The 120,157-nt window shown below is 41.5% G+C and overlaps 3 long non-coding RNA genes across 3 annotated transcripts; 2 read left to right on the top strand and 1 right to left on the bottom strand.

Annotated features, from left to right (window-relative positions):
* The first annotated feature begins 5,723 nt into the window (after positions 1–5,723).
* Positions 5,724–8,681, top strand: LOC113999996. The gene is made up of 3 exons (XR_005563383.1): positions 5,724–5,755; positions 7,958–8,015; positions 8,597–8,681. It is a non-coding gene; the product is annotated as an uncharacterized LOC113999996 (long non-coding RNA).
* A 9,142-nt stretch (positions 8,682–17,823) lies between these two features.
* On the top strand, positions 17,824–28,526 carry LOC120323168. Its single transcript, XR_005563382.1, has 3 exons — positions 17,824–18,715; positions 26,829–27,057; positions 28,446–28,526. It is a non-coding gene; the product is annotated as an uncharacterized LOC120323168 (long non-coding RNA).
* On the bottom strand, positions 24,668–112,842 carry LOC114000002. The gene is made up of 8 exons (XR_005563381.1): positions 112,772–112,842; positions 70,775–70,896; positions 61,207–61,267; positions 56,862–56,967; positions 49,431–49,545; positions 48,467–48,542; positions 26,853–26,995; positions 24,668–24,937 (listed from the first exon to the last, which is right to left on the bottom strand). It is a non-coding gene; the product is annotated as an uncharacterized LOC114000002 (long non-coding RNA).
* Positions 112,843–120,157: the final 7,315 nt, after the last annotated feature.

Here is a 120,157-nt window from a genome sequence, read left to right as displayed (position 1 = left end):
GTCGTCCTCTTTTTATTTTGCCTTTTTTTTTTTTTTTCGGTTTTTGTTTCAGGTCATGCAGTTTTGCCAGTGATTTTTTTCTTCCCCTCGTGCAATTTCCTTGAAGAATTGTAGGAAAATATAATTAATTCTAAAACCTACATGGATAATGCTGAAAATGTCAGTTACATCAGAGCCCAAGGGTGAGTGGGCTTTGTGAGCTGGGGATGAGGAGTTCCTTTAGTTTTAGGGGTTTGAAATTTGGTGCTCCTCTCCATCATACCTGGGCTCCCCCAGTCTAAAAAAATTTGCTTAACTATTTGCATTTCATTAAACATGTCAGCAATTTCATAGATCTCATTAGTGCTGCCAAATACTACTTTATTATAAATATTGGTGATCATCTACAGCTTTGTCAAGGACTGGTTTTGTCACTCTCTGACCTGAAATGAAAGAAATATTGAAAAGAACATAAAAAAATCTGTTGCTTCAGACTTGGTTATCATGAAAAGCTCCAGAACATTTGTAACTACCATGACATTGCTCCAGAACTCTGAGTACATGAGCAGTAAATAATCAAAGGTGTATTAAAACCCATTCTATTAAGGTTGTGCAATAGTGTAAAAGAAGCAAATATCTCCCAGTGGCATTAACGAGAACAGGACTGGGAATTATTAACCACAGGGATAAGAGGATCCTGGTTTGTTTAAATATAACCAATGTGAGATGGGAAGTGTGAGGTGGTAGTGGGAGATGGATATGAAGTTAAAGTGCCTTGTACTCAGAATCAATTTGAATTCACTCCAGACTTTGCATAACCTTCTCCTCAGTGCTATACAAATGCCTTGATAGACTCATTAAAATCTGCAAAATGGGAAGGAAAATCATAAGATCAGAGACTCATGAAAGAGTGGAAATAAAAATCTATAAGTGAAGTGTGAAGCTGGAGTGGATCAGTGAGAATTTTAAGTTCCAATTTCTTTCACTTCATGGCTTTATCACACACTAACTGTTCCTGCACCACTTTTATGTAGCGGAACACACACATTACAACTTATTTGTTCAGATTTCTTTTTTGTGAGGTTGTCTCTTTGCAATTCTACTCGTGTAGCTCATGGTGAACACCTCCATGATGTTTTCAGTAGAAGAGAAGAGCAAACATTAGTGAAAATGTGAGAAATAATGATCCTTGTGTGCTCCTTTTGTTACCTCGGAGGCCAAAAGAGCAGAGATTCTGATTAGGAGGAATAGTTTACAAGCTGAATAACCATCTCCTACTTGTAGAAATAAATTTAAAATGCAATTTATCTCATCGGGGCATGTGCATAAATTTGGTTTAGAGAACAATCTTCTGCCTTGCTGCTAAGCACCATATGAAGGGGGTATTTCTACTCCCTGTTCCTGTCAGCCTCCAAATGGACAGTACAACTGGCAGCATTTTATTTAGTCACACAACCAAACCCAAATTAGCATCTCATATCTGTTCCTCTGAGCTTTAAACTTGGTTCATGTCCTTGACACGAGACTTTTATTCTGATGAAAGATTTTGGTTGAAACTCCCATTTACACGCCGAATTGATGGAGAAAAATTGAGATTTTCTTTATCACGATTGTAGAGTATGAAACAAACTGCTTCAGGGTATGATCCCCTCCAGTTTCAGTTGTTGCATTGTTTAGGCTGGGGCTGGCTGACAGATCCTTCATTTCTCTTGGGCAGACTGATGCAGCAATGGGCATATCTGAGCCATTGGGCTGCTGCTGCTTTGTCAGCCTTGACCTCCTGCTGCATCAACTCATTGCAAACCTGACACTCTTCATTTCTCAGCCCTGGATTTGGTTCTGACCTCTCTGAGCCAAGATTAGGCACTTTCACTGTTTGTGAGAGTTCTATGGGCAGGTACCAAACGATATCAGAGCGTGTTTTCTTTCTCACACTGGATCCCTTTTCACCAATTTGTGTCCTACATCAGAAACACAGATCTCGTCATTCACACCTCACAACAAAATTTAATTGCTATCCATCTTAACTCTGATTTATTTTGTAGACTTTTCTGGCTTAATACCAGCCTTTACACAACAGAACCAGCCTACCCTTGAAACCTGGCTCACTGAGGAACAGTGAGTTCTTGGTACTTGGGGATTAGAAGTTGCCTGTGATGGACATACTGGTGTTTTTTTCTAAAACTTGGCTTTGATCAACTGCATATTTAAGCATCATTTTTAAAAAGGATTGCAGTTGTTGGAGCTGAAATCTGAAGAATCAGCCTGGCAATTTTTCAGTTAATATAAGTAAGTACTTCTATGAGTCCTGGGAGTTCATTCCATGTTCCCTTTAAATTGGATAAAACCAATGGCTCTCCAAGCCACCTGGAGAGGCAACCAGCGTGGTCTCAGCAGCTTCTTCTCACCAGGAAGGTGGCATCCCTTCTTCACTGCAATTTCTTGCAAACTTTGCATGTTCAAATCTGGACCTCATCTTTCCTCCTAATGGGAATTAATAGCACTGAGAAATTCTCCCAGCAGTCTCTTTGGAAGAATTATGGTGTGACCCACTAAAAGCTGCCTCTCCATTTTTCTTGCAGGTAGGAACCCACAGGGAAAAACAAAACAAAACAAAAACAAACAACAAAACAAACATTATTGCAGGAACAAACCAATAAACCCAATCCCCAATGACTCTGCTCACAGGCAGGGACAGGGAATCCCAGACTGGCTCATTTTCCAAACCTATTGCGACTCACAAACCTTAAAAAATATCTCTGCCTGAAAGAAGGTCTCAGATTGTGCAGACTCAAAGCATTTGGGGATCAGCTGCTGAGGGAACGTGAAAACAAAGGTGCTGATTGCAAGGAGTGGGAGAAAGGAGGTGTTTCTCATCCCATCAGGGGGATTTATCCGTGCTGATGGCTCAGCTCCTGGATGAAGAGGAGCTCTGGGAGCAGAGGCAGGTCTGTGGCACCCTCTGCTCCTCACTGAACCCACAGCAGCTGCTCAGCTGCCAGATGCTCTGGTTTGGATGGGTAAATCACAGCTGCACCCCTGAAAATGCAGCACTTCACGCTCCAATCTGTGCTGTTCAATCCTCATGTCTTATTTTCACTTTTTACAGATCAGTTTTCTTTTCAGTTCTTTATAATTTTTTTTAAGTTGGTTCTTTCTTCTTCCTTTTTTTTTTTCCTGTGTTTGTAGAGATCTCTGTGAGCCATCAGAGTCTGTGTGTTTATTCAAGTAGAGCTCAATAAATAGTTGAAGTAATGCAGTTTTTAACTGAATAACACTCCCATTGAAGTCAATGAGATTTTAATATGTTTAAATACCACAGAATGTAGCCCTAAATTCAATTAAGTTAAGAATTGCAAGAAACTTAAATCAGCCATGTAGGAGGTCTTGGAGGGTTGGTTTTCTCCCCCCTACCCAGGATAAGAGTTATGTTTCACATGATGATAGAAATCCAAAATGAAAATAAGGGTCACCTCCTTTAATTTGGGCTGTTGTTCCACAGATTATTTACTTTGTGGTACCTCATCTCTTAGTGGAGGCTGATCTGACAAAATGTAATGAGACATAATGATTAATTATCTTCACTACTATAAGTTACAATAAAGCAATCTGCCTTTGATGAAACCTTTGAATTTTAAAAATTCTTTTAACAGCACTCTTGGACTGCATGCACAGTCTTGCAAATTCCCAGACATCTGGAAGCAAATGCACAAAATGAGCTACAATAATTCCATGAATGTAGGGATTTCAGTAGCATTGCACAATATCCAAGTTACAGGTTTTGAATTTGATAGGACGAGGGAGAATGATTTTAAACTGAGAGAGGGCAGGATAGATGTGATGTCAGGAAGAAATTCTTCCCTGTGAGGGTGGGGAGGCCCTGGCACAGGATTCCAGAGAAGCTGTGGCTGCCCCATCCCTGGAAGTGTCCAAGGCCAGGTTGGACGGGGCTTGGAGCAACCTGGGCTGGTGGAAGGTGTCCCTGCCCATGGCTGGGGGTGGAATTAGATGATCTTTAAGGTCCCTTCCAACCCAAACCATCCTGTGATTCTTGAGTAGCAGTGACTGGTAGTATTTGCTCCAGAGTCTGTGGGGAAAAAGCAAAGCTACAGAATCATAAAATTTTGCTGGAATCTGTGTAATTAACTCCCAGAATGGAGCCAGGGACTGGAGCTTGGCAGCGAGTTGAGCAATGAACTGCAGGAAGGAGTTGCTGTGTGTTACTTCAGGGCAGACTTTTGTAATTGTAATTCTTATTTACAAAGAGAGTTATCATGTTTTTGTCTGACTGTGCTATTGCTGTTCTCAGGGATTAAGAGATACCAAAACCCACCAACATTTTGATGTCTTGTTCAGATAAAGAAGAAAGAACATCTGTCCTTGGCAAATCACAAATAATAGAGGAAGGTTGGTGAGGTGATCAGGAGAGATTTGAGGGAGAAGCAGGAAGCAACTGGCAGTTCACAAGAGCCCAAAATCAGACTGAGTGTCACGTGGCACAAGGGCTGGGCACGTCCACGTGAGTTTCTCATGACTCTGAACTTGCTGTGATGATAAAGTGTTGATCTTGATCATATCTGAGCTATCTACATCATCTCCTTCCCTGAGTGCTGAGCTCTCTGAACAAATCCTGCAGCCAAGGGACAGAAAAAGGATGTTTTCAAACTCGTTTTGGGAAGGATCCTTCTCACCCAGCACTGCAAACTGTGGACAAGGTCACACTCACCAACTTTTTTGTCTTCAGAATAACCTGGACTTCATCCCACTGCTGGAGGAGGAGGAAGCTGTGAGTATCCAATTAGTTTGCATGGAGTGGGAAGTGACAACAATAATTCCCCTCAAGAGCACTTCACATCTGTTTTTTTTCTAGCTCCAAGATACGTAAAATATTAATTTTTATTGCCATTTTACTCCATGTAAGACACAGACGAGGTTATACAACATTCTACTTATTTCTCACACCACAGCAACAATAATTTACATTGAGAGCTGTAAATTATGAGACCATTGGCAATAACAGGGAGTAAATGCTTCCTAAAATGCTTTAATAGGAGAGCTGGTTCCTATATGTGTGTTCCTTGTAACTCAGTTCAGTCTAAACTGGTAGTTAATTGGGTTGTCATATTTACAGGATGAGTATTCAAACATGTCTAAACTTCACAAACCCTTCTGTAACGAGAGAAAGACAATGTTAGAGCCAAATCAACCCCAAACTTTTAAGCCTGTCTGCACAGTAAGCTCAATAAGCACTTTTGCAGATCTGCCTGAAGCCTGTGCCATTGCAATGCCATTGTTCTCTTTGTCAGCGTGCAGGCAAGTCCTAGGACTGGTGGAAAACCCAAAAATATGAAGTTTGTTTAATAAAACCTCTTAAAATGGGTGACATGAAACTGAATTATTTCAACTGGAATATATACACTGGGGAAAAGTGAGATCTTGAATATTCACATTACAGCTCATTGAAAAGGCAATGGGCTATGCAACAAGATTGACAACAAAGGGAAAAATGATGAGGAAAATTGCCTTACTTATCTGCTAGAGTGCTCTTGACTGCCAACTGTAATTTTATGGTTCATTATATAAAAAAATACCATTAATGTTAGTACTTGTGTATCATAATCACGAGAAGAAGGGAAAAAGTTCATTGAAATGTGCTCCATTTTTAATCAAGACACTATAATTGTGTGTTTTTCAGGCATCATCAATTTCCATCAATTTTACTGCTGCAAAAATAATGTGCTGCTCCAGTTCTTCCACAGGTCAATGCCTGCGTGAGGTACATTGACTGCAGGATGCAAACTGTAAATAAACAGTGGCATAATTTATCTTCTCTGATATTACTTGATTCATCCCGAGCTTTAAGTTGATAAGGGGAGAAAATGGGCCGGCTGGGTTTGAATTGTGTGGTGCATCACATAACTTAGAAATGGCAGGAACTTTTGTTATATAAATGTTGTTATATAAAATGTCAGGCAACAGCCAATATTAGCAGTGCAGAGCCAGTATCACACAGCAAATGTGTCTGTCAGCTTATCTGTGTGCTTTCAGGAGCTGGGAAAATCACAGAGCAGATAAAATTGTCTGAAACAATGGCAGGGGCTGCACTGAGACATGTCACAAGCCTGGTGGATTGGCCACCTCAAGGTAACTCTATGAGCACCAGAGAATCTGAGGAGAAAGGGGGACAAAGGTGTTGGCAATTCAGGTGCTCCAGTGTCTTTTGTTGAAAATGGGGCACAAGGAATTTTAGTGGCACGTTTGGGTGCTCAGCAAGTTTTGTGCAGAACGAGTTTTCTGAGTTAATGTTGGTGTTATTCCAGTGGGATGTTGGGCAAGTTCACAGCAGAGCTCAGTCCTGGTGCAACCCTGGAGAACAGCAGAGTCCCTTTCCCAAGGGCTTCCTTCTTGACAAAAGAGAGATGATTCCCAGATGATGTATTCCTACTTAAGGGATGCTCAGATTTTATTCCACAAATCCATGGTTGAGACTGACCTTGAGGAAGAGCTTCTCCTTTCTCCTGGGAATGTGCTCTGGGTTTTGAAGCCTGGGTAAGTCAAAGTTTGTTTACAAAATTTAAGTTTAAAACAAGTTACAGCTGTCCAGCAAATTACAAAAAGTTCATTCTGGATATGTTATCAATGTTTCTAAAGGCTGTCTTTCATCTACTGGTGGAGAATATTAGTAAAAAAATGATGTGTTTTATGGGCAAACCCTTAGGTAGCTGATCCTTAATCCCTCTGAGCACATTCCCTTCTTGCAGAACTGCTCATAGAATCTTGGAATCCTAGAATGGTTTGGGTTGGAAGACAACTTAAATGCCATCTAGTTCCAGCCCCACAGCAGGGCCACCTTTCACTAGACCAGGACCAGAACTACTCCCAGTATTTGTTTTGCGCTCACCCTTGTAAGCTCAGCCTAAATTCCTTGGAGGACAATCTGCATGAAGATGCTCCAAAATGAGGGCAGATTTGTTCCACCACATGAGAGCAGCACTGACACACATCACAGCCAGGAATAAATAATATTTCCTCTCCACTCTCCCTCTTTTGAAAGCTCTCTCTCCTTAAATAAAGGAAAAAAGGCTCGGTACACTGGAAAGGGCTTCTGCTGAGTAGCTCATGTGAGGGCAAACAGCTCATAAAACTGGCATTACTTGGATGATATATTCATGTAGTATTTCATCTGTACTAGTGTAATACAGGATCAGATTTGTGTAGCTTTAATTATATATTACTTGATAAAATAAGTTCAGCTGCCAGAAGCCCACTGCAGTGTCTCAGGCACGCAAAGTTTGGTTGGGAGGGAAGGAAAAGAGCAGTTTATTTTATTCCTGAAGAGCATATTCTTCACCAAGGGGAAGTGAAGGATGGTGAGACTGAAGCTGAGAGGCTTTCCTGAGGCTGACAAGCCCTCCAGGAATCCCATCACTTCCAGGACTCTGGGAACAAAGTGCAGCACTTGCTGCCAACTGAACCTCTCCCACAGCTCAGCAGAGGGCCTGAAATCACTGCAATAATACCCACATTTATGCCTGTTTTCAAATTAATGTCACTGCACACCTCACACCTTTGAGGTGGCATCCTCCTGCAGAGGATGCTGAGTGCTGGAGGAGCCTCTCCCTCCTCCTGTCCCCAGCAGAAGGGAATGTCTGGGATAACACACTGCAAATGTGCCTGTAAAAACATGGCATTATTCATAGTGTATGATTAGTCTTGCACGCTTTCCTTGTTATAAATATGTAACACATGCTCCAGTGCAGAATGTGATAATGTATTCCAACATGATCTTTATTGCTGATATTTAAAAACCTGTTCCTGAATATGCACAGTTTAAATTTCACATGAATGTACATCTACCATTTTTCCTGCTTTAAAGCAGAAAGTCTCTCAGGCAAAATGTAGGGTTTATGTCAATCCATTTTTACCCCTTTCCTCAGCTCATTTGTCTACAGTTAAATATTTTCTTCATCTTCCACAGGAAAGTATGAATTATTCCAAAGCACAGAGTGCTGCAGTGTGTGTGTCTGTGTTTGTTGGTAAGTCAAAATACAAACACTGGGAGAAGAAATTCTCATTTGTTTTCCATTCCGGTTTTTAAGTGATATGTTAGGAAGCAATCATAATAAAGAGGAGCTGGGGAAGCTGAAGAAATTATTTCTCAGTGAGACAGCAGCCTGCTGTTATCTCTAATCTAAGAGGCACTGGATAGAGGTCATCTTCTGATCAATGAAGTGAATTTCATTTTATGATGCTGAAAACAGACAGGGAATGGTACAGTCAAGTGCCTTCCAAAAGAAAACAGAAGCAGTCAGAGAGGGAGGAGAGAACCATAACAAAAATAAGCAGATTTATTGCTCTATAGAGCCTGTTTTACGAGGGCCCTGGAGTGCAGGAAGAGGAGGTTGCCCTCCTTTAGCCCCCTGGATATGCAGAGAGTTGCCAAAATTTAAAATGCCTTTACTTGCCCAGGACAGTTTTCTGCATGAATGGGGTTAATATGGTGTGGTTCTACATTCACAGATTATCTCTCATAAATGAAAAGCAATTTAGTTTCCAAGCTGTAATGTGATGGGACTTTCAGGAATCATGGAGTGCTGACAGCTTTTCTGTTCCACAGCTCCAGGAACTTCAACACAGCTTCTCCCCTGTGCCTGGCTCTGAGGGACTGGCTCTCTGGTTGCCCATATTTTGCTTTTCAAGAGGAATTTGGCTTGATCAGGTCTCACAGCGCTGTCTGAGATGATTTTGGATCACTAAATAATATGGATTGCAAGGTCAGATCAAAATCTTTGCTACTGAAGTTTAATAGTTAGTTTGGAATATTAAGCATGGAGATGTCATGGTAATTGAGCAAATATTGGATGTTTTATGTAGCCTGTGCCACAGGAAAGCCTGAAAACGGTGTCTGCTGCTCCATCTAATAACTGGGGAAAAGGAGGGAACATTCATCATGTTTTGGGGAGTTTGGTTACAAATGGTTCTTCAGCAAGAAGTTAAAAGTATTGAATTTCTCAATAAGCACAATTGTCTATGTGAAATGATCCATCATGTAGAAAGCTGGGTAATTTTCCTGAGAGGAAGCAAGATAACCAATGTTGATAAGAGCAAGTAGATGAGAAAGTGGAAAAGATTGTTTATATATAGAAAGGGATAAGGAGGTTTGAGAAATGGAGCAGGAAATAGGGAACTGAGCAGCTGTCACAGTGCATGGGGAAACCATCCGTTCCTGAATGTCTCACTCGATACTTGTGTCTGATCTATCGATCAGAAAAGAAAGTTGGACTGGAAATATTCCTTGGTGAAGGTTTAAGAGGAAGAGTAGATAGGCACCTGTGTCCTGGGGATGGAAAGGTGTCACTCAGGCAGGGATGACGATGAGCAAATGGTTACAAACATCCATAAAGCAGTGAGAGAATAAAACTCCAAGAATAGAGAGCTAAAATGGCAGAACAACAGTGTGCAAAGGAGCTCAGAATTCTGACTGATCTGCTCCTCATACACCTGTTGGAGGGTGTTTACAGGCCTCACCCAAATATAAGGATGCTACAGAGACATATTTGAAAAGACACTGTTTGCCCCAAGTAGCAGAGCTTCTGTAGCATCAGAACAGAGAACAGAGCTTATTTATTTCCCCAAACCTTGCAAACTATCTTCAAAATCAATGGAAAGGTAATGAGAGCCCTTGCTGTCAGCATGGATTAATCTGGAATTCCCTGGCATCTTCAGATCCCTGTGCATCAAAACCTAAGTTTATATCAGAACTTTGAACAGTGACTCAAAGTATTCAGGAGTTCAGAAAACGACAAGAGAGAACAAACTAAAATGCCTCCAATTTCTCTGGTTTGCCAACTTCAAAACCTCTGATTGTGCTGGGAGTCTTTGATCTCAGTATTACTTTTTTATTGCCTTTGAAGTCAAAAGCAAAGGGTGATTGCAGTGGGATCCACAGGTGCCAAGTGTTAATTCCCTGTAGCCACGTTTAAGGTACATCATATTAGCTATTGACCACTAGACACTAAAGAATGTAGCCATATGTAGAGAGCATTTTCTTATTAAAGAAGGTTTCACACATCAGTAGTGTTGGTTCAGATTGATTTTTCCCAACAAAGAGGTCACCACAGACCACTGATGCTCAGAACCTCAGGAAGGTGTTTTCTTGTATATCACAAATTTTTGATAATCAGCTGTTACAGATGAGCAGGAGTTAAAATTATATCAAAAGTTATACACTCAACAGCAGCATATATTATTTTTGGAGCTGATGAGTGAGCCCTCCAAAGGGGGAGGTTGGTGAGGGGCTCAGAATTTCTGCCTGCTCCTGAGACAGCAGCTGAACGCTGTAAATTGGTCCCAGTGTCTGCCCTCCTACGGCACAGCTGGGAAAGAAAAATGGAAAGGGCTGCATTTATATGGCTTGTAAAATATTCATTTATGTGCTGCGCTCGAGGAGAATCGATCTCTGGAGAGCAGGAGGTTCCTTCATCTCAGTCAAATTAGATTAGAGGTAAGAGCTGAGTGGGATGAAATGTCCCGGGGATGGGGACAGGGTGAATCAGCCCTGGCACCGCTGGCTCTGAGCAGGGCAGGGGGTCACTGGGACAACGGGGTTCAGACAGGAGCTTGTCCCTCAGCAAAGGTGTCTGGGTTTGGGTTCCACTCAGTGGCAAATTGTTGAAATGTTTTTGCAGATTTGGTTTGCAGTGACTCGTTTCATCTGCCAAAATAAGGCAAGGTTAAATAAGGTCAGCACTGAGGGAGGCAATGGTTTATTCCTTTCATGCACAGGCACATGTTGGGATTGTTGGGATGTCCTGTGCACAGTCTGGAACTGATTCTTGTGGGTCCCTTCCAACTCAGGATGTTTTCTGGTTCTGTTGTGCTCAGTGTTTGCTGAAGGAGGTTGTAGCAATGGGCACAGTAGGTTTTGTGCTCTGTTCCTTCACAGTTACCTGCTGCTCCCAGACACTGCAGCACTCCAGAGTTTTGTGAGGGGTGTATGTGGCTGAACAGACTTTGTTATTACAGCCTCTTGTTCAGTAGTTTCCTCACCAAATGAGGGAATTTCAATCCATTGGATTTCTCTAATGCTGTCAGACCCCCAGCCAGGGCTGTGCAGAGAACGTGAGATGTGATGTGGGCAGGCACAGCTTGGTTTGCCAGAGCCTGGAGTGACCAGTCACACCAATCCAGTGGGTTTTTTTCCTAGTTAAAACGCTCTTTGGATATTTTAAGTGAGACATTCTATTGTGAGTGGTGTTCTTTCAGTCTTTTTCTGATGTTAAGGAATCCTGACGAGTTTCTAACAACACACTTTTACATAGTTAAACTGAGAAATATCTTCTGTAATGTTTTCAGCTGCTTCTGACAATAATGTCTTTACCTTGGGAGCAAAGTATTCATGATGATGTCAATAAAGGCAGCAGTTTTGACAGCAGTTTTATATATCAGCACAGATCTGGAGTGCTGACTATTACCTGCATTATCAATTGGCGAACACTTTCCACGAGAAAGATGTCTCTTTAGAAAGCTGTTCCTTTTATGAGTGTCATCAACTCCTGTCAGCTTGACACGGCTGGCTTTGACTGGGTTTGAAGTTTTTGTTGTTGTTTAAATTTGTGATAACATAAGTGAGCGTTTTGTGAGCGATGGATGTTGAGGAATGTGTGATGTTCACGTACAAACGGCTCCCTTCGACTGGGTTTGTGTGAACGCTGAGATCTGGGGAGGAAAAGACTTAAGGAATAGAGTGATTTGCCAAGCTTTTGGTAGTAAAACAGCCCAGGAGTAGTTCATGCAGAGGCAGTGACTTACTGCAGCTCTAAATATCCCAGCCTTTGAAAGCCCTGGGGTTTAAAGCTTTGTGCAGAGTCTCTGTTGGATTTGGGAGAACCCAAGGGCAGAGAGGGCAGACAGCACACAATATTATCCCAATAAGAAACGTTTTATTTGTGATCAGTAATATTTATTTGTCCATGTTAAGAAAAAGACCCCTTTTATACTTCCAGCAGCACAGATCAGTATGGTTTCATCCTTCATAATTTCTGATTAAGCTTCTTGATGGATGCAGAAAGAGCACAGGTTTGCTGACATATTTCAACTTTTTCACTGTTTGTTGATGAAGGGAACATCAACACAGGAAAAAGCAACATAACACATGTCACAGCTCACCACAGGCTGGTGGTCAAGGGCCACACTCCTGAAGAGCAAGGAAGCGTCAGGTGACACTCAGTCCTTCCAAAATTATCACTGCCATCTTGCTAGGGGCTGATTCCATCAGAGAGTCAGAGAATGGGTTGGGTTGGAAGGGATCTTAAAGTTCATCTCGTTCCACCCCCTGCCCATCTTCCACTGTCCCAGGTTGCTCCAAGCCCCGTCCAACCTGGCCTTGGACACTTCCAGGGATGGGGCAGCCACAGCTTCTCTGGGCAACCTGTGCCAGGGCCTCCCCACCCTCCCAGGGAAGATTTTCCTTCTAATATCTTGTACATTGTACCAGCACAGCAAAGTGGGACATGGATGGAGAGCAGAGAGCAGCTCCTTTCATTAGGGGAGGCCTCTTTCTGAATATTTACATCTGAGCTATAAATCACCCCTACCACACCACTCAGTGTAATAGATCCCTGTAATTAAATGAGAGCTTTATTGAATAAATTACCACAGTGTTAATTATATGTGTAATACTCTTGCCATATCTCCAGCAATTCCTTTGACTTTATTGCAGATAAAACAATGACCTTGTCTGTTTTCACAGTGCTTGATAATTTAAGAAGATTGAAGAAATGTTAATTGTGAGTTGTCCAAGAAGCCTTCAGAAAGGCTTTAATACCTCTAATAGCATTAACTCAATATTGAGACAATATTATTCCTAATACTTTCTGTGTACTCACAGTGCCAGTCCTTTGGAACTCACCTGTGTGAGCCACTGACCTTGAGATGTGCAACAGACACTGGGAACACACTGGGAAAATGTTGGTTTAGTCTATAATATCCCCAAATTGATTCTTCCCGATGGAGTGGGGAGTCAGAACTCATCTGCATCCAATCAGCAAGGATCTTTATGCAAATTAATACAGAATTAGAATAGCAGAGCACAACTTGATGACATTGGCCTTATTTTTTGTGTATTAGTCAATACTTGCTAAGTTTACAATTTTCCCTTTCCTTTGGCTTGTTTATTTATAATTAAGTTATTTATGCATACAAGTACAAACTCACCCATTGGGCACTTCAATTAAATCCCAGTGAAGCTTTATTTTTATTTACTGCTTTCTCCAATAAATGCACATCTTTCAAATCTCTGCAGAGCTGAATCGATTCCTGGAGTATCATCTCCCAGTTTATTGAGCACAAATGGTGACTGATTGTCCCTTGACACCTCAGGAAAACCTTAAACATACAAAAAACTGTTTTGAACAGGCTACAACTTTATTAAGCTACCACCACATCTGGGAAATTATTTGAGATGGTTGGGAATTTCTTGATAATTTTTTTTCCCCCACTGGAAAAAAATGCTGATTTGCCCAAATCCAAGCTGTTTGCTAAGCAGAATTTGATTCAACATATCCAATTAAGAAGAAAAAGAAGCCAGTGCAATAGCAGGTTGACACTGTTAACTGAAGATTGTGCTTTTTCTTGTGATGGCAATTTTTCAAAATTTTAATGAACTTCCACTTGAAAAAAAGAGTTGAAACCAATTAATTTGACTGACCTGACAAAAAAAAGAGGGAGAGTGTTGGTGGGTGGAAATGTGAGATCACAGATTTACACCCTGTCTCGTTCATAACTTCTCTGCAAACTGTTGAAAACCTAGGGAGGGAAATGCAGCTCAATCCACACTCAGTGGGGAACTTCCCTGCTGCTGCACTGCCGAAACCCAAACTCCTGCTCAGAGAAAACTTGGGAAACTGAGGGGAAAAGCAGCATCTCAATGGAAAAGGCATTAACAGCCTGGTTTTTGTCTTCTTGATGTCCTCTGCTTTCCTGAGAGCAGCTGGTTTCCATCATCCCCTGCCAGAGAGTTGAGCTCGGGGTTCTGCTCATGTCTCAGCTCTTCCTTAGCACATTCCAGCCCATCCCTGGTCCTGCCAAGCTTTGCTGGGATCTTTCTGAGCGTCTCCTTTTGGCCTCTGTTCTACTGAACATCATATTTTTGTGTTATTGATCCGTTTTTAATCATGACTTTCTTTGAATTTTGCACAATTGCAATATCAGGATCCTGTCAAGTGAGTTTGGAAATGCAGTCTGGTGCAGAGAAAAAGCTTCAGTTTGAGTAAAGTTTGAAACTATCTTCCATTAAAAGCATTTTAAAAAATTAATTTGCCCCTGTGCTCAGTAGGGCACAGGAAGGACAGCAAGGTTTGAAAAGCCCCAGCAAATAACCTCTTCAGCAAAAGAAAAATAACTTAATAGCAGCTTTCTGTGGCAACTCACAGTATTTCTCTGTTCAATGGAGCGTGAAAATACACGTGTTTTGGATGAATATAGAAATGAAGAAATAATTTATCAAGCCAACATATAGGTGTTTCTTCAGGAATTTCTATTGCTTTGCCAACACTATTCTTCTTTGACACAGTTTTCCTGATCTGTTGTCTGATGGATGGATCTGAGGCGGGAGAGGGAACATTTTCCTTCACTTTATGATAAAGAAAGGGGAAGAAAGAAAAACTAAGCAATAAGATGCCAACATGTGTTTCATCCGCTTCAGTTCTGCCCCAGAGAACTGGGTTTAGCAGAACAGGTTCCCTTTTGCAGAACTTATTGCCTTACCTTCTCTGCCTCTTTTCACAAGTTTTCCTATTTTTTTTCCTTAGTTTCTTTTTTTTTTTTTTTGCTTTTTATTTTACCATTCATGAGAGACTAAAGCACCTGCTGTCTAAGGTTATACAGAAATCAAAGCCAGCAAGTGTCCAAGGCCAGGCTGGACAGGGCTTGGATCAACCTGGGCTGGTGGAAGGTGTCCCTGCCCATGGCAGGGGGTGGAATGAGATGATTTGGTACATGTACCAGCTGTGACAGAATTATTGTGACATCCATGTCACCATCTCATTGTGATGGTGCCTTTATATTTCTCAGTAAAGACACAATGTTAACTATGGACTGAGGAATCTGAACTACTGTTTTTTCCCCACTTATTTTTTTCCCACTTATTTTACAGCTATGCTCCACAGCAAAATGCTCCATGACTTTTGTGACTCTAATTATTATACAGTCTGTATTATTAACACAGGGATTGCATTTAGGTGAGACTGGGTTGTAGGAAATTGGATAGAAAGAGACTTCCAGTTTAGGGAAAAGATACAATTATTCATTTTTCTTCAGCAAAAACTAAGATCATAGATCATAAGATCATAAGATTATAGATCCTTAAAATTTTGACTAGGAGCCAAAGGCTGAAGCTGTCTTTCAGAGAAAAATAAAATGCAGTGTCTGACGGGAATTATTTTCCTTTGAACTCTATGGTCAGCCAATATCCTTGACCCGACAGATGGAAAGGTCATGGTTAAAATACAAAGCAGCTACTCTTTTAAAAAGCAAATACAAAAGACATTCAGCTCAGCAAAATATTGTTTCTAAGCTTTGTACACTGACAAGAAATCCAAGAGTTTCCTGTAACCTCTTTGTCGTTGATAATGTAAACATCTTTCTCCCGATGCAAATAGCGGGGGTATTTTTAGCACTGATCAGATGACTCGGTATTTCTGAGGCTTTACGTATTTTTTTTGTAAATCCATTTTCTAAAAAAGAAAAGACACCGTCAGCAGGCTTCTGGAATGCTCTGGGTCACGTTGGGCATCACGTCATCCTGGCTTTTTGGAGCGGGATGTGCCATCGCTTTCCGGGATGTGCAGTTGCTGCCGCAGCCCCTGGAGCCCTCCCTGGTGGGATTGTCACCTCAGTATCCTCTGGACAGCCCACTGGAAAAGCCTGGAAGCCACCCAGACAGCTGTTTAGTTGGAGGTGATGGGGTAGGTGTGTAGCTCCTTCATCTCATTCCAAAATCCAGCCAGGAAGCCTCGGGCCGAGCACGTGCCTGGCACACTGATCCAGTGCCACGTGTGGTGAGAGCTTCCTGCAAAGAACATTCCACAGGTTTCTGGAGCAGGTCTTGCAGCACAGAAACAGACCTTGATATGAGGCAACGAAGAAATGTTTTACTGAATGCGACAGGAGAGTGTTGTGGCACCTTTGATAGCCCTGAGTGCTTCCTTTAGGGAAGAAATCCTTCCCTGTGAGGGTGGGGAGGCCCTGGCACAGGTTGCCCAGAGAAGCTGTGGCTGCCCCATCCCTGGAAGTGTCCAAGGCCAGGTTGGAGCAACCTGGGTTAGTGGAAGGTGTCCCTGCCCATGGCAGAGGGTGTGACTGGATGGTCTTTGAGGTCCTTTCCAACCCAAGCCCTTCAGTCACTCTGTGCCGTGCTGGAATTTCTGGCCACTGCCTGCGATGTCAGGGAATCAGCTGAAGGGGGAGCGAGGAGTGAACGGACAAATTCACACACCCGAATTTACACACTCCTGTGATCTCTGCCCACTCCTATTCCAGAGCAGATCATCGGGATTGCAAGATCATTCCTGCCACGAGGGTCACTGTGACCTTGGAACCCGAGGAACATCAGGAACATGTGCCAGAAGCTGCTGATTGGAGCTCCCACTCCCGAGGATAAAGGGAAAGGATGCTTCAAATTTGTGCTTTGCGAGTACCTGGAAAGATGATTAGTTGGTTTGGCCTCTCACTTGTGCTGGGCATGACCCTCCCAGGAATTCTGGTGTGTAATGGAAGCACAACAGAGTGAAGGGGAATATCCCACCTTGGCAGGTCGGTGAGTACAGAACATCTGCTTTGCAATTGAGACTCTAATCTTCAGAGTTTTTAATTCAATTAGTGCACTTAACCAGTCTACTTTGAGGGGAACATTGATCAGTTCTCTATCCCCAATATTATTCTTATTTCTCAGAAACTCTCTAATAGATAAGGCAGTGCCTTTATCTAAATGCAGGGCTTTATTTATTTGACCCTCTTTCCCCAATTAGTTAAGTTTGTATAAAGGTACCAACTGGAGACATAATGGAATAACAGGAGTGTTTTTCCTTGATTGAGTATCTACTTGTACATTTCCCAAAGCAAATAAAACCAGCTTGGAATTGAATTAAGGGGATTCGCACCATGTTTTGCATTGGTTAATTTAATAGGTATAAACTTCACCTGATTAGTTAATTCCATACAATGTATCAGTTTGGAACTTGTTTATGTATTCAGCAAGCAATGGATCTGTTATGGGAGTTATGGTTTTCTGCAACATGATTTATTTTTAAGATAGTGAGCAATAACATCCATGTTTTTTCAACAAAAATCTTCTTAGCAAATATTTTTTGGGGGAAGAAAACTTTTGGGATGACTTGAGAGGCACCTGTCAAAGGAGACATCCTAAATCACTTAAAATATTTAATATTTGTGTCTAATTTTATAGATGGACTTTTCAGGTACCTGCAGAAATCAGGTTTCCTGCTCCTGCTGAACTTCAGTACGAGTAGGGTTTCTAAAGCTGACAGGAGTATCTGATTGCCAGTAATATCAGGAAAATTATAAGATTGCATTAATTTAAGGATTAAGAAGGAATCGTGGGAAGCATTTATTTACTGGATTCTGATGGTCTTACTGTGATTAAGCATAATTTTCATCATTTTCTGTATTTTGTTGCAGTTCTGGCAGTTATCTAACGGAAAAAAAGAAGAAAAAGAAAAAAAAAGAAAAAGAAAAACTAAACATAATCATAGAAAAAATTAAAGCCCTGAGTGTGGCAAAGTGTGATGTGAAATACACGGAGAAAATTATGAGGGGTTGGGTCCAGTGAAATTCCTCAGACCTGTGGCTGGTGAGGGTTGTTAATCCAAGATCCAGTGCAGTTTCTGGGTGGAATTCTGTTGTTCATCAACATCCCAAGGCTGCACAAGGAATCTCAGTGATTCGTCAGCTCCACAAATATTTCCCTCAGTTGTGCTGCAGAGGGAACTACTTGTGATATTCAGATCCCCTGCATCTGAATTCCTCTCTCAGTTAAAACACGGAGCCATTTCCCATTTAAATATTTAAGTGAAGCAATTTGATAGCACAGGCACCAAGGACTGGCAAATCTCTGCTAGCACGAACAGAGCAGTGACAAACACCAGTAATACTTCAAAAGAAGGTCAGCACTGCAAACAAATGACACTGGAGCCTTCACTGGGACGTTTGCTAATATATGGTGGGACAAAATATCAGGGTATGAAGTTATTTAGCCTCTGAGTTTGACTTCATGATAGACAGTGGCACTGAACTCCTGGGCTTGCAGCTTGATTGCAGACCATAAATAGTGCATGTGGGCCATACCCAATCCACCACCTAATGGCATTTGTATTGGGAATACAGCTGGAAATGGAGGAAACAGAGAATTTTTTCCCCCCTTTTATTTCTTTCTGGGGGAAGGGAGGGGATGTTGTCGGAACAAAATCTCTTTATTTTGTGCAAATTTCGCAGCTCTGCTGGAAGTCTCAAAGCCCAGCTCTCTGATCCATGATTCCACGGGCTCTGCTTAAAAGATAACATCCTCCAAACGGGATTATCTTCCTGGATAAAGCAAAGAAAGATCTATTTTCCAAATCTTGCTGTGACTCAAGAAGAAGAAAGACTTGAAACCACCCAAGTGGAGGAGCAAACTCTACTCACAGCCGTCAGGTTGGGAATATTGCAACGATATTCACAGGTAGGTAACTTTTGGGTGGGTTTTTTTACCAATATTGATTGGCTGACTCTGCAGAAATGTTGCAAATGTGGCAGCAGAAAGCCTTGCTGAGGTCCATCAGTTGAGAGGTGCTGGGGTCAGCGAGCACCACAGGTTGAGGATGCCCAGAACACACTTTAATGAAGTCTGACATCCAACTTCAGCATAACCTTGTTTTGTACAAGGGCAGGAATATCGTGAGTTACATCAATAAAACCTGAACAAGGCTATTTTTTTTTTTTCCCGCTGAAAAGAGTCTCTGACACCTGAACTGCTATAAATATTCATTGGAAAAACACACCAAATGGTAGGAGGGTTTATTTTTGGTAGGGCTGAGGGCTGCCTTTGGGTTTGTGTCACAAGAAACTAAATTAGGATTTATTTATGAAAATACAATATTAGAAAGAATAGTTTTAATTTGAGTTACAAATATAGATATGGGTGTGTTTCCACATATATTTGAAGAAGCTGCAAGTGGACTGTGATTCGCTAGTGTTTGGTTCACCCAAGAAGTTATGAACTATATTGCAGTGCAGGTCTTAATGAGATGCTTTTATAGGGACTATCCTGCATTTAAATCATCATTTTTCTTTGAAATATCCCAGGATATTATCTGAGATAAGAGAAGTATTCCATGATTTCCTAAGAAGGGTTCCCTTCTTAGGGGACAGCAGTCCTTGTTGCTTCAAAGTAATATCTGCATAGTCAAAATATGATCCAACAGCTTTTAAACACTCTTGTATTTGAGTCTTGCTAGTTTTTATTTGGTTTTATTTTATTTTTCTCTGAATGTAAAGATTAGAACCTGGCACAGGGAGGACATGGAGTTGTTGGAGCGACTCCAGAGGAGGCCCCAAGAAGATCAGAGGGATGGAGCAGCTCTGCTGTGAGGAAAGGCTGGGAGTGTTGGGATTGTCCAGCCTGGAAAAGAGAAGCTTTGGGATGACCTAAAAGTGTGGCCTTGCAGGACCTGAAGGGGCCAACAGGAAAGAGGGAGAGAGACTGTTTACAAGGGATGGAGGGACAGGACAAGGGGAATGGCTTCAAACTGACAGAGAGCAGGGTTAGATGGGATATTGGGAAGGAATTCTGCCCTGTGAGGGAAGTGAGGCCCTGGCACAGGTTGCCCAGAGAAGCTGTGGCTGCCCCATCCCTGGAAGTGTCCAAGGCCAGGTTGGACAGGGCTTGGAGCAACCTGGGCTGGTGGAAGGTGTCCCTGCCCATGGCAGGGGGTGGAATGAGATGATCCTTAAGGTCCCTTCCAACCCAAACCACCCTGTGAGTCTCTGATTCTCTCAGTCAGGCACTGAAATATCTCTGCAGATCTGGCTAATTATATCCAGACAATTACAGCAATCAAATGTCCTGCCCAGAGCCTTCCCTCCAACCCTGCCCCAGCCCCTCCTGCACGAGGGCTGAGGCAGCTGCTCCTCGATGGGGAGATGAAACCAGCAGGTCCTAATTCCAGCAGCAGATGCACTCCAGCCCAATGTAGGCCAAGCTCTGCTCTCCTGCTTATTAAAGCCCATTCATCATGGCACACTCCATGTGCCACAGCTGCCTGGGGGAACACTGGCATTTGGATAAAGATATGTCCTTAAACTAGTTTTTCAGCATTATTTTTAGCCTTTATCTGTTGCTCAAACTCAAGACATGGGTATTGTTGTTTTGGAGCCTTTTTAACTTGTGTTCTGGACATACTGAAAACAATAATTTAGAAATATCTACATATTTCAAAAGAAATATTCAGCTGTGCTTCCTGAGCTCAGTAACAGCTACAATCTGGCTTTACCTTTAATATTGTTGTTTTACTGTCTTAAAGCTGCATTTTCCAGGCAGGCAAACTTTGATGGGAGCTTTGTGCATATGAATGTTAGTGGTAAAAACTCTTTATTAAAAAAGAGAGGAGTATATATATCAGAAATACATTTTAATATATAAATACATAAATATATACACATAATATAAATACGTGCACATATTTATGTGTAAATACATAGATAAATATGTGTTTATAAGCTAACAGAATCAGGATTTTGCTTTTATGCTTGTGGGTTTTTTCTAATTCTTCTGTCAGGGGCATTTTTGGCCCACCATGTGCTGGTTTAGCTTTTCCAAAGGCTGTGAAGTGTTTTTATATTACTCAGCAGCCTGTGCTGGTGCTGGAAGGCTTGAGAGAGGTTGGTAGAGGCAGATGTGGTAGGAATTATGTCATATTTTCTATTCAGGCAACCTGCAGTTGGAATTCTGACATCATTGCCCATGTGTTATAAGGGCATTATAGAAATATGAATAGTTTCAGGTAAAATTAACATGATTTCTAGTTTTTCCAAGCATATTCACTTGTTTAAAAGAGAACTTGTTTAAAAGAGAATTTTCCTTAGTGTGCTGGGATTATAGTTTGGTATTTTATAAATACACTACCCAAAACCTGATGTGGTAGAGTGGTAAATCTCCAGCACAGAATGATGGATGATTTGAGGAGGGGATGGGCTGACCCTCTTGCAGGCACAGAATCTTCATGTGTGGGGAGGTTTAGAGAAGACCTCAGGACAAATTTATTCATGGAGAGGATTGTCAAGCATTGGGACAGGTCACTCAGGGCAGTGGTGGAGTCACCACCCCTGCAAGGGTTCAAAAAATGTGTGGATGTGGCACTTGAGGACATGGTTTGGTGGTGAACACGGTGGTGGTGCTGCTCGATGGTCAGACTCGATGAGCTTAGAGGTCTTTTCCAACCTTAATGATTCTCTGATTCTATTCAAGCCTAAAGGATTAAGGATTTAAAGGACTCCAATCCTTGATACTATTCTTATGTGCCTGTGGAATAGCACCTAATTTATTAATCAGACACAATGAAGGACAGAATCCCTAGAGAGAGAAGAAGAGGAAACTTAGCCCAGAAAAAGGATGGGGAATAGAAGAGAAAATGAGTAAAGACACAGGAGGTGCAATCTAAGTTCTGATAAAATATGCATGCTTGTCTTATTGCCAGTGCTGCCCTTATTTGACAAGCTTTGCTGATCTCATGTAGTGTTCACCACAAAAAGTTGCCCAGAGATGCTTCTAGAAGGTAAGTAAATGTATGTCAGGAGAAAAAACAACACTCACATCGAAGGATGATTTAAGATTATTCTTCCATACTTCTGTGTGAGATTGGGTCTATTATAACCTTCCCAAACCTTTGTTACCTTTGTAATTTAAGCTGACAGGTTAAATGCTAATGCAATTGATAGGGGTGAACAACTGGTCAAGGAACAACCTGATCTGACTGTATAATGCATCAGAGAATTGCAAAAATATGCAGGTCAGATGTAATTTTGACAGAGAATGGCTTGCTGCAAGGGTTTATGTTTCCCTGGATAGTCTTAAAAAGAGTTGGACTATGGTAAGTACCCCATTGCTTGAAAAAAAATACCAAGTTAAACTTAATGGAAAAAATCCAAGTTCTCAATATCCTCAGATTTCATTATCAGTTTTTATTGGAGCTAGGATAATAAGATTATGGAATTAAGAGAAAAGTTATACCCATTTTCTCCAGCTCAGCAGCCCTAATGTGCAAAAGGAAAGCGACACTCATTTCTCACCCTAAATCCAGCAAAAACTGCTCGGAAAAGGAAGTGGTTTCCAACAGGTCCTTACTGAAGGAGAAATGCTGTTACTTCCACAGGCACTGGGTCATGGCAATATCTTGTTAACAGGAGGTAAAAAGGTGGTATTTCATGAATTAATCCTGGAGTTGGTGGTTTTCCACTTGGCACAACATGAGGTTGGGATGTGAATTAAGGTCCTGGAGCAGCTGTCCCAGAAGGAATCTCTCTGTCCCAGGTCTAACATGCTCTGAAGTGAAACAGCAGTACCAGGGAAGGCTGGAGACAATTCAACCCAACCATCTCATTTTCAGCTTAGAGACCTTCCTGAAAAAATAAGAGACGTTGAAATCCCTCTGCTGACTGGTCGAGGGGATGTCACGAGGGAAAACGACCCTGGAAGGGAAAGCTGGGCAACTTTCATCGTGTCCAACAATGCTCTGAATCCCACTTATTTCCTCATATTGATATATGTGCTTTAAAAAAACCAGTGGTTTAGACTACAGATTATTTTCCATATTGGGGCATGATAACAAACTCTTATTCCACTCTGAGGACTACCAAGGAAAACTCCCTTCTGCCAAGGACATTGGAAGTCTCAGTTCTTCCCTGGACACCTTCTGAGCAAGAAGAGAGTTGGTGACTCCAAAAGCTGTCAGCAGTGACATTATGCCAACGGATTTTGGTGACATCTTGCTTAAAAAAATGTCAGTTTGTTTGCCTTTAAACTCTGAAATGCCAGAAATCACTCAGACTGTTGCCACTGCCAAGCACTTCCCAGCTCCCCCTTCCAACAAGAAGCCACCAGCAGGTAGTAAATGGACCAGAAAAAAAAAGAGAAAAAATAAACCTACAACCCCTCCCTTCAAGAAGTTAACTTATTTTAAATATTTTACTGGTTTGTTTACTATTTCAGTGTGTTTTTTTTTCCCAGTGGAAGTTTCAGAGCTGGATTTGTCCTCTTGCCCATACGAGCGCTCACTGTATTCTTCATCTCTATAAATGTTTAAAAAAGGAAAATTGAAATGTAAATTGCCTCAGTGCTTTTAGAAACCTTAAAAAAAATAATAATTCAGTGACTCCTCTATGAGATGGAACTCTCCTCACTGCCTGAACCTGCAGAGTAGGTTAGCATAACATGGAATCAATTATTGTGCTCGCCATATAAAACCTGTCAGCTTTAATACTTAACTGCAGTATCTCCCTGAATGTTTGATTTCCAGTCACCTGTGTGAAGCTCCAGAAATACAGGGACAGCAGAAAGATTCTGGGGTAAGAAATTTATTTGACTCTCCTGAGTTATAAAAGTGAAATCTGGAAAGAATAATGCAGCCTGTGAACACGACTCCCTTTTTAATCAAACACTTCCCAGTCCTGTAAAATAGAGCACAAACTACAGAACAAATATTGAATTTCTATTCTGTATTGTCATAATTGTGACACCATTTCACTTATTTGTCAGCTTGTCTGGAACCAGCTTTTGCTGAAATATTATTCTTATCCTTTCCCAATCCTTGTCCTTGTCTTTCTCTTTGGATTCTTTTGAGTTGGTTTTTTTGTTTGTTCGAGGGTTTTGTGTTTGTATGTGTTTCTCTACAAAGAGAGAATGAGAATAGAAAAGAAATGCTTTACTTTCACAGCTCTTCTACTTTATTATACACTTATTACACATAATGCAAATAATTATTAACCTTTTCCTCCTTCTGTGTGCTTTATTTTGTGACCTTGCTATGGCTAAGATTGCAATCTTACAGTTTGAACTGGTAGAGGTGACCACACAGTGATTCCTTTATTTGAGGAATATGATGAATTAAACAAACATTAAGGATGGTGAAGTGCTGATGTTGTCAGAACAGGCAGTGTTTGTAGCAGAGCTGGGACAAGTGCTGGGGGTGGTGGGGGAGTAAAATTGTGAGTCCAACTCCTCTCTCCTGCAACGTGTTCCTGTAGGGAAGGGGAAGGCTGGGACTTTTGGGGGGGCTGGAACTGTAGGGAGAGAATGAGGGGGAATGGTTTCAAAATGAAAGAGAGTAGGTTTGAATTAGATATTGGGAAGAAATTCTTCCCTGTGAGGGTGGGGAGGCCCTGGCACAGGGTGCCCAGAGAAGCTGTGGCTGCCCCTGGATCCCTGGAAGTGTCCAAGGCCAGGTTGGATGGGGCTTGGAGCAACCTGGGCTAGTGGAAGGTGTCCCTGCCCATGGCAGGGGGTGGAATGAATGGGCTTTAAGATCTCTTCCAATCCAAACCATTCTGGGATTCCATGGCTCTGAGAAAAGTCATCTTGGAGCCCGTGTCCTTCAGACAGAGAACACTGAACCCCCCCAGAGAAGCCAGGACAGGTTTCTGTGAGCTGCTCTTTTACCACATGTCTCTTTAAAGTATTCCAAAAGTGAACCCCAAACCACCTGTAGGGTCTGGTTTGAAGCTCTCAGCCACTTGACAGCTTTGGTGGATTGCTGCTAACACCAGGAACATTCCCTGCCCATGGTCCATGATAGCTTGGACCAAAGAGCTGTAAAAGCAGGGAGCAATAGAGAGATTTATCTCAGTGTGTTTCAAAAAATGACAATCCCAAATTGATTCCTTCTCTGAAGTACAAACTCCATGTTTAGCCCTTAAAAAAAAAAAAAAAAAGAAAAGAAAAAAGAAAACTATAAAATAAAGCAGGATTTATCCTCAAGATCAACTCTCATTCTCTTTCAGAAATTACATTCTAGACAATAAGTGATCATTATGTGCCAACAGACCTGAGAATCTGATTTTAACTTTCAGGTAACATATTAGGGCTATAACCAAATCTGAGAACTATTATCATAGCAAAATGACTGTAATGCTTCAAGGCTGTAATAGTCATCACCTTTTTATCATTCACATTACCATCAGGCCCTGAAACAATGAATTCCTTTAACGTTATTCTCCCATAACCTTTAACTGTCTGCATTATTTCAAACATCTGAAATAATCCTTTATGTGACACAGTAGAATAATATGTTTGCCATTGACTGCACACTAGAATTTGTTAAGCCCAGAATAATGCAAAAAACTCTGCTCTGTATGGCAGGAAAATACATTTATTATTTCAGTTGTGCTGGGGAGTGATGTTTAAGTGATATATAATTTGAAGGAACACCAATAGGAAACATAAGGTTCATAAAAGTCCAGGAACGCTCCTGCAGTTATATCACCATTATAAAAGTGTCCTGCTTACCTTGTTTTGGGAGGGCTTTACTTGGGCAGCTCTCCCATATTTTATGTGGAATGCACAGCATAAATATTCCATAGGTTCATTATAAAGCTGTGCTTGTGCTATACCTTCCCAGTGTCCTTCGTGTTCTTTCAGGAAATGTTTATTCCTGTTATATCAAGTAGGTGTTAATGCCCAATACCAGCACTATACATAGATAAATAATCATGTGTATGCTCTGCTGATTTTGGGCACAAACACTCCTATATCTAAATTACTACAGCCCTAGGCCGTGAATGGATCAAATTTATAAACACAACCCTCTATTTCTCCCCTCTGCTGAGGTGTATTATGACAGCAGAACTGGCATTTATCTGCCCTGCTGATATAAAGGTTTCCAGCCACACAAGCAATGCATATTGTATTGTGGAATTTTGTAATAAACTGCTGGAAATATTGCCAGACAGAGAGGCATCTTGAAAAACATCCCAGGGAGCCCCAGGGCAGAAAGATTCCTACTGAGTACTGAGAGGTTTGGATCAGGTTCTTGGAGAACACGACCTCTAAAATAACAAGTTTGGAGACTGAACTGTGACTTCTTCAATGTCATCATGTCACACTGAAAACTGGATTCCTTAGGAAGGTCTCAGCAACACAGAGCAGTTTTTCAATAAAGTTTAACTGCTTCAAGGAACTTGGAAATGTACTCTTAGAAAATCTAAATTTATTGGACTATTTCTAAACTGCATTGAAGACAAGGGATTCAGATACAAAGAACTCAGGTAAGGGACAGTTATTCCTGTGCTGAACAAGCAAAAAGGTTGTTGGACTTCTGGTCTAATTTTTGTGTTGATTTCTCGTGTGACCTTTCCCAAGCCACACACAGTCTGCCCAAGGAAAGCACAAAATGATTTTCACTGGCTTCAATGGAGGAGAGAATAAGGTCCTAATTTCACTTTGAATCAGTTTTCTCATTAGTAAATTACCGACCTCAGAGCTTAATGTTCCCAACGCTCTTCAGTCTCCTTGAAGAGCAAGTGCTCTTGGAATGTTAACTGTCCTTATTGCCAGCAGTCACAGAGCAGACAAATCCAGATTAATATGAGCATTTCAGTGGCCATGACCACGCCATGAAATCTGTACCCGTGTTCCCTCTCCCCCAGAACAAGGCAAGAGTCAAAAAGATTAAACATTCCAGCTAAAGAGAAAGCTGCTTTCTCAGCAGGTGCCTTGAATTTCCTGCAGGTTTTGCTGTAATTTAGGACAGATTTTCATTTGCTGTCATCTTAGCACTGCACTAAAGTACTCATTTCATTCACAGAGTTAATCAGCAAGTTCACTTCACCTGGATTTGAAGTTTCTGGAGCTGAATGTTCACCTTGTTTCAGCACTTAAGGGCTGATGATGTTCAAAGAGTGTTATGAACTCCGAGCTCAAGGAGAGGTAAAAGTTGTTCCTGCTGGATTGGTCATCCCTACATATAAACACCTGGAAGGAAAAGGGGAACATCTCAGTGGAGAAGGAACCAAAGACTGGTGGCAAATTTACTGGTAAGTATTTTTAAGAAAAGACCACTCCTCGACATTAGAAAAGCCCAGCAGGAAATCATTAAATCTGAGTGATAAAACGGGTTTATTTTAATCTGCTTGGATGTCCATTTACAATGAAGGGATGGTGCAAAATAGTTGTCTATAGCTTGCAGGATGTCTTAGAAAATAATGAGCCCTAGAGCTTCATCCCAGTGAGAATCAGAAAAGTTTAAGTTGAAAAGACCTTTTAGATCATGGAGTGCAACTGGAGAGATTGTGTCTTTTGGGTAAATTAAAAAAGAAACATCCATCTTGGCTGCAGAGGATCACTTGCCATGCTTGGTGATTTATTTCACTAGTTTTTCATCCCATAACTCTTCCAATCTGTGTTCCAATGATCTCATCCTGCATTTCTGTGATGAAGGTTACCAGTGTGGAAAAGCCATCTCCTTCCACCTTCATTATGGGACCGATATTTCTGATGTTCTGTTTACTTGCCTTTAATCTACTCCAAGGCTAAGATATGGTTTTTTTGGTCCCATCCACAAGGATTTCGGGAAGACCCTTCCCACTGCCCCCACCTAAACAGGGGGAACCTTTTTCACAGCAATAAATCCTTTATGTTGCATTATTTTAACATTTTAACTTCTGCTCTGGTGTTCTGCTGCCAGAACAACTCTGACTGAGTAATTGGCCACAAGAATAATTTCAAATTGGTGCAAGTGCTCATCAGCTTTACTCTTTCTTATCCTAACAACGGTGCAGGATGAATTCCCGGTCCCAGGGGCCAGCAGGCACCAGGAGGAGGCCAGAAACACTCCAGAGTTATTTTAAAAGCCATCTATTTCCCAAAGTGTGCTGTGCTGAATTAAAGCTTGTCCAAACTACTCAACCTGCTCATATTTCTTCCCCATCAGTGTTGGAAATGTCATCTGTTGTTTCTCCACCTGTTAATCCGTCTGTGCCCGAGCTGTACATTTGATTTATTAAGACACCTATATCTTACTTTTTGGCTACATGTGAGCAATGGGGCCATTTTTTCCGTCATTGTTTGTTTTTTCAGCCTTTATCCACCTATTACTCTAAGTTCTGAAAGACAGGGAAATATGGAATATTAGATTCTCACATTTTTCTACTTTTTTTTCAAGAGCTATTGAAATCACATTGACACAACAGGATATTATTGGAGTATATATTTTGATTTACAATTTTTTACTGCCCTCATTCATTGCTGTCAAAAGTGAATTTTAGCCATGAGGGATCCAAATGCAAACCTGATGATTTGTGCTCACAATCAGCTAATTTTTTAAGGAATTTCCTGCTGTGGTTAATGTTCATGCAGATATGAGCAAAATTACTTTGCCCATAGCTTGCAATAATTTTAATAATTTTACTTCTGTTTCTTTCAGAATTCTGGGAAACTTTAGCCGGAGTAATGATGCCTTTGGATTGCAAAAACGTGTTCTCTTCCTCAAAAATCAGCTTTGCACAGTAAGCATCCCCTCAAATAGGGGTTTCATTGTGGGCTGGTTGATTTTTTTGGCTATCTCAGCTTTGTGCCAGAGTATTCCTGTTTTTCAGTCCTACTTTTATGCTCCAATATACCAGCAATATTTCTCCTTTTACTGGCTCATTTAACCCATGCAATAAAGATGCTTGTCATGTCATAAGGTAAGTATTTTCCCTAGAAATTGCTATAGAAGTTCTTATCAAACTGGACACTTCTATTGATTCGTGAATTGATATTAGCAAGTCTCTTTCTGCCTTCTTTTTAACAATTGACTTCTAGACCTCCACATTTCTTCAAAGAAATATTGCTGTAAATTGCAGTGACCCAACGTAATCTTGACCTGCTCTTTTTCTTCTCTTATCCCTCAGTGCTCCAATATTCTAATAGCTTTTCTTATGCTCCTCGCAATTAGTTCACAGAAAATTAGAAGAGATAATGGTTAATGAACAACTGTCACTCACTGTCAGTGAAGTGCTGCAAATGAAAAGGCACTTTCAGAAGTCAGAGAAATGAGATAATATTGCAGGGACAATGAGCCATCCAGAGTTGGGGAAAAACTGTGTGGAATCTGAAATTTTCCTTGCTCAAGATCCTTTAATACCTTGAAAATGTTCATCTCTGTGTGGCTCTCACTCAGATCAAACCCTGAAGAACTTTTCTAACCCTCAATACATGCAGGGAAATGACCCCAGGCCAGTGAGATTTTTGGAATATCCTGGTCTCTCATAGCCTTGTCTTGGACCCTTTAAAAGATACATGAAAAAAAGTTATGATTATTAAACCTGTGGAATATTAAAGTATCAGTATTTATACCCACATCAACAAGGGTCTGCACTGATGTTGTTGTGAGCACAGTTTAAAAATGGAGAATATTTTATTCTACTTTTCTTTTGGATCTAAAAAGAGACTCTGAAAGTAACCACTTTAAATTTGACCTGAAAGATCCCACACAGGATAAAACTCTCCAGCAGGATATTTCTCTTACTTACTCCCCTGACCAAGCTTAGTCAGAAACATCCCCCAATGTGGTTTAGAATGTTGTTTGTCTTCATCCAGGAAAAAAGATCAATTCTGTTGTGGAAACACAGTGCACAGCATGGGATCACACTAATCAATTTGAGCAGGCCTTGGTAAAACTATCTGGTGCTCTGCAATCCAGCAGCATCAAAGCTAATTAATACTTTAGTCAGCTTAATGAATGTATTAGCAGTTAATATTTGTGTATAAGCTCCTCATAACTCAATAATCCTATCCCATTTGCATTATTAATAGGACAGGTATGTGCCTTGGAGTTGATTGATCATAAAACCCATTAACCCAGATTTGTGCTGTGTCTCCAGTTGACTCCAAGGAGGAGCAGGAATCACCAAGGGCACGAGAGCAGGGAGCAGACTCAGGGGTATAAAGACCTTTTCAGCTTCCAGGTGACTGGAACTGGAGAATTGCAGGGAAAGATGCATTATAAACCACCTGGGGGCTGGTCTAGGAGGTGATGGATGTCTGAAACCAAGGACTAAGTGCCCTAGTTTATGAGATGCCCAAACTCTTTCAGCCCAAGCCCCCTCTACAAGGCAAGCAGAGCAAGAGGAGAGAGGGAAGGGGAGAGGGAGAGGTCTGATCCACTTCACAAAAGAATATCCCTTCATTTCCCTTACTCTCTTTACCCCACTCCACACATAAAAACTTGCCATGTAGTGGAAGTTTATTTATTTAAATGAATCTGTGGGTTGTTTCAGGTGGGAGACGAGTAAATAAACCAAGCACTTCTCCACCGCCCGTTAGAGAGGAACAATATTTTGCAATTTCCCTCCTACAGGCTTTGTGTTCTACAAAGAGAAATAAAAACCTACTTCATCCTCTTCAGCAGCCTTGAAAGCTTTTGCTTATTCATCCCTCCCTCACAATAGAGGCCAGATAATGCTCTGAAAGGGGAAAGCACCGTTCAGACACTGCAGAGAGAATATGCAGTGGAATGAATTCCATGGAACAATAATAAAAGAAAGATATGAGGAAGAATCAGTTCATTCCTTTGGAGACTCATCTTTTTAATGCACTATTTCCACAGGATCTTCTAATTGCTTCTTGTGGGATTGAAGTGTTTTCTCTTGCAGCTTTGGTTTAGAAATTTGTTACACTCGTTGGTACCTCGTTCTGCTTTTTTAGTTTTAGGTCTGAAGAATTGTTTTCTTATCCTGGTGTTTTTTGTTTTTTTTTCCCTGAGATATTTTCCCCATCTCTCACATTTCCTTGTTCACGTTGTTATTATCAGTGAAATTTAAGCTCTATATGATGCTGTGAAGCTGACTCCTCTTTTATTGCCACACTTTCTTATGTGGTGGGACGGCGGTGAAAGCTGCTGGTTAATCAGTTCTGAAACCCTACGTGAGGCAGGAAGATGTGCCATGAATTATCCAGTGAGGAGCACCTGCATGATTAACGAGAATTCCTTCTCCATTCTGCACTCCAGCGCTTCCCCACTTGCAATATCTTTGTTAGAACTACGTATAAAGGGAATGAGAGGGGGAAGGAGGCAGAAAAACCTCAAGCAAAGGAGTTTGAGGCTAAAACAGCAGACAAAGTGAAGCAGCAAAGCCACAATTCCCAGCACTGCCCAGATGTTTTCTCATCTGTTCAGGCACAGCTTTTTATTGTCAGCTGCCACGTGAAAACTTGCCATGTTAAGGCTTAATAAGTAATTAAGACAGTGTGCCAGGAAACTGAGAAAAATGAGGAAAACAATGTGCTTTCACGTCCTCTCACAAAGTTTGATTGAACTGGTTAAAGATGTTCCTGTACTTTTCATAGAGCTGAGCAAATCACTCATCATAAATAATGTATTAACCTAATTTCATCACTTTTACTCTGCAAAATGTTCCTGAGTAGATTTAAAAGTATTTCTTCAGGAAAAGTATTGGTGCTTGAAAGCAAATCACCAGATGTTTTATCTGCACATGGTAATCACATACAAACAGGTAATGCTGTAAATTGAGAAAGTCTAACATTACCTCTCCAGGTAGTATTTGAGAAATATTTCAGAAATAGCTTCAGAGAAAATATTTATGGCTAAAATCAGTGTGTTGGGAATATTCTGTGCACCTGAAGTACACTGATGTGCTGGAGGAAAGTCATTGTGAAGGACTCAGGGCCAAATAAAAATAATTTACTTCTTACACTGTCAGTAAAATTGCTATGACTAGATCTGTTTAAATTAACAGAGTCACAGCCACGTGGGATAGACAATATCATCTCAGATATGCAAAACTCTCCCACTTATATGCAGATATCAAACTTCTCCAAGGCAAACTCCTTGTCTTTAACTAAACTTGTCTCAGGATTACAGCAAGTCTTTTATTTCCCTTGATGCAATTCCATTTTTTCCCCTTGAAGATCTCTGTGCAGAAGGTTCAAAGAGCAGAAAAAACACCTCCTGAGGTAATGCAGGAAGACACAATTTGCAAAGATCTCTGCTGGAAAAGAAATTGCATTTCAGGTAATCAGTGGAGATCAAATAAGGCAGCAAGAGCCTGGTGGCCACCAGTCTGTAAAGGGCAATGAGAGTCAATGGAGGATCAATATGTTATGAATAAAGCCTTGAAAAAGACTTTTAGATGTGCATAATTAGCCATTCTTGAAGGTGTCAAAGTAGTTCACACTAAAACACTCCTGTGTATGTGATAACCTGTGAGAACACAGCTTATACCTACAGGAAATCTGGGCTGACCACCACGTGTCACTGTAAAAACCAGGAAAAAAACCAATCATTAAAACATGGAATAAATTATATTGATCATTCATGCTTTGGACTTGTGAGAGAATGAATAAAAACTTTGATGGGAATGGCTGGAAACCAGTTGGTCTGGCCTTGGGGATCCCCAATGTTCTTCGGGGTGAAGAGCAGCAGAGATGTGTTTTGCTGGTAACCATTCATTAAAAAAATCACATTAATCCTCTACTGCATCTCAATAGCCTGACATTACATCTGAGTTTTAGGATAATATTAGACTGTAAATAAAGGCAAATATTATACTGTAAGTAAGGACAGGTTACCACCAAGCAGATTTACATAGTTTGTAAGGATTCAAGCCAAGCAAGTTTTTACTATTGTTTCCTTTCTAAACCAATATCAAAAGAACTTTCCCTGCCATGTTCTTTGTGAAGGTTTTGGGTGCACAAGTCTGGGATGTTGTGAGTTTGGACCCTGCTCTAGTCCATTGTAACTGGGATTCTGCTTTCAGCATCTGGAAGGTCTCACCAACAGGAACTTTGATGTTCAGAAACAAAACCATATTGGTTTAAGAATTGTGAGTAAAACTTCATCAATTCCATCTAAAAAAAAATAAAATCTGGTGGTCTATTTATTATCCTTTTGGTGTTAGTTCATAACTCTCAGGAGCTCAAACTAAAGCTGGATGTACAAATGTTTGTAGCTCTGGCTGCAGCCACTCCAAAAGCACCAATACAATTGTTCATTCACTGCAAAATTAGCTTTTACTCTGTAAATAATAATGCCCAAACAGATTTATTCTCTGGCTAGTTACTAATCCTCAAAACAGCAATTTTTTTCTCTTTTAATGACAGAAGGAATAAAACTACACGATAAGATTTCCTTTTTTTTTTTACACTCTTGTGCCATTGGACTGACATTTGAGAATTATCATTACAAGTCTCTGGTGGTTTTAGAGCTAAACCCCAGGAAATGCAGCGAAGTGGGAGATATAAAAGATATCTTCACCCTCCTCAGGACGGGATTGTGCATATGCTGTGCTATAATGCACATAACATTATAGTGCCTACATTTTTACTGTCTGCTACAGGACACTCAGACTCTCAGTCTATTTATTACAGATCAATTTTCGTGATATCATTGATCCCCTGAACACTGGGACTGTCATCCTCGCTCAGGAGTAGCTGCAGCAGCAGCTGAAATACAATCCTTTCTTCTCCATCCCTCTGTGAATTAAACCCTCAGCACACACATAATAGACTCTCTCTTTGTGAAGATTATATGCCACTGGTATTAGACAAAAAAAGAACAATAATGAAGTAATATGTTTAGAAAAACGGTGAAGAATTATAGGCCCATCATTCCCTGCTCTGTGCCCAGAGAGATACAGCAGAAGTAGTCAGATCATCTATTTAAGCACTCAGAAGATCACAGATGATAAGAAAAGAAGCAGCATGGATGTTTTGAGAGTAAGTCGTACCAAGCTCCCCTAATGCCTTTTGGAGATAAGGTGGCCAGGGGAGAAGGGTGGTGAGGATCTCTGCTGGACAGGAGGAGCTGTGCTGGTGGGAAGCAACGGGGAAAAAAAATTCCTGTTGTTCCAATTCCAATTTCCTTTCCAATTTTAAAAGCCATAAAATTTTTTTGTGGATGGATGGAACCTGTTTTTCCTCCCATTTACAGCTCGTTTCTTACCCTGCAGAGTCTCCCCGGTGAGGGCACCTTCCATATTTAATCCTTGATACCAAAAGTCATCCCAAAAATAATTTCCAGAGGTTTTGTTATAACACTTCACTATTAATTATTTCTTTTTAACATGCAAAACTTTAGGAGAAAATCAAGAGACATCATGTTTATTGTAAGGATCCCCCCCAAAGCCAACCTCAGTTAATGACATTTATTTTAATTTTCTGATCCTAATTCTTACTTTTTAGAGAAATGAAGGCTCAGGTCTGATCTTGCACTGTTAATCCCATGGAATTAACTCCAAGTATAAACATCTGTAGAGTCAGAGCCAAAGGTTTCTTTAAATTAGATGCCCAGAAGCCAACAGATAATTGTTACTATTGTTTATGAAGTCCTGTCCTCATGAGATCAGAGGCAACTTTTACTCTGTTGAATTATTTTTATGAGATCTTCAGGCTTCAGTGTTCCTTTGTTTACTACTAAGTATTTTTAAGATTGTTTTCATCCAGTTGTCCTTCTATAGATTTACAGTGAAAACAACTAAGGGCACTTTGTACATAACCCTTTCATCAAAACTGACTGAAAAGTTCAGCTGAATATGCTCAGTGCATTTTTTTAGCTTGTCATCCTTCACAGATTTCCTTCTTTCCATTCTACCTAAAAATATTGTTTTGCTTAAGAAGAAAAATATAAAAAAAAAACCCCACCCCAACCTATCCCGGTGACAATTTGCATAATATGTTAATGCTGATATGCATAGAGACATCTGGATGGCATTTTAATATCTCATTCTCATTCAAACAACTAGAAACCACACAGATGGGAGAGACAATTTTAAGAGCATTGTTGTAAACAAATAAGGCAGCCAGGAAATCAAACACTCCAGGATGGGCTTTCTGGGTGAGAATCCACTCATGACATGTTTTGACTGTAAGGCAGAGCTGCCTCCTTCACTTCCAGCTAAACCAAGAGGAAAATGGGGGGATTTTAAACTGAGATTGGGGATCGTTTTGTGGCAGGAAAGGCCACCCTGAAGAGACCTCAAATCCAATCAGAGAATGCAAACAGTGCATCAGGCAAGGTATGTGTGGAGAGTTACTGGTGGCTGCTGGAGCCACTCTACCAGGAATTGCACTCAGCAAGGAATAGAATACTCTTTAAAAGGAAAATTAAGGGTTTGTTTTGCCATTTAATCATAGGAGTAGCAGTGTTTTAATGAACAAAAATACCTTGACCAGACATCACTACATTTAGGGAACCTCAGTCCCCAAAACAACATTAAAGTTAAAACCTGTTTCAGTATTTCACTCAGCATAATAAAAATGGAGATGGAACAATTACTTAAGAATTTATCAGTGGGGTGTTTCATCAGTTTATTTATCAGTTCTGGGTGTTCCCTCCCCATTTGGTGGGGCACTTGAAGCAGATTCTTGATCAGCTCCAGTTCTTTGATCTTGTTCCAGTTGTAACCCTCTAATCATTCCATCAACCACTTCTCCATCGCCTTGCAAGTGTAAAACAAATCAAAGGAATGAAATTATTCCAACTGCTTATTCCAGATGAGAGGGAATAAGGTGCTGATGGTTTGTGGAGCCCTCTGCATACAGAGACCCAGCCTACAAAAGCAGCCACGGAGCTGGTTTTGGTGTTGAATTCTGCTAAAAGCAGTCTCCAAACTCCAAACACACATCCTGCTCTTTGAAGCTGGATGTGACAGATAAGCTGTGAGCTGGCCTGGAAATTTAGCAGTCAATCACTTTATGCTACAAAAGTCCAGTCCCCTTGAATAATCATGTTCTTCTAACATAACCCTTCCTGGGGTGTGTGAGGAGATTCCTCCCTTGGGTGAGGACACTCCTCGAGGTTGAGCAAAAGAAATCTGCCCATGAACATTGCTCTGGGTGAGTTACATCAAATCTCTACTTAATAATTATTTCTTTTTGCTACTTTTAATATAATTGCTCCAATACTTGCTCCAATAGAGTGCACTATCCTATCTTACACTATCCTACTAGTAGGATCTTTTGTCTGATCATTTGTAATAATAAATGACTCATTTGATATAAATATTCTCATTTTGCCAATCATCAAAACCTGTGGGACAAAAGGGGTTCAATCACATCTTTGAAATTTCTTAAATTTAAACAGTTGACATAATCCGAGGCTGGGATTAGATTCAGCCACACTTAGACTGAGAAGGAGTTTAGAGAGCAAAGGGATCCTTTCTGCACCTTGTGCAGAATTAATAAATTTAATTAATAAATTTTGTCCAAGCTTCCACCCCTACACATTTTCTGGGAGTCTCCTGACCCAGCCCAACTGTCCCCACAGATTATTCCCAGCACGTGAGAGACAAAGTTATTTGAGGCTCAGGATGCTGTGGGCAGACTGTGGCTTGTTTCATCAATTAGCAATAGAAATATGAAAAACCCTGATTGCTTCAGGAAGGAGACATGTAAATTCTGTTTTCATGCTTTACATAATAATGTACCTTCTAGTAGTTATTTGCTCCTGTTGTTAAAAATTCATCTCCGTGGAGTCGTGTAGGACTCAGTAATTCCCTGCAGCCCTCTTTAATCTGTTCTTGTTTGTGCCTCTTTATAGGTCTCTAATCATTCTGAACTAGAGCAGCTCCTGCAAGTGCTGATATTTTGGAGGTCTCTCAATGTGTTTATGTGAGAGCCACACAACAGCCTTTGCTGTAGGTGGAGCTGGTGGCTCAGCAGACACTGCAAATGGGTGGATCTCTCTGGATTGCACTAAAATTCCTGGAATCACGGATTATCCTGAGTTGGAAGGGATCCACAAGGATCATTGAAGTCCAGTTCCTGACCCTGCACAGGACAGCCCCAAGAATTATTCCTATCTTTATCAAATAACACCATAAACTGATTATTTTTCCTTCTTTGCAGCACCTTTTAGCTGTTATGGTTACAGATCCCACACATTCCACTGTCCTTACAGGAGTTCAGGAATTCAGCTGTACTTGGTGAAGCACATGATACAGGAATCCAGTACCTCCTCCTGCATCACTTGTAAAACAAGTAAAAAGTTGCAATTTAAATTCTATGCCTTCACTTTGCAATTGGATGGAGCTCTGACCAATCTGGTCTAGTGGAAAGTGTCCCTGCTCATGGCAAGGAGTTGGTCCACACGGCCTTTAAAAGCCCCTTCCAACCCAAAATATTCTATGATTTTAATTATAAATAAATGAAAATATTAGAAAATCTACTGAATTTTACATTGCCCAGATATCTAAGCCTCTACTGGTAACCCAAGGAATATTTCAAGTAGTGAATATCAAGGAGCTTATGTAGAAAACCAGTGAAATATTTGTGCCTGATCCAGGTTAACTGAAGACCATGGGACTCTCTTGAATAGAAGGGAAGGGGATTAGAAGCTCATGGGGAGTGGGTGGGGAATGACCTCAGAAAGCAGCTTATCAAGGGAACTTGTGAAAACAGCAGTTCCTAAAATACTCCTGCTTCTCCTCTCGCCTCAAACCCGCGGGTTTGCACGTGGTAAATGCTAAGCAGGGGGTGGGAGACAACTCACAGAAATGAGACACAAAGCTGATGGAAACCCAGAAAAATACCTTAATTCATCTCTAAAACTTAGGAATAAAACCAACACTGCAGCACAAAATAACCTGACAGGAGGCTTTCAGAAGGAATGACGAATAAACCATCTTTCCTTCACAACTATAACCTGCTCCCTGGTCATAGCCATGTTCAGTGAGGACCATTCCTGCTAATCTGCAGGTGAATCCCACCACTGGGTGATATTCCTCTTTCCCACAGATGTTTCAGGCTCCATCTATCACACTTTTCCTTTTTTATGAGTCCCTTTGCACCCAAGTTACTCCACTGGGTTGCAGATTGTCCCCATGACGGGGATCAGGAGCTCTTGGCAGCAGAACTGGAGGTGGCAGGACTTGGAATCTGGGCCAAGAAGTCTTCTGATGTGGCTATGAAAACTTTATGTGCCAGACTTTAAGTTTGCCTTAAAAAAAAAGTCAATAAAACTTTAATCCTAAGCATGCTAACGCTGACAAATTTAGTTAATGTCTGGCAGAAAAGGGAGGATAAAAATAGTCATTTAATTTTTAGTCTGCAAATTGTAAGATTGCAAACAGCATTTGCTCTCAAGGATGATTCTGTACTTTGTTCCCACAGCTGGATTTTTGTGATGGCTGGTGCATGCTTAAAGAAAATCATGATCTAACTGTTCCTCCTTCAAGGCTGGTGATGATGGAGCTATTGTGGCAACTCGAATGGATGGAAAAACATTAATAACAAACGGTGCAAGCGCCTCCCTCTGATCACAGAGTGCTGGAAAGCAGGAAAATGATTAAATTATGATAGGAGTAGTCAGAAATCAAGAGACAGACACTTTTAAAGCACAGATTTGTTCTTTGTTCTTAGCAGGTGGGGCTGATGTGTTCTCTTAGCAGGTTGGAGAGGAGGAGGCAGCTCCAGGAGCAGGAGTGTCTGGCTGACAGGTCAGGATCAGGGCCATGATCATCCCTCCACCTTCCCTTCCTCACAACTGCACTTTCCCCCCTCCCTGCATTCGTGGAGCAGAGCAGAGAATGCAAAGTTCTTCTGGAAGTCAATCATTTTCCCAAATATCAATCTCCCTGCATCTCACAAACCACAACAGGCAGGCGTTTTTATAGGATTGCAAGAGCTTTTGGTGAAGGGTGTTCATAAAATATGTATGAATTCATTGTATATCTGCAGTAAAAGAAGAACAGATATATCACAGAAGATCATATTTTTGTGTCATCTTTGGTGAGAAAATATAGATCAATCGATTCTAAACTCGTGTTTTGCTGGTACACAAAGAGCACAAAAAGCACTGGGGTAACTGATGTTGACACCACAGGAAGAGTTATTGTCTAATGAGTTTTCTCTATTTGGATCTGTAACATACAATTCCATATGAAATGAAATTAAATTTGTTGTCTGCTATTCTTCACCAACATATGAAGAGGAGGAAAGGTGTTGCAAGTCAATCATTTAAACCACAGCCACGTTAAAGTCCTTCATCTGAAAATTTACAGTTTTTATGTAAAGAATGTGATGTCTTGTCTTCCAACCTGTTTCTAAACAGAATGCCTTTTTTAAAAACAATTGAAATTTCTCCAAAACAATGCAGCTGATGGTTCAGGCTGCATGATTAAATTTGAGGATTTGAAAGCAACTGAACACAGAGTATTAAAGCAGCCAGTATTGATCTGCATTATGAGCATAATCCCCACTGTTTGAAGGTGGAGAGGAGGAATCACAGTGCCTGGAGATTACTTAAATCTGTTCTTAATTTGTGCAGCCCTAGTTAGGTAACAGAGGATCAGTTGGTAAACTGAGGGATCACAATGGTTAATCTTTTAAAGGGTTTTTAAAAACATTATGAGGAACCTGGATACCTTACTTTCTGTACAGAAGCTCCCAGTGCAGGTACAGGCACAGCACCATTAGATGGAGATATTCAAATTTCTATCAGTGTTATGGTGGTGTTTCAAAAGCTACATTACTTAAAAAGAGGCATAATTAAAAGAGAAGGGCCTCCTTTCAGGTTGTTCCAGGCTTGAGCTATTTACCTTAATCAATTAAAAAAAAAATATAGGATGTTATCCTCCATTTACATTCCTAGAATAGCTATTTTTGGAATTACTCCAATACTTTGTGTAATTTTAAGACTTAGGACAGCTACTCACTCTAACCAAGGCAATAAAATTCCACAGGAAAAAATATCCCTTTTTGTGCAGAACTAGATGAAGGCAAAGAAGTATCAAAATGCTTGATTTGTCTCACTGCCTTGAGCAAAGCTCCCCCTGCTCTCAGAAATATTGAGGAAAGGCTTTGTAACAAAAGGCCAAGGGAAAAATGGAATGGAAAAGGAAGGTATGTACTTACCCTGCTGGAATTTAATTGTGCTGCTGACTCTCTCCCTCCAGAATCCCATCTCCCACCATCCTGCAGCAGATGCCACACCAAACAATCCACGGTGCTCCACTCCAGCTGTGTCAGCCCAGCAAAGAGCCACACAGGCCTAAGGGTGGGGTTATTTAAGCTCTGAGTTGGGTCTACCTGGAGAATGGCTTATTTTAGTCTTGTGTCTGTGGAAAAGTCATCTTCACAACCCTGCTCACACCAGCTGGGGTTGGGTTGGTCTTCAGACATCCCTGGATGTGTGTGTGCCATGGAGAGCCACCAGCAAGACATCCACACATCCCTTTATTGTCCAGGCACTCGGAGAGATTCCGGGCTCAGTTTGGGATGGAGTGGCCCTGAGCAGCTGAATTGCAACTCCTCTTTCCTAGGATTGTGCTTCCAGCAAATTAAGCCATTCCAAAAGTTTTTCATTTAGACACTGGCAAGTGTTTCTGCCCTTAATGTTGTTTTGATTGGGACCTGCTCCATAGGGCTCCTGTAGGCAGAGGGGGATGCAGAGGAGTCTGTAGCACATCCTAGTTCTCTAAAAAGCTAATTCCACACATCACAGCTGGGCCAGGATGGTTCCCAAATCACCCCTTCAAATCAGGATCAGCTCTGGTATGACCAGACTCATCTCACCTGTGCTTCAGACTGTGCTGAATCTCTTTGTAGATCTCCCAACACTGTTTTTATTTTTTTTGTTTCCAAGCCTTGCCACTGTGCTTTCCATATGTTCTTAGATTTCAGTGCTGCAAAATCCTTCCTTTTTACAGAGAAGTTGACCCACCCTCACACTTTTTGGAGCAGAACAGATAAATGCAGGCAAAGCCCTTGAACTCCAGTGAAATTCCAGGATTCTGCTAATCCTCAGTAATTCCTTTCTTTTATTTTGTTTTGTGGACCATGTGACAAAAGGCCTGCTGCTTCTTTCTCCTCTATCACCTTGCCTTATTAAAGTTCCCTCTCATTCTTAATCACCACACAAAATAAGTTGTGTCCTAAAATGCTACCAACTAAGCAAAGGCATCCTGAGAGAACAGGGAATGTTTCTCAGCAATTTGTGTCAAAATACAAGATGAAACTTGTGGATTCATCCTCTGTGTGGATGAAACTCCAGCTGAAGGGGGTGAGGAAGGCTTTGTTTTTATCTGTGCATTATATGTATTTATCCAGTACTCATAATACAAATAAACTGGTGGGTTTTACTGTTCTTAGCTGGTTTTTTGTTCAGCAAGATCCTTTTTGCCCTCCTTCCTCGGGCGGTGGATATCTTAATCATGTTTATAGCAATTATAAAAGTCATTCATAACTTATATTTTATGAGACCTGAGGTACCTTGTGAATTTCTAGAGAGAAACCTCTTTTTTCCCCCCAACCTAAAAGGAGATAAGACTGCATTAGATTATATGAAATTTAAATGCATTAGCTGTTAGCCAAAGTGAATTTTCATATAAATTAATATTGTTATTGTATTTTAATAAAGCAACAGCATTTTTGGAATTATGAAGACATCAATTACTTGGAGGTGTCTTGGAACAATTATTGACTTCATGCATCACCTACTTCTTCACTTCCAAACTAGTTCCATTCTTCAGAACACCCATATATAAACGAGCCATAAACCACATTTTAAATGCCTTCTAGCCCATCACAACCAGTAAGAAAAAGCCCCCTGAGCTACTGACATCCTAATATGTGGCTGTGTAATTAAAATTTTGACATATGCAAAGAGTTGTAAGATAGATAAAAGAGTGTGTATTGTAAATAGAAGTTGAAAGGCTCCCAGCAGATGGTTGGTTCGTGGAAGAGGGGCAGGGAGTGCCAAGAAATGACAAGCAGATGGCTGAGGTGTGAAGGATTTGGAAGAGCTGGGGATGGAATGGACAACTCTCTGGATTTTCACACACGAGGCTTGAATAGAAGGTTAAACATTTTACATTCTTCTCTTTGCATTTCTAGAAATGTGTCATGGAAAATGTCCAACAGTGCAGCCCAATAATAACAGTCAAGTCATTCCAGACAAGCTTTAGGGATGCAAAATCTGTTCAGGCTGCAGCTCTCACTTGAATGACAACACAGGCACTTCTACCCTGAGTCATTTGTGTGGGCTGAGTGGTCTTAATTCAAACAGAAATAATCAAAGTTGTAGCAAAATCATATTGCTGATATTTACAGGTGCCTGAAAAACAATTTTAGTAATGTACTAAATGAACTAATGTTTGCAGGCTGCTGCTCCTACTGTTGTGTCAGCAGTGCATGTGTGAATTCAGTTCAAATTTAGGTCATTCTGCACCAAAGTCATGACCAAAAGGAATCTCATTTGGGCAGAAAGATCAGATCAAATATTATTTATTTTTTTGCACAATGGTGAGACTGAAATCATGACCAAATTTTCCTGGTTCATTTTGACTCTCTCGTATTTGTCAGGCAAACTTGCAAACTACATCACCAGCTACAAAATAGAAGAATTTCTGCACACAAATGGGCAAATGATCACTTTCAATAACCAAAATCAAACTTCCTAAGAATAGTGAAGGTGCAGAGATTTTGAGAGTGCTCTTTGATCAGATTCTGTGTGAAAACTTCATCCATGTAGTAAAAAGGGGATATTTAAGAACCCTTTTGCAGAATTCAGGTAGTTCTGTCAGTGAATATTCTTTCTGAAAATGGTGACTGGGATGGAAACCAGAAAACCCTTAGGCACAGCCAAAAAAAAAATCCTCATTTCATAGCAATGGCCGGTGCCAACTCAACAATACCATATTCAATCAATATTTATTCTTTTCTCTTACTACAAAAGCCTATTTATATTTGAAACAGCATTTATGTTTATGAAAAGGGAATTTCTGCAAAGCAACTGTTACATGGGAACCTTTTTTCTGGTTTACCTAAATTTTACCTTGCAACCTTTTAAATTTCAAAAAAAACCAGCACAATCATTAGTTTTGCACTGGGTAGTTTCTTGTGCAAGAGTAAGAGAAATGGAATTAGTAGCTGTGTGCAGTGGAGTTACCATGGGAGTAGGGAAGCACTGAAATGCCAATAAAACTGGTCTCTGCTACCTATTGCTGCATTATATAAAGGCTTGGAATTTTTTATTACAACTATTTGAAAGCCTAACACAATATGGTTGTTCCAAGAATTAAACCAAAGGCTCACTCCGGTGCCCTGTAGTAAATATTTTTGAAAGCAACAACTACCTCTGCTTGCCTTTGAGGAGTTCCCATCAACTGGTTAAAGCTAATCCTAGTTTTTCCACCTTCCAAAGCCTCAGGAGTTATTCCAAGCCTGACCTACGGAGGGTATTTGTATTTTTTAGGTGCTCTGTGAGGGCACTTTGTGAGGCACTTGTACTTTTTCGATGTTGTCTCTGTTTTAAACTTCGTCTGCACTTATTTTCCTGGCGGGATAATGTGTCTAATCCCTGACAAACGTCTTTCCCTTGCTCTTTTGTGGTGTCTCTCTGGTTAATTCAGTCTCACATTTTTCAGGATGCCAAACTCTCTCCCTCCCAGCTGTCACCGCTCCCTGTGCTGACAGTCCCTTCTCCTGCCAGCTATTCCCTGGTTTTCCCACTGGAGGCATCTCCAGTGCTCTGCTCTCCCTTCCTACGGCACCACAACCACCCAACACAATTCTCATCATCCAGCCACGCTTTTCCCCCCCAGGATTTTGGTAAATTTGTCTTCTTTTTGCCTGGAAGGGAGCTGAGTATCGGAGTGATATATTATTCTTAGAAGGATTAACTTATTTGACCTGCTCTTTTTTTTATTTTTCTATTTTGTCTAAGAGACTGTCACTTGTGATGCTTTTTTATGTCATTTGTGATGTTTTCTTATCTCACTCCTGTGTTCCTGGTTCTTCTTGATTTCTTCTATCAGCCAGGTATCACCCCACACCAGCTGTCCAAAGGAAGGGAATTTTAATATTAAAATTGTGCTATGACAGCTGAGGCTGTGTCACAAAAGTGTCATAAATCACATCCTTCAAAACTTTCTAGTAGCCATAAACATTTGCTCTGAAAACCTCGTTGGGTTTTTGCTAAGTCTGTTATTTTTAAAAATCCAGAGGAGTTTTATAGAAATAATTATGAATAATGTGCAAATAAAATATATTGATATATTCTTAATGCCTATTACAAACAACAGAAGCATAAATGTCTAACAAAAATAAAAGAAGCATGTAATAAATATGTATATGGGAACAGATTAGTTTTATTTCAGTGGGGGGATTGCTCTTATGTAAAAATGTTATTTGAATAACAAACAGCAGACTTATTCTGGGATATGTGTTTTTCACTAAATTTAAAGCATTAAAATTATATTTAGACATAATATAGGGAGAGATATTTAGATATCCTCAAAAATAAAACAAAACCACTCCTCTGCCTGATGTCTGCGTTTCTAAACTTCCAAAAATACCACAAAATAATCCCTACAATACCTGGGGTGAAGCACAGAGAAGGTGAAGGGATCCTTCAAGACAGATATAAGATAGAAAATGTCACATAATAACATTGAGAATTAAAGAAAATAAAGAAAATTAAAGTAATCAAATAATTGAAGAAAAATAAGTAAAGTAATGGCAGTCAGAGGACAATAAATTAATTTAAATTACTGAAACAAAGTGATAGATCCAGTTTCTCCCTCCCAGTCAGTCTATTTGCGAGGCTGTCAATGCTCCAGCCTTTTCTTTAGCTTGTTTTCTAGGATTTCAAGGACTCATCACAGAGGTTTCTAATCTAGAAGGGAATGAAGAGGTGGAGAGCTCCCTTTTATCCCCAGGTTCACAGGATGCACTGCAGGAGAGCAGCCTCTGCACACCTGAGCACCAGGGGAATTGCTGGAATGAGGAAAATCCCTGCCAGGTACAGCGTGGGCAGGTTGTGAGTAAGGCAGATCCAAGGAGAAGCTAAAAAAGAACTTTTCATGGATGTCTGACAGTCATAATCTTTTTTCTCTCTGTCTATGAGGACAGTGGCAATATCACAGTAAATTTTGGGTTGCTCTTCTCTGGGAGGATAAAACTCTGAAGCTCATTCCAGTGAGGAAGGCTGTGCCCTCATTTACAGTGAAGTCAATGATTCCTCCAGATGAGTTCAGATCTATGGTGCCCTGAGTGAGAGAAGAATTTGACCCATAATTTTTTTATAAAGTTATGGGATTTTTTTGCAGCATCTTCCATCTGAAGACTCACTTTACTCTGCCATCAATATTCACACTTTAAAGGCTTATTTCCATCAAGCTCCATCAATGACCTTTAGAAATTGGTCCCTTCAAATAATAAAAAAGACCTCAATTACAACAACATCTGCCTCCATCTAGCACTTTATTTGCCTTACAGAAGGGATGGAATGATGATTAAGTTAATGGGTAGGTCGTTTTCATTTTTCACATTTACCATGTAAGTGGCTCCATGAATCACCAATTATTGGGAGCCCAGGCATGGAATCAGTGGCAAAACAGCCATTGACTTCCACGGGCTGTTTTCCTGGACACCTCAGAGAGGGGACGTGGGGTACTGGCACTTATCAACCTTGAGAGCCCATATGATAATATATTTTAGGGCTGGAAAATAAACCAGGCTCCTGCTTCTCCAAAATCCCCTTTGGCTACCTCAGCTTGTCCTCTGGGCACTCCAGCAGGGAGCATCCTGCTTGAAGGGACCAAAAACTGTGTGGAGTGCTGGTGGTGATGCCCTGAGGGGAGAGATGTGTGAAACACAGGGGGTGTAAAATATAGGGGGTGTATCATGTAAGAAAAGATACATATCAGACACAGAAAGAGATGAAAACCCCCCAGTTTGGGATTTGGGGAGGAATCCAGCTTCAGTGGGCAGAGAAAGCCATGAAGGCAGAGGGTGAGCCCCAGACAGTCACCCCTGCAGCAGTTACCTCTTCCTGGGGCTTCTGCAAAGCCAGGCAAAACCACCAGCTCATCCTTCCTTCCAATTCCTTCAGGATCTTGGCAGAGTTGCCTCAAAGGGTTCAGTTTTCTGACTTTACTCAGCCTTGGACTTGACTTGGTTGAGATTAAAAATACGGATTGGATCAAATCCAGTACCTCTTAAGAGAACAGAAGCTTTTAGAAAATGAAGGTTAAAGACATCAGGTCATCAATGAAATAAAAAACAGACAGCTACTTGTACGTTAAAAAGCAAATAAAACACCACTATGTATATTATGATCAGATTTCTGACACAAAAAAGAGGGAGCAGAACAACTTGTAGTGCTGGAGATGAAACTTTAAAAGACTGAGGGTGCACTGGAACAAATTGAACCATGGTGAAGCAAACACCATGAAGCCCAGATCTCCTCAGAGCAGAAACACACCATGGTGAGAGCCTGTTTGACCATTCCATTTGTTGGCAAAGTTATAAAGATCAACATCATTAGAGTGAGATAAAGATCAAGATCATTAGACTGAGTAAGTAGACAAGATTTACAAGAAAAGGAACAGTGACATGGAAAAATAGGTGAAGGGTTTTATTTGAACTGACAAATTGCATTTCTTATTTAAACACTATAAATCATCAATTGGCTGAACAGCAGAAGAAGCCTGGGAAGATCAGATCTAAAAAGAACTTAAACATGGGGCCAATCTGATCAGCAAAAGGGCAATAAAATACAGCCCAGAAAGTTACAGTCTGAAAGTTATGAATTGAAGGAGTAGGTTTGGGTCGGATATCAGGAAGAAATTCCTCCCTGTGAGGGTGGGGAGGCCCTGGCACAGGTTGCCCAGAGAAGCTGTGGCTGCCCCATCCCTGGGAGTGCCCAAGGCCAGGTTGGACGGGGCTTGGAGCAACCTGGGCTAGTGGAAGGTGTCCCTGCCCATGGCAGGGGGTGGAGCTGGACGAGCTTTAAGGTTCTTTCCAGCCCAAACCATTCTGGGATTCTGAATAAACTTAGAGAAGACACAAAGTGGGCTGAATGTTGTGACTTTGGAACAGTTGGACTGCAAGAAACAAAAGGGCAGCATTTCACTGACCAAAAATGCCAAAGGGAAGGAGCAAAATCACTTGTGTCACAAAGGAAAGGGGGAGACACATAAAGTTTAATGAAGTAGGATGAACACACCTCCAGTGCCGTGGGAGCAGCAGCAGGAACATCTTCCAAGAAACCCAGAAGCTGCAAAATTTAGCTGCATATAAATGCACACTCAGAGAAATGTCCTTTCATCCTCCCTGGGAGTTTGATTACACACACACACACACACATATGGGTATATATACACACTCTTCCTAGTGGTAGAAGTTTTCCCTGTGTCCTCTGATCGGCAAAATAATTCCCTATCATGTTGGAATATATCTCTTTTGAAAAGCAGTGCATCTGGGATGTGATAACATAAACTATCCAAAGCAAAATTTTCTTTCTCCAGAGATTCTTCCTGTTTAAGCTGCTTTTCCTTATCCTTCAAGGCTCTGGCCTGCATTCATCTGAAGATAATTTATATCAATGTATATCAACTCTAAGCCACGTTTATGAACTTCATTCAAAAGCCAGGACTCCTCTGAGCTATTAAACCATTAAAGGCCTCTGTCATTTTTCATATCAGGGTTACTAATCAAGTGATTAAATCAGTTAAAGTTACAACTGCAGCAGTAAAAATGCAATGTTGTCCCCCATTTTATGAGATCAAGAACAATCCTAGATTTATATGTGAGAATTGTGTCAAAGTGCTTGTAATTAAAAGGTGGCTATTGGAAAAGGAATTTAAAATATTGTTCCTGATTCTATCAAAAGGAAGTTGGCTGATTCTTCTTTCCAGGAAGGAAATTTATGTTGCATTTCATTTAAATATATTAAAAATGCTCCATTGCTTTGATTTACCTCAGCCTCTTTAGATTAGGAGGCTGGATGTGCTTCCAACATCAGAAGTGCCTAATCAGGAACAAGGAGGCATTTGTACCCAACAATCAGCAGGGCTTTTGATTCTGAAAAACCCAGAAGTCAGGGAATAAAACATTCCATACACACAGTGACTTTTTGACTGAGTTTTGCCAGCACACAGGGAGAGTCCTGGCAGGACAATCCCCGTGCAGGACTGTGCCTTGAGGGGATGTTCATTCCTGTGAAACATTCAGTCTGGTGGCCAGGGAAGAAGCTTCCAGAATGGAGCATCCCAACATCATGGAAAGGTGAGAAGAGAGAAATTTAACTTCTCTTTGACTTCTGTGAAGCTGCAGCTTCAGGGATGGGTTGTTTGTTTGATTTTTTTTTAAGATCCTCATGGTCTCAAGTTCAGAAAGAGCTATGACTTACCAAACCTAGAAAAGAATCCCTCATTTTGGGCTAATCTCCACCTGGAATTTTCTGTCTCCATGTTTTGTGAAGGGTGACCACTCAGACATTTGTGGCTCAGTCAAGCAATGCTAATGCAATAATGATCACCCCTGCTCCAGCTTGTTACATTCTGGATCTGGGCAGCCTTAATTAGTTTCCTTATTAAAACCCAACAGAATTATTCATGTGTTTTTATGTGTGTCTGAGTATTTGCTGTTTAGAAACTTCTTTTCAAAAAGCAAACCAACAGCTGGAGTTAATGTTACATGAAAAATATTAATTGAACTCACATTTTCAGTAACTCTTCACCTCCTGAATTTCTGCAGCTGCATTTGAATCATCCAGATATGGCTTTTTCAGTGTGAGCTATTCTAGGGAAAAGACAGAAAGTGGATTATTCAACCATTATAAATATATATATGTATGTATACACACATAGATATATTTGCAAGCTATTTTTAATAGGCAGTGGAAAGTTGAAATTTGCTGTAGAAACCTTTGCTATAGAAACCTTTTCCTGGAGGAGAAATGTGTTAAAATTCATTGAAGAAGTCTTGCTGACAACTTCACTGAATTCTATTGCTGTTTCTATTTTGAGACAGTTTGTGAAGGATTTATCTGCTTTGTGAAAAGCTAAAAGATGCTGTTGTGCATCGTATGATGATCCAATGAATTCAGCCTTCATGTTGCCTTTCAGACTTGTGCACTACAGCAATCTTTCAGTTTTATGATGGGATGCTGCTTATCAAACATCACCTGAGCTGTGTTTAGTGAATGGGGGGGGAAAAAAAAATCATGTCCTTGAATGAAAACCAGGCTTTGGTGCACACCAAAAGGAAATTATGATTAATGTTACCAGTATTTCTAATAACAGCATCACTTGTCTGCATTAAAAAAAAATTAAAAATCTCCTCTAGGAAGGTTTGGAAAACAAAAAAGTAATACAATCATGGAATGGTTTGGGTTGGAAGGGACCTTAAAGCTCATCCCATTCCACCCCTGCCATGGGCAGGGACACCTTCCACCAGCCCAAGTTGCTCCAAGCCCCGTCCAACCTGGCCTTGGACACTTCCAGGGATGGGGCAGCCACAGCTTCTCTGGGCAACCTGTGCCAGGGCCTTCTCACCCTCCCAGGGAACAACTTCTCCCTAATATTTAATTCAAGGACAGACCTGGGCTGGAGCCCAGCTTGGGAGGAGCTCAGGGAGGAGGTACAACCTCTCCAAAGTGCTTCTGCAGGAGCCTTGAACTGACCTGTCCCAAAGAAGGGTCAGAGATCCATTTGCCACAGCTTTTAGTAGCACCCAGACATTCCAGCTCCTCCAAAATACACTCTGACAACCTGTTCCAACCTGGCTTTTGTGTGAGGCTCTGGAAGAGAAAATGATCTGAGTTATTTCAATTTCTTCAACAAAGCCCTGTCAGGGAAACAAATAACACCAAACAGAAGAAAACCAAGCCTTCGTCCCCAAACTTCAAAATAAAGTAGTTGCAGGTATAAAATTTACGTGTTATCTATTGTAACTCACAATAATTACAGTTATTATTGGCTTATTTTAACCATCTTTAGGCACATCAGAAAAACATTTTCCTTGCAAATTAAACAGAACATGGAGTTTTAGATTACTTATATTTATGAAAGGAATGATATGATGTGATGTGCCAGCAGGAGACAGGATATGCCAACCCAGGAGATCTTTTCCTGCTTCTATTTCTCTTTCAGTGTTCCTGTGTTCCTACTTAGGAGGCTGGTATAATAAAAGTGGTGCTCATAACATGTAATATATTTTTCCAGATTACTTTAATAGTGTCAAAAAGACAACCAATGAATAATCATAATAAAATATATGTAAAGGGGATCACAAATCTCACTGATGCAGAACAGGAAGAATTTATTTTCGAACTGTTGCTAATGACTTTCTGCCTGCCCCTTTGAAAATCTCTCTGAGCTTAGCACTGTCCCTTGGAAATCCAATTCATAAATTCCCAAGCAGCATGAAATTCCAGTAGGAAATAAAACACTTTTATTCCAGTGTATTCCAGCCTGTTAATGCTGTTTGTTAGAACATAAAGTGCAGTGAACATCTCTCTGAAATACAAACAAGGAGCGACCTCAGCGTGTGGGCCTGGAAAGCTTCTGGGTTAAAAGCCAAAGCTAAGTGCACAGACAACTCAGATTATGGAGAAATGGGTCCAGGTGACATTCCATGGTTCATGCAGTCCAAGAGAAAGTGCACCTGGGATTGGATCATGCCTTCCTTGCACGAGGAATCGCCGCAGGAGCTGCTGCTGTGGGAGCTGCAGGGGCAGCCGTGACACATCCCAGCCTCCTGCTAAAACCAGCAGTGTGCAGAGAGCAGGTGCTGCAGGCTGCTGCTTTGGCAGCAGTGCTGTGTCATCCAGCAGCTGCTGATAAGTGATAATTTTTCCTGGGAGCTATCTCAGAAGCCTTTCTCCAAGTGCCTGCTCCTCGTGACTGCCTCTGCTCCCATTTCCCTCTGAGTGCTCCTCTTCAGCCACTCGACTGATCTGCTCTGCCTGGAGGGGGAGAGAAAGTTGCTGAATTTCTAAATATTGCCACTGAACACACACTGACTTGTAACAGGACTCTGAAAATAACTGGTAGTTTCCTTGTTCCACATTCTCCAGAGCTCTGCTGAACACTTTTGCTCGGAGCAGATGGAAAAGGTTTCTCATACTGCCCTGCATTGCCAGCACAGATTTGGCTGCCTCATGTCAAGAGCTGCTCACTCCCTTTTCCTCTTCTCTTCTTAAACACAATGGACTGGGTTGGAAGGGACCTTAAAGCTCATCCAGTGCTACCCCCTGCCATGGGCAGGGACACCTTCCACTAGCCCAGGTTGCTCCAAGCCCCGTCCAACCTGGCCTTGGACACTTCCAGAGATGGGGCAGCCACAGTTTCTTTGGGCAACCTGTGCCAGGGCCTCCCCACCCTCACAGGGCAGAATTTCTTCCCAATATCCCATCTAAACCTGCCATCTATCAATTTGAAGCCATCGACCCCTGTCCTTCCTGTGCTGAGGCCCCCAGAGCTGGACACAGCACTCCAGGTGGATTCTCACCAGAGAGGAATAGAGGGGGAGAAGAATCACCTTTTTTACCACCTGGTGGGTGTGATGGGCCCCAAGGGTGCCCAGGCATGTGGAGCTCCTGTCCTGCATCACAAGAGGTACATGATCACATGGAAACTCTGCCAAGCATACGTGTGAAACCACGGGTGACACAGCAATGGGGCGAAATGGAGCTTCTTTGGGGAAAAAAAAAACCTAAAATTAAAAAAAAATTCCTTGATTGCAAACTAGAGTAATCACCTTTGAAAAAAGAGGAGGTTAATTAACTGCAGCTCCTGTAGGTCCTGGGGAATGGGAGGTTGTCAAGCCCAGTCCAGTTCCTGAGACAAGAAGTGAAAGATCATCCACCTGGAACGGCACCATCGGGGAAGGCTCCGGAGCTGCCGCCGCGGCTTCCGTGGGAAACCTCACATCTCTCTCATCTGCAGCAATCCCAAAGTATTCAAAGAGAAGTGAAAGTGACCTCTGCTGAATGCAAACTTCTTCAATAACCAAGGAATTTGCCTCTACGTAGTTCGCTTTTAATTGCAATTTAATATTTTTAATAATTGTGTTAAGTACCTATAAAAGAAGAAGCAGCAGCTTCATCAGCTATGATGACTGAACTACTGGAATAAAAGAAAGAATAAAAGAAAGGAAGAAATATCAAGAATTGGCCAATTTGGGATCAATACTCAAAAATCTATACTTATCCATAAATGCTGTCTTGATGTCTCTATAGGATATGATTTATCTCCACTATCAGGGTGTTGATTTATAAAAAAAGTTTGATAAAGCTGCCTGTGTTCCTCAACAAACATTTCCTTGGGTGAACAAAAGTCTTTCTAAGTTATAAACTTTCCTCTTACAATTTAAAGATCTCTGTTTTATAGAGTAAATGGAGATTTTCAATTTGTGCCAGGGAGTGTGTCTGTGTCCTGGGCTCAGGTCTCACATGCTCAGTCAGTACAAGGAATTACAATTCCAAGACCATGCTTCCTTCCAATCTCTGCTCTGCTCCCCGAGACCAGTGGGCTACTGCCCATCCCTAAACTTCTTCCCTCTGGGATAAACTGCAGCCAAACAGCCTCTTTAAAATACTATTTATTGTGACTAAAGCATTGTAGAGAAAAACCTGTTTCAAAAAAACACTGCAGAGCTAAATGTGCCTTCAGACACTTCTTCTGGGATTTGGGAAACATCAGTTCCTTCAGGCTTTTCCACAAGCCTCCCTCAGCCCTGGACCTGGACTTCTTCACCTTTCCTGTTTTGAGCCCAGACTGGGTAAAACATCATTGTGACTCGAGAGACAGAGCAAAATATTCCACGTGACCTGCCCAGGGAAGCTGTGGCTGCTCCTGTAAGTGTCCAAGGCCAGGTTGGACAGGGCTTGGAGCAACCTGGGCTAGTGGAAGGTGTCCCTGCCCATGGCAGGGGGTGGGATGGATGGACTTTGAGGTCCTTTCCAACCCAAACCATTCTGTGATTCTAAGTTCATGCCCTCTTTCCTGCTGAGAAAAAACCCAAACATTCCTATTCCAGTTTGATGGGAAAAGGCTGATTTTTGTGGTTTTCACTTTCTTAACTGTCTAGAAATCCAGTGATCCTGATGAATAACAAACCCTCTGCTGTGTGACCTCTCTTAGTAACTGTTGAGCTCTGGCATTCCTGCACTGGAGCCTCAGGAGAGTTTAGTGCATTATTAAATATCAATTCCAGCTCTGTCATTTCAGCCTTAATGAAGCTGATGCTGTCTTTGAAAGTCGGGGCCTAAGACAATCACAGGAGTATCTCATTGCTTAGAATTAGACCTCTAAATCCACCTTAAACATCCAAATAAATCAGATGAGTTCTCAAAAATGCTGAGAGCCCGTAACACTCACAGACATCAGTGAGACTGGATGACACCCAGCATCTTTAGAAACAAAGGACTCTGGTTTATACCAAAATGCCTTGGGAAATGGCAGGTACCCCCACTTGAATATCTGCTTCAGAGAACTCTGTATTTCATATCCTGAAACGTTTTCATTTCCTGGAATAGCTGTGTTTATTACTTTAATAAACTCAATTAGGAAATATGGTTATTGGTTTCCTAACTAGGCTGAATTAAGTTTCATTAAAAAATAAAATCCAGGATCTTCATTTATACTTGGCATGAAGGCACTTAAAATGTTAAAACAAGGATGTTCCTTTTCCTTTTGCTTTTAATATGGAGATAAAGAAAATCCTTCCTGTTTTAAACCTAGAGCTATTCCCATTTCAAATGGGCTAAAATATCATAAATAAAAATTTTAATTAAAATATCTAGCATAGAATGTTTTTAGACTTCTTATGTGTATGATTTTTTTCTGTTTGCTGTAGATCACAGAATAAACACTGTAAAATGTCCTTATTAAAGTGCCAGGGTTATGCTCCAAAGCTCTTACCTTGTGGTCCCTGTAGGAACTTATTCAACCTGGCACCATGGGCTGGTGGTGGTGGCCATAATCCCTTCTTTGGAATTAGGTGAGTGACGTGGACGTGGGCTGCAACACCACAGCAAAGGAAAAATTCATTAATTATCTGTCACTCCCAGATAAAATTACCTTGTCTCACACACAGTCTAATGGCTGTGTTAGGGGCGTGTCTCAGGTATGAAAGGAAACACCAGGTAGTAGCATTTTTGGGGGCTTATTCCCTTCAGATCTGACACTGGGACAGTTGGATCATGAGTTTTTCAGAGCAGATACCAAGTCAGCTGGACATCAGGAGGTGATGTTCCTGCTGAGCACCTCGTGGTACCCCTGGTACCTGTCAGAGACTGAGCAGAGCACACCAACCCCGCTCTGAAAGCTCTGCAGGCACTGACTGTGGGCACCTGGGAACAAAGCAAACAAAGAGGGATAAAATGCAAACCTGAGAACACCATGAAAACTTGTTTTGCTCTCCCATGTACTTGACTTCACCCCAAACTGCAGGCTGTGGCCTCCCCATGCCCACGGCCCTGCCCTCCTGTTTGGGAAGCGCACCCAGGAGTCCATTGCTGTCCCTCTCACTGGGACTTGAGCCTATGGCATGGATGGTTCATCTATGTCTTTTTCTGGTGGAGAATGGATCAGGATCAAGCACGGTCCCAAGTCCCGAGCAGGAATAAACCAGCTTGATACACATCCAGCAGCCACCACCCTTCCTGGGATCATCCCAGCTCACCTGGAGGTCTCCAGAACAGCAAAGCTAATGAAGCAGTGGGGTTTTTTTGTTGAAAATCTTACAATAAGAGAGAGTTATTCCACTAACTACAGCCCTCCTATGGTCTGACTTTGTTCACGCTGCTCTTGGAGAGGCAAAGGCGATAGTTGCTGCTCTGTGAAGCATCTCTCAGCACTTTGCTTGTCACATCCCTCACAGGCCAATTCCTGCTGCATTTATTAATGAAGAATCACTGAAGCACGAGCTAATTCTTTTATCTACACTTTTGTCCCAGCAAATTGGTGTTTAATTGTATGAATGAAAAAAATAAAATGTGGGTGGACACTGTCACAAAGATAAAACCTCATCAATTCCTATGACAGAAACGCTTAAAACACTGTTTATCTCCACACAGGAGCCTCTTCAGTACATTTTTAAAAGCCACAGAGCTGCTTTGGACTGTGGGTGGGTTATTGTGGACTAATTTCTACTTGCAAGGTTTTCAAATGACAGATTATCTCAAAAAAAAAAATGATTGTGGAGCTGAGCTGAAAAGGGTCCCTGAGCTGAAAAGGTTTCGTTACGTGTAAATGTAATGGCAGGTTCACTAATGTTCATCTTGTGGCATGAAAATTACTGTTTGTGTGTCAGAAAGAAGTTCTGCAAACTTTTTGTTTGGGATTCACAATTAAATCACTGCATTTTCTACTTACCTAATTTGAATATTGCAGGGCCAGAGGATGAGAAAAGAGAGAAAGCATTAAATACAGTTTGTGTGACAGAAGTTAACAAAAGAAGAAATACTGAAAAAGCTTTCTGAGGGCTTTAATAAGTAACTAAATGACCAAGCCAAACAATGTACTTGCCACTGGGAAGTTGAGCTGAGCCAAAGCCCTATTTGCAAATGTTGAAGGCTTAATGACACAACTGCTTAATTCTTTGTCTTCTCTCAGACTTTTCTCTTTTAAGCTCTATTGAAGTGTACAGACAATGCAGCTTAAGATAAGCCACCTTCCTGCAAGCCAGGCGAGTCATTCCACTGAAATCGGGGAGAGGATTTCTGGCATAATGCAGTTTCAGACATTAGGATGTAAAAATTGTAGCCTTTATATTATAACAAACCTTATGACCTTCCTGGACCCCAATCCAGTCCACAGCACATTCTTTCCTCTGATGGTTTATCAATAGTTAAATTGGTAATTCATGTATCCAAAGCTATTAATCTCTCAGAGAAGTGTAGGTTCAGAAATCACAGTGTCTTAAAAAGCAAGAGGTTTTTTTGGATTTTCCTGAGTCTTTGAGTGTCTCAGACAAAAGCAGCACTTGCACAGGCAGATGCTCAGTCCACACTCACAGGTCATGGATGGCAGAAATAGAAATGCAGTAAATCACAAGGAAACCAGAAGACATCCAAGAACAAAACGCTTTTTTGAGGGATGCTTGATGTGAGATCATCACACATTCCCCGAGCACTTGGATGAAGGGTTGAGTGTTTCCTCCTCCTGCAAGGAGGGGAGGACCAAAGCCCTGCTTCTGGCACCAGGGACAGGCACTTCTGCCTCTTGGCTCTTGTTGCCACTGCTCTGTGCCTTTTCAGGCTTCATTCCTGAAAGGGCAATAATTGAAGTGATCAATATTGCTGAGAGGAGCAGCAGTGAAGGCTCAAATTCTAATCTCCGCTTTTGGCTTCACGTCGGTTTTTCATGGATGTAACAAGAGAACAGAGCAGGACATTCAACACCACCAGGCAAGAAGGGAAGAGTAAATTATGAATTAAAGCTAAAATAAACCAGGACTGCACTATTGCTTAGGGCCTCAAACCACTATTAATCTTCATGAAGACAATAATTCAGTGGAACATGCAATATTGACCACTGGTGCTCTGCTTCAGAAACAACTCAAGCTCTTTTAGAAACAACTCAGCTCTGATCTTCCCATATTCCCACTGGTCGGCTGGTCCAATGCAGACATTCCCATGCAGAAATTATACCCTCATCTAATTGATTCTAAAATTCTGCTGAAATCCATAGGAATTTGGCATAAGAAAATTTTACAGCACTTCACACCATGATGTTTAGATGCGATATCTGGAAGAAATTCCTGGCTGTGAGGGTGGGGAGACCCTGGCACAGGTTGCCTAGAGAAGCTGTGGCTGCCCCATCCCTGGAAGTGTCCAAGGCCAGGCTGGACAGGGTTTGGAGCAACATGGGATAGTGGAAGGTGTCCCTGCTCATGGCAGGGGCTGGATGAGCTTTAAGGTCCCTTCCAACCCTCTGTGATTCCACACAGAACTGGGGTGAATGATCAGTTATAATAAATACTTTAATTATGGTTAATTTATCAGCTACAGCACACAAACAGAAGACTAATTAAGTGGGCCAAGATGCAGCTCACATAAGCAAAGTCAAGATCTCAGGTGTCAGAAAGCAAACTGAGAAAGAATTACCAGGTTTTACGTTTTCCACGACTTAGAGAAGCAAAACTGCTGATGATCTGATGTGTTTCACAAAACTTGCTGTGAACAGCGTGGCACAGAGGTTCAGGCAAACGTGCTGTAATGAGAAGATGTAGGATGCAAAAACCATTAGTGAAGGTTTATGGAGCCCACCAGCTAAACACAGGAAACTGGGAAGTTATCAAAGGCTCTGTACAGGGGTCTGATGATAGGACAGTGTGGTGTGGCAGACTCAGAGAGAGGGTCTGCAGGCCCTTGTAGCACAACTGGAGTTGTGTCAGGGCAGGTTTGGGTTGGATATTAGAACAAGGTTCTTCCCCCAGAGGGTGGTTGGCACTGACCAGGCTCCCCAGGGCAGTGGGCACAGCCCCAAGGCTGCCAGAGCTCCAGGAGGGTTTGGATGATCCTCTGGGGCACAGGGTGGGACTCTTGGGGATGGGCCTGTGCAGGGCTGAGGGTTGGACTGGATGGTCCTTGTGGTCCCTTCCAACTCAGCACATTCTGTAATACAACTTCACTGCCAGTTACTCTTGTGTTTAGCCATTGCAAGTACAGCCAAACATTGATGAAATAACTTCCTTGCACTGTATCACCTATTGCTTTATTTATCTTTGTAAACTTCTTCCTCCATTTCTGTTCTTATATTTTGAAACAAAGAGTTCTTGAAAGCCTTCCGTGGGACTCAGACACTGGTTTCCCTTCAAACAAGTGGGCTCTGAATACCAAAATCACAGAAGGGGCTTTGAAAGTGCCCACCTTCATCTTTCCCTTCCCTCATCATTAAAAATATTCTTTCCACACTGCCAGTAATTTTCATCAGCCAAGATCAGAGAATTCTGCACGCTGGGGAGGATTCAGGGAGTCACCTAAACAGCAACAACCACCAGGAGCTCCTGCATTGTATCACCTGCAGGTAATGTGGTGAGTCACAGAGCACAAAGCAGGCACCTGCAGAAAGCTTTAGAGCAACCAGCCATCCCAGGGGAAGGTGCAGACTAATTAAAACCAGCGCTACAAAAAGATGTTGCTGTTCTAACATGTGTTAGTGTGAGCTGGTGCACGGGAGAGCAATAAAAGAAATGTCAAAGGAAGTGGGAAATCGTGGAGGAGCCTGAGCTCAGGGATGCAAAGACAAGTGCCTGGGGAAGCAGGGCACAGGCTCTGTTTGCAGCAAACAGAATTCTCTAAAAAATTCAGGGATTGGAGGCAAATGTGCAGGTGAGTCTCCGCCGTGGGGACAAATGATCAGAGCTCTTGGAGGCAGGTGCTCATATGGGAACGGCGACACTGCCAAACGTGACCATTTGTTTCACTTATAATCCTAATCCTAGTTTATGACATGGACTCACCTGTGTGTGCACTCAGAGGCCAAGATAATATTTCTCCAAGATTCCTGTAGCTGAGCTGGAATAGGAAAGAGGAGACTTAGATTTCTCAGCTCCTTACTCAAGGCTCAATCTGCAATCCCCAAATCACTCCTCAATGCTGGGCAGTTCCACACCTCTCACAGTGCTCACCTGTGTTCCAGAGATTCCCTGGAAAGCCCTGTGGACCCCCTGACAAGCCTGGAAGGCAGGACTTATCTCCATGCCTCTGTTCCTTTGGTTCCAGAATCACCAGGGCAGTGGGCAGGTGCTGCCTGGGAGACATAAATTCCACAGCAAATGTACCTGAAGGCCTGACTTCATTCCCACTTCACAGCCATTGTGATAAAGAGCAAAGCTGGATCTTTGATGAGTGAAAGTTTTGGGTGACAAGATCACCTGGGTTCCAATCAGTGTGCTGGAAACTGAAGTCTAAGCAGCACCTAAAGGAACAAAGAATTGGGAGTCCACCTTCCCCTCCTATATTCAGCCTCCTGGAAAAAGGCAAAAATTAAAAATCCCAAGTGCTTGAAACTGGGCAACAAGCAGTGCCTGGGCCCCTGAAAGCTGTGTGACAAATCCTTCCCCATCTGGTGGATCTTCAGCTAATTAACTGACATGGTTGAAAATGAGCAGCAGCTAATTGGAGCACTTTGTTCTCCCTTTCCTGGCAGCAATGAAATGGATTCCAGATGACCAGTGGTTCAACAGTTTCCAAGTAATCTCCATTCAATGCCATCAGTGCTGGGCCAGCCTCCCAACAACTTGTACACCTTGGACCAGGAATCCGAAGAGCATCATTGGAAAGGGAAATTTGTATCAGGAAACAGTGGGCAAATGTGTGCAGGCTCCAGTTCCAGTGAGATGTTTGCCACCTGCAAACAATGGGAAGCCAGCTGAGCTCCAGCCTTGCCTTTCCTCTGCAGCCAGGGAAATCCTCTGAGACAGCCCATGGAGCCTGGAGGCACAGAGGCCCTCTGTGGTGCAGAGAATTGCAATGGTAAAGAGATGGTTCTGTGAGTGTCCAAATCTGGGGTCTCCAAATCTGGGGTACTGAGAAGGAGTAAAAGAACCCAAGTGCCACTGCTGAGGATGTCAAAGTAGCACTTGCAGGCTTTTGGGACCAGGAGTCCCATGGAGCAGCCTGTCTGCCTGCCAGCCCCACTCTCATCCAGCCCATCTTGGCTATTCCCATAGTTAAGGAGAGCCTCTCCCTCCAAACAAGTGATTTAGGAATCCCAGCTGTCACGTCTCCCTCCTCCAAGAACCCCCTTCCCTTGTACCTGCTGCCATCCAAGGTTTTTATTTCTCCATCCTTTCCTGTTCCAGCTCCAGCTGGCATTCCTCTCCTGAGCTGCCAGTCCCCGTTCCAGCAATATTCCCAGTGACATTATCCACTCCCAAACACAAGCAATAGCTTTCAGTGACAGCAAGAAATCCCTTAAATACCCTCCATATTATAAAATCATGGAATTCTTTGGGTTGGAAGGGACCTCAAAGATCATCTATTGCCAACCCCCTGCCATGGGCAGGGACACCTTCCACCAGAGCAGGTGGCTCACCCTGGCCCTGAACACTTCTCCCAGTGTGTAAGATTAGTGGAATAGGTTCAAGTTTGGCCAGTGATGTTCCTGTCCTGTTGTTGCCCCCAGATGGTTCAAACACCAACATCCTCCAGAATACAAACAAGCAACCAAAGATCCCCTCCCCAAACACACAGGGGAGCAAAATTGTAAAAATACTTGCAGTAACTCAAGCACTACAATGCTCCAAGCTCAGGCCAGTTGTTGTGATCAGGCAATGGTATTCCACAGGATTTCCTTGAAATCTAGGAGTGAATACTATTCCATCTGAACTTGTTATACACAGAGATGTCCTTTCAAATAAGACCATAAACAGTGAATGTCAAACCCGGGTGTTTTCATGTATTTTGCTCTCAATTGCAACACGGTAAAGCAGGTTAAACCCACTGAGGGCATTAGCTGGGCTGCAATGAACCCAAAATCTATGAGAAGACTCACATCCAATGAAGGTTTTCCTCATTTCTCTGCAACATGAAATTTTAAAATTTCTCCTGGCATTTCTAGTTGTCTGGTCTTCACTGGATGCTAAAAAACCCTGCTGATTTTCAGTTCCAAACCATGATAAGTTCAAGGACTTTTTGTTTTCTATCTTCATCTTAAATTATTAAATTCTAGTGAAATGACATTAAAACCTGTATTAACTAAGAGAAGTTCTGTGTTTCTGAGTTTCCGGTCTGTATTTCTCAAGTTTGGAAACAAGAAAGCATAAATAAAATATCTCCATGGGATGCTAATTCACTTCTCTGTCTGGAATGCATGAAATACAGCTGTGGAATACAGATCATCTGCTAGCTAGAAACATCATTTAATATTTATTACTGCACATTTGGCTCGGAGGATGCAAGGAGGGCACCCCTCACTTCTTCATCTGTGATTTTTTGAGAGTCCTGACCTCACAATGTGCCACCATTAAACAATATTTATTTTACCCCATTTTAAACTGCATCAATTTGGATGTTTCCCAGTCTCAGGCTTTTAAAAACACCAACATAAAGTTCATTTGGGAAACCAGTTTAAAGACATCCTTTCACTGTGGAAATGGGAGAATGATCCAATTGGAAGAAATGCCGTGATCCTGCAAGGGCAGAGTGATCCTGGAATTGCCTCTGCAGAGGCTTTGGTTTCCCAAAGGGCTGCAGCCACTGGGCTACAAAGAGCTTCCAGAGAAAGCAAATTCCACATTTTTACAAAAAACTAAATTATAGTTTTCAGGAAAATGTAAAAAAGGCTCCATTCTTAATAAGTAGTGACATTTTCATTTGGGTGGTTGGTGTCCTGTGCTCTTCAGGGGTGTCCACTTGTCCCCAGTTAATGGGCTGAGCTGTATAAACACACACATCCATATCCCAGTCAAATCACATTAATATCACTTAATGCATTGTGATGTACCTGTATGATGAGGCTGATCACAGGCAGGGATTTTCAAGTGCTGGTCACCTCTGTCCTTGCTCTGTGCAATTCAAAACATGACAGTTTAGAAGAGGTAACAACAAATTTGCTGTCACCCTCTGTGCTCCTGATCTCTATGGGGGAATTATGGCATTTGCTTGAAGGTTGGACTTAATGATCTTGGAGGTCTTTCCCAACCTTAATAACTTTATGATTCTAATGCATTTTGAGTTATGGTAATAATAATACCATTAAGGGTTTGCTCCATCTCCCTGATGGACATGACACAACCCCCAAACATGTCAAAGTTAAAAACACTGTGGATTTAAACAGCTTTTTGAAAGGGTGTTTAAGAAAACAATGCGATTTCTTATGCAGGGAAGACTTTTGATGTTCAATCACTTTGAACAGGAAGGACAACTGTTTATACTTGTGTTTTTATGCTCCCATTCAGGTGGTAACTCTCCTCCTTCCAGTATGAGAAACGAGTGCTAATAGGGGGATATTTTTAAAAAACAGTCATTAAACATCATGGTGCATTAAAAGAAAAAGTAAATTTCTCTGATAAAAGGGTTAAAAAGGTCTAATTCTGAATTTCTACCTCTGCACCCCAAAATGTTGCTTCTCTTAAAGTCAAAAGCAAATTTATATCCCAGACCGAGGGAACTGAAGCCATCCTTTACCTCCTTAGGAAAGAAATAAGAGAAAAATTAACTTTTCCCTCATTACTATGTACTGGCAAAGCAGACATCAGCCAATCATCCCATGAAAAATATCAGCACCTTCCCCCAAAACAAGGCAGGCTCATGTTGCCAGGTGACAGAACCAAGGAGCCCACTGAGCTCAGCGTTCACTGCGCTGATGCACCATGGGGACTTTGTGTCCTGAGCATGAACCCACAGCCAGCATCCCACTGCTCCCCTTTCACTGGATTCTTATACTCTAATGGACCTCCACATTATTTTGTCAGAAGGCACAGCAAGGGTGGTTTGAGATCTGCAAGCAGGTGGAGCAACCAGGAAACAAAACGTCCTCAAGCTGCTGAAATAGGGGCTGAGTCATCGACTGTCTCCAACCAGTGTTAACCCCGGGCCTACAGAGGCTCCTGTTGACACCCATTTGGCCAGCTGCTAAAATAGAGACTTCCCAGAACACTCTATATACTGAAAATACAGCCCTTGCCAAGGCAGAGCTGGTAACCATAAAACATTGGGTGCTGCACACAGGAAATATAGGAGGGGAACTCTGGAGGTCGGGACACTCCAGTAAACCTGACTTGTTGAAGAAGCACCACAGGACATTTACAGCCAACACTGCCAGAAGAGCTTTTCCTAAACGAGTGTTTTTCATTTCCAGAGGTACAACCACACTCCTGTTGTCTGCCCTGAGACCCAGCTCCTGCTTTCTGTTCACCTTTAGCTCTTGTTTCCCAAATTTACACACGTGCAAATATTTTACTGCTGTAACACAAATCATTTCAACAACCCCTTGGATCACTGACACTGGAGCTGGGGAGCTGCAAACCCTGAACATGAAACACAGAAAGCCAGAAGTTCACAGCAGTCTAATTTGTAAGCAAAATTTCATACCATTCCAGGATGGTTTGGGTTGGAAGGGACCTTAAAGATCATCTCATTCCAGCCTCCTGCCGTGGGCAGGGACACCTTCCACTAGCCCAGGTTGCTCCAAGCCCAGCCTAACCTGGCCTTAGACACTTCCAGGGATGTATTTTAGTGTAGACATACAGGCTTGCATGATTTCCTCTGTGGTATCATTTTTTTTTAGTCCTTGTTCAGCTCTTATCTCCCCCTTTTTATGCTCAAATTCAGCATAAAAAAGAATCCTGGGACAAGACCATGTGCTGAGCTCCCCCAGACTTCCATTTTCATGGGAAATATTTTCTCCCAGGTGCTGCTTGCTCCCAAACAGATTAGGATCAATGGAAAATGTTTGATGTCCTTTCAGAGCTCTTGCATTAACACTGTTATATAATTAGCTCTTGTTACCACCTGCATTTGTCTAATTCCAGCAAAACCAACTTCCCTGCCAGTGCCCTCACTTCTGGAAGAGAGAAGAGCACAGTGACTCAGCCTGGGGGTAGGTGAGAGCAGTCAAAATTGCTCTTCTTTGTGTTGAGGGTGTTGATTAGCAATTGGATTGCCTGGGAATCCAACACTGGATAATCTGCCTCCTAGAAAAAACCTGGATACTGTTGGCTTGCTCCTGTAGAGCAAATGGAGAGAAGGTGATTATTCCATGTGCCAAATGCACCATGTGCATGTTCAAAGCACTTTGGGTGCCATTTTCTCGTGGATGTTTGGAGAAGGAGCATCCTTTAGAGAGAAAAGGCTGCAGAGGAGGTATGGAATAAATCCTTAACTCCTAAAAAAATCTTAGCTGGTTTTAATTAAGCTGAGCAGAGGGAGGTTACCTGGGAAACTGTACTGGGAAAAACAAGTGTGAAAAGGTAAAATAGGTGATCAAGATCCCTGTTTTCCATCAGCATGAACTAAGAGTCAGGGCTCCAGTTGGGGAGTGGTTGGAATAAGCTCCAAAAGTTGAATTTGGCCCAGAATTCGTCAAGGAAGACTCTGCTTTGTGGTTGTATCTTTTCTTTTTATGCTTCTCTTTTGGCAGAGGTGCTGCAGAACATGGGGTGCAGCTGAGGAGATTTTCTGCAAGGATATTTTAAGCTCCCAGGTAGGAAAGTTTTGCTCAAAGTGTACTATTATTATTGCCCTTCAGGAAAAACAGCTGTGGAAACTCTGATTGCATTCACTTTAAGGCTCGCTGGTATATTTATAAACAGAACTGGTGGTGATTTGGGTTTCTCAGAAGCCAATTTTGCTGTTTATCTGTAGGAGAAAAAAATATATTTCAGAGGGATGTCTTAAAGAGTAGAACTAGAAAAACTTCCCCATCTGCTACAACTCCATTAAATGCTAAAATGTGGAATTTTCAAGCCTGTGATTTGGGTGGTAAAGGTTTGAGCAGTTCTGTTCACATTTACTGTTTGCATCTCTCCAGGCATATGGGGATTGTTTGTGGATGCCTGAAAAAAGCCCAAATTTGTACAAACAGACAAGATAATTCTTATTAAAGACAATTTTTATTAATGAATTCTATTGACATATAACCCTCTACTTGTATGTCCCAGACTTCTGAGTACACAAACATCCTCTGAGAGGGAAACATGTCATTATTAAAGAGATATTAATTTTAAAAGTAGCATAAAATTAGCTATTACTGGTCTAAATCACAGTATTTTCAGCTTATGCCTGTGTTTATAATAATGTAAAATTACTGTATTACTTCAAGAATTAGAGCAGTATAAAAACTGATAAAATCTTAAAGAAATATGGTCCCCTTTGGTTCCAGCTACTTAATGGAATGATCTGGAATGTTTTTTCATTAATGGATACACCCTGTTTTAAGTTTACTCCTCCTTAACACATCTCTACCCTGCTTTTTTTGTAGTACAAACCACACAATATGACCTGCATAGAGGAAAATGATGTTCAACTTTCATGCCAATAATTGCTTTCAGCACAAAAATAAGCCATTTTCCGTCTCCACTGCTCAAAGAGATGAATTCAGGGAGGTTTGCATGTGGTAGATGCACCTGTAGTGTTGAATTTTAAGAGCAATTTGCATCTGTCCTGATTTTTTTTGGCCATCTCAGCTTCGTTTCTGACTATTTTTCAATGAGAAATAAACACCATATTCTACATAAAAGGGTAAAAAATCCCTACTCAAAAAAATCCTGCCCCAAGTTCTGAAGAACACTCAGAGTAATGATAAGGATGGAAACAACTCAAAGAACTTCTGGTGGTCAATTAAGAAAACGAATTTCAATCAGAATATAAATCCCTTCAACTGGTAATCCAACATAAAAATTAAATTACCATCCTTATCTCCCCCCTTTTTTAAAATATTCTTAAATTTCAGTAGTTTCTTTTCCTAAATATTGGTAGTTTAACAGTTTTACAGTTCTATTTTAAATAAAAATTTCTTGACCTTCTTTAGCACCAAGCTCTATTCTTGCTTTGTCTTATGAAAAACCTTAATTGTATAAATTATCTAAAGTTTATTTGATGTGATACTTATTCGGGGGGGTGTTTGCAACAACATGGGAATACTCACAAGGTAGTTTTGTTCTGATTTTCATGCATAAAATTTATGGCATTTGGCATATGTGTATTGAGTTACTGCTGAATATACTCAACCAGAATAAAAAGCCCTGTTTTTAGGATACAATGTGATATGATAACCACATTTTAATTAAAAACACCTTTATTTTATGCAATATCAGATTTCAATGACACAGCAACCACTGGAAAACATTTCTACCTCCCTGCTCCCTGTGTTTTTCTACCTGCCCTGGAAAACAACATCCCCCACTCTGCTGTCCATCGGATCTCTTGAAGGATGGGCTGGAAAGCTGAGATACCCACGTATGGATTCCTTAAGCCTTTAAGAAGAAGGTCTTACTGTTATCCAGTTATCTCAAATTACAATCCAATCCCAGCTAAGGGAAAGGAGAGATAGAGGTGTTTGTAATATCAAAAACAGACCACATGGTAAAAAATGACACTGGGGAATAAATACAAGAAAAGCTGCTTTATCTCTGCTGAGGCCACCCCAGAAAGTCCTGTCCTGCATTTGACTTGCTGGTAAACACTCTGCTTCAGAGGAGTGCAGATCTTCTCCTCCTTCTTTGGGTAACAACATCTTTTTTCTTCAGTAAAACACACGTGATATCAAAATACCAGTGACACCCAAATTTGTCTCCTGCTGATTCTGGAAAGAAAGCAGCACCTGCAGCAACCAGCACCAACAGGTCTGGGGCAAGGGCTGTTCCATCTCTTGCAGAGAGCACTGGAACACATCCTAATAACCTTTTAAAATGATAATTGAAGTTTTATATATGTAATAACCTAAGCAGTGAAATGCAAATTAAAAATAATTGCTATTGCTCTCATCTATCTCTGCTCTACAGGCATGAGTTGTCTCACAGCACAACAACTGGTGTCTGCTGGGGGCCTGGGGCATCATTCCAGTTTTCATGCCTTGTTTTAAGAGAAGAGGGGAGCATGGGGAAAGCAAGCTGGAGGAACATTTACCCCCTATTTCCATTTAGGCATTCAAGCTTCAAATCCTATTCCTGGCCTTGCAGGAATCTGCTCATGGATCCCTCAAATGCATCCCTGCAGATTCTCCCAGGACTGAGTGTAGCAGGGCTCTTGTTTTCCCTCGAACTGCTGTGCAACCAACTGTGTTTCACTGTTGATGTCCCCTGACCATTTTATTATTCTGCTTCAGCCCCAATGTGCTCAAGGAGGGATTTCCGAAGTGTGTTACACATCCCTCACCACGGGCAGGCCAGAATTACCTCAGAGCACTGTGGAAAGGCTCGTTGAAGAACTGCTTCTCCTCAGCCATGCCCTGGGTGTGCAGGGGGTGCTAAAGCAAAGCAGGAACAAATGACATCTGGTGATCCATCAGTGTGGGTGATGAAGGCTGAAGATGACAAGTCTGTGGATAGTTCTGGCAGAGACCCCATCTCAGAGAAGAGGTAAAGCTCATTCAGGAGCATATTTAGATAACCTGGTGCCATCCAGTCCTCCCGAATCCTCCCCAGCTCTGAGGAGCAGAGCCTGCTGTTTTGGCTGAGTACTTCAAGCACTTTGCCTCACTCCACATCACTTGCATCCTTCTCTGAATTCAGCCTGTGCCAGCTGTTCCTAATCCACAAGCTCCTCTCCTCCAGGCTCCATAAACCTGATGGAGAGTGTGAGAAGTTTGCAGAGTTGATACATAAACTGTCTTTCCAAGAAAGTGCCATCTGTATTCCGTGCTAAAATTAAGCCAGGCTAATTGGCTGCCTCACACGGAGCGTGATGTGCTCTGCCTGATGAAGGAACACGTGTATGAGTGGATTTAAACTGTTCCATTATTCTCCATTATGGAAAATGTGCTCACCCTGTTAAACCCTGGCATTAGATCCAGGGTGGCTGCACAGGCAAAGCAGGAGCCTGCTCCTACATGCTGGACCAGGTGACCCAGGGCGGCCCCAAAAAATCGTGGCTCAGAATTAACCAAAAGGAAATGAACCTGCTTAAAATACAAAGGCTGACCTTTCACAGCTCTTAGAAGTTATTTGCAAACAGAGCTTCACTTCTCCAAGTCTGGGAGGAAGCAATGGACGTGGAATAGCACAACTTTTGTACTGATTTTTGCTTCCTACAACATTCCTGCTTTTCCTCAAATCCTCTTTATGTAGAATGATCCTGTTCACCACCATGAGGAATCTGCAATCAGATTTCACCTTTTTTTTTAAGATAAAACAAGTAGCAAAGGAGAGACAAAGCAAAGAGCAGTTCAAAGGAGGGAGCACTTGGTGTGATCACCCCTTTGCATCCTCACAGGAAGCTGCTGAAATGGGAAATGGAGCTGCTGCTTCATCCCTAATCCCTCCAGCGTCCATGAAACAATCAAACATCTACTTTTCCCAAAAAACCTTCTCTCACAGAATCACACTCTTGTACAACATAAGAGCTGAGATGCGCATCTGTCACAGTAAAGAAATACAGCAGAATTTTTTAATATATTAAATTATACTATATTGGATAAAATTCCATTTTAATTTGAAACTCGGTGGATATTAAAGGCAACTTTAAAAAGTTATTATCTAAGTTTTAATTGCATATATTATGTTTGCAGCCTTAGGTACTGCAGGTAGTTCTTTAATATTTCCTGCAGTATATTGAGATCATGGAGCAACCATTTAATTCTGCTTGAAGAATGTTCCAGAGAGAACTACGGGAGGGGAAAAATATAAAACTCCAAAGTTTTGGCTGTTGAGTGAAACACCAATGGATTTGGGCCCGTTGGCAGAGAATTTCCAAACTTTTAGCTGTAGTAAGAACACTGAAAGCATATGGGCTGTCATTAGACCCTCACTGAGTCCACCCTTGATAGTCAGACACCACAATAAAAATAGAAAGATTGTCAAGCTGCAATATGGGTGTTTGGAACAATATCAGATATTTTCCTGCAACTATATCAATGCATGGGAAATATCAAATGTGTCCAAGCATTTAAGTGGGACAGCACCTTCCCTCCACCTCCTGGGCTGGAGGAGGTTGGTTGTGTGAGTCCCAGCTGTGCAGAACCTCTGTCCCTTGACAAGATTAACCAGAGGATCTGCAGAAACATTGCAAGCATGGGCTGGGAATAATCAGATTTCCAGTCCTGTGCTGAAAGAGCTGGAGATTTCACGGGGAGTAATGACTCCCCTTAGTTTCCTGTGCACCTGCCTCTCTGCAAATATCAAAGTATCCAACATTACATGGTTTTGAGAGACCAAAATTCACTAGTGTCTGAAGGGCTGTGGAAAGCCAGAATCATCTTCCCTGTAACTCAGGAATCAACTCATGCTGCACAGTTCCAATTTGGGGACTGTGGTCCCCTTGGCTCCCCCTGTAAATGCCTTTTTGGGGCCTCACTAAAGCAGATGAACACCTTTGTACCTATCCTAACTCTGCTCACAGGGGATAAAAGGGGCCAGAGAGGTGAAATGCTGAAGATGAGCAGTGAAGAATCCTGATGGGAGACCTAAACCACTTCACCCTTAACACCACACACGTGAAGAGGTTTTCTGCACACAGACAGTTCTCCAGCCCAAATGCTTCTCACACCAATTGCTGCTGAAGTGCCACAGAAGTGATCTGGACCTTGCCACAAATAATGTCACCTTCCACCCTCCCCCCATTACCCAGTACCAGGAGGAGTGACTTTTCCTACCAACCACTTTTGTGAAATTAGCACTTAACGATACAATTAACTTATTACATTGCTTAGGAACTTTTGAAATTACTTTTTTTTCCTCCCTGATATGAATGCCTTTTAAGAAATAATCATAATTAAACAAAAAACCTTCCAGGTATTTTTTTAAAATTACCCAGAATTTCTACACTCATTTGAATATTGAATATTACTACCTATGCTTTTTTTTTTTCATCTTGAAACAGGCAAATCCATAAAGAAGCACTCAAAGCATATTCCACATCTCACTTTGATACCCTCTGTATGATGGAACTGGTGCAAACCCACCCCTGCTCAATATAAAGCTGAATAAAACCCCAAGTAATGCACAAACAACTCAAATTCATAACAACATCTTCCAGAAAAGGATTAGGCAGAACAACCATTTGATCCAGCACAGGAAATATAGATACTTATTTCCTTCAATACACGTGGAAGGACTTCTGAACTGGGAGTTGTGAGGTTGCTGAACAAGCAGAGCCCACAATGGCAGAGGGAATGCAAGCCCTGGAGGACGAGCACAGTATCTTTGACTCCTTATTTTCAGTTCCTCTGATTATCTGACAGCGCTGCATTCACCAAATGTTTGTTTAACTTGGAGTGTTTGCTTATTTAAAAGCAATCTCCGCAATGAAAATGTGGTGTCTGAGTGGTTCTGGAGAGCAGGGGATGGGAGGGAGCCGAGCTGGGCTTTGTTGCAGCAAACAAAGACACGCAGAGTTTTTATCTCCTGTTCAATCATTCGAAATGAACGCAAACTTTTTTTGTTTTCCTCGTCGTTTAATTTGAAATTAGTCTAATCAGACATCTGCCAGGATCTGTCTGAATTAACAGAACTGAACACAAATCTTCCATGAGCACTCAAGTGCTGCTTCCCTCAAACGGCACTAACTCACATGGACACTCTGTGGAACTAATTGAACAGCCCCAGCTCAATATTCCAGACTTTCTGATTTAACTTTATTACAGTCAGAACAAATAACAGTATAAGGGGAAACATGTTGTTAAGGACTCAGTTCTGAAGTGGTTCAATAAAAGCAGGCTGCTTATCCTACTTTATTATCTTTATTATTGCTGCTTTTAGATGGAAAGAGAATTTCCTCTCAAGACAAAAAAGCAGAGTTTGCCTCAAAGCCCTTTGTTTTCTTTTGAATAGCAAGGTACAGTTTACTTCTTAGAATTCCATGGGAATTTTATTCTTGCCAATACAGGGAATTTTGACACTGGGGCATTTTCCTCTTCCTGTGACACGTTATGGCTGCATTTGTCAGCATTTACTAAAGGTTTTGACATCACTCAACAAGACTGAGGTGGATTCTGCTGACTCTGGACATGTTCTGAACTAAACATCTTTTGCCAAACTCCTGAAATTACACAGGAGCTGCCCTCAGTAACACAGGGAGTCTTTTCAAGTCTGTGTTCCTGGCCTATTCAGGAGGTAGGACTTCCAAAATCAGATTAACAGAATGGAGGGACTTTTTTAGCATGTTTGTGGGGTTGATATTTGCACCAACATAATGACCACCTGAAAACCCCACTGATTCCAGGAACCAGTTTAAATCTACATCAAGTGACACTTGATTTTTTTTTTAAATCTGAACAAAAAGACATTTTTCCTTATGTCTTTTTAACAAAAATGTTGGGTTTTAACCCAGACTTTTAAAGCTATCTAAGATTTCAGCCTGTAAATTTTAAAGAATAACTGCAAAATTCTGTGATATATGAAAAAAGAAGCATTTACCTGAGAGTTTTAAGCTCTTGCCACCTTTATGGACAGTTGGGTGTTCATGGGCTTTGGAGGATGACACAGGAGGGAGGTTTTCATTCCTGGGGCAGTCCTGTCCCTCGAGGTCACTGCCAAAGCTGTATAAGGAACAACAGTGAAGTTTCCATGAATTTTTCAGGCAGCCCTGCCTCTGTCATCCCTTAATAAATAAATAAACAAATAAAATCGAGCCTGAATGTCCCCTTTTTTTTTTTTTTTTAATGAGTAATGGGAAATGAGACAGAATCAATCATTGGCAAAGTAAAAGATGTTTAATATTGATTGTTCTTCTGAAGGATGAGGAAGCTTTTCTAATGGTCGTAGGGGGACACAGGGAGGGGGGAGCTCATAGATTTGTTTTCCTTTCTGTATTCCCAAAGGAGTAAGGAGAAGATGAGGTCATGATAGATTATAATCCTGCAAGCAATGACTAATGAGTAACTGAACTACCTTTGTAGCAGCAGTGAAGGCAGCAATAGCCAGAGTAATTTGGTTTATTGGGTTTCTGTTTAGCACAAGTCCAGTCCTCTCTTAAACATCCTGTCCCTTCAAATCATTTTATGCTCAATGTCTTTCCTTTTTATTATGCCTGACTTGAGTTATTTCATGAAATTTGACCTTGTATTCTTAATCTCATCTACTTGTTCTGAATAGTTCTTTTTATTTTCCTTCAATAATTGTTCTGTCAAACAGTCCACGTAAGGACAACATCTCAATCTGTAGTGCCAGCCCCTGACTCAGAGTAGATGTACATTAATGTAACCCCAACAGCCCAATTTCACCTTCTCAGAGAAACTGGCTCAAGAAATAATTCTCAGGGATAAATTCTGAGGAAGTGCAAGACCCTCTTATACAAACAACAGTGTAACTCTGTGTTAAAATTAATTACACCTTCCCTTTTCAACTAAATGTTATTTTTTTTTAACCAGGTTGGAAACAGCAAGAGTCATATACAAGTTTAAAAAAAAAAAAGTTATTGTTTGCTATTTTTTTTTCTAAAAGGGCTTTTACACTCCTGCAGTGAAAACATCTCTCTGCAGAAATGTATTCTTGGAGGGGAAATTAAAAAAAAAAAGTCAGTGACATTGCACTTCCAATTCCCCAAGAGCAAACCAGACATTTCATTCAAGCTGGTTTTTCCCTAAAGCTGGGTGGTTTGCACAGTGAATTTACTCCTCTTGCCATATTATGTCATGCTGGTTCAACAGGATCTCCCTTTGGGGAAGTGTTTTCAGGCCCTGCTCGTGCTCCCAGTGTCTCTGGCACTCGTGTTCTCACATTTCCCAGTGGTGGCTCATTTCACAGTCACTGCAGAGGCAGGACCTGTGCTTCCTTGTTCCCTCTACATATGTTCCAGTCCCAGCTGGCATCATTCCCTCTGGAGGGAAAACTCCTCATCCAGATGATGTTTGGTCTAACTGTTCTTGTGTCCCCCCTAACAATCATTTCCATGCCTCGTACATCAGATTCTTTTAGGGGAAGAGAGGCACAGTTGTAGAGTCAGACTGTGTCTTCCACCTCTATAAAAGGGAGAGGGAATCCCTCACCTCCTGAAAGATGAACTGGTGAAAAATATTCCTAGAAGAGCTAAGCATACTTTTGAAATTCTGTTTCCTTCATCAATTTATTTCCCCCCCATCTTTGCCCAAAGGAAAATAGACTGTTGTGGAATCTACCCGAGACCTGACAATTGCCACTTGACCTTCCAGTCACAGACTCTGCAAGGCCAGTGAAAAGAGACACCCTGTGATTCAGGGAAGGGAGAGAAAGGTGCACAGAGGGATTCAAAAGGTTTGGAGTGGTCACATTTGCTCTTCACCCTTTTCAGGTCTCATGAGACAAGTCCTGTTTCCATGCAACGAGCTGCACAAGGCAAATAGCCCTCCAGTGTCTGTGCAATGGTTGTGGAAATCTGATTTAAAGAGTTAGTTCAGTTCAGCTACAAAACACGTGGTTTCCAGTCAGGCATGAGAATATACATTGTGTTTTCTGCATAAAGGCAGTGAAGGTATTTCATCCTCACTGGAACTATATAACAAACACATCACTGAGTCAGTCAGCTATGGAAATTCAGGGGGCTTTGGGGGTTAGCATTGCTCTGGCTGTGCCTGCAGTTGTGGGGACAATAATGTGACCCTGTGTCTGATGCACACCTTGGGCAAAAGGCTATGGATAATTTCCTGCAAATTAAGAATAAAAATGAATAGATAGTACAGCAAAAATTTCCAAGATATAGGCACTACTGGGAGGCTTAATTCATTCTGGAATACCAGTTTGGTAGGTGCAAGGCAGGGCTCTGAACACAGCCTGGCTGAGCCCTGCTTCCCCAGGAGGTCTCTGAGGGGTCTCATTGACATTGATTCCCCATCACAGACTCCAGATAGAACATGGATTACCACTGGTTCTACAGGCTTACAGATGTTTTGTGTTACATTGCAACAGTTGCATGCACATCATTAGACATGGAGCAGAAAACAGAAGTATTACTGATAGAGAAAAGTTACATACACTAAAAGAAATTAACACAGAGATTATTCAAGTTTTTATACTCCCAAATTTGCTGTAGCTACCCACTGAACAGTCTTACAGTCTGTTACATCTTGAACTGATCCCTCTGCTTTGTGCACTACCATCCTCCAACTCTGTTCACAAAATTTTTGGCACCTTTCAAACCCACAGCAAAAATAATATGTACAAGAGCTTGTGCCTTCACTCACAGAGAATCACCAGCGAAGGCAGGAGAAGGGGCTGATGATAATAAGTATAATAGTAACTGCATTAGGCCAGCAGGGTCAACAGCTAATCTTGCTGCACTCTGAAAAAGGTTATTTTAATTCCAGTAATTGGCCCCAACCACCAGCAAGAATTGACGTGCTGCCACTTTTATCTGCTTGCTGCTCCCCACGTTCATGTGCAGCAGCTCTGCAAGATGAACACAAATTACCTGCTGGAGTCAATGGAAGTGATTGCTTCAGTTCACATTATTGATCAGTTGTGTTGCTTACACAAAGCCTCAGTCACTGGACCCTCCCCAGCTTATTGAAGATGGGCTGTCTGTAGGTACCAGGGTGTTCAGAGAGCCAGGGAACAGGCTAATTGTTATTGTGCTGGCCATCATGATTATGATTATTTTTCTTAATGACTAACATTTATATGATGCTGATCATGCAGTTGCCCTACAGCACTTTGCAAGCTTCACAAAAGGCTCCACAAATTATATTTCTGAGCCTAAAAGCATTATTAGATACTTGCAATGTGGCCTGGGGCCAAAAGAAAGAACAGGCTCGTCCTTAATATGTGTTGTAACAAAACATCATGTCGTTCTAAATACAAAGACCATCCAGAGGGACCTACAGCTGCACTGGGTGTGGGGAGACTCACAGGACCACGACTGAAAATCAGGAGAGTCACCAAAAGGGGCTGGTGGAGTTCACAGGAGTTCATGTGTGTGGGTCATGGCCATCCTGACATCGTCCCCCTCTCAGGAGGCTCCTTTTCACCTCCAGCTTTTCGGGGAATACAAAGCTCCTGACACACACTCAGTAACTTTGTTAAATGGAGTGGACATAACAGACAATTATGCTTTGGTGTGAATACTTGAGCTCCTTGTCAGCAACTTTGTTGGCATTCATATTTTATAGTGGGTTTCATATTTTATAGTGGGTTCCAGCTCCTCTGCAGAGCAAGTTGAACACAGAGCCATGAACACCTTGTTTTTTGGTCCCTGAACTAACTCAGTGTCCTCACAGCCCCATTCCTGCCCTCACAGACGTGTTCTCAGGTACTGCAGCTTCCACTGGGATTCCACTCTAGGTTTTAGCTCCTGTTCCAGGGAACACACTGTCTGTCACTTCACTTTTCTACTGGTTTTTAGGGAGGGGGAAAAAAAGCTCACACGTGTTTAAGTGCTTTTACATTTGAGGCATTACCTTATGAAATGCAGAGCAAAAAAACAGGGCCAGGAGCTGGACTTGGTGATCCTTGTGGGCCACTTCTGACCCAGGATATTCTATGACCTCCTGTGACTTTCTAAATAACAGTATTTAGATAAAATTTCCAGAGCTGTAATACCACAGGAGAAAATAATATTATTACTAATAATATGTCATAATAAAATAAGAGCCTGAAAACAGAGTGTCTTGAAATTTAAGGTTCACTGGCAAGGGTTTTGCTGCTTTCATAGGAAGAAATTCCAGTTGAGAGTCCTGGGTTATGTCCTGTCACTTAATCATTTGAAACTGGGGGTTTGACCACCCTTTGTCCCACAAACAGGGGCACAGGGAGTTGGTAGCAGCCCGTTGGAGAATCCTGCTTTTCCCACAAAATCAGGACAAAACCTCTAAATGTCTTTTCTTCCCGGTGCTTGAACTTCACACTTGTGTACTAAGGTGGAAGGAATTAATTACAGAGATTTCAGCAGAGCTGAGAGCTCTTCACGGGAAAGCACCTTAATATGGGGTGTAAATAAACAATCCAAGAACTTTGGACCCACTCCAGGAGCAATTCTTGTCTCCTTTCTTTATGGATACTCAGCGAGCTGCCCCCATTCCCAAAGAAATATTTGAGGAAATTAGTTTTTCCACCTGATTCTTTGGCCAATTTCCCACAGCAGAGATAAGACCCAGAGCATGTGCATTTACAGATTATAGTTCTCTGTTCTCCTTGTCCTTGTAAAAGGGGACTTGCTTTCTCCAGGAATATTCCAGCCTAAACACTTGGAGTACTTTTTTAACAACATAAAGATAAGTTAAATTAGAAAGCTCAGTTCAGCAAGGAGAAATGCAGCTGAAATTCAGGAGAAATTCAATTCATGACATGACAAAACTTTTTAATTTTACTTGTAGGGCAAAATTCCACCAAATAGGCAGGAGAAGTAACCCAAAAAAAGCTGGAAGAGGCTACAGACCAACCTTTGGACAGGAGAGCTCAGGACATGGTGTTATGGCCCATCTCTGTTCGCTCGTTTAAAAATAAAGTGACATTTGCAGATAAGTTGAACTTCATAAAAAATAATCAACAAACCAAAAATCTGCTTCTGCTGTCAGGGCTGCTCAGTTTAATACTGGCTAAAAACTTAAATCATGCTTAAGATCACAGAACCATTAAGGTTGGGAAAAACCTCCAAGATCAAGTCCAACCTTTGACCAAATACCTCATTCCCACTAAACCACATCGTGAAGTGCCACATCTACATGTTTTTTGAGCACTTCCAGGTGATTCCACCACTTCCCTGGGCCCCTGTTCCAGTGCTTGTCCACCCTTTAAGTGAAGAAATTTTTCCTGATATCCAACTAAGATGTGCCTTTCCTTCAGAAGCGATATCAAGATAACAAAGCTTGTGCATGTCCTTAAAAGTAACCTAAAATAAAGTTTTGTGCTGTTCCAAGGCTCACTTCAGGTTGTATCGTGATAAATATCTAAACAGAGCATAAATCCCAGAATGTATGAAGTGAAATTAGGATAAAGCATATTATGATACTTCAAACAACTGTCTCAGACAGCACTCACAATAAAGATAGGTTGTTATTGGCAATATAAACCAGTCAGTGATCAAAGATTTAACATGTTTTGTTGGACTCACGATTCAGCCATTCTGGAAACCAGAAATGTGCTTGTAGGGTTTATAATTCCTTACAGAAAGCATTAGAATTCACATGGAAGAAATTAGGCCCACTTGATAGCATTCAAAGACTATATTGAAGCTTATTAAGAGCAGTAGATAAATTTTATATTTTCAGTTGAACCAGTGGTAAATCTTATGAGAAATAATGAAAAGTTTTGAGGGTGTTTTTTTTGGAAAAGCACGAAAACTAAAAAGAACCACTACAAATTTCACTGGAATTTATTAAAATACCTTTGGAATACGCTTTCTCAACCAATGTGCTTCTAAAACAATTCCAGTTGCCAGCTCTTTATGTTTAGGTAGACGATTATGTTGAAAATTTAGCTCTTAGGTGTTTTCATGGCCTTATCTACAAAATGAAGATAACCCCTGACAATTGTAAAAATTAATACATTGAAAGACCGTTTTGTGCTCAGACAGCAGAGCAAAAGGTCTGTTCTGAAAAGATCAGAACAAAGGCAGCAGAAATTAAAACTTCACTGTGTTGGCTTTTAAGTATTTTTTGGCAATTAAGAATGAACACATCAGAGTTCAGAAAATTGGGAAGAACTGGAAGTTTTTACTGAGTGGGAAGAGAATAGTTCTACTTTCTCACCAAAACTGGCATATTCCAAGGCAGAAGATTTAAACAAAAATTTTCCCCCCCCCCCAATAAAATGGAATTCAGTCAGGACTTTTCTCCTCCAAACATAAGTAAAATCAGTATTTTCACCATTTGCGACCTTCCTCCACTACATTTCTGGTACAACCCTGGCTGCTGCAGCAGTTTTGCCCCTGAGTATTTTCAAAGTGAGCCAGTAAACACTTGTTCTCAGTGTCCTGTTGGCCCCAAGAGCACAAACTTGAGATGTCAAGGTCTTTGGAACAAGGACAAGCCAGCACAACACCTCGAATCCCCATAGACCTGCCGGAGACCTTGCTTTGAGAGAGAAAGTGGGAGATTAAGGATAACAGAAATGATGGTTATGAAGGATTAACCCCTCTGGACGTTTGCCTTCCTGAGGCTTAAATCCCCCTCTGCCTCCCCCTCCAGCCTCAAATCACCACGGGCTGGTTCAGCAGCAGCAGCTCCTGTAAATAAATGTTGTGGGGTGGAAGGAGCAAATCCTTCATTACCTTTTAGAAGTAGAACTCATTTGGTGACCTTGAAGTGGTTACACAACCGTGTTTTGCAATCGTGGGGGTGAAATGAGGACCTCACTCAGAGCCATCTGCTGCAATTCATCTGCCCTTCCCTGGTAGACTGATTGCAAGCCATGTTGCAAACAGATTAGTTTGCCTGGCAGCGATCTATTTTTGGGTACCACTTTGTAATCTGAAATTCCAGAAACGCTATTGTTTAAGGGAAATGTGGGATGGCCAATGCAGGCTGTGAAGGGTGATATTAATGCCATTTAATGCCACTCTGCTCCAAGTCGATATTATACAGTGAGACCTCTCTCAGGCTTTTGAGAAATGATCCAAAGGAAGCAGTGAAGGGCAGACACAAGTGTTTTGGCACCGACTCCATGTTTGCTGGAGAGCAGGAGCGGTGGATATAAAGTTTATGAGGTAAAGTTGGTTGATATAAAGTTAACATCACTCTCTCGAGTTTCTACGTCTGTCAAACTGGGCAAAACCTCGCCGGGGGTTGCCCACCCCTCCTGCCAAAGCTCAGCTGCCAGCGCTGCCCAGGGTGAGCTCCAAGTCTCAAATGCCTTGACCACCCTTCCAGTGAAGGAATTTTTCCTAGATTGGGTATTAGAAAACATTTCTTCACTGAGGAGGTGGTCAGGCACTGGAACAGGCCAGTCAGGGGAGTGGTGGAGTCACCACCCCTGAAAGCATCCAGAAGGGGTGTGGATGTGGCACCTGGGGACTTAATTTAGTGATGAACGTGGTGATGTGGGTTAATGGTTGGGCTTGATGATCTCAGAGATGTTTTCCAACTGTGATTCTGTGAAGAATCTGAAACATAAGTAACTTATCATAACCAGAGAGCACTGATGTGTGGATGTGATCATTGCCAAAACAAAACACCTGAATATTTCAAATGGAGGAAATTCAGCCCCAATCACACGTAGTGTCTATCACTTGAAGTTTCATTTATTCTGCCTTCCTGAAGCACTAAGAATAGTCAAATCTGAACTAACACCTCCATTTTGCTGCCATTTTAATTTGGGGTGTTTTGTGCCGCAGTGAACACCGAGACATCACAATATTTTTAGAATATGAAAAATAACTCTGAGGCGATGGCATGAACATTTGCATATGGAAAATAGGACAGGTGCAGCTGAAGCCTCAGCTGCAGGCAGAAAAACCTGTGGCACCAACACCTTGAGAAATACTTTGCTAGACCTGGCTGGTTGGAACTTTTGCTTGTTGACAGTTTCATGAAAGTCCTTCAAGGTCATAATTTTCCAAAGTGCTGTGCTTAATCCAAGCCTTAATTAAATAATCCTGTGACTTAAACTAAATTCATAAAATCTCCTATGAAGATTTTTAGTCATTTTGCAAAAATATCCCTGAAACCTTCTTCAGTGACCCCCACGGGTCACTCACTGACCACTCTGGGTGTCTTGATTTCAGGAGAGCCACGAGGATGTGAAGAGCTGCCACTCAAGTCTCACTGCTCAACTTTCTCTACTACTCTGGCATTGCTTAAAAATCAAAAAGAATGAGACAACAAGCAGCTGAAGCTTCTGTTTCTCTGGTTTGCTTGACCTCATCGCAACTGGTTGAACACCAGGAGAACACTCCACATGCATCAGGCACGAGGATACAGCTGCTGCCAGACACCCATGGCCTGAAGCCCTTCCCCATTTGATGCATTCCTTACTCTGCTGTTGCACCTATTCATTATAAACACTTCCCTGAAGTCCCCAGGTTTTAAATACCACGTTTTCACTTCAAAACCCAGAATATATCTCAATTTATTCTTGAACATGGAGCTTTTAGTCCCCAATCTTTGCCCTAAGTGAATAAATCAATTCCTATTTAAGTAGTAGTGGCTTTCTCTCGCTGCTTGAGACTGCAAGAATAGTTACACTATTCTACACAGAAAAAAAAATCACCTCATTGGGTACTTTATAGACTTTGGTACCAACTGAATCACTAATTTACTCTGTCAAATCAAATTAATGTTGTCTCAAAATTCACTCTGTTACGTTCAGTGGATCAGAGATGAACTGCAAGTGATTCAACGGAAGGCCATGCTGAGATTAAACAGTGTATTACAGGAAAACAGTTGAAGGAATTAATGGAATTAGTTTGGCTACAGGGAAAGATTTCCATTCAGAATTTACTTTCAGAGGAGGGCCTGGCGTTTTTCTGCTTTACTTCACAAACTCCCCAGTTTTACAAACCTACAGTCATGCAGTTAAGTTTTAGTTGTAAAATGGAACAGAGACATCATAACACAGGTGGCCCAAAGTTGTCGTGCCTTAACTGTGCTGAAATCAAGATACTCTTCTGAAATGACAAAATTAGCTGAGCCAAAGCTAAATCCTTTGTACAAATCCCCTTCTACAAACACTTGAATGTGCCACTTTGGATGCAGCAGAGCTATTTCTATTCCAAACAGCTTTACTGTTCTCTGATTGTTTTCTCTTTAGATCAGGAAAACGTAACAGAGCAAACAGAGGAGGCAAAGGAGAGCAGCCGAGGCAGAGGCTGAATCATCCTCTGATGCAAACAAGAACTTTGCATTATTTTAACACATTGTCCCCACCACCAAGTTAATCTCTTCAAAATTCAAGCAAGAACTAAAAAAAACAAAAAAAACCAAAAAAAAACAAAAAACAACAACAACAAAACAAAAAAAACAAACAAACAAACAAAAAAAAGCCACTGTTTTTCCAAGTTCTGGATTATCTAATTAAAAAGTTTACTTTTTGAGGGACCAGACGGAAAGTAACGTGCCCAATTAAAACCTTATCTCCCTTGGTAAGCCCACATTGTTACACAACAGAGCTGGCAAGATGCAGATAAATGGTGAGGCAACATTGGGCACAACAGTTTTCATGTTCCTTTTATTAGGAACATTTAACGGCCTTTCCACTTTTTGCAGTGAATTAGACTCGCTCATGTCTGACACTTAAGGAATTAACACGACACAAATCATCTGTAAAAGACTTTTAGCACAGTGACAACTGATTTGGGCTGCCTTCACTTGCAAGGCAGAAAATTAGTCTTTTGTGAGCAGCCCTGAAAGCACTGAGCAAGAACCATCCTTTTACAAGGGAGCTGGGAATTTAGCAGGAGCACTCAACCCTTCGCAGAATCAGACCTTTAATTTTTATTCTGCCGAAGGAACTGGGAAGAATTTGCTTTTAGCAGAATTTATAGAGATGTACTTTATCCACACAGTCCATAATACAGATGAATAGCTCTAGATGTTTACGGGATATTTAAGTACACTCACGGGACCCATCCCAACTCAATTCTGTAATATCAATTTTGTTCTATATTTGCTGTGGGGAAGATGTTAATAGGCTGTTAAAACAGGCACTAGAAAAAAAAATTGAATCAACTTCATAAATCCTAAAGCATCTGATTTCAGTTTTATGTTTATTTCTTTCACTGAGATATCCAAAAGAAGAGTTAGAATCCCAATAAATCTTTTATAGGTTACACTGTTTTACAGTCTTAAAATGATGGCACTTGGTAGTTAATTTTGCTTCTTGAGGAAAAAAAAGAAGCAACATTTTGCCTATATCATATCTTCAGCTTAACTGCACATTCTGTACCCACTGCTCTTTAAGGAATCATAACTTAAAGCCAGGGTTTTCATTCCCCTCCCTCTTTCAAGTTTCCTTGAGGAAAACACTTCATCATTATGAGCCACATATGAGGGAGAGCAGAGCCCAGGGTGGATTACCCAGCTCAGGGCAGCAGCAGCATCACCTTTACCTTGGTAATGGGGCCAAGACACCCCAGACATAGCAAGAACACAGAAAACAAATAAGAATCTCTTCGATAATTTCATTTTGAAGAGCCTGTAGACACATTTCTGCCTGTGCAAGCCAAACACAAGTGTAACCAGGAGCAGTAGGTTTGCTGTGACAAAGCTTGTGCCATGAGCTGAAGCCAGGGATGGCTGGAAGAAAGGTCTACTCAATTCCCAATTTCAGCAGCCACCTCAGGAAAACTGAGCTTGGTCCACTGACATCAAGTTGAGGACTTGGCTTTTAGCTCAGGACAAATCAAACTGAGGGTAATACCATAAATGAACATTGCAGGCTTACATAATGCTCATAAAACCTTATCAGTGACACAGAGGGCTCTTGGCCTTGCTGTTGTGCTTGTTTTTAAAATGATTTCAGGGATTTTTTGCAGCAATACTTATAGATAACACAACTCTACACACATTTCACATTGCAGGTCATGGGTTTAGTCAGCATAATGGAAGGATCCCTTGAGGCCAGACCATCCACTCCCCCAAATCTCATGCTTGTGGCATTCTCCCCTTTCTCTCCAGGATTCTTTAGGATGTCTGATGAATTTAATCTCTTAGTTGTGAAGGTTGAGAGAACATCATGCAATGCAAACCCAGGTGAGCTTTGCAAAGCCTTTGACATCAGAATTGCCAGGATTTCTCACACCCCTTTGCAGACACACATATGACAACAAAAGGAAGGAAAAAAAACCATTCCACAGTAAGGGCTAACTGAATTTGAGCTCACTACATCTGGAAACAGGATTGAATATGAGATGAGTGCTGCTGAAGGAGAAGGAAACCTGCAGTGAGACAAACTCCTTCTAGCTCATGGGCTGGTCTCTCCTGGGCACCAGTTCCTGTGGGTGGACAGGCACTGCCACTTTCCAGTGGAACACCTTCCAGCAAAAAAAAAGAGCCTTCCCTGTTCCAAAAGCATCTCATAGCACATTCAATAAGACTGTTTGCTTTCTGAGTTAACTCAGAGGCAAGGAGGCAAGCCCAGCTAAAGGAGGGGATGTCTTCTCTTTACTTCTATCACAGAGCTCTGCAAAGCTGCATTTTCTCCATCTCCTCTGCACAGGCTCTTCCTTTTCTGCCTCATCCTGAAGAAGCAGCTCCAGTTCTTTGGCCAAAAGGATGCTGAGGGCACTGCTGCACTTTCTACATGTTTCTAGTTCATTCTGCCTTGCACTGAGCTATGGTTGGGGCTGTCAGGGCACAACAAATTCTAATTGTGATTCAGGCTCACTCCCATTTTGAGACACAATTTAGCTGGCTGGATTGGGGGGTTTCTTTAACACATTTCCAGCAGCCCTGTTTCCTTTCCCAGTTCCACAGAAAGGTTGTGCCACCCTCTGTGCCACAGGTAATCCCAGTACTCCCAAGGCTGGGACACTTGTGTTTTCCAAGTTTTCTCTCTCTTGGATGGCTACACTTGAAAGAAATTATTGGTACTTTGGGATAACCTTCTCTCCTGAATGTCAAACAACTTGCCTACCACTCTAAAGAAAGATTTAAATAATTTTAGACAATTTCGTTGCTTGAAATTCCTGCTTCCCTCAGTTTACATCGGGGTAATCCTGAGTTAACTCCCATACAAACAAACCTCTCCAAACTCAAGCTGTGCCCTCTCTGAGCATCATAGGAAAACACCCAATTTGGTTGAAATCAGTGTTTATTTCTAAGGAAAGCAACAACAACTTCCCAGCCATCAAGGACTTTGTGCAGAATTCATTATTAATAAGGATTCAGGTCGGTGGTGACAGAAGAACACACCACCTTCTTTGAAGCTACTTCAGTCCCCCAAGCCAATATAAAAATCTCATTTAGCCGTGTTTGGCTGTGTGATGAATTGAGGGAACTTGTCTAAACATGATTTATGAATTCCATTGTGCTTTTATGAACTACCTATACTCTTATATCTTGTGACTCTCTGTATTGTCTTATGGCTCCCTTTTATTGTATTGTGCCTTATGGTCCTTATGCTAAGGACACAAGAGAATAGTTTTGGTACATCTGCTCTTAAAGAATTGATAGTTAAGGACTGCAAGTTGCTGAATAGACCTATCTGGGGAGAACAAATGACCTATGGCACTCTAGAAAAAAACAGTTTTTTCCAATTTCCTTGCAGGGACCTGGGATTTGGAAAGTTGTGTTTTACCCAGAAGCAAAACAAACATGAGATATTAACAACAGTTCTTAAAAACACATAGTCTGAGTCACTCACTGAAGGGACCTGGAAAGCAAGGCCACTCAGCAGAGAGCATTTCTCACTGCTAAGCTGGGATTGCTGAATTAAAGCAATACTGGGCTTCATCAACACATGGACCAGCTCCAGCTGAACTGTCCCCAGCTCTGTGCAACCTCAGTTTCTTTAGCAAAGTCAGAAGTGAACACTTGTTTAAAGTCAGAGCAGCAAACCCCCCCACAATAATCAGAAACTCGTTTTGACCATCTGCAATCAAGAACACGTGTTCGATCATCTTTCTTTTCCAAACTTGTCAAAGACACAGTCAAAGACAGGCAAGAAAGGTCCAGCCACTATAACTGACAGAGGGTAAAGGGCTTTAAAACTTATTCAACTGTGCTACTGCTGGACTAGTTTTATCACGGTTAAATAAACAAATAATATTTTCTTGTTGACAATTTATACAGGATTTTATGTTCCTAACAAGTTCCCCGAGCCCTGCAGTCGGCTCATGGACGAGGATGAGCTGACAGTACAAAGGAAGAGTAGAAAGCAGAGCAGAAATGATAAAACAGAGCTTGAAGCCAAGCAGCAGCGGATGGTTTTGGCACAAGCAACTCTTTCATGAGGGAATGTTCCTCTTTGTAAACTTAGCCAGGAGCCTTTTCATTTCAGCAAAATGAGACCATCTCTAACATCTTTATTTTCTTCTCTGCAATATGATCATTTTGCCTCTCAGAACACAAAAATCTCTTCTTATCACTTAACTGGCTTCCACAAACATAATTTTATTTTGAACATTTTGAAAATTTTAGTTTGCTGGTTTACAAAAAAAAAAATATAAGGAATCCTGAGGTTTGGGTTGGAAGGGACCTTAAAGATCATCTTGTTCCACCCCCTGGTTGCTCCAAGCCCTGTCCAACCTGGCCTAGGACACTTCCTGGGATGGGGCAGTCACAGCTTCTCTGGTTTAAGGACTGTAGTAGGAACCCAATTTTTCCTTCTACTACAAGGAAAATATGATATTTTTGTACAGCCTTACAGGCCTTCTACCCTTTTATGCCTGAACATTGCACATATTCCAAGAAAAAGCTGGTAGAAGATAAACAAACAGGGCTGGCCCTTGTTATCCCAGTTGATAACCTGAGCTAAAAAAGGCATTTTAAATAAATAATTCTGGTAGGCTTTCTTAGATCTGCTGCAGCATTGCACTCCCCGGGAAGGCTGTAGGCAAGATACAATTATATTTGTATTTATAATTGTGTTTTATGTAACACATAAACAAGAAAGAGAAAGAGAACATAAAAAGAAAGGTCCACCCAAAAGATAAAACCTATTTTCTTACAACAGTATGTTAACAACTAAAGCAGCCAACAGCTCAAGGACTCTACACTTCATTGAGGATGCCAGCTAAGAGCTGTTATTCAGATAATTTCTTAAATAGAAGCTTTGAAGTGGGTTAGAACCCACAAGATTAAAAAAAAAAAAATAAGTTCTATCAAGAAAAGAATCTAAAACGATTCCTGCAAATGCCTTTTAGATAATTTTCTGAGTTCCACAAACAGAATTAATTTAGGATGTTTATTTTTAACAGTTCTTTTGTGTAGATGAAGTGGTAGAAAACTGAATATGAATAGCACATAACAAAGATTGGAAAAGGACATAAAGACAGACTTAATAGTGAAGCAACATTTAAAAATAGCAAGTTAAGACAGACATCTGTACAAAACTCTCTGCATGGTGACATCAGCTCCCACTAGAAAGGGTGAGATAATCTGAAGCTATTTATGCTCTGTAGAATTAGTGCCATTTTGAGACAGTTTTAGAAGAAACATCTGACAATATTATTTTATAGTGACTTTGTTTTGGTTGTGTCCAATAATCCCTGCAGATATAACCATGTGACTGGAATATCCCAGTTTCTGGGCTATCACTGAATACCTGAGTTTTGATTTTAAGAGCAAATGGGATTTGTCAGAACTACAAAAAAAATAGTTATTCCCAGTTATTCTGTCAAATTCCCTGTCTGCAGTATTTTCACAGACCATTTGGAATTTTCCTGGTAGGTTTCCTGTTTTCTAAAACATAGATTGTGAGCCACTTGCAGATTTTTTCTGACTGTGAAGCCAGAGAAAGAAAAGGATTGCAGAGACAGTTCTCTCAGATTGGTCTTCACTGGATTTAAAGGCCTTCAGGAAACATTTGAGGTAATCCAGAAAGATTGAAGAGTACAGATGTACCTCCCAGGATGCAAGGACTGATGCATGTAATAACTGTATTTCTTTAAAATGACTTTCTCAGGCAGAGTTTAAGGCATAGATGTAACTAAGGGATTGGACTCGGGCCAAGTTGCAATGGCTCTGCTGTTTATCTTTCTTTTTTTCCCTTCCTTTTCCCCCTCAGCAGAAAGAGGAGAACAAACATTTTACGAAGAGATTTAAGGTTTGCTTTCATTCCCTCTCTTGTTCAGGCCTCTTGCCCCAAAAGTTCCTGGGTCACACAAATCAAAACCTAAACTGACTGAACCACAGCAAAACCAGAAAGCCCAGTGCTCTGGCTATTTTTACTTTCTCCATCTGCTAGGAAGAAAGGGAAGATGGATAAGACAAAGTATTCAATATTTTAGTATTAATATATCAAAGTAGGAAGGATAAGAAATTGTAGGTTATACAAGGTGCAATTTAGCAGCGTCCACGCTGTCACCAAGGTGACCAAGATTTGTCTTATTGAGAAGTTATTTTCTTAACATTTTTATCAACAGACTGTGGAGCAGACCCTGAAAAGAGGGGGTTTGATTTTTTTTTTCCACTGCTTTTTATATAAACACAAGTTTTCCTGTTTAGACTCCTCTCTGCTGTGCACAACTCACAAATATGTGATTGTAGGGCAGCATAAATCAAGCCTTGAATATCTTTTCACACCTATATCCAGTTATTAAACACATAAGGAGGGAAGTTCCTCCTTAGATGGCTGATATAAACAATTAAATACTTAGACTGAGCTTAGAAGAAAGTTTTGGAACCCTGTTCTGGATATTTTAAATAACAGCAACTGCTTCTGCACCTCTCCCTGTAAACTCTGAGCAAAGATGATCCTCATGCAAAGCACATCTTACATCCTACAGAAAGGTAAAATGTCTCATCCAGTGTGCAGGACAGGATAGAAAAAAAAAAAAAGATGTGTGGCTTTCATGCCTCTGGATTTTATCCATTTCTAGTTGCTAGATCTTTTCCAGCCAGCAACCTGCTATACCAACCTTCAGAACACTAATCTGCACTATATTTTACATATATATGTACAGATATATGCCTAAAAAGCCTCAAAGGCCAAGCACAGAAGTGATTCAATGCTATTTTTCCTACTGTTCTTATTCCAGTCTCTACTAAGACAAGCAGACTGTTTTTCTCCTCTTTCTGGCTGTGCTATTCCACCTTATTTCCCAGTGCCTCCCCCTGGGCTAAAGTTCTGCCTTTTGAAATCCACGCTGCAGAAAGCAAAATTTGGCCTCTTTCCATCACCTTACAAAGTAATTTTCAAGGTTAACCACAGGAAAGGCAGATGAATTATGTGGAAACAATCACCTGCACAGCCCATTCTTCGGGTGCTCTTCCCCGTCCTGCCCGTTTGCTCAGCATGTGCTGGGGCACTGGACAGACCCAACACGCTGCTGACCAGGAAATTGGGCAAAGAATTCAGATTTATGCAGTGCAATAATAACCAGCTTCACAGCAAGGCTTGCACGGAGAAAAATAAAGATGAAAACTCACCTTCGTTCCTGCCAAAATCTCTGGAAAACAAAAACAAGCCCGCAATACAATCCTGCTTGTAAAAATGCTTCAGGGGGCCTGTGCTCCAGAGCTGGGAGCATAATAAATTAAGTGGTGGATGTCTGGGACAAAACCCTGTGGGATACCTGAGCCAACCCAACAGGTGGAGAAATTGCAAACAAATTGATAGCCTTGGGACAGGAAATATTAGAACCGAGCAATTATAATGCCAGGCTGTGTGGGATGAAAGGCAAGGAGAGCCAGCAATGATTTGCATTGATAGAGCACCAGGAGAAGGGGCTGTCAGGTGATGTCCCAGAGCTTTGCACAGCAGTGGAACATCATTGCACACAAGAGCTGAAGGGAAAGAAGGGAAAAAAACAACCCAAAATAAAAATCCAGGCTAAACCAACAAAGGCTGGAGTGTATTTTAAACCAAAAGGGAGTGGTTTCTGTCATGTGGGAGCAGAGGCAGGCAGCTGATTTGAATAGAAGCTTCTATGGGATCTGTGCTCTGAGGAACTGGGGTAAAGCCAGTTTTGTTCCACGTGGTTTCCACAGCAGTCCTGGAAACCAGACCTTGACCACTGGTTCAGTTCTCTAACACGAACAGACGAAGCAAAGGAAGGAGATCCCTTGTTGCACATGCTGCCCCTCTTCCCTGTTTTCATGATTTACCTCCACACTCTCCCAGCCTGCATGGATATCCAAGTTCTACTCAGTGCAGCAGATGGGAGACCTTTCATTTTAATTTTTGTTCTGTATTTTTGATGCAAACAGGCACTTGAGCCACTCTGCCTCACCTCTGATGTACAGATTCTTCAGAATTAGCTACTGACAGCTTTAAACCATGACCTTTGGTTGAATACACCTTTCCTAGGACAAATCTATAAACTGCAGGGTGGAAAAGAACTCCAAGATCATCAAGTCCAGCCTTTGACCATCTCTCACAAGGAGTCAGGAGCTTGGCATAGGAAACAGGAGTGCAAAGTTTCCTCACAGATGTATTCAGAAGGCTTAATATTTTGACAGCAGCCATCCAATGGAAAACGCCAGAGAAGCTCTCTCTATAATTACAATTTTACCACTTGAAAAGCTTGGCTGTGTCATAGCAGTGGCTCAATTAAGCTGAAATGCAGGACTGCTCCTGATGGTGCAATGGTTGTGAATAATATCATAAAGCATTTGCTGGTCTCCTGGAAGCGTGTTGATTATGGACACAGAGTACACTCTGCTTGCTTTCTGAGCACTGAGGCTCAACATGTTTCCCTATGTTTGGAATCAGGACAGAAACTGTCTCTTTTAATACAGCCTGATGTCATTTATGCTTCACATCAGAATAATTCAGCTCCAGGCAGCGCAGGAGGAGGTGCTTTGGGGAGCACCTCTGCTTCCCAGGAAAAACTTCAGGTAAAGCTGCCCCAGCTCTCCCTGCCTGCTGGGGAATTCCAGGGACTCTGTGGGACAACAGAGAACCGAAAGGAAGGGAGCCAGGGGGCCCTTGGAGTCCTGCTGATTAGACTGCACTAATTAGAAAGGCACGGGACTCAAATGATTCCACAAGAAGCTCCACTGCAGACAAGATCTGGTTTAGCAGGTTCCTGCTGCAAGGCTTGCAAGACATTTTTACTTTGTAACATGCAGGAGTGCAGGCAAGGAGCAGAGAGGCATTTGTGGATAACAATCTAAATGCAGGGGCAATCAGCTCATCTGCTGAGACAGGGGAATCAGGGCAGGGGAATGATTTAAAAACCATTCCCTGTGCTCCAGAGCTGCTTTGCACAGACTGTGCAAGGATTAGATTCACCTCTTGCTGCTCTCAAGGCACGAGCCAAAGACAACAGAAAGAATGAAGTGTTCATGTAGTCCCTTGCCCGTGGAAGCAGCAGATTGCTTTCCTGTCTCTTGAGCTGTAGAGAAAACATTGGTCACCTATTTTTGTCAAACTTAAAATCCAGGGGAAAAAAAATCTAATAGTAAATTTTTACTGGATCTTTTTCCAGGATAGAGTAGCTACATAGGCTGGAAGAAGCTAGACAGAATGTTTCCATCGTGAATAAGGATGATTCTCTCATAGAGTATAAAAATAAGCAAATATGGAGACTTTCAGAGTAGGCCTTTAAGAAAATGCTGTCTCTAGCTGATTTCTTTAAGGACACTCATTTTAGCTGCAATATTTGAGCTGTGATGTTTAGCTATTACCCCAGTAGGGCTGTCTGTGCTTATACTCAAGAACACTGTGAAATTACACCCGACATAAAATAACAAGTTCCATGTACTGTGCACTCGATGCCAACATCATTCTTGAGGTCAAATGCTCAGTGCTCTGCATCTGAGCTGCACACCAGGACACCTGAAGGTCTTACAGCCACACTAAATATTTCCTAACACTAAATGAGAGCAGTGAGTGCTGTTCAGCAACCCCCCCAAGCCAAAATTGGACAGAGACACGCTGCATTTTGTGTAACACAGTGTCACACAACACCCTACACAGCAAAGCCACCAGCTCTGACAGTTCAGGGCAGCCTCTGAAAGCAGAGTTTCTTGCAGGCAGGCACAAGATTTGCTGGTACAGCTCAGTTTGGCATTGGTGTTATCCTTGACAAGATATATCAGATTCAAATGTGCAAGTAGCCATTGGGTTCTGTAGTTTGCTGAGAGTGAGAGAGTCTGAATATGTTCATTTTGGCCATTCAGCTGGACAAGGGACCCTGGGGGAGGATAAGTCCACATTAAGCTGCTGTAAGGAGATATAAATCTCCTTTGACTGGATGGCCACCGGCCATTAAGTGGCTACATAATAAATGTTAATCATTTTGGACCTGATGGAGGATTAAAAGAGTCAGACTTACTTTTGTGTTGGAAGTTGGGAAAGGCTGAGGATGGCCTGGAACTGATCTGTGCAAGAGCCAAATGGATGCTATGGTTTGAAGCAGGATGCCCTCAGCCCAGAGCAGCAGTTACACCACAGCAAGAAAACGAGATGCAAAAGATACCTGAATCCTTCCTAAAATACATTCCTCGGTTTTCCACATTTCAGCATCCTGGGTGGTATTTTAGCTCCTCTTACAGATGTATTTTTTGTTAAATCAGCACAGTAAAACTATTTTTAAGGCACGTTTTGAGCTTTAGCAGGGACACTAGTGTGGGAAAAATATGAGGTGGGGGTGACAATGCTCTTCAAGCAGTAAATTCCCTGCACGCTGCTTCTTTTTTCTGCCATAATTATCCCAAAGTTTTATGAAGCAGCAAGTGGCTGAGTACAAAAAAATTCTCCTCCTGGGCTGTTACACTTATAAAAATCATGCAATTAAGATGACGTTTTAATTCACCTCATTATTTACCTTATTTAGGGGATATAATCCATCAGACCACTCTTGACCCAATCACTCAGACTCTGTTACTCCCTAAAATCTGCCTTTCTACCCGAGCTCAGCAATTCTACAGTTCTTGGAAACTTGGTTTCTTCATTTCAATTATTTTCAAGCCTTTCTTCACAGCCTACCCGAAAGGAAGTGTGATGTTAATGTGAACCATGTATTTATAACCACTTTGCTATAGCTTGGAAGTGACAAATACTCCTTGTTTCTAACATTCCCTCGAGCCTTCTGTAGAGTGTGATTTCTTATTTTATATTTAAAAACCTCAGTCTCAGTTCTTTTGCAGCTCCCAATGAATCTCTATATATTATACACAGACATGAACACACATTAAATTGCCAGGCCAAAGCTGGAGGCGAAAAAATTGCATTTTATTGATAAATGATGCTAACTAGATTTGACATTTGACCAAACTTGTTAAAACAATCAGAATATCTGATATCATTAAACCTAATAAAGATGAAATATCCAGGATTACAAATTATACCATGCAACCCAAGATTTATCTTCTGCATAACAATTCTAAACCAGGCTGCCTTTACAAACTCTAACGTGGTTTTGTGTCCAGACTAACAGCTGCTGCAAACACATTTAAAGGCTAAAAATGAATTCAAGGTGCATTATCACATATTTTCTACTAATTCTTGACTCTTGTAGCATTGAAAAAATATATTTAGGTTGGAATCATTCAAGAATCCAGACTTTTATTTCTTACTAAGCTACAGAAAACCCCCTGAAAGGAATCCATGAGCAAATATATTTCTGTTATACAGAAATATAGATATGAAGAGGTCAAAGGACTTAACTGAACTGGGAATTCTCTGCAGAGAGTAGCAGGAAAATTAAGAATTGTTGTGTACCAAACAATGGAGAGTAGTTTAAACAAAAATAAATAAAATTCCAGGTGTACATTTCAATCAAAGCTTGGAGGAAGACACCAGAGTCAAGAGACTGGTGCCTACAGATATATTGTTGGACAGATCAGCTGTTTAAGTTGTACTGAGAGAAAGAAAGGGTAGAAAAGAATAAAGATGAAAGATTGCTTTAAAATTACTTTAAAAGACTTGGATAAAATATTGAACTTGATCATCTTCTCTGCAGAGAGGTGATGGAGAGGACAAGGTGATGGAAATGACAGAATGACCAACTTCAGTGTGCTTGGCATAGTTTTAATTAGTTAATTTAATGATGGCTTTAAGATGAGAGAGGGTAGATTAAGATTGGATATTGGGAAGGAATTCTGCCCTTGATTCTGGTTCAGCATTCCTAGAGATGTCTACAAGCTTCCAGGGAGGTGGCTGGAGGAGTAATGAAAAGTCTTGCTTGTGAAACACCTGAGACAGAAAGCAGGCAAAGATTCCTCAAGTCTTAACTATTTAAAGATCAGCTTCCCTAGCAGAAAATTTCACACATCAATTCCTGCGAATGAGAAGTGTTGGCCAGAGAAAACTCAGACCTAAAATTACAGGAATGGGAATTAATCCCAACATCTGCCCAGCTCTGGATTAACTCCAGAGTTGCTCAGCTGGACAAGGTAAGGGAGCCTGAGCAGAGGCCAAACCACTGTGGTAGTAGGAGAGTGCACACCTTTAAAGACAAACTTCCCAATGCAGGATTATGTTGGAACAAGGAAGCCTGGAGAAGCTGAGTGGGTGGGGAGGGCTCCCTTGGCACAAGGAAGGACCTCCCAAGTAGCTGAGAGGCTTTTTGCAGGCAGAGTTTAGCTCTGTTCTCTCTACACAAGCACTTATTTGGTTCTGGTTTCTTTTGCTTCCACCCTTGTGCAGAATTTCCTATTACAGAATAAATTTGCATGGAAACAAGGCCTTTGTTTTATTGGAATCTATCAGCTGGTGCTTATCCCTTGCAAAAGTCATAATCCTTTCTTTGTCATCATCACCATTTTGCCACGACCAAATGCAGTGTCACAAATGAGATTATGATTTCACACAGAAAACAAACATCTGGATCCAATGAATCCCAACGGAACAAAGACCCCGTTTTCATGCAAATCAGCCCAGTAATAAAAATTAAGGAAAAACATAAATCCATAACATAAATCCATTGTGAAGGATGAGCAGAATTCCCTCTAGATAAAGGGAATTGTCATATTGTGTCCCCATGCCACATCAACCAGATTTCCAAAGAGCAGATCTATTTTCACAGGAGTGTGAAATCCTGGTAACTACTCACATTAAAAGGTATCCATTCAAAATGAATTTAAGCCTTTTATTTGTGAAGCTGCCAAAAGCTTTTTTTTGTCCTCTGACAGCCACTGCCACTTGAGCAATTTCCATATCAAACTAATTGAAAAGAAAACATTTTTGGGGTTTTTGTTTGTTTGTTTAAATAAATAAATAAATAAATAGAAGCATTCTGATGGAAATCTGAAATGTGAATCCTCAGGAATTCTTTTGCAATTTTTACTAAACAGACACGCCTAAAATAAACCACATTTCTTATTTTTAGAAGAATGAAGTATTTTTTCCTGATAGTTTTTAGGGGTGATTATTATGAAAAGGAATGAAGAGTTCCAACAGAAGTTTTCTTCAAACTAACTATACTTCCAATTTTTTTCTGAAACATCTTGAATATTCACCCCTTAGACAACATTGATTGAAAACAACTATGAATCCTCTGGTTAAAAGTGACAGTAAAATGGTGGGTGCAGGACTCTCCTCCCCAGGGTGACTCATGTCACATGAGATGTTTCAGCCATCCTTGCCAGCAGAAGGCAATCAAAATGCTACCAACACACAGTGCCAATTCAGAACCTTCACCATGGAATCACAGACTGGTTTGGGTTGGAAGGGACCTTAAAGGTCATCCCATTCCACCCCCTGCCATGGGCAGGGACACCTTCCACTAGCCCAGGTTGCTCCAAGCCCCGTCCAGCCTGGCCTTGGACACTTCCAGGGATCCAGGGGCAGCCACAGCTTCTCTGGGCAACCTGTGCCAGGGCCTCACTGCCCTCACAGCCAAGAATTCCTTCCCAATATCCCATCTAAATCTACCCTCCATCATCTTCATCATTAATGGATGCACATCTCTATGTGCTGGATTTACAGTCTCTGCACACTCTTCCAAAGCTTCCATTAGATCAGAGACAGACACAGTACACAGGCCATAACATCTGAGGCTGTTTTGGGGGACTGCACGGAACCACCTATCATCAAACAAACCTCAATTTTCCATTTATTTTCAGCATCACATTCATTGGAACACTCCCAGCTCTTCCTGAGATGCAGCTTTAGCTCAGGTGCCTTCTCAGGGGCAGTAGGGATGTAAACTAGTCCCAAACAGGGATTAGCCCGGGAGCTCTCAAAGTGCTCCTGACTCACCCCAAGTGTAAGAGTTTGCCATCATCCCCTCCAAGATGTGCCTGTTACCAGCCTCAACACACACATAGGCCAACACAGAAACACAGAGTCATTTAGGCTGGAAAAGCCCTTTAAGATCATCGAGTCCAATGTCCCCCCAGCACTGCCAAGCCCACCATTAAACCACATCCCCACCTGCCACATCTACATGTTTTTTAAATACCCCCCCCATGCACATCTTTCCAGCTCAGGATGGTGGAACAATATGAATATTCCCATCACAGGGATAGTTGTCCAATTTATCCACAGCAAAAAAGGCTGACTGTAAAACAATAATCTGTGGAGCAAGTTTACAAGCTTGTATTCACCATTTACCAGCCTGCAAGTACATCTGAAGGAGCCAAGTCCTTTATAGTCAGCGAGCCCTGGAATTTGCTCACAACAAGGTTCTCTTTTCTCACTTTGACAATTCTCATTAACAGCTCCTTCCCTACAAGCTCCGTGTGGAGGGGCTGATGTGACCTGCATGAGAATGCACAGAGGGGAAGCTCATTGCAGGCTGCAACATTTAAATTCAGTGCAAACAGTCATGGGAAGAGAAGGGAAGGGAACAGAGAGCGAAGAGAGCTTTAAAAAGAGTCAAGGAGCAAGGCAAACATAAGTGGACTACATGAACCAATCCACACAGAGAGCATCAGGATGGACTCAGGACCATGTGTCCTTCAGTTCCTACTTCCTTCCCTTTTCCAAGCAAAAGTTCGAGCAGGAAAAAAGGAAAGTTGAAGTATTTTTTCTTAATATCCAGCATTACTATACTCACTAATGACCACCATTAATACCTGATAACACCAGCTATTCTCAAAAGATTCCAGAAGTCCCCAAAGGTCCAAATCTGACCTCAGAGGCTGAGTCAGGAAAAGCAGGTACACAGCACACAGCAGCTCACACTTTGTGCCGACCGAGAATTTGGCCACAATTTAAAGTTTCCAGTAAGCAAGTCTGAGTTTTGGTTATTTCTCAACAGAGAACAGTTATTTGGCAGAACAGAACAGTGATGAATGAAACCACAAAGCAGGAATAGTAGCTCTGAAAGACAAGTGGATGGTTCAATCAAACATGGAGCTTCCCATTGAAGATTTCTTTACTGAATAAGAGCAACTAAAGGTTACTCTGACCTGCCCCCTGCCTTTTTTATTTTTCCTTTTTTTAGTTACTAATGTATTCTATGAACAATTGAGTTTTCTTTTTAAATGCACACGAAATCTGCATTTTCCATTTCAATGACGTGAAAGGCAATACACAGATCTGACAAGTCTTGATTTGACAGAAAACACTGTTTTTTCAAGACCAACTTAACCACAAACATAGATTGTGTTTGGGAAATCCCTCCTCAAAACTGTTTCAAGCAACAACACATCTGTTCTTATTTACAGACATAAAAAGATGCAGCTCCCAATCAACAAGAAGTGGCGTTAATTTTGATTTACTCTTTGCAAGCTGTAAAAGTATTTTAGAGGCCACCTCCAACTCATAGACATACAGGTTTTTTCCCCACACACACACTTTTTTTTTCAGAAAACCTTCAACTCTATGTGGAGAGATACTTTTTCTGTCCTTGGTCAAAGTCTTTTTGTTAATATTTTCACCTCAATAACTGAAGATATTATTTTTGCCTCTGAATTCAGCCTGGTTTACATTTTAAAGTGGTTTTGTGCACAGCATTATTTTGAGAGGTTCAAACCCTGGGGGTTAATGGCTCCTTTAAATATGTTACAGTTTTATGCCACTTGAAGATGTAGAGAGAGGACTAAAGCAGATTTCACTGCCCAGAGCATTTGCAGAGGTTCATCCCTGGCCTTGAATCCAAATGCCAAGTTTCAGAAACTCCTTTGCTATGAGACACATGAAGACTTTGACTTTTTAAACCACCAAGGGAATTTATTTCCATGCTTTAGAGATAACCAGAGTATCCCTGGCTCAGAATTTGGATAAGCCATGGATGTAGTGCTTGTGAAGAGCTTTATGGTATTTTTAGTGATCACCAGTGATCAATGACTGTTCTTGTTCAAGGCACAGCTCCTCCAGTCACACCCAAGGAACACCAACAACCCACTGCTGCCCATTCCTGCCCTTAGATGGCACGAGGGAGGCAAAATTTGGAACCAGACACTCAAAGAATCATTCAGGTTGGAAAAGACCTCTAAGATTACTGAGTCCAGCTGTCAACCCAGCACCACCACCATGTTCACCACCAAACCACATCCTCAGTGCCACATCCACACATTTTTTGAACACTTCCAGGAATGGTGACTCCACCATTGCCCTGGGCAGCCTGTGCCAACGCTTTACAATCCTTTCCATGAAGGACTGTTTCCAAATATCCAATCTGAACCTCCCCTGGCACAACTTTAGACCATTTTCTCTCATCCTGTCACTTTTTACCAGGGAGAAGAGACCAACAACCCACCTGGCTACAACCTCCTGTCAGGCAGTTGTAGAGGTTACACATTTGGAGTGTCTCTTGTCTTCCCACCAGCACAATCTGGTCTGCTTCCAGTGACACAAAGAGTTCTTGGATCAGGCAGTTAAAGGTGTTTAGGAGATGCAGACATTGAGGAATCAAACAAACAGAATTAGCAATGGTTATAGAGTAGATATTACTGGCACCTACATTCCAATTTCTAGCAGGCATCTTTGGAAAAGTAAGACCCAAACCTCTGCCCCAGCAACTGGGCACGTGTTTAGCTTCAAGAAATCCACAGAGCACAGGTTTTAACCCACAAATCCCTGCCTGGCTCCAAATGAAGCAGAAACAAAGAGCTTTACAGTCCCAGGGGGAGGAGGAGAAGCTGTGAATTTTCAGTCTGGAGCCTGCAGAGAAGCTGAACAACTGTTTGGATTCATCAGCCAAACGCAGGCTCCCCAGAGACAGCCCGGCACTGGAGTGCAGCAGGTCACAGCTCCACGAGAGACTGACAGGGGGGTGACTCAAATAGACTTCAAAGGATGTAAATATTTGTGAGATTGGCAGGTATGGGGAAAATATTTGCCATAACCAGGAGGAGGAATTAAACAGCATGCCTGGAATGGTCCCCCAGCTTGCTGAGTAGTAGATAACATGCTTAATATTGGTGAGGCATCTCTGGCATTGTTTTATTCCTCTTATGGTAACTAGTCTGCAGAACATGAGGGTCTGACCATCATATTTTTGCATGCACCCCTCTATCCCAACCCAAGGTCACAGCATTCCCTGCAAACACCTCACTCTGTTCTTCCAAGTGTGAAACTCGTGGTTAGAAACACATCAAGACTTTTTGACAGCCCATAACTCTCTCTCCTCTCCGAGGAACACCCCTGCAGAAAATGGAACAGAGCTCACGTTGGCACTGGAGCTGCTGGAAAAGGCTCTTGGGCACTGTGGGGATTCATGCTTAACACATTCCTCTAATTTGTGGGAATATGCTCCAAATCTCCCCTGCATACTAATGATGTGTTATGTAGAAGAGCTGGGTTGCATTAAGTAAAACAGTTTTAGCTGATAAAGAGGAAGAGTGAGGAGCAGAAGTGTCAGTAAAGACCCTTTCAGTGCTCTATGATGACAAGAACATGAGTGAATGGTGATACCAGTTTCTGCTCCAACCCAGACTCCACAGAACTCTGCAGGGATAGCTCTGATTCCCAGGGATAGCTCTGATTCCCAGGTTTTCTCATTTGTTTGGCAGAGAGAATGATGGGCAGTGACTCCAGCAGATAAAATACAAGACAGGACTTAAACTTACCTGATTTCTGCAACCTCTTACAATCCATCTGAAATTTCTACCTGTATTTCTCGGTCTAAACTTACAAGACAAACAAGCTCAAAATATTGGAGAATTACTAGTTCCGTACTTTTTGGGGAGACTTACACCTGTGAGTACTGCTGCTGGCCTTTAATACAAGGTGAAAAGGGTGTAAACAACATTCCCTCTACTGCAAGACGGAGGTGAGATTAAACAACTGGCTCAGCCCATCTTCTGGAATAAAGAGTGTTTTAACTGAAATGGTATCATATTTTACATAGATATTTATATTTTACATATTTATCTAATATTTAGGTATTGGGCACATAGGGTTAGGTTATATATTAGGAAGAAATTCTTCCCTGTGAGGGTGGGGAGGCCCTGGCACAGGTTGCCCAGGGAAGCTGTGGCTGCCCCATCCCTGGGGGTGTCCAAGGCCAGGTTGGAGCAACCTGGGCTAGTGGAAGGTGTCCCTGCCCATGGTAGGGAGGTGGCACAGGATGGGCTTTAAGGTCCCTTCCAAGTCAAACCAGTCTGGGATTCTATGATGTTTCTATTCTAAGGAAGATGAGACAGACATTGCATCAAAGGCTGCCTCTTTTGTCCTACTAAGAAGCTGAAATGCTGTAGGCAGTGAACTCTATAAGCTTTTCTGAGATGAGAACTAGGAAAACAGCTTTTATTATTCTAATAAATACCATTTGCATTCAGACAGCACTAAATACTGTCCACAAACATACAAAAATAGAGTCACTGGCTGAGAGAGCTTGCAATGTAAAAGACAAGTTTTATTTACTTTTTAGAAACCTTTTAGTTCTTTAAAGCAGCAAAATATGATTTCATAATTATTACCTTCTGCTGTCCTGACATTTACATTACCATACAGTGCTGAAAGCCAGAAAATACCAACTGTTCTGCAGAGGATTTTGTTGTCTACAGGGTAAAAATCTATTAACTGCACTCAGACCTGTATATACAATAAAAGAAAAAAAAAGAAAAGAAAAAAGTACACTCTTGGATTGCAAGATTGGGAGAGTTTTGAGTCCTGAACTCCATGTGGAGCAGCACATTATGGATCATTGAGTGATGGTAGTTTGGGAAGGGTTTTATGAAGTCTCCTATTCAAAAGTTAGATTGCATATACTTAGGAAATGGGAAGAGGAGGGGCTGTAAAAATGTAAATAAATTTAAGGTATATTCCTGTTTTCCTGTATCTATAGGTGTCAAGATCTGAGCACTTCTGGAAATATGTGTATATATCTGTAAAATGACCCCCAAAAATTGCACTGTCCTATATTTGCATCATTTCCTGAAACATGTAGAATATGCCCATGAAACTGGAAGGTAAAGGGAGAGTTAGAGACTGGGACTTAATCCCAGCCCCTTTACATCCCAAGGAAAGTCTCAGCCCCGAGGGTCACTGAGAGCAGTGTTTCTACACAGAGATTTAATCAATCCCCCCCAAACTTCACCCCTCTCACCACATCCATTGCTCACAGCAGTGACATTTAGTAGGGACTGTGAAGCCCTTAGAGCAGCACTAAGTTTTCCAATTCTCCTTGGACTGATGAATGGCTCCTATAAAAGGTTAAACCCTCACCTACCCTGCCCCTGAGAACTGCAGCACTTCCTAACCCAAACTGTGCCCTGAGCACTGACACACGGGGGAGAACAGTGTGAGCAACAACAGATCTGCCCTGAGAGCAGAGGAACAGTCCCCAAGTGCCACCACCTTTCATTTCCTCTGCCTTCAGAGGGGTGCTCCCTGCTCACCTCATGGCCATGGGAAGTGATGAGGAAGGAAAAGGGATGGAACAGCACAGTCAGGTTTGCCCTAACCTTCCCTCGTGGCACTGGGGGGTTGCTGTGACCAGTTCATTGGTTTCTGAGCTGTTCATGGGGGCTGCAAAACCCACCCTCTCCACTGGGGTCTCCAGAAAATTATTCCATGTCACCAGAAGCCATGGAGCCCTGGCACAGGTTGCCCAGGGGCAGTGGCTGCCTCTGGATCCCTGAAAGTATCCAAGGCCACGTTGGATGGGGCTTGGAGCAACCTGGGCTGGTGGAAGGTGTCCCTGCCCATTGCAGGGGGTGGCACTGGATGGTCTGAAGGTCCCTTCTACCCAAACCATTCTGTGATTCCATGAGGACTCCTTCCATGTACTAGAAAACTGTCAATCAGCTGAGCTGGGAGAAGGACTTGGTCAGGAAATCTCTGCTCCAACAACTTGGGAAGCTCCATGGCAGCACCTCCCTTCCAAAGGGATGTGGGTGAGCTCCAGCAGCCCAGTGCAGCCTGGAGACCACCCTGAAGCAGCACCTCTGGATAAGGAGTTCATACAACACCCCTTATAAGAGGGAAGAGATGGGCTGGGAGCTTTTTCCCTTGGGAATGACAGGCCAAGGAGTCTAAAGATGGCATTGCCTTGATACTTGTCCCCTGTCACTGAGGAGGTGCAAGGTTGCACTCACACATCATCAAGACAAAATGTAGCCACTCAACATGTGGCACTTAACTTTAAATTAGAAAATAATTTAGAGCTGCAGTCCCCACATTCCATCACATTATGGGGAGTCCAGCACAGCCTAATTATAGATAAAAATTACAAATTAAGGTGTCTCCTCTCCATGACTGAGGAGGGAGCAAGACTTTCCCTCAGAGATAATTCAGAACAGAAACCCAGTTTTTGTGCTCTGTGAAGGAGCTCTGTCCCCCTTCCCATCACTGTCTGCTCTGGGAAAACTGTGAAATGATGTGTGGAGAATCCAAACTCTACATCTGTATCCATGTCATCCACATCAAGCATCATTGTGACATCAGATTTGCTTGGTTTTGTTCCTGGATTAATAATTAGTTGGACAGTCAGAACAGCAAATTTTGATGCTCCACTCTTTCCACAGCATCTCAGTCTGACAGAAATGGCTTCATTTGTAATTTAGAAGCCATATAGAACTTTTTTTGAAAGCAAGGATAATTGGAATTTTCCTAAAAAATTAAATCCCTACGTTTACAGAGAAAACACCAGTTAACAGGTAAAGATAATTTATGTAATTAAAAATATTCGTGTACTATTAATAATCCTGATTTTCATGAGTATTAGGTCATTTTTATGTAATTAGCTGAAGTAGAAGGTTTTTTGTCAATTAAACTAATTGTTTTTCACACTAGGTGTAGACTGAATATTGATCTTTTTTATTCAGCTCACTTACATAAGCAAATTAGATCTAATTGCATCCTTACCACATCGTTACTCAGTTATTGTAAATTATAGAAAATATATTCTCTTGTAAAAGAACACTTCCTTTGTGATATTGCTGTTGAAGAGATGCTGCTTCATTTGAGAACTTCAAACTATGCTTTCCATCTGGCAGCTTAGGACATATTTGCATTAAACAGTTTGTATCCTTATTAGTTAAGATAACAAACAGTTCTATAGGGATTCAAAAATGCCTAAAATACCTGTTTCTTTAAAAAAAAAAAAAAAACAGATAGAAGAGTGATCAGTCAAGCAATGACAGCTCACAGGTACAAGTAGTGACTGGACTTTTTATATTTAATACCATTAATTCCAACTTTACAAATAAATTTGTTCTTTTGGCTTAAGGAGGGTTAAAAGAAAAACAAAATAGAAAATCAAGAACTTTCACAGGTTTGGGCTTGGGATTTTTGCTACGGTTGGGGTTTTTTTGTTGGTTTTGTTTGTTTGCTTGGGTTTTTTTATGTCTTTGTGTTCATTTTAATGTCCCTCCACTGGGGCAGAGGAGAAAAAAAATTACCTGTAGTGTTTTATCTGTAACAAATTCTAGAGTCTTGATAGTTTTGCTGGATGTTTCACTTCACACCCACTATTTTTATTATAATGGGATAGGAAATAATAGTAATCTCTAAATTTTACTTAGGCCTTTCTCTTCTGTGTGATCTATTTGTGACACATTAGCTCTTGAAGGAAGGTTGGAGATAAAACCCAAACTTGTTGCTCTGGCAAAACTTGGAATGTTTTGCAAAGAAAATCATAGTGGTGTTTGTCCTGTAATTTGAGCTGGAAGAAATGCTCCTGAAGAGAAGTCCCTGTGAACAACAATGTGTCTTGATGCTGTACAAATTGCTTGCCTTAAAAAATAAGAAATGATCAGTACTTAGGCTTGATGGATTGTTTGTTCTCTTCACTTGTTAAAATTCTCTGCTGTTAAAGCTGGGCCATATGGAACAGAGCTGTTGGTGGCAGAGCCCAGATGCCAGCTGCCTACATTCCATGAGCAACTGCATCTGGATTTCTCAGCGCTCCAGATTCAGAATTAATTCAGAAAAAAATGCTAATTTATAAAAAGAAAACACCCCCTCCCCCCAAAAAAAAAAAAATAATAAAAATTCAATTGACTACAGTCTGTGAAAGGCACAGGATTCAGCACAATTCTCTGCCCGCTGAGCTGCCTTTCCTAATCACACACCCAGTACTTGCCCAGTGCAACTGGGAGGTGAAACACATTCACTTTGGCATGGCCATGGCTGTTCTGGGTGAATGCATTTATTGCTCAGTGAGGTAAAGCTCCCAGCACTTGCAAAAATCAGGGAGAGAAGCTCAGCTGGCGAGTGGTAACTTGTTAAACCACTATAGAACAGTCGTGTTCGATCTCGTACCACGAGCCCACACAACAAGGAGGGTAGAAAGAAAAAACCCTTCAGAACAAACAGTCTACCATCAGCTAAATATAACCTCCTGGGGAAAACAGACTGCACAGGAGCACAATGCATCTGGTCAAGGGATTGAAAAAGCCGCAAAGTCTTTTTTTTTTTTACGTGTTCCTGAAGAAATGGGAGCATCTGAATTTAGGGACCTGCAAGTGTGCAAGGAAAATGTTCTACATTCCCAACCAAAGCATTCCAGACAACAAGCAACAGGACAAGAGGAAACAGCCTCCAGTGGCACCAGGGGAGGTTTAAATGGGATATTAGGAACAATTTATTCACTGTAAGGGTGGTCAGGCACTGGAACAGTGATGGAATCACCATCCCTGGAAGGGATCAAAGCACGTGCAGATGTGGTGCTTTGGGACGTGGTTTGGTGCTGAGTTTGGCACTGCTGGTTAATGGCTGGGCTCGATGATCTTGGAGGGCTTTTCCAACCTAAATGACTTTATGATCTAAAAAGTCATTCAGGTATTTAAGCCCATCCTATAGAAATGTGATCCTGCTTTAGAACAGTGAGATTCACCCTCAAAACCAGCTTAGACAAGCCTGATAAAATACACTGTCAACTAATAATTACGTTGTCCTAAAACATCTCCAGCTTATCTGTACTTAAGACACCAATAGTGCAATGCTTTTTTCCTCCTGTTTAATCAGAAGTAGAAATTAAGGTACTTCAAGGCCTGGGATAACAACATAGACCCTCATAGGCAGGGAATTTTCAGCATTGGAAAAATGCCTTCTCAGGACACAAAGAGCAGAGTGTAAGGACAGCACAGAGCAGGAAACCATTTATTAATTTAAAACACACCAATTTCAGGTGCACAATCAATACATTCAGTTTTGTTCACTAAGGACTACACTGGGTTAAAAACAATTCATCTCAACGTAATATCTGTTATATTCCACACCAGAATGAGAAAGATCCCTTTGTTAGCAACACATAAAAGTGCTGCAAATCACAACCAGCCTCCTCAGCCCAAATTTTGGAAACTCCTCTAAAATACTGCACCAACAAGATACACTTCGAGCCACAAAGTATCCTGAGTATCTGTTTTGAGGGGGCAATGGATAATGGGAAAATTAGAATTAATTAGCATCTGGTAGACCATAAATAAAATTTACTTCTTGATCTACCCCTCATATGTTCAGCTTTTAACATATTCTTAATTTATACTCTGCACTGGAGTTTTCTGGCTACTTGTCTACTTTGAATATTATTTTCTAGAGCTCAAATATTTTTGTCCTACAGGTGTGTGCTTATAGGTACAGAAACCAACAGCAAGCATTTCACCTTAGCCAGCTTTGACAGCTCAAAGGTTTAATGTTCCAATAAATTAATTTCAGTTTATTCATCATTATTTTCCTCCCTAACATGGTTATTTTGCATATTTGAGAGCCCAAAATGAAAACACGTCTTAAGTCCGCAGCCTGACACTCAGAAGGGATTTCATGCAGACTGAAGTCCTGCTCCTCATTGCCTTGAGCTACAGTTTCAAACATTTTTCTACATATTCCCACATTGCTAAGTAGGGAAGTTGCCTTTGAAATATGTAGCCCTTTGCCTTTTCTTTGTGCAGAAAGAGCAAACTTTTGGAACTGTTTGCTGCTTTGTTTCAGGCACACTGGAATACTGAGCACAGAGAGGAAGGACTCACTGGGTAGAAAAAACAGTATCCAAAAAATAGATATAATATACCTTTGTGATCATCTAATAACTGATATCACTTACAGAGAATCAATGCTCAAGACTATTTCTAGAAAATCCTGTGGGATCTCTTTGTACCACTATAAATAAAAATATAAAAACATTACCATTCAATTGAAATATGGGTGTGAATTAGACTTTAAGTACTAATGATGTAAACTTGAATTTAAGTGCTCTATCTTTTAATTTCTCATAAATTTTAATGCTGGACATTCCTTTGTTGTATGAACTTCCAGAAGATAAAGGCCCAATCCATACTCCCCCACTTTTGTATTTACTGAAGTGGTACCAATGGATATTCATTGAAAATATTTATTCCTAAAGTAATTTTTTTTCCCCACTGTTGACAGAGGGAAGTACTGCAACACAACACATAGTCACATATGCAGAGAATTAACTCCCTTCCTCCTTGAACCATTTCTTTGCACATACAAAGTCTTCTCTGGCACCAAGAGGAATCCCAGTGCAGTTAATTAATGCACAGTTGCTCATGGACATTAAAAACAGCCCTTTCTGAATCAACTTGCAATTTTCTTTTTGTTCTGTGAACAAAAGCAGGAACGGGAAGGAATAGAGAGTGTCAGAAGCTGGAAAACAGCATGAGCATCCCTGTTTCTACAGCAGGTTGAAGGTTTCAGCAGGATAGTTTTCCTGAAGGGTCTTATTTTGATGAGCAGCAGGTAAGGATATAAAAGCAATTTTCACATTATGCTTTTATTAACATATACACAGTGCCCTGTTTTTCAGGACTTTTTGTTAATATCTGAGAACACTTAGAGGTTTCCAGTGGCTTAATCCACAGGTTGATATTCCCCATGAGGAACCATCATAAATGGGAGAACCAGAGTCTTTTCTGAGCACCCTGGTCTAGTGGAAGGTGTCCCTTCCCATGGAGAAGGGTTGGAACTCGTTGGTCTTTAAGGTCCCTTCCAACCCAAACCATTCCAGGATGCCATGAGGATACTATGATTAAAAAGAATTACATGTTTGTCCTGTGCTAGATAATCTTCTAAAATTTTCTTCTCCAAATTGAGGTGTTTGTTTTTACAAGCTAACGGTTTTGTGCACTCTGTCAGCACCACCCCCAATTCTCTCTATTTTTAGCCACTGTGAGTAAAACCAACTAAAAACACACACAAAGTCCAAGGAATTGGATTTGGGTTGACTTCAAGCCTTGTATAAATTTTGAAAGGCCCTGGCTAATTGAATCCTCACCTACAAACCTCTTTCATATTACAGCAGAGTGCTTGGAAAAGCAGCAACTCCTGGCTGACTTGACAGAATAAATTCACTCTGTATAATATTCCTGCCTCACTGTTCAAACCTCCGAGGATGTTGCTGGGCATAATTTCATTACAAAACCTACATCGTGCACTTCTAACAGCTCAATATATATAAAGGGAGGATGAGACATGATCAAGAACAATCTATTTGCTACTCTTGGGAAGAAGAACAAGTCGTGTTCTTTGAGGGCCTGACATTAAAGTGCTCAAACACCCGTTGCACCAAGTGTCACACGTTGAAGAGCTCTCAGCTCCACACACGACCTTTTCGAGGGAAAGGCTCTTTGCAGCTCACCCAGAGTTTCCAGCCTAATGCAAAGCCTATTAAAGGCGTGCTGCTCACCTTGAACGGTGCTTAGCATTTTTGGAAAGCCTCACCAAGTGCCTTCAGCTGCCACTGGAATCACCAGGAGCTGCAGGGACTCAGCACTTCACGGCAGAGGAGCAGCCACACGACCAAACACCTTCGGGGTGACGTTTGTCTCCCCTGCTGAGACTCCCATCTGCTCTTCTAACCTTCCTGCTCCAAGAAATCCTCCTCAAGGGAACGCCCTGACTCTGAGAATCAACAAACTCACCCTTTTTTTTAAGTAGTTTCTCAGTTTATGATCATTGCATGTTCCTGGAAGAGGAAAAGCTCTTCTGCTCTCTTTGCTTTCTGTGCTCTTTCTCTAATGTATGTGTGTTATTACACCACCTTCCCAGTGTCATTATTTTATCTTATCTATATTATGAAACCTGGCATCAAATTTAATACAAAGCTTTAGAAGCTCCTTTGGTTCATGGACAAATTCCCACTCCACCAAGTGGCATTTTTTTCAGCAGACATATCTTCCATGACTCCACTCTTTTCCCTGTGCTATTACACTTAGGCTGGAATATAGATTAAGAATTAAAAGTGAAATGAAGCCAGTAAAAAATTTACCTGCAGATAACAAGCTCAGACAAAAAGAAAGCTTCACTAGCTTTTTTTTTTTTTTTTTTGTTCCCGATGTCTTGCTCCTTTTTTCAATTTTAAAAAGTGTAATCTGCTGGAATGGTTTTTACAGTGCTTATGACTTTTGTAAGGCTTCTTTAATGAGTCTTCTGAGTGATAAAAAGTGCAATTAAAAACTATAGTTCCCTCAGTTAATTCAGATTTTCTTCTTGTGGCACTGGCATGATCAGCTTTATAATCCAGGTGATACACCTTTACTGTGCCCCATAATTAGGTTCCTAAAAGCTTCCTAAGATCTTAATTTCATGTCCATCTTTTGTAAAAGATTATTTGCAAGAGATGCCTTGTCTTTTCGAGGTAGAAATACTGACAGACTCCCTGCTGTGTTTCAGTTATTAAATTAATTAACAAAAGTGCTTATGTTTGAGCACTCAGTTGTGAGGCAAAACTCCTGGATGGCATGGATCTGTGTCAGGTTTTAGGGATATTAGGAAAAGGTTTTTCCCCCAGAGGGTGGCTGGCACTGCCCAGGCTCCCGAGGGCAGTGGGCACAGCCCCAAGGCTTCCAGAGCCCCAGGAGGGTTTGGACAACGCTCTGAGGGACAGGGTGGGATTGTTGGGGTGTCTGTGCAGGGCCAACAGTTGACCTGATGATCCTTGTGGGTCCCTTCCAAGTCAGGATATTCCATGATTCACACAGCCCTTATCCTGGGCTGGAGGTACCTGCTCAGCTTCACACCTCACATGGGGCTGCAGTCAGACACATTTTCCCAGCTGGACTGTGCACAGTTATTGGAACATTAAGTCTCCAATGATGACAAAGCTATTTCAGGACATTATTTCAAGGGGAAAAAAATCCCTAGAGTACAGCAGCACAGATCTACACTAGAAACTACAAGGGAAGGTGTTCAGACTAAGACCAGCTGCTGCCCTGACAATGAGAGTGTCCCTCCCTTACATAAAACAAAGGAGGGAAAACTGCTCAGCTTTATGTTAGAGAGCAACCACAGAGTCAGAGTGAGTGCTCAAGGCCAGCTTGGATGGGTTGTTGAGCAACCATCCAGTGGAAGGTGTCCCTGGCCATGGCAGGGGGTGGATGAGATGATCTTTAAGGTCTCTTCCAATCCAAACCATTCAGTGATTCAGACCAAGGCAACTCAAAGGCAGCTCTGGAATGATGGCTAGTCACTGCAGCTAAGCCCTGACAAGGAGCAGGGCTGTGGTCAAGTTTAGATGCAGAGTTCTCCTCAGCCTCACATCAGATCCCAGAAGGTAAAATTCACACTTTCCATAGCTTTGCTCAAGCCTGAGCAAATCCTTTACCTCCTTAAGCAGGAGTTGAGATGGAAATGAAGCCCTGTGGGTGGGCCTAGGAGAGCTCCAGGACCATTGCTTGGCTGAGTTCCTCAGAATAACAAACACATCGTTATTTCAGCGTTGCCGGGACTTTCATCTCCCCTCGGTGCCGTCACAGAACCTTCACCGTCTTTCTCATTAGAGCCCTTTCTTCTGCCTCCACTCCTGACTTTCCTTACACTGTTTGCACTTCTTTATTCCTGTTCTCTTTCCATGTATCAAAACTGTGCTGCTGAAGAGCAAACGTGTGAGAGTGAAGGTTTTTCTGGGTATCGAAAGCACTTTTTGATGCTCAAAGTGCAGCACAAAGGATTCAAAGGGCTGAGTGATACAGTGGAGATTAGAGGGAGCAGGGAATGCTAAAGACACACAAAGAGTGCAGGAAAGCTAAAATCACTTCAAACATTAATATCCTTCTTTGTGCCATCTTTCTACAAAAAAAAAAAAAGTGTTCTGTATCTTAAGCTTGAATCTTTTATTCTTTTTATTTCATTTCAAGCAGTTCTCTGATAAGACAGACAGCCAAACTTTTTAAAAATTAATGTTATATAGATATGGGTTAAAATATATATTTCAGGGATATAATACCCTGTGAGGACTTCTGTTAAACCAATAGTTAGTGCCTGAAAAACACAATCATGAAAGTTTTACTACTCAGGACCATTAGAGAAGAAAAAGGGAGCAGATAAAATCTTGCAAGTGTGAGGAGACTAAAAAAGAAAAATGGTTTGTCTCTTCCCTTATTTCTTTCTCAAATAAGAGAGAAGAGAGTTTTTACAGGCTACAGCCACCAGTGGATGCTGTGACACAGAGAGGGATGTCAATGAGGTGTCTCCTTAAGGAAAGAAAGGATGAAGGAAATGTTTAGGGGTTGTGGGGTTTGTTATTTTGGTTTCAGGGTTTTTTTGTTTCTAATTTCCACAACAAGGTGGAAGATCTTTGTCACTTCCTGACAAGCTGCATTTAGGCCTGTTGGATCTATCCATTACATTTACTGGAACCAGGAGGAACCTGATGAAAGGTCTTTAACCTCAAAACAAAATGAACAAACAAAAAACTCCAACCCGAGTAAAGGGATAGGAAAGAAAACTTAACTGAATACAGAGATTTGCAAAGACATAACCGGGAAATTAAGAACTTCAAGCTGAGACAGTTCAACTCTCATGTCACTAAAGTTTAAACCAATTTCTCTTAGTAGCAAAAAGAACATGGAAAGGAATGCTGGAGCTGGCAAGTCTTTCCCAGAGGAAAGGGACACCCTCCAGAGTGGATCCAGTTCAGTATACAACATCAGTGTTTTCCTTGGAAACTTGTAAGGATATTGCCTTCACATAGGGTGAAGGATGAATACCAATAACTTTCAGGAGTGACATTTAAATATGGAAAGAAAGTATTTTATTGTTTACCTCAAATTTCTCTTCTCTGCTTCTGAAAGCACAGTGAGGCCATTCCCATTATTCCTGCACAGCAAGGTAAATGTAACATTTGAGGGAGAACACAGGCTTGAAGTGAAGAACATGGGCTAGAAGTGTGCCAGAGGGGTTTTAGGCTGGATCTCAGGAAAAGGTTCTTCCCCCAGAGGCTGTTTGGGCACTGCCCAGGCTCCCCAGGGCAGTGGGCACAGCCCCAAGGCTGCCAGAGCTCCAGGAGGGTTTGGACAACGCTCTGAGGGACAGGGTGGGATTTGGGGTGTCTGTGCAGGGCCAGGAGTTGGAGTGATGATCCCTGTGAGTCTCTCGTAGCTCAGGATATTCCATGATAATAAACTACAGATGAAACAATCTCATGATTTCTCTCGTGGCAGATGGTACTAAACTCACTCTGCCCAGAATCACTAAATCAACACATGGAACTTCTCCAAGTTGAGTGGTCGATACACTGGGTCAGAGCAAATGACAGCTTTGCAAGAGAAAAGATCAGAGGTGAATGCAAGGTGGACATTGCAACAGAACCCCTGATGTATTTTCAAACCAACTGGACAGGAGCTATAAAATAAGCAGGAGAGCACCATAAATTTCTTTGGGCTGGCTTATACTGAATAATGCTACTCAAATGGAAAAAAAAAGGAAAAAAAAAAAGACATGTTTTACAGATGAACACTGATCTATAGCGCCAGGGAGTTTAAAAAATATAATTAGACAGACACAAAACCTGCTCAGATCACTGCTAGGAAGGTGCAGCCAACATATTCCAGCAACCTCCCTTTCAGGAAACCCTTTCATTAATCCTACCCCATTCCTGGAATTCACACAACCAGCCCTTGGAATTCTCACAACCTGCCACTGCTGGGAGTGGTCCCAGATTCCCTTTGCTGGGCACAAAGGGAGACATTTGTTCTCACCAGGTGAGCAGGAAGGTGGCAGTTCCCCTGGCAACAATAACTTAGGAACTCTTCCCTCCTCAATCATGCAAATTCCCAGCAATTTGGGACAACTGTAGTAGAAGGGATTCAGTCTGAGCTTGATCACCACAAGAATAGAGTTTATACAGCCACAAGTATCAAGAGTTTGTTACTTTTAACCCAGCAGGTGTTAACTAAGAGCCCAGTCCTAAATCTGAGCTCCTTTTGCTTTCAAAGAATCATTAAAGTTGGAAAAGACATCCAAGATCACCAAGTCCAGCCTTCTACTGAACACCACCACACCCACTAAACCATATTTTTAAGTTTTCCTTTTCAATAGCCATTAAATAGCTTTTAAATAACAAAGAACCCCACTCTGGTCAATGCTTTACCTGAATTTATAGGACAGTAAAGGTCTGAGCTACTTCAAATTCCTAATCAAGTCAGCACTTGTCTAATTTTCCCTTATTTCCCTTCTAAATCTAAATAATCTGCTTTGGCAATGGAATTTTGGATTGTTTAAATGAGGTAAAACCCTACTAGGCTGCTTGTGTGTTTTATGAAAAAGTAAAACCCAGAGGTATCAAATGTCAGTCCTGTACCCAAAAATTCAAAGTTTCAAGACAGATACGAGAGCCCGGAAATTGTCGCTTGTAATTAGAACCAGCAGAGACTCTTTCATCCCATTAAAGATCACCTCCATCCTATTTTCCCAATATCATGTGATTATGTACTTCATTAAGGCAATTACAGCCTATTTATGAGCAGTCCCCTGTCTCTGAGCACGGCTGCCAACTGGGGCTGGGGACAACCCTTATTTCTAACTCTTCCAGAGCTTTTTTCTTCTCTTTCTGTCTTTCAAAATATTTTAATTAAATCCCTGAGCATGAGTGGATATGATTTAGAAGGCAATTGAGGTCTTTAGGCCTACACGGATGTCACTTAAAATCATCTTTGAAGGATGATTTCAGAAACAACCAAAGCGCCATTAACGAGAGTAAATTGGAGGTGCAGGAGTAACAACCACTATTATTTTGACAGCATTCCAGTCAAACAGCAGCTCCAAGGAATGCCTGCCCATTAATGCTGCTCAGCATTCAGCACAAGAACTCATTAGAATATCAGTCAGGCTTTCTGAGCTTTCTTTCAATGAAAAAAAAAAAAAAGCCTTGATACAATGAAGAATTTGTGAGATGCAGATAAAAACATGAATTTTCATAAAGCACTAAACATGTAGGAAATGAATCTGATTCACAAGGTTAAATATGTCTGCTGAGATCTTTTCACATGTGGCTCTGCTCTATTGAATTATTTGCAAGAGGTATTTGATGGTTCTTTCAAAACTGAATGGTGCAGCAAGCAGAAGCTTGAAGTTAAGATGAAATCAAATATAAAACAAGATAAAATTCAGCTGCTGTCAGGTCTCCTCGCAAATTGAAATTTGATTTAGTGGCATAAAAAGGATGGAGTTTTTCAGAGTTTTGAGCGAATCTAGGCCCAGTTTGGAGCAAACAGGGAGCAGCTTAGTCTGGGAGGCAGCAAAGCTCAGCTTTTCCTACAAACCCCAGGCTGGGGCAGGTTGTGACAGCTCAGAGCTGGTTTATCCTCCGTGACCCATCATGACAGACACCACCCATGAGTGCTCTGCTGCAGGCTCAGCTCTGTTGCCAACCCTTGTGCTCACCAGAGGCTCCTCAACCAGCTCACCATTTCAGAGCAACAGGGACCTGTCTTGTTGCATCATCATTTCCTTCCAAGATCAGAGCAGCCCCTGAGCTCTCCCAGGCACGAGGGGAAAAACCCTTCTAATAATTTCTGCTTCACAACCGCAGCCACCACGGGGAAGGAAACAATCTGATCTCACAAAGCAAGGGTGCAAGTTCTCCTGGCAAAACCAACAGCCCTAAAGCTGCCTTTCCTACACCGAGCAGAGCAGGCAGAGTTAAAGGCAGCTCGGAATGCAAATAAATCCTCAAGATTTGCAGTGCTTTAGGTCCATAGAAACGTACACCTGAGAGAACAACGCACACAATTATTTTAAGGTTGTTACAATTCAAAGTGAACACTCTTTAGCAAGCACCCCATTTTTTTCAGTAGATGCTTCCCATAGTGTTTTATGCTGGTGGCAGCTGGGTCAGGTAATATTATCTCTGATTTTCAGACTCAGTTAAACAACATACTCCACTTTGCTTACACATGCAAAGGGTACAAGGCAGAGCAGAACTCACATAACAGGGTCATATTCTGGTTGGAAACATTCTACCCACGAAACTTGGAGCATACAATGAAAGTTTTAGAGATGTTACATAAGGAGTTCCAGAGAAGGCAGGAATTCAGAGGTAAAGGTAACCTAAGCCTTTATTGCTTATACAATTTTAATTCCTGCCTGCTTTGCTTTTCCAGTTATTGTCATTGGGGTCATTAATCCCAAGAGAAAATAACCAGGATGCTGCTTCCTGTGGCTACGTTTTCTCTCATTACCTTAAAAAGGAGAATGTCATAGTTTTTAACCTCAGGGGAATCAGAATTGTTACCCAATCACTTGGAGAACAGCATATGAAAAGCACACAGGAATACAAAACACAGCCTCCAATTCACCAGCAACCACGTCTGCCAGTCCAGAACTGAAAGTCTTCTTAAAATAGCCCCCCCAAAAACCAAACAAAACCCCAGCCAAGCTACTCACCCATCAGCACTTCTGCTCTCAGCAGGAGAGCCCCAGCCACTGCCCTTCCAGGAACACTCCAGGCTGCAAATGCAAACAATCAAGTATTTAAGAAACCAAACCCCACCATCCACCCTCTTTCCCAACTTTTAATAGGGCTGAACTTCCTTTTTGCCCTTAATTGAGAGGTGCACCGGGGCTGTGGGATGAAGTAGAGTTTATCCTCCCTTTTCCCCCAGAGATTTCCACCTGCAGATGGTTAGAAACCCCACCTTTGTACAATTACAGCAATGGGTACTTTCCTATCTCCATCATTATCTTCTGAAGCCAAAGGAAAAGCAAAGGTTCGGGAACCCTTCCTCTCTCAGGTTTCCACATCACTTCAGGAAGTTTTGTCTGCAAGAGAACAAGCTGGGGAAGGTTTTGGGGGGTTCTTTCCTTCTGGAAATAAAATAAAACTGTCTCCTTTGTCATTAGTTAATGAAGGCTGTGGCCACTGCTGAGGCACCTTGGGGTGCAGGTGGAAGTGGGGAAGAGAGACGAGAATCCAGAGGGTTGAGCTGCAGGGGTTTGGTGGAACTGAGCAGAACTGGCTCCATGTGCAGCATTCCTTGAGCAGAGCTGGGTTATGGAGTGGCTGCTCACAGCACAAAGGGGGGTTATTCAGGCTCCTAAAAGGAGACAAAAAAACCCCAAACAAACAAACCTGAAATAATTCTTTTCCCTAAATGTTTGCAAAATGTATCAAGAAACAGTAAGAACTTTCTCTGCTAGAAGCACTTAGCCCTCAAGTAGTAAATTTGCTAAATACTTTAAAACGAAGAGTGGCACCAAGATTGCCTGCAAATCAGCTGGCATTTCGGAATAGCTGTTTTTTCCAAGAGCTCAGACCATTAATCTGCTGGGTAGTTAGCAGCTTATCTCACTCTTATCTCCAAAAGGCTCCACAGACCCCCCTGTAACACATAACTTTAATGGCTGGAGGTTTCAAGGGTGAAAGTCAGGCACAGATAACAAGTGTCAAGTGCCCCATCACACCACGATTCAAGGGGAAAGCAGCTTCCCCTGGCAAATGAGAGATCCAACAAGGGCAAAAGTAGGGAAAGGGGTGGATGATTCCCAGGTGGTGAGGCCCTGGTTCAGGTTGCCCCATCCCTGGAAGTGTTCAAGGCCAGGTCTTCATTTTCTCCGTATTAATGGGAGCACCGCAAAAGATTTTTCACTTTCATAAAAAAAAATAGAAATCTTCCTTTGCTACCCTTAAGTATTGTTTTTTTAATAACACGGTTTTGAAAGTTCAATGTTGGGAGAGTTTTCAAGCTCAAAATAGCAGAGAAGCATTTTTCCCATAGTTTCTCAAACTAAATGTCTCTTTGTTTCAAGGTAAGCAAGATTTATGGAACTGGTCATGGTTGCTTTGTGGTAGCTTCGAAGTGCACCCCCATTTCCAACTTTTGCACATGGTCCTAAAATACAGGGGAAATATATAAAAAAGGAATAGAGAGACTTTTATCAGCAAGGCCTGTGTTTTAGTTGTTTGGGTTTTTCTCTCTCTCTGTCTGGATGCCCCGAGGTTTCTGAAAACCTGATGTTTTTCTTACCTGAGATGTGGAATACTCAAGGTCAAATCTCTTCCACCACTAACAGAGCCTGTGTTTGAACCTGGCCCTTCTGTAACCTTTTGTTCCTGAATATTTTGGGAAGACTCTCTGTCTTTGACCATATATTCTGCTTCAGGAGGATAAATGGCCAGAAAAACATCTGCAGGAAAGGGGTCTTCTTCCTTCAGAAAGGGCGTCCACACAAGAGAATCTGTGTCTTTCTCTTTATTTCTCTCTGCCTCTAACAAGGTGAATGAGGGATAACAAAACTTGAAGTATCTGGAGATCAGCCTTTGAGGTTCTCATTTTATTCTCACAATATTCCTTGACTTGAACAAAGAAGAAAAAAGGTGAATAAAAGACTACAAAAACTTCAGGTCTTCATTTTCTGTGTGTTAATGGGAGCGCCACAAAAGATTTTTCGCTTGCATATAAAAAATACAAATTAGTGTTCAAATCTTTCATTTCCTTTGTTGGGACAGATGAAATGACAATCTGTCTGTTACATATGCAAATAGGTGTCACAAATTGTTTGAATTCTTGATCATCTCGAGACTAAATGCTGCTGACATTGAACTTTCAAAACTGTGTTATTAAAAAACCCACACTTAAGGGTAGCAAAAGAAGATTTCTGTTTTTTTCCCCTTCACATACAAGCTGTGCCTTTGTTCCCACCAGACAAGCTAATAGTGTATGGGGGGAGAAAAAAGGGGGAAAAAAAATAAAATCTCTTGATTTTTTACTCAGACAAACGATGTCAAGGCAGAAAGAATAGGGATGGATTAGGAATTTGTATATTAAATTCACAGGTCTAAAGGCAAACATGCCTTTAACTTCACACTGAGCTGAACGTGCTTTTGCTGCTTTGGCATTTATCACACGTTTCACAGTGAAGGAACTACTGAATCCCAATTAGGGATGGGAAGATATCCCAGGGTTCACAGACATTTTGAAGATTTTTTTGCAAACTCAATGCTTATTCAAAGTTTATTGAGAATTTTAGATGGGATTTCACCTCTAAAATGGGTCACAGAATGTCTGAAGGTCTGAAGGCCTCTTGGTACCAGGATACCAAAGGTTAGAGGCAAAGCTTATATTTCCCCTAACGTTTCTGTTGTCCCCTAATCATAAACCTGTCATTCAACACAGAGATATTAGAAAGTGGAAAAACTGAAGTTAAAGGTCAGATTTAGCAGATGAAAGGTCTGCTGAAAAGGTACATTTGTAGAGCTGGATTCCTTCTTGTGTGCCAGGAGGTAGATTAGGAGGAAACCCCTTGAAATCAAGGCAGCAAGAGCAGCTTCCTGCTCACGTTGGTAGGACTTGGTTCCACTTTGTGCACGGACAGAGGACCAGGGTTTGAAACAACAGAGAAATTCATTGTTCAACAAAACACAAACACTAATTCCTGCCTCAAAGCTTTGAATCTCTGTAAGAGCTCCTTTATGGGGGTTTAGTGATCCGGTTACACGCTCACAGTGTGAATCATGAACCAAGTGCTCCAGCAGTGACAGAGCTGGAGCAAGACATTTAACACCTTCCCTCGGTGTAGACTTGTGACATTCCTGGAATGTGATACTGTGTCATCTTCAGGCTCCATCCCCTGCTGCATATGCTTCTTCTCAAGGGGAGTGAAGGAAGAGCACTCAGAGCAAGCCAGTGAGATCTCTGGTTCATGTGAACTTGCTTTCAAGGGCTTTCTGCCAAAAACGGATTTGCAGTAGGGTGACACAAACAAACTGAAGTGGAAACTGAAACTCTGAGGGTTTTCTCTGAAGGACAAGAGGAAACAACCTCAAGCTGTGCCAGGGGAGGGTCAGGTTGGACATCAGGAGGAATTTCTCCCTGGAAAGGGTGGTCAGGCACTGGAAGGGGCTGCTCAGGGAGGTTTGGAGCCCCCAGCCCTGGAGGTGTCCAAGCTGGGACTGGACATGGCACTGAGTGCTCCGGGCAGGGGGACAAGGTGGGCATCAGGCACAGGGGGGAGCTGATGATCCTGGAGGGCTTTTCCAACCTGAATGATTCCATGATTCTATGAAATTACAATAGTCTGTTGCTGAAACAAAGCAATAGGAGATAGTGGGCTGAAGACTGATGGCTTTGGATTCATTTTACCTTCATCCAATCACAAGTTTGGAGCTTAAATTATTCACGTGCTCCCTCCATAACATGAAAAATCTCCTGTTATGGCTGAAGGAATTAATAAACCCTCCAGACTGATTTGTTCTACCCCAAGAAGATGTTCTACCCCAAGAACTGTGCTGTTAAAATGCTTCATCCTCTTTTGAATAGGGCAGGGTTTGGACTGTAACTCCCCATCCAGAGAATTCAGCCTATTACATCCTTCTACAAACATTCTCTCAGTCCTTTTTTCACCTTCAGTGGCATAAATCTCAATTAAACCCATTTAAATCCTTGACATAAAACCAATTTCTAAAATTGAGTACATTTTTATAGTTAATAGATTTTTTTTTTTAAAGGAAAATACCTTAAATGGCATCAAATCCAACACAAGGAAGCTGAAAAATTTATATCTTGAATATTTGACTATTTTACCTGGGAAAAGAATCCCCATACAACTCTAAGATAAATTTAAGAAGGATTTTTTAAAAAATGCAAATATTGATTAAAGCTGAAAATCAGAATTTCTATTCATCAGAGAATTATGAAATACTTTCTTTTTTTTTATATCCTAGTACAACCTGCTGAAGCATCAACACATTTCCACATATGCCACATTTATTATTAAGAATTTAATTAACAGTTTTAATTAAAAATATCAGTGTTTGGTGACCTAAATGTGAAATAGCTGGAATGATGAAAAATTATACCAATAAATAATATTAAAACCCAATAAATGATACCAAGAAATAATGTTAAAACTCAATAAAGCTTTTTCCAAACCTGCACTGAGGAATGTCAGATGATCTCTGTAATCAGGACACTTTTCCAGTGCTTTATAGTGATTATGTTGTTACTTGCTCCTATTATTCCATTTTCCATGGAATCATAGAGTGGTTTGAGTTGGAAGGGACCTTAAAGACCATCTCATTCCACCCATGGGCAGGGACACCTTCCACTAGACCAACATGGCCTTGAGCACTTCCAGGGCTGGGGCATAAGACTGCCAAAATTCCAAGAAAATTGGACAAAAAAAACCCCTTTTAAATTACAAATTCAGCACAGAGAAATAACAAATAGATTTTTAAAGGCACGTAGACCTAGAAATATTCTTCCCAGCAATATTCCAGTGCCTGACCACCCTTTCCATGAAGAAATTCCTCCTGATGTCCAACCTGACCCTCTACTGGCACAGCTTGAGGCCATTTCCTCCTGTCCTGTTACTCACAAAAAATATTTCTTGTTGTTTGGAATTTAAAACTAAATTAAAAACTAATGTGTCAATAAAGTCTTCAATATCTGTTTAATATTTCAGAGGAGTGTTGTTAAAGTACTATTGTGGTAACGAAAGAATGTGGGTCCTAGAGGAAGATTTGTTTCTTATTAGCTGGACTAGAAATTAAAAAAATAAGTAATAATTTGATGTTCTTTTCGCTGCTGTTCAATTTGAATGGAATTTATCAAAGCCAGGTGTAATAAAAGAATATACCTTGGCTTCTGCTTATGTTTATACACAAATAAGACATAAAATTGTGCAGTGTATGACTGAGCACAACTGGGGTAACAAAAACCCTTCTAAAGGCAATCTGTAACTTTGGAAGTTCATGAAGTCTGAAAATTATGTTTCCCATAAATCTCCAGAATCTCTCAGAAGCCAGCAGCACACAACATATGTTATGGGAAGTCATTTGGAAAATGTATCTTCATTGATTAGTAGTTTTAAAGAAGATGGGAATTTGTTATACAGGTATCTCTGAACCTTCAGTATATAAATCTTCTCAGTACTGAAAATTTATAACAAGACATACAGGAAAAACCTAAAGGTGATTAAAGACTGACTAGAAACAATGTAAGGAGCCTTTCTTGAAAATAATTTTGTTTTACTACAAATCATTTGTAGCAGAAGAGAGAAGGTGGATTATGAGAAATCCTGCCATAAAAAGTGACTCTGCTCTGTACACAGAGAATACAGATCAGGCAATGCAATTAACTCTCCTGTGAATGCCTTAACTCCTTTGATTTAGATGATGGGAGAATCCTCTTTGGATTCCTGATGGATCAATAATCATGGACATGCCCAGACACCTGTAGGACTTAGGGATGTTATGCCTCAAACAGCACTGAGCCCTGGGTACTAAGAATGGCTAAAAAGGGTCAACACACAGGACTGTGCTCCATGTTTATGAATATCTAAAGTAGCACCAAAGCAGCTTGTGGTCCTGGAGCTTCCATATGGAGTTATTTATGTTTCCTGAGTAACTGCAGTGATTTTTTGAAAGCTTTGCTGGTAGAGAAGAGGGAAAGTTGTACTTGACCAATTTCATATCAAGGTTTTTAAACCAGAGTGGACAACTGAAAGCACCAGTTAGAAACCCAGTGTGTCCATTACCCCTTCAGGAGCCAAATGTGCCACCGCCAGGAAGCTATTTACTGTCACAGAATCCCAGAATGTGCTGAGCTGGAAGGGACCCACAAGGATCATCCAGTCCAACCCTCAGCCCTGCACAGGCCCAGCCCCAAGGGTCCCACCCTGTGCCCCAGAGCATCATCCAAACCCTCCTGGAGCTCTGGCAGCCTTGGGGCTGTGCCCACTGTCCTGGGGAGCCTGGTCAGTGCCAACCACCCTCTGGGGGAAGAACCTTTCCCTGAGATCCAACCCAAACCTGCCCTGGCACAGCTCCAGCCCTTCCCTGGGTGCTGTGCCTGATCCCCCTAGAGCAGAGCTCAGTCCCTGCCCCTCTTCTTCCCCCCATGAGGAAGCTGTGGACAGTGATCAGGTCATTCAAGATGTACAAAATGTTGCAATCTACAAAAGCTCAGCACAGAAATTTCAGCTCCATTTTTGCATCACTCATGGTTAGAAACTTTCTGGATGGTTTACACAGGTGGCCCAGCAATTCTCTTCAGAGAATTACACAATCATTAAGGCTGGAAAAGACCTCCAAGATCATCAAGTCCAACATTTGACCAAACACCCCATGCCCACCAAATCATATCATGAAGTGCCACGTCCACTTGTTTTCTGAACACCTCTAGGGATGGTGACCCCACCACTTCCCTGGGCAGCCTGTGCCAATGCTTAACCACCCTTTCAATGAAGATTTTGCTCCTAAAATCCAGCCTGAATCTCCTGTGGTGCAATTTGAGGCAGTTTCCCCTTGTCCTGTCACTGGTTACCTGGGAGAAGAAAGTGATCCCCACCTGGCTACAACCTCCTTTCAGGAATAAAGTCTGCTCTGAGCCTCCTTTTCTCCAGAGATCTTGTGTGAAAGTCTTTTGTTCAAATGTCCTTGGGCTGATGAGGATTTAATTCATTCCATTTACATCATTACATGGTTTTCAGAGTGGAACTGAGCCTAACCAGCTCAGAATGAAGAGCTGAGATTTGCCTGTACCCACCTGTGTATACATAAATATATCCGAATTTTTGCATCATCAGTCATTTCATAGATGTTATTAAGTTTAGTATCCCTTTATAGCAAGAAAAATGACACAAACAAGTGGATTGTATTGTCTCTACATGATCAGAAAGCTTTCAGCAGCCAGCACCCACATTTGCAAAAGTCATATCATCTGTGGTATTTATTTTATCTGTTTGCATTCAATTAATGGGAGCTTAAGATTTGCTTGCTATTTGGATAGAACTGAGTAAATCCTGGTCCTGAAAGTCCATTTCAGGCAAGAC

The sequence above is a fragment of the Pipra filicauda genome, unplaced genomic scaffold (assembly GCF_003945595.2).
Source record: "Pipra filicauda isolate LSUMZ 115617 unplaced genomic scaffold, ASM394559v2 scaffold204_size1372650_pilon, whole genome shotgun sequence".
NCBI lineage: Eukaryota > Metazoa > Chordata > Aves > Passeriformes > Pipridae > Pipra > Pipra filicauda.
The sequence above is the reverse complement of the archived record's forward strand: the minus strand, read 5'-3'. Positions and strand labels throughout refer to the sequence as shown.